This window comes from Aphelocoma coerulescens, chromosome 5 (genome assembly GCF_041296385.1).
Source record: "Aphelocoma coerulescens isolate FSJ_1873_10779 chromosome 5, UR_Acoe_1.0, whole genome shotgun sequence".
Taxonomy (NCBI): domain Eukaryota; kingdom Metazoa; phylum Chordata; class Aves; order Passeriformes; family Corvidae; genus Aphelocoma; species Aphelocoma coerulescens.
In genome coordinates this window covers 53129898-53245729 of record NC_091019.1, presented here as the reverse complement: position 1 = coordinate 53245729, position 115832 = coordinate 53129898, and the positions used below count along the sequence as shown (strand labels likewise).

Here is a 115832-nt window from a genome sequence, read left to right as displayed (position 1 = left end):
CCAGGTAATTGCTGATTTCTTTCCTGAGTCTTTATGAGACAAAGTCTGCCAGTATCCTGATATCAAAGGGTTCCACGGGCAGTTATTTCTGGACAAGTAGAAAACCACTACAACTTTTTGGTGAACCCGTGTGTTAGGTTCCCAGTTGTTTTATGAACACACTGGGCTTTATGCAGATCTTTGACTTCTCCCAGATATTTGGACCATGTGATCTTGTGCCTTCCTATGAGCTGTCTCCTGCTAAGCCCCCAAAAGTACAAATCCAGACACTTCAGCTGATCATAGCTGTGTCAAGGTTGGAGAGGCAGCCCGAATCCCTGCCAGGAGGGAACGGGGTAAAACAAGCCCAGGGCTGTAGGAGCAGCAGACTGATGGCAGGACAGTCACATTCCTGTTAGGGCTACAATTGGTGCACAAAAGAAATTTCTGGTTTTACAGGTTTTTGTTTTTCCTTTGCAGTGCATTTTTTCATCTTGCAGTTTGGTTTTTGTGGAGCCAAAAAGTAGTCTGCTTTGTGTATATTTGCTGGTTCTTCTGGAACCAGCAAAAAATACTGGGGCTTCATTTTGTCCCAGACACTGTACAGAGACCAGGAAAGACCTTTGTCCAGCAGGGAGGAAAAGTGCTTATGAACAGATAAAACAGCTTATGCTTGTATGGGGAATGGATATTTTGTTGACCAGGTTCAGCCTGCAAACAGCTCTACAGCTGATTGGTGAGAGTTGGGACAGTCAACAAGAATTATTACAAACACTTTTAGGGGACAATGAAATACTCCAGGCAGTTATAAATCTCTTAAGTCATATATTACTGGAGAAACACCTGTTTTAGATAGCAACCCTGCTGCTAGAGGATGGAAGTTTAGGTTGTAGCAGCAAAAGGTGGGAAGTTCAATAAATAAGAATAGTAGGGTAAGACCCTCAAGTGGAGTAAATCAGTGTAGCTTCATTGAAGCTGTTGGAACTAAGTCAATTTACAGCAGTAAGAATCTGGCTTGTAGTCAACAGGGATTTTACAGAATGTTTAAAGCCTCTCCATTTAGAGAGTTCTCTGCCTTATGTCTGTGCACTAAATCGTATCCGCACAAAGTCCTTGCTGGTATAATGAGGTCATTTCGGATGTGAGCATTCATTATATGCTTAGGTAAATTAAGGGGAAAAAAATACATCATTAGCGAAGTCTTAAATAAAGGATGGAGCAAGGTTAGCGAGTGAGAACTATTTAAATAAAATCAATCTCAGCCCTGGAGAGTTAATGGGGAGTGGCTTTTTATGGAAAAAGGCTGATGGTGTGTTGATGCTGCACATAGAAGTTGAGCAATACAGCCATGAGAGACTAAAAGCAGAGACTGAGGTTTTTTTCTAGGTTAATATTTCAAGCTTTCTAAACTTCGTTCTGTGACATACCATGAGTGCAGCCTAGGTTTCCAACTTCAGAAAAGTGCTCTGATAAACACATATTGCTGGAGCAAATGAAACTGAAGGTTCATCCGGTTTTACTGTAGCACTCGTAGTATTAAGAGGGATTGTAATATAATCCTCTTCAATGAATAACCCTAACAGATGTTATCAGGGTTGCTCTCTATGAGCTGTGGACCTCTTGCTAGAACTCCCTCTGTGGAAGTCCAGTTCATAAATTGTCCTAATGGGCTGCCTGCTTTGTCCTGCTGCTGCCGTGGCATGAAAAGGAGGTGGTTACCAGCGGCCTTGAAAGCCGGCATTATTCCCATCTGCTTTTCATTACAATACTGCTAAATATTTCATGCTTTTTGTTTTACAAACAAATAAGAGCAGAACTAATCTTTTTGTTTAATGTTCCCTGATTGACATTTCAGGGATGAAAAAAAGTTTGGGGTTTGTTTTGATTTTTTTCTTTACTTCAGATCTCTGCAAAAGCTTTTAATGGAAGATAGAGCAGATTTCCGTTGACTTTTCTGGTGGGCTTTTTATGGCACCATTGATACAGGAAAAGATATGGGGGAAATCCAGATGATGAATGTGCTGTTCAATCAGCTGGGATTTCTTTGCTTGCAAGAAGATAACTCGATGAAGTGCAAACAGAGACAGGGAGCAGACGTTGACTGCTTGTCAGCTATATGCAGAGCTATCTCTGGCTGGGGCTGCTGGAAAACACAGCAGCTATTAGTCCCCCTTTGCCATTTCACAGCGCCCTGTCAGAGGGTCCCCAAGCACTGCAGCCAGAGCCATCCATTAAACCTCAGGGCAAAAAGTCTGTTAAATTGCTGCTTCTTTACAAGGAGGGGGACAACATCCCTGGGAGGATTCAGCTGACATTTTAACCTTCTGGTTCCCTCAAGTCCTGCTGAGGTGGATGAGTGAAGGCATTCCTGTGGGCACTCTGCTTCTCCAGCAGCAGGTGCTGCCTCTGTCCCAGAGGGATGTAGGTGACCCAGCTCCGCACAGGGACCTTCATCCCCAGGGCAGAGGTGGGGAAGGGGTCAGGAGTCGCCCTGGGATCTGCAGTCTCCCCTCAGGCCTGTGGACATGCTGGAAGAAGGTTTTGAGCTGTTTCTTTCCAACCCAAAGCATCGCCAGGCACAGAGCGAGGCCTCTTGGCCGATGCTGTTCCACTCGAGTGGCAGCGTTGGCTGGTTTATCTGGTGTTGGGACAAATAGCTCATTAGAGCACCCAGTGGGCTGTGTCAGCTGTGAGGCCTAACTGCAGGGTGAGATGAAAGTGTGAAATGTCCCTCAGAAAGAGCTAAATACTCATAGAATCATAGGATGGTTCAGGTTGGAAGGGGCTTTTAAAGATCATCTCGATCCAGAATCCCCTGCTCCTTCCATGTGCAGGCACACTTTCCACTAGACCAGGCTGCTCAAAACCCCACCTGGCCTGGCCTTGAACACCTCTGGGGATGGGGCATCTACAACTTCTCTGGGAAACCTCTTCCAGTACCTTGCCACCCTCAGAGTAAAGAATTTCTTCCTAATATCTAATCTACCCTCATCCAGTTTAAAAACATTACCTTTTATCCTATTGCTATCTATCCATATAAAAAGTCCCTTTCCCTCTTTTCTATAAGCCCCCTTTAGGTACTAGAAAGTGCCAAAGGTCTCCCTGGAGCCTTCTCCAGGCTGAACAACCCCAACTCTCTCAGTCTGTCTTCATGGGAGAAGTGCTCCAGCCCTCTGATCATCTTTGTGTCCCTCCTCTGGACTCACTCCAGAAGGTCCACATCCCAGGGCCCCAGAGCTGGACACAGGGCTCCAGGTCTCACAAGAGCAGAGTAAATATCAAGAAAAGATAAATGGTCCCTTCTTTCCGCCTGTTGCAGCCTGACCCTGCAATGGAGTAGCTGTGTGTCAGTGCAGATGATTAAATCACCATGCTACATTTGACCACATAGTAGTATTTTTATATCATTGCACAAACAGAAATGAGTTTGTCTGATCCACTCTCGAGGCAAATTCTTTGCATTTATTGCAGGATTAATTTTTCCCCGATGGCTGATGCATCAACCACCCCATCCCTTTCTCCTGTAATTGCTGGCCTGAATTCAGAGGCAAAAGTGAGTCTTGGGGCCTGACCCTAATGCTTGCCTGCAAATAGGCTTTATGACTTACACTGAACAAGACACCCAAACAGTAACATTATATACTGCTTCCTATATTATATTTCTTATTCTTCTAGCATTGTCCTTATGAGGATCTCAAGGCCCACTGCAGGTTTTACTAATTCTCAACAGTCATCTGTGCATTAAGTTCTTTTTGCTGAAATATTATTGCCAGAGCTGAAGATTGCTGTTCTTGAGCATCTCTCTACAACAGAACACAATAGTTTCACTCAGGACTGTAAAAATAAATTGTAACTTGTAACGGCCACAGTTCCTCGCATTTAATCATTTTCATTGAGGATTTTGACGTTCCTCTTAAAAAATTTCAAATCCAGGAATAGTAAATGCCGAGTCATAAAAGCTTAGGAAATGGGTCGAATCCAGAGTGCAAGGCAGCATTACAGTGTCTGATCTGCTGTCTCTGATAATACCCTCACAAGACAAGGGTCTCTTTTTTTTTTTCTCCATTCCTGAATAAATGAATTGCAGCATGTATGAAATCTCCAGAGGCCATCTGTGACTGTAATTCATTTACCCACCGTATTATGGAACAGATTTTCCAGTGAGTTCAAAACTCAGGAAAGGGGGAAGGGAATAGTGTGATGAGAAGGATCTGTGATCCATATCTAAAAGTAAAAATATTATTCAATTGTCGTATTTGATGGATAAAGTGTCTGACACACCAGGCAAAGCCATAGCAACTAGATAAATATGTTTAAAACATTTAATTTTGATACATTAAGAATGAGTTGGAGCAGGGGCTTATCGACACTGAAATTAAGCAGACATTTCTAAGTTCCTAAAAGCCTCTGATTTTGTTTAGTTTGGAAGAAAATTTGCTGTAGATAACTTGGAAGTGTAAGGGGAAGTTGGACTTGGTGCACAAAGGAGTGGCTCTGACAGGTCAGGACTGGCAATTACCTTTCTTCTTCATCTGTTATTTTCCAACTGCCAGCAGCCCCTACTTCATTTGTGTTAGACCACAAGAGGCCTCTCAGCGAACTTACAGACCCTTGGCTTCTGCTTTTAAATTGAAATTAGTACATTCATTTATGACTTTAGCTGCTACAAAAATATTTTTTTATATAGGGCACTCTCAATATTTCTGTAGTGCTGTTAACATTCAGTAACTGTAATTAGTAACACATCCTCATGAACAGCCATTTGGTTATGTGGCTGTAAGCATAAGATTTCCTCCCTGAGTAATTCCAAGGATGTCACCAAAGCTGCAGCAGGAATGAATTTGGTCCATGGCAGCTAGCAGGGTTCATGTTTACTCTGTAGGTCATGTTGGTACCCACTGAGGGGTTTTCATTCTGCACCAGGTCTTGGGTTTCTTCATAGAGTGATACCGTGCAGAAGAGGGAAATGCTGCAAACTTCTAAAAATTGTTTTCTGTAGATATCTGATCAAGAGCTCTGGCTGAAGGAGGAAAATGTTCTCCTCCATGCAGTAATTGGGGGGCTCTGTTGGAGCAGAGAGGAGAGGAAAGAAGGCAAGAGAAGGAGCAGGGCTCCAGAGGAGAAGCTTACTTTGCCATCAGTCTGAAATCAATGTAATGTGCTCACTGAGCCCTTCACCTGCAGCCCCTTGCACTTGTAGGAACGAGCACCAACTTTTTCCTCCTAATGCATCAGGCCCTCAAATATCTTTCTTCTGAGCCAGTGCAGAAGTGAAGAAGACACACACAGCCACTTTCTTTTCCTTCTTCTTCAAAGGATGGCAAACGCACTCACCTTGCCTGAGTGACGTGGGCACTGTGGGGCCTGAACTGAGGAAGGGCTGGGGAAGAGCTGAGCATTAACAGTGCAGCTTCCAGCCTCTAGAGAAGGAGTCCCAGCTCCTCAGTGGTGCAGAGCAAGCCAAGTGTGCTTGCCTGGAGACTGAGTGAGCCAAATACTGCTAATACAGCTGCATTACTGCTCTCAGCTTGACCATCACAGCTCACTAGGGATGAAGAAATGACGATTGTATTTCTTTTTTGCTCACAGCTTCTCATCTATAGAAGATAAAATATTTTGCAGTGTGCCCACAATGCTGAATGTGGTTTTTTTAATACAATACTAGCAAAGCATTCAGTGACAGGACTTGGTACAGCAGAACTGTATCTTTTCAACAAATGTGCATTTTCCAGATCTCAGCAGAAATGTGCTTTTATTAGTGGAATTATATCTATGCAACAGGCTTTTTTTGCATGCCTGTATATATATGGATATATCATGATACCCATGATCAGCAAAATTTGTAGTGTCAGGCTTCTCTATGCCAGAGATCAGTAAGTGAAACCAGTGTAGGCTCCTCTCTGTCTCGGCCCTTCTTGCTACTCTTCAAAAAACAGGATAATGGGGAGAAATGTGAGTGACTGCTTTGGCATTATCACTTAATTTACACAGGGCAGCAATTTGGTCCCAGAAAACTAAAATCAAATTCAAAGATAACCAAAAATCATTCAAAACCCAAATTGTCCAAAGCTAAAGCAGAAAATGGAAATAAAGGAAAGATGCAGCAGTAAGATTAAAAGCAAATAATAATATCATTTATGTACGGAAAAGGAAAACCATAAATGACAAATAAAATGGCAGCTTTCTAAAAAAGAGAAGAGGAGAGCAGGGTGAGCTGCAGATGAAAGTGCTGTTCCAGGAGGAAGAGGAGGGACATGGCAGGGAGTGGGAGTGGGAGTGGGAGTGAGAGTGAGAGTGGGAGTGGGCAGGAAGGATAGGGCCACATATGACTGAGCACAGGGCTGCTCCAGTGGGAGAGTGACGCAGAGAGAACTGCCTGAAGACACAACTCGCCCTTTGTGTAGGCACTGGACAGGCCTGAGGTTCCTGTTCTGCTTCTGGCTGGGTCATGGGTGTCTTCTGGTGACAGGGGAAACCAGGGGCAAATCCTACTCTCCCCAGGAAATCACCGCCAGAACTCCCTTTGGCATTCTTTCATTTCACAGTGCAATGGCAGTTTTGCACTTTGGGAATATGGTTTTAAATAAGTGGAGAGGAATTGGGAGAAATTGATGTTTCCATGACCAGCTGTGGGTACCTGACTTGCAGGAGACCCAGGAGAGGCAGGGCTGAAGCTAAGGCACAGTCCCAGGCACAACCATGTGAGCCACTCAGCATGGGAGCTGCATCCTGGTGCTGCTGGGGGATGCTGGTGCCGACTCCCATCCACCCTGTACAGCTGAGGTGAGACTCCAGGGGCTGATCTGCAAAAAGGAGATAAAACAGGGCTCTGCAGTCAGACCTGCCTATGGATCTTATGAAATTCACACCCCAGAAGCCATGCCGGGTTTCCAAAGGGCAGAGGAGGCAGCAAGGCAGCATCTCAGGCAGTGAAGACCTAGTCTGGGCACAGCCATCAGCCCGGAGGGGCACAGCCATGCCAGGGATCTGCTGCCCACACCTCAGCTTGTTTCCTTGGTGCTGAGCAGAAAAGCCAAATGCCTTCTCCTAATAATCACATCTAAAGACACCCTTTAATAACATTTCCAGTCAAGACTCACGTTGCTTATGGTAAGAAATTCCAAACTGATCTTCTCTCTCTTGCTGTGCTTGGCTCTCCAGCTCTCTTACAGCAGCTGGTGGGGAAAAAAATGCTCCTGGCACAGGGGAATGCCCAATCCCCTGCAGAGGAGCCAGAGGCTGCACAGCAGCTGGCCCCAGCCCCATGTGCAGGCAGGCTGGCAGGGAACCTGTGAGTAGTCAGATCTCCATCAGACGTTTGGCAGAACTAACCCATAGCCAGGGATCCTTATAAGCAGCAGTTACACCCCTTTCCCCCCCAAAACCACCTTGACAGCGTTATACTGAAGGCAGAAACCAACCAAAATTGGCTTCTGGTCATGCCTATTGCCACAGGGCACCCACAGGTTGTGTCTCTGCCTCCTGGGCTGTCTCCAGCCACCTCTGACAGTGCTGGGCAGCACAGCTGCCTTCCAGCAGTGCAGTCCTCTCCAGAGGGCACCAGGCAAAGCTTCAGGAAAGCTAGAGGGAAATGTTTGATGGAGAGTAAGGTAAATTTCTGTAAGAAAGTAGTTAACCTTTGCTAGTGCCTGCCTGCTGTGCTGGAAGGGCAGCTGGGGAATCTGGGTATCTTCTTTCACTTCAGAGCAGTCCCAAAACATGAGGTTTCACCCCAGAATGAGCAATCTTGGCCACAGCTGTCTTCCTGGGGCCAAATTTTGAAAATTCCTGTTTTTGTATGCAGTGCCCTTTCAGGCAGTGACAAATGGTCTGTATTTGTCCTTGATAAAAGCCACGCCTTGTCTGAGTTATTTTTATGCATTTTAACCACTAGTCAATCACCTTGGTTTTGCTGTAGGAAGAGCCAAATGCAGCAACTAGAAAGAACCAGACACAGTGGAACAATATTTAGTGGTGTGTTGGTAGTGCTGTCCCATAGTCACCTCACATGGCAGAGTGCATGACCCTATGAGCTGGCAGATAGGTCATGCAGGAAAGGAACAGCCAACATGTGCATTACTGGGCGATTCCTCCAGGTCAGCAAAAACGGTTTCATTTATTATGACAAAAACAGGGTCAAGAGGAAAAAATTTGTGATAAGCTGGAGAAATGTAAGCATTTTCTGTGGTGCCACTTTTTCCCAGCCTCTGAAAATGGAAGTTGACATCCTGGAGAGCTGTGTTGGATCAAGCTGGTAACTCAGGGTAGCTACCATGAATACAGGTTTCATGTTATCGCTGTCTGGATGTCACATTGCCCTGGATGTCTTTGCCTATATTGAGGAAAACTTGGGTTCCATGAAAATGGACACTAGTTGGGTTAGAGTGCAGAGAGCTCCTGCTTTTGTGCAAATTTATTGATATTGGAGAGAGAAGAAAGCCAGAACTTACCTCCTGGCACCTAAAGCATATCTAAAATCCAACAAAAATCCCAGCCAGACATGCATGCCATGCTGCTCGCTCCCTGCTCAGATGAGTGCAGGTAGGAGTGCCAGCAGCTGGCAGAAAAAGGATCACTTGTGGTTTTAAACCCATTTGTGTCACATCTCAGCCATGAGGAGCCTGCTGGGCAGGCAACAGTGAGAAAAGCCAGGCAGTTTCACAAGCAGAGAAGTCCCTGAGGTCGGTGTACTGGGGCCACCCACCTGGGATCCCAGATCCCTTCCAGAGAGGTGTAATCCCAGAGTGCTGGACATGCACTCAGTAAAAGGCTGCCAGATGAGAGCAGCTGGGAATGGACTATGACCTGCAGAATAATACATGATCTGATTTTTTAATTATTTTTGTTTGGAGGACTTGTCTGATAGGACCTTCCTTGAAGGCCCTGTGTGCTGACCTTGGGTGCAATTGACTTCCTAGTTTATATCTCTAATTTGCACTGTTGCTATGGGAAGCTCCTTTGGGGCATGTGTGTGTGCATGCCCACACGAGGCTGTGCATGCTTCCCAAGGGAAGGTGGCAGACTCCATTTCCTCTGCCCCTTTTATACCACAGCCTGAAACATTTGTGTTTAAATTCCATTACATTGTGAAAAACCTCTTCTGTTTCAACCAGCCAAAACCAGCTGCTATTTCTTCCTTCATTTGAAATAGCAAAGCAAAACAGTGTTTACTTTAATTCTTGAGAGTGTCACAGATAATCTGTGGGATGGAGTCCTCGTTTTCCATGCACTCCAAAACCATGGAGTGTCACGCACAGCTGTCAGTAGTACAAAAAATGAAAGCAAGTTGCTTAGCTCAGACAAAAACAGATAAAATTTCTGTGTGCATTTCCCTGTAAGAAAAAAGGTGGAAGGGATGAGGAGAAGAATCTTAATATAAAAGAAATGTGAGGATTTTAGGCACTCACATGAGGATAAAAGAATCTGAAATCTGCCAGTAAAGAGGGATCTGTTGTGTTCCTGAAGTGTGGGGATCTAATTACTCTTTTCTTCCCCCTCTTCATTATAAAGCAACTATTGCAGAACATAAATGACCTTGTAGACTCATGAGATATTCCTGCCAAAAAGCGTGTCCATTATCAAGTAATACATTTTCTGCTTGTGTAGTTCCAGTGTGCTCTTTTGAAAAGCAGTAAGTTCTCTTCTGTCTCCCTTATCACATTTCAGGATGCCTTTAGTCATAGGACTCTGCTTGTTCAGTAGTTCATGTCAAATTTACTTCAGCAAGAAAAACTTAGAGTTCTTTGAGAACTGCTTTCCTGTTCCCCAGTGAGGAAAGTGTTAGGCTTGCTCCTTCTCTCACTAAAATACATGTGAGGTTTGCTGTTGATTTCATGGAGGCCACGAAGGCATGAGACAATAGTTTTTGAGCCTAAGTCTCTCCAGAGCTATTCTAATTCATACCATCTGAAGTGTCTTTTTGCAACAAATCAACAGTGAAAAGAAAGTAAGCTTTTGGGACAAGCACTTCAAGAAGTTAGAAACTAATTTAAAAATTCATCATAGCTCAAGTCCTCCTGGCCAGCTATACTGCTACACAACTCATACAACATGAAAACCTGCATCTTTGATAGGGAATAACTTTAGGCCAAAGTCAGACAACAATAATTCCTGATAAACAATAACCCCCAAATGCTAGAGGCAATCTGAAAGGGGGTGGCTGCACCCCAGTGCCTTTGGGGACAGTTGTGACCAGCCCTCCCTCTAGCACAGCTACAAGATGCTGGATGGCATCAACTGCAGCCAGGCCATGGACCATCCCAACAGGTTATCCACACACATCACCATGCACTGGGAATGGTCACTGCAAAAAGTAATACTATAAATGCACCTCAGAACCCCAAATTCGGGTAAGTATGTTGGCCTCTGATGTCAAAACCTGGATTTGAGGGCTTTGCTTCATAATGCATTTAGTGATACAATAACAGAAGATTATAGTTTTGTTAAGAGTGAGCAAGCATCCACTATTTTGGCTAAGAGACTGAGCCTTTTTTTTGCTCAAAATAACTCATAAATTGGAGTTATGCCCTTAATAATACAGCTACTCGCTTTCATTTAAGAAAGAATTAAAATTGCTACTGTTATTGTGTCCCAAATTTTATTCAGTCATAATGGTACTCAGGTTTTTATTGTTGCTGTAAAACATTCAGGCATTTCAGTCCCATGAATGGAACATCAACCATCCATGTGTGGTACATTTTCTATCAGACAATTGCAGGTTTGCAACAAAAGAAAAAGAAAGAAACAGAGTTTGCAATAAAAGAGTCCAAGAAATGCAGGAATATGTTCTGATTTTTTAAGGAGATGTTTCTTGCTGGGAACCGTGAGTTACAATCACCTCTCCAGCATCATGCTGAAACACTGAGTGCCCCACATTCACACCAGGGTCATTAATGGCTGTCCCACAAGCTCCATGCTCCCAGAGAAAGTCGTATCAGTTACTGCTGTCATTTTGTGGTTTCCCCAGATTCTGGCACAAAGAAAGCTGAGCTTTTGCATGTATTCACATTAGACGTTTCAGGCTTTTGCTGGCCTAAGAAGCCCAGTGTCATCACCAGGCTGAGGTCCATGGCTCTTCCCAGCTCCAGCCTCAACTCCCACCCATCCTTTTGACACATGGAAAGAGGGCAAAATCTGAGCATGTTTTAGTACAAGTCAAGGCTGTTACTCAACACGCTGGACAAATGAAGCTGGATGTGGACGAACAGTCCACTCCAGCAGCAAATAATTTGGCTTCGGCATGATTAAGGCTTCTCTTAACTTCTCATTGCAAATTGGGCCAGAAAGTTCTTTTGCAGGACATGGAGTGACCCATGCCTAGTTCTTTATGTTCCTGGAAATAACCATGAATACTTGAGAGAAGATCTCCTTCGAGGATTGTGTCACTGTCCCCACTTACAGAGGGACAAGGAGAAGCCATGGGCTGCCTTGCAGGGGGTTACCTGGCAGTTCAAGGGCCTCAGAATGACAAGCTGGTGTGATGGGTCCTTCAAAAGAAATCCAGTTTTTGGGGTGGAAGAGCTTTTCCTGAGCTCAGCATCCCTTTGGAGCCAATGTTGCCCCAGGGAGACGGGCCATTCATGCTCTAGGGAGATGCCTGTTACGGCACCTGGATGCCAAATCCTCCTGCCCCCTGTGCCACACTGCAGCCTGAATCTCCCCCAGCCATGGGCAAAACAAACCTGGTTTTGGACAAACCTGGTTTTGGACTCTCTTGAAGGAATTAGAAGGCAATCCCCATGGCTTCTGCAGGAGCAGGGTTTCTGGCAAAATGTTGAAGAACCACTGAGCCTCCAACAGCGCATCACAAAGTTCTTCCTGTTGATCTGAAAACAGTGGATAAAAACTAAGAATTTACAGCTTCTGTTTTCATTTATGTTGTTCAGTTCAAGTTTTACTTCTTGTGTCCAAAACAGGCAAATAAATGGGTTTTTCTAATGAGCTTCTTCCCTACTAGTAATGTCCCAGTAGCTTCATCTGGGGGGATGTTACTCCCAGGGTCTTTCCAGTCTTACTGCTGACCTGGGAATGGTTCAGTCAGGTCACCTGTAGACTCCAGAAAAGTTAAGGGTATCAGTCTCACAGTGTCCCAGTTTTCCTTTTCTGAGGTAAAATATAGTGTAGCATTAGATAGTTCCACCTTTCTCTATGCCTGGAAAACAGCCTCATGCTGAAGGAGAAATGGTCTTCCAAGGTAAGACAGTGGACTTGTTTGATATGGACTGTCTTAATTTCTTTGCCATCAATGTCTTACTGTTCTGAGACAAATCCTCTGGTCCCAAAATATAAATACTCCCTCTCAAAAACAATGCAATTAATGTGTGTGTCACATTAAATGGAAAATATCTATTGATATTTTCTAGAGTACTGATAAAATAAATGCCACAGAACAGCTTTATAACTAGCTCTAAGCAAATATCTATGTCTATCTGTATCATAAGGACCAGGTCCTGGTTTCAAATTAATTTGCATCTTGTAGTTGATTCTCTTTTAAAAACTACATTAGCCTAAAGCTGCAGCATGTGTTTGTGAGAGAAGACTTTATGAATGTCCATAGAACCAGAAAAAGCTCAATCAGAATTACCTTTTACTACACACAGGATACGGTCTTCATCTGGGAAAGACAACCTGAATGATTGGTAGATTTTTATGTCCAATAAAGCATGGACTGTGATCTAAACTTTTCCTGCAGTTAAAGTATTTAGAATGGTTCTTTCCTGTGTGGATTCTCTGATACTCTGTCCTCTACCCGGCTGTTTATTTAAGACAGAAATTGCAAGAGCATCCTATCTTTGTGATTTCTCCTCAGTCAAATCTGGTTGAAACTGGCCCATAAGTTCAAAAGTTACTGTGAGAAGAGCAGCTAGAGATGCACAAACACACACATATATGATGATCACATAGGCCTTTTCACCCAAGTTAAAAATAGAAAACCAATGAAATGCACAAAAACTACTTTAAAAGATGAAGGTTTAGGCTGAGAGAGGCTTTTTTTTCCCCCTCTCCAGTATTACCCATCAGTGTTTTGCTATCTGGGCTCAGCACGCTGATGGGGTGCAAGGTAACCCACCAGCCCTGGCAGTGGTTTCTGTGACGTGAACGCCAGGCAGTTGTACCCGAACCCCATTCCTGAAAGGACTAGGACAGGGGTGCAGCTGTTGCCTTTAGGGAGGAAAAGTTGCCAGTCCTGCCCTGTATATCTAGGCTGCCACATCAGCCTTTCCACACAGTCTCTCCAGGGAATGCCACTGCCCCCTAACTTTTATGTATTGATACCACAAATAACCATGGGAATGGGACAAAAACAAATGTCAGGTCAGAATTTCTGTGAAAATTTGGATTAAAATCCTCATGGCAGAGATGACTGGGAGCCTCCAGCTTTAGTACTTTGGTGACATGCCTGAAAGGGTTTGTCAGTCTTTCCTCACAGGAAAACCTCCCCAGGACAACACACTCACCATCCTGTAAGACACCAAATCCATCTCTCTTAATGAACACGATGCACCCTGATGTACCTCAGTGAAGCATGGATTACCCAAGTGAAAACCATCAGGTCAATTTAGCAAAGAGCAGCTTTTTGCAGGAATGTGACCTGCTTGTCTTTGTTTACCCAAAGCCTAGGATTTCTCAGCTTTGCAGAGAACTGTTTTCATTCCACCTGCTGCCTGCCACAAAGGTGTAGTTGTGCTGCCAGGTAAAATGGAGACGGCTGCAGAAAAGCACCCAGACTGCATCAACAAAAGGTCCTAAACATAAGGGAAACATCAAAAAAAAAAAAAAAAAAGGAAAAAAAAGCAGGAGATGTAGCTCAGCCAATGCAAACATGTAAGAAACTGTGCAAGGGCTCAGAAGAGAAACCAGATTGCTGTTGAAATAGCTGGTTAACATTTTGTCTGGAATCACAGCTTCAATAAAAATAGGTAAGGAAACCAGCTAAGGACCCCCAATGGTAAACATATTTATTGAGAATCCAATAAAAGTCTCAGAACAAATAGCCTGAAGGACCTGTAGACACAGCCTCTGCTGTAATAAAAATGCAATACAAGGCATCAGGGAAATGGTAAGGGAAAAGGGCTGCTCCATGAGAAAACCAAACAAGAATCCCAGAGCGTGAGGCCTGGAGACACAGGCTGGGATGTAATAAAATAACTGCCATTGGGGAAAAAGAAAGAAAAACAAAACATCTAACAAAGGCACAAAGAAGCCCCAGATACCCCAGCTAGTCTAGAAAATCACCACAAGTTGCCGTAAAAACACATGGGAAAATAGGAAAAGAGTAATGGCTGCAAAGTGATCAACTCCTGCAGGTACCTAAAGGCAGTGCGTAGGCGAAAGTCCACAGGAAGCCACGTCAGCTGCAGTAAACTCTGAGGGTGCCTAGGAGACAAGGATGTAAAAGGTGACAAAACAGCAGCCTCGGAGGAGCTAAATCTCTGCATGGGAGAAAGATTTACTTTAAATCCAAACCCCACGTTGCACAGAGCTACGGTTTTTGTTTTATTTATCTTGGTCAGCAAAACTTGTTAAGTACAAAAAATGCTAGAGAATTTCTATCATAAGTGCACAGAAAAAATTGTTTTCAGAGACATCTGCTAGCTCAAAGGTTTGATCTGTACCCTCTTATTGTGAATTTTTACGTACCACAAAAGCCATAATAGTTTTGCCAGAAAAATGGGCAATTATCGTCAAAGTCATTGTCATGTTAAGTACTGTTAATGAAAATTATATAAAAGAAGGGTTCATAAGAACAAGCACGATTTTTTAAGGCAAGTAAATTGAGAAAAGAAGGTGATTTTCATTTCCTGGCTTCAGTCACATGCTGCAGGTCACAGCCATAAAAGAGCAGTTGCCGTCGAAAGGCGAAGACCTGCGATCTCGGGCTGTGCCGTGGCTGCACTGCTGCCTGGGGAGCACAAAGGACAGGACAGGACAGCATGGGACAGGACAGGACAGGACAGGATGGGACAGGACAGGACAGGATGGGACAGGACAGGACAGGACAGGATGGGACAGGACAGGACAGGGCCAGGCTGGCCTCTCAGCTGCACATCCTCCTTCTGCCGGCAATCCAGCATGCCCTGCTGCAGAGGGGCAGGTCTGCATACACTCTTCCCATCACTGCCCCTCATTCTAGCAACAGTGGGTGAGGGCAGCGCTGGACAGTCCTGCCTGGGCTCTGCAGGGATGCCCTCAGGACAACCCAAGGCGCAGACCTCACCTGGTTTTCTCCAGGTGAATGCCAGCCTCAGAGGAGCTGTGGCACAAGCTCTTGCTACAAATTACACAAGTCTGCAGCTGAGATTTGTGAGTCTCTTTAAAAATGTATTCAATTCACATTTAGGGGTTTTGCTTCTTAAAAAAAAAAAAGTATGTATATATACATACACATATATATGTGTCCATACACATACTTCTTCTGGAATATCCACAGAATTAATTTGCTTAGATATGTGTTGGAAGTTGGCAGTAACAAAGTATTTTTTGTTTACAAGCTACCTAAAGCTGACTGTGCTAGACCCTTGAATCCACTTGTCAAGTTTTACTTTCCATTGCTTACAAAGAATTATGTGCTTTTTCAACAACAGTTCTTCCACCTGCTTGTCAGCTCTGCCCCTTGCACCAGTCACTTTAAACCACGCACACTTTTGAAATTGTCCTTCCCAAGCTGGTCTGCCTGGGCTGCACAGTCCTAGGGTTTCCTGGGCAATGGGTTTAATGGTAGAGGATGTGGGGTTAAGATTTATGAATGAATCCCCAGTCAAGCATGTTCCTCACAACTTTGATCTCTCCAGTTCCCATTGATATTTTGGGGTAGAATTTGACCTTCTTGTGTAATTTACAGTGCCACTCCCTCTCAAGGACACTTCAAGTTATAGATGCTTCCAGCCCACCTGAGGTGGATTTATCCATCACTATCCATGCAGCTTCCGTCTGCTGCTATACCACGAAGTGCTCCAAGGACACAGCAGTGTGTGCAGTTCACCAAGCCACACGTGCAGGGGTGCTCTCATCACGCGCAGGTCTGGAAGGAAGAAAACCCAAAAAGACCAGTTACAGCAGAAAGGTTAAGCTCAGAAAGGTTAAGCTGTTATGTCTGTGGTCCAAAAGAGCGGCGAGCTGAGCTCATTCCAGCAAGTCTCTTGCTAATCTGGTGCTCTCATGGGTGTGAAATATTATCAGCTGTTAGAGTTATTAACCAGTGTTAACCAGGTAGTGCATGCACTGAGCTATGTTTAAGGTTAACTGTGCCATTAAGGGCTTACAAACTCAATTAGAGATTTTAGTGCTCAACAGTTAATGGTTAATTTCTGCAGATGTCCTGTTTCCAATTACTATTCATATATAATGTAAGCAGCATGGCATCACATTTCAACTCGGACCGATTTTTTTAATATATATTTTAGACCAGCAGAAGGTTTCACTTAATTGTGTAATACCAATATTTAGTATTCCAGGAGTGTCTTTGCAATCCCTTTTAAATCCCAACTATTTTCACCTTTCTTTTTCTATTATTATCATCGTTCCCTGCGTCACTTGTGCTCATCTGACCTCACAAGGTTACAGAGATGTTCTCTGCATTGTGCCATGACCCCACTGCCTGGCAGGAAAAAGGACTGCTGCAAATTGGTGCTTCTGGTCCCCACAGTCACAGGGAGAGACTCAGAGGTTTTCTTTTTTATCTCTCACTGGAAATGATGTGGGAAGCTCACAGCCCCCAAAGTGTATGGAGGAGCTCAAATGCAGATTTAAAAGCCTACATTTGATCCTGCTGAGTTTCGAAATTTTTAAACAACAAAAACCCTCTTGTAAGACCAACTCTGATAAGAAAGAGTTTGAGTACATCTGCAGAGGGAGTTAAGTGGAAAGTTCTGAGTTCTGGAGTTACACCCAGGTGGAAGGAAACTTGCTGCTGTCAGTAAAGAGAAAGAGTGAATAAATCAGCTCTCAACTAATGAGCCAAATAAATTCATAACTGGAATCACCCATTAGGAAAAATCAATTACTTTTTTCCATACACACAATTGTGATATTCCTCCTGAGAAGGACATGAACGCATACCAAACTCTGCACATGCAAGTAAATCTATGCTTATCATTAAATTTAAGTTAAGAATACAATTAAATTGAAATTAAAAATGAAATGCCTTGGAAACTATTCATGTGCTTGAAATTCAGTCATTTAACTGCAATGTTGAACTGGGGCCTCTGGGAGGAAGGACCTCAGGGAAATGCAAACCACACTAGGTTTGCAAAACTCTATGAGATGGTTTCACAAGCCTTTCCAGCCATCTGATGACTGCACTGTTGTTAAAAAGGTATGTCCCACCTTTTTTCCCTGCCATACTGCCCCACCACAGCAACCAGCTAAGTTGTTTGGCCAACTGCATCAGCAAACTGATCTAGACAAGAAACAATCCTCCAAAAAGCCCAGTAATTTTCAGATAGGTGTGTTCCTTGATTCATATGACTGCAGTTGCTGGCCCAGAAAATGGAGGGGTGGGAGGACAGGGTGATCCCACCTGTTCTGGTGACTGCAGAGTCATCAGATGGTCAAGCTGGTAAGGAAACTCTGTGTGCTCTTAGGTCTTGTTAGAAAGTTTGCATCATTTGGCAAGTTTGTGCAGTCACTTCTGACCTGTTTCATTGTGTATGAAATGGTGGTTCTTTGAGTCATTCTTTCAGGTACAAGAGCTTTTTGGATGATATCTGAGGTGATGTTGTTCTTTGACATTTGTAGACGTGCACTGTCAGTGCCTCTTACGGATATTCAGGTTAGTGTTAGTCTACAGAAAAGGCATGAGCCACCCAATGATAGAAATCTGCTTTTTTCTGTAAGAAACACCAACTGGAGTAATTAACCCCACTGGTGTAAGTGTGCTCAGCCATTTTAAACTGGGAGAGATTTGAGCAAGAGATTAACAGAAGAGAGATACAACTCCAGTTATTAAATACGAAAGAGACAACGCTAAGTTCATATAATGGTATACCAAAAACTTATCATGGATGGGAATAACAGATGGTTGGGGCTTAGAATTTGTCTAGATGTCTCTGAAGTTTTGGGGTGAGATCCATCCTTCTCAGGTGTGCAGGGAATTTACATGTATATAGAGCTACTCTGGGCAGGAGTCTCCACTCTGGTGGTTGTTCAGAAGCCATGGGAGAAACTTCAGCAAGCTGTTAGACCCTTCCTAATGCTCAGTGCTTCTTGCTCCACATCTCCCACAGAAATACAGACTATTGAGCACCTCTAAATGCCCCCCACCACATCCCCAAAGGGGAGAGACTCGCCCACACGAGCCTGTAAATGGAAGGCAAGAGAGAGGAGAAATGAGGCATGCCTGACAGGTATTCATCATGTTCTTGAAAGCATCACAGGATGAGGTTCACATGGGTTGTGCGAGTATGAGCACTATGGAACACATCCAAAACCGAAGGATTCATCTATTAAAAGAAAAAGTGTGGCTGACTTTTTCTTTCGTTTAAATTAGTGAAAATGAAGGAACAGACAGTCCTGCTTAAGGAGCGGTTTTCACATAGCGCTTTTACCTTGATGAAGATATTTATTTATATCAGGCATCTATTTTACAATGGCAGTGGCACCTCTAACCAAGACCAGGCCACCAGAGCAGAGAATAACCCCAGCTCCCTACAGAGACAAAACCAACTGAGGAGCTGAAAGCGTTTCTCAGACCTCATAGGATTTTTCCTTGCTTATTTTTTTCTCTCAGTAGAAACTCAGAAAAGCACTCAAGTGGATGGCAAAGTGTCTCACAAATGTTTTGAATAATTTGGCAACCGCAATGTTCCACATCTAATTTCATTACAGCACATTGGATGTTTTGGGGGTTTTTACAATGGTTTTTGCACCTTTAACAACATGTTGATTATTGCATTTTGAAATAACTCACTTCTTTAAGAATAACTTAAGTGAAAATTTCATTTAGAGTTGCAACACCTGGAGAAAATCAACATCATGTGACTTGTAGGCACTTCTAAACAGGAAATACTCCATTTATTTTTTTAGCTGTGTTTGTGTAATAAAGTCTAGCATCCAAGTGTGAGCAACACATTTTCTCATTTTATTAAACAGCATGAAAGGATTTATTACTTCTCCACTGAATGCACTTCTGGCACCAAATGGAACTGGACAATAATTGTCAGGCACTGAGTTTAACATTACGAGAAAACACCTTTGGTGGAGTTCAGAGTTTATTGTATAATGAAAAATACACCTAGATGGTGAGGCTTCCTTTGAGAATTTGTTTGGTGAGTATAATCTCAGGTACTGCTGCTAATAAATTGGATTCTTTGAAACAGAAATTAAAGTACTGGAATAATATCTAAGACAGTTATTTTTATTTTCCTCCTCCAGCTATGCAAAGTTCCCTGAGAAGGAAAATAAAAACAGAGGGAGTGGAGAACATTTCTTTTACCACTCAGCAGGTTCAGGCTGTGAGGCGCATGCAAGAGCCATGTACCACTTTCGGAATTTTTCTCCCTTTCCTCCTCTGATCTTTCTTGAATGCTCAGGCTGCTCCTGCTCCTGTGGTTCCACCCCTGGCCAGAAAAAGGCTTGAAAGACTTTCCTCTCTCTCTTTGTTTTATTCCCCGTATTGCAAGGGAAAGTTGCCCCAGCCAGGGGAGGAACCTTGAACATGGGTTTGGCTGGAGAGAAAGTCAATGAATGTTTTGCAGGTGTGCAACATTCTTGTACCCTTAGAAGTTCCCCAGGAATGGAGACGGATGAGAAAAGGGTAAAAAAGATGTGGTAAAAATTGAAGTCCTGCACTTCAGAGGATGAGCAGAGGAGACTGATCTGCAGTGCCCTGCTCTGAGTTCCCTGCATCTCATACAGGCAAAAGTGCCTATGCAAAGCGCCTGGAAAACGAGGCAGTTTTGTGCTCTTTTGACTCAGTCACAAATGACTGCTCGAAGTCGAAATAATAAAAAGGCCCTGTGTATCTCTAGGGCCCAGGGCTGACAAATTCTCCCCGATGTCTCTGTGGAGCATTGCAACACTCAACATATGATTTGTTTTCCACTGAGACTGGCAGTGCATGTGTTAGAGGTTTCAGGTTAACTACAGGAATGGGAAAAAGCTTTACACAATCCCCAAATTAGGGGCTCTAACTAATGAAAAGCTCTCCCATTTACTATCTTCCTCAGTGCAGGACAAGCAGGCTGCAGGCACCCTGGCATGTCCCGTCGGGGAGTGCAAGGCAGGGAGGGGAGCATGGGTGGGACTGGTCCCCTAAAGCAGAGAAGCACTAAAACCATCTTTATTGCCACAGTCTTTCAACACCCCGTAAATTGGGTTATATCCAGGAAACCTTATTCTATTCTGCCCCGTGCTGTCACACTCCCACCCATCCCAGGGCGCGCACGGCCCCCGGCTCATCCCGAGATGCGGGCAGGCGCCAGGAGAGGGCAGCGGTGCCCAGGGCTCGGCGCTGCCCGCCGTGCGCGCACCGCAGGCGGCAGCGGGGCTGAGCCCGCGGAGCCCCGAGCCACGCAGGGCATTAAAGGAGATTTTCTGTATCAGCCATCGGCACTCAGATGTGCTGCTTCGCTGCGGTTCGTGTTGCCCGTGACGGTCAGACGGCACATGAACCACCAGACACACGGGCATTCATCTTCAATCCCCCGCCTGCAGCGCAAGCCATTTCCTAAGGAGTTGCAAGTTTTAAGGCCAAGAAGGACCTTTATGGTGAGGCACAAACTTTTCAGTAGGGCCTGTTGCAATAGGACGGGGAGTAATGGTTTCAAACGAGAAGAAGGTAGATTTAGATTAGTTATAAGGAAGAAATGAGTGTGGTGAAACACTGGCACAGGTTGTCCAGAGAGGCGGGTGGATGCCCTGTTTCTGGAAACATTCAAGGCCCAGCTGGAACTAGACTCTGAGCCACCTGATCTAGTTGAAGCTGTCCGTGCTCATTGCAGAGAGTTTGGACTAGACGACCTTTAGAGGTCACTTCCAACCCAAATTATTCTAAATAGCTCTTACTTGGTTACTTTCAGTTGCTTCTTGTGAGTTTAAATTATCCTTTTCATTTGTGGGTGCTGCAGATTTCATTGGCAATGCATGAGAACCACAGGTGAAGCAAACTGGCAACGAAAGAAAAACTTGTCTACTGGTGTATGGTTCTCACAGAAGGAAATATAGTAAATCACAGTCAGTAAATACATTTAAAAGTAAGATAAATCTTGAAAATTGTTTGTGCTTTTACACTTTAATGTCTTGATGCAGAAAACAGTTATGCATATAATTGATGTTACCACCCTGATAACCCCGTCGTAGCACATTAGCTATAGGTATTTGCATTTTTATAGAAAGCCATGATAAGAAACCACAATAAAGTCTTTCAGATCTTAGTTAGGCGAGTTGCAGGATTTTATGTCCTCATGAACATGTGGATAAATGACATTTTGAGGAAAATTATTATAATTAATAGATATTATAGGATCAAGACCTGGTTATAAATAACAAGGTCATTGCTAAAATGGGGATACTTTCCAACCAGTTTTAAAGTTTGTCTAGCAAAAATAGGTCAGGCCATACTAAATGGTGTTTCAGGCAATTCTGAAATCAGTTTGGAGGAATTGATTTAGAACTTACATAAGATGTATCATGAAATTTTACAACCTCAGGGAGCTCAGATCACATTTATGTGATTCTGCTCTGAACATGAAACTTTGGTTTCAAAAGGCAGAATAATAAAGTGAACCTTAGAAATCAAATGCAAGAAAGAGGTGGTCAGAAAATGTCCTGAAAACAGTCTTTTTGTTATGGGATAGGTATGTGTGGCATGAATGAATGGCAAACTTCTGAGGCAGATCTTAGGGGCATGTTGATTACCTTCATAATCCTGACTCTTCACAGATCACAGATGTCTCCTTGGCAATCAGGCCCTGGAGTCACTGATAAAGGCTTCATTTGGCTGGGAAATGACTCCTTTTGAGTATTCCAGTTGCACACAAAGGTACATACTGTATGAAAGCCTGTTCCTATGGAAAAGTGCCACAGGGATTTGAGCCATTGCTTATATTTGTACTTGGTCTGTTTTTTCATGAAGTCTATCCACTGTGATACTGATGATAATTCTTGCCTGACTAGACAGCTCCGTGCCTGGACACTGTTCCCAGAGACAGAAAAACCTAGCCTGATAACTCATATTGGTGAGACTGAACTGTGATAGGAGTAAAAGTAATGAATATTTTTAAATGTGTGTCTACTTCCAAGTTTCTGCACAGAAATCTAGAGCTGGCACTCCTATAACATTTTGACAGAATGGACATTGTTCCTGTCTGACGATTTCAGCAATGCAGCTGAGCATGTGTTCAGATATGAACGACAGCAGGAATGGAAAGAGAGAAAATCATGATCAAATGTGGCTATTCTTCCTAGGTGGGCCTGGACCCTGGAGATAATTGGGGTGAGGTGATCCTTAGAAATCAGGTTAGCCAGATTACATTAGGGTTAGCCAGAAAAATGCTACCTCTCAAGAAAAGAGGGACTTGGAAAGACCTATCTTGTACTGTCAAAATATATAGCCATACATATATAAATACACATCCAGCCTCCAAATCAAGTCCTCTCCAGCGTAATTCCCTTGGAACGCATGCATATGTCAATAATTCCATCATCTCAGTGTCTGGTACTTGTGCAGGAAAAGGTTAATTCCGCCTCAGCCTTTACAAAGTAAAAGCTCTTGTTATTTTTGTTTTGTTTTGTTTTTAAACTGTGTGAAGAAAGAGGCAGGCTTTAAATATTTGCGTAGGCTGCTTGGCAACAGATTGCATGCGATCTTTATAAAAACAATGAGTTCTCATAGAATTTACATTGTTTGAACTGGGTGCTAGTGGCTCCTGACCAGTGCTCAATGGCTGGTCTGTAGGAAGAAACAGGGAGAGAGGTGTTATATTGTGCATTGTGTGCTGCTGCTCCAGCTTCCCGAGAAAGCTGCGCTGGCAGGAGTTGAGAACCAGGGCGGGGATAAAGCCGTGGCTTCTACAGCACATAAAATGCATGAGGTGAGAGCTGACACTGGCTGTGGTTGTGCACTCAAGGCCACTGTTGTGGGGTGAAGTCTGCACACACGACATGGTGCTCCCAGATATAACCAGTGGCTGCAGGCCTGTCTGTCTCCTTTGGTCTCAGGAAATAGCTGTGTTCCCAATATTTTTCCTTCAGAAATGACGTCTACTTGTCTGCAGCAATGGCACTATTAAGCAGATTGCAATCCTTTCCCTATCAGCTGGGAACTGATTTTAAACTGATATATCATCTGTTCAGGAAAGGCAGAGCATCCCTGTGGCAGCACCTGTTGAAAAATCATTGAAATCAGCTCAGAAATGATGAGATTTCTCAAAGCAATAAGCACTACTTTATTTGTTTGTTTTATTGGCCCTTTCACCTCTAGGATATAACTGGAGCATATTTTCTTAGGTTGCTTCCACCTTTTGCTGGAGCAAAAACATACTTCATCTCTCCCCCAGATTTTCTTCCTGGCAGGCAAAGGGACTTTTAAGCAAATATCTTTTGCAAGAGCAGTGAGAAGAAATCTGAGAATTTCTGGTACATGGTTTGTAACCCCTTCCATAATCTGGGGAGATTACACCATTTCCCTGCACTGACAGCCTTAGGTTAAGAACTTTGGAACCATTCCTGGTGAGCACAGAGGGGTTTAGCACGTGCAGTACCAACTGAGATGCTCAAAAAGAAGACATAAAAAAGAACTGAAGATGGATATATCCTATAGCCTACCTTAAACCATGCACAGATAAAAACTCTGATCACTGTTGCTTCACTTTTACCAGCCAAAATACAGGCATGGCTTTCTGTTTGTATAGGCAATAATGAAACCACATAGCTTTCCTGAAACTGCTTCCACATGAAGACACACGAATGTAGCAGTTCACAAGAGCTGGGAGAAGTAGGGCATAGTAAACCAAGAGCATCCAGTCCTATAAATAAGATAAATTCAGAGAAATTAAGTGACTTATATATGATCACATATGCCCTAAGACACAGCCAAAGCCAAACTAATATCCAGACTTCTCAAATTCAGGTGCTCTGAATTGAGTGAAGGATCCTGATAGCATTCTGTGTGTGTGTCACTATTTGTGTTTTAAGTCTCAGAACACACCTGAATGGGGAAGACAAGGTCTTGACAAGTATCACCTGGTAACAGGGCACCCACTGACTCCCTGAGCTTCTCTTGCAGATACCATGTCAATGTTATGAGTCTTCATGAAGATACATAAGAGGAGCAGGAGGCAGTAGCGTCTTGTGCACAGATGTGTATGACTCACAGAAACAGTACTGAACAAACCAGACATCCACATGCTCATGTTCCACCACCAGCACTCTTCTGTTCACTTCCATATTTATTAATTCCATACATGTGTATGTACAGGTACATACAGAGATAATTTTACACACCTTTGGCAGAGAGGCCATTCAGGTTAGGTACACACACAGGTATGAACTGCACTCTAACAACCACCTAGCAATATGCATTTCCAAATGTTGTGGCAATGGTTTTGACTATAAATTCAGGATAACCTCACAAAAAATGGACTGTGTGATTTAGAGACTGTCTTGCTGAATTGATAGAAGAGGATTAAATTATGACTATCAAACCATTCACCTTTGTCAGTGGATCTAATCACAATCTGTTTGATAGCGACAAAAAAATGCCATCTGACAGCAGCTTTGTAGCTTTGTGAATGAGTGAATTAGTTCCCACTGGCTGAGCACTAACTGCAAACTGTTATCACTTCACAGTTGCTGTTATGACTTATGCTTTGCTCAATGGCTTCATTTTCCAGGTAGAAATCTGTAAGGAATGGAATTAAAATTCTTTGACCTACTCTGTGCAAGAGCTGGAAAAACTAAAAGAAAAGCAATACCCTTTTAAGATAAACCTCACAAAACTAAAGGCAAAGGACCATTAGGCAGATCCTCTGATACAGCTTTTATTTTACAAGTCATTATACTTCACACAATTAACCCACTTTTGAATAAACTGTACTGTTAGTGTGGCACATCTTCTAGAAAGGCACACTCTCTCTCTGAAGACATTAAGAGTTGGCAAATCGTCATTTCTCTGGATGACTGACTCACTATTAAAATCTCCTCATTTGGATTCATCTTGGCTTCGGCTTCTGGCCATTGGTTTTGTCTTTCTTGTCACCCGTGCATTTAAAACCCCTTAAGACCTGGTGTTTTCTTCTTAAGAAGAAAATTAACTCTGTGTGTGAAGAGCCCTGAACACTTTGCCTCTTCGTGAAACACTTCAGGGATGTTTCTCACCAATGATCATAGGAAAGAGCCCCTGGACATATACATATTTTAAAATCAATTGTGCAATAAAATGCAACAAGATTTGTAAGTGCTGGTAAAAATCACTGAATACAAAAGGCAGAGCTCTCCAGCACAACTACATGTGGTCACACTTTTACCTCATCCTGGAATCTCAAAATGCTCCCATAAAAGTTCTCTTGGATCAAATGGGATGAGCTATTGACTTGTATAAAAACACAAGAAAGAAAATCCTTGATTTTTCAAGTTTTGCACATTTTGGCAGCCTTACTAGAACCTAACAAAATTGGGAAATTTGTCAGATTTTTATCTCAACAGTTCTGCAGTACTGGAGACATATATTTCTGTTGGGACTTCCATTCAAATCCATCACTTGCAACTGTGTTGCTTTTGAGAGGTAGGAGATTGCACCAAATGCCTTTTCTGGGCTCTTCTAAGGGGAAAATTAAAGGGTATTTTCAATCTCCAAAATTTCTTCTCAAATTACACCAGTTGAATTTTGTACTGTGGTATCTATGATCATCTGCCAGTTCAAGTCAAGGGAGTTACAGTATAAATAGATGTATTCCTGAGCCTCTCTCAGAAGCAAAGTACAAACATTTCCATCAAAGCTGACTTAAGAATATCTGCCAAGTGAGGATGCCTCATACTTTCGCCTTCCTCCTTAACTGTTGTTCATTTTTGCAAAGCAGTTATTAGAACAGGGAAAACAATGCATAAATACATACAAATCCATCCATTTTTTATCCCCTCAACCCATCTCTGTGATACAAGAGGGACTGGGTGATGCAGAGGGAGGTTGGACACGGAGAAAGGCAACAGTAATGCAATCCCTATACTGAACCACTGACAAGTTACCACTTCAGCCTGCATTTCCATGCTCATGCACACACCAACACCTACAAACTGAGCACAGAAAGTTCTTTTTGGTACCCCATACCCACAAGATACTGCTTTTTGTCTTCTCTCCAGATTCCAGATTTTTCTGTTTAAAGGATGGGTTTGAAATCCAGAGTTTAATTTGGAAAATGCATTCAGAAAAGAGGACAAGAACAGATCAGAAGGAAGCAGCCAGCCACCTCTCACTAGAAACACTTCCTGACTGGAGTGCTGATCTCCAAACCAACACTGAGGACCCTGCTGACCACAGCAAAGCAAGGACATCAAAACCTACTTAAGGAAAAGCTCCACTGTGTGTTCTCTAACACGACTTCTAAGGTGATTAGTCTTTAAGGACATATTGGTTAGAGGTTGACAAACCCTGACAGATGCTTGCAGTTAACCGTGCTCAGGTGAAATACCACCAAACATGACTTCTACACAGCCTCTACAGGCACCACAAGGACGTCTGACATTCCCAGCGCTCCTCAAGGTCACTCTTGGAAACATGATAAAGAGAAACTTTCTAAATCATCAACTTCCTTCTGCAAAGGAATGACTGATGGCTTTTAATTCTCCCTATTTTCAGAGGCTTCTGGCAGAACTGTGACATTAAATATTAAGTGAAATATAAGTAAGGTTTGAAAATGCCTGCTCTGAAAGAGCTTGGAAACATTAGTGAGTGCATCTCATACTGCAAAAGCCTCTGTCTGGCTGGTTATGCATCAGAGTCATCCATTTCTTACTTCAAAAAAACAGTTTACTTATCAGCTACAAGGTACAGCCCCTCCATTTGGAGCATTTATATATTTCTGTTACTTTCAAAGCTAATATTGTTTGGGAAGGTCAGGGAAGGACTCTCTTCTCACATCTCTCACAATCACTGACTTGACATTGGATGTAAAATTGAAACCCCTTCTTCAAACACAAACAAACAAATAGGAAGAGGTTGAATTACTTTGGAAGGGTGCTGCATTGACAGGCAGTTTAGCTGAATGTTGCATTTGAAGAATATTTGACATCTCCAGTGCTGGGAAAGAGGTCAGGCAGTTCAAAAGAAGCCTTCTTGCTTGCTGGCTTCTAAGAAACCAATTCATTTTGTTACTATGGTGAAGTACGCAGAATAGATCACACATAATTCATTCCTCCACAAACATTTTATTGCAAAAATATACCGGTTGTTTTCTGTAATATCAAATATTATTGCAGGGCTTGTAGATTTTGTTTCAGACAGGTTATGCCAGGAAATTATAGAAAATTGTAATATACAAGAGATTTGAAATCTGCAGATGGAAAGCTGTGTATAAAAGTCAGTGATGTTAGCATTGTTTATATAGCAACTGCAACCGCAGTGCTTGAACACTAATAATTACCTGCTGCCCTGCTTCCAATCCTAATATTCATGGGGTAAAAAACAGACCAGGCAATCTCCATTTTCATTTGAAGCATTTACTTCTGGTTGGTGTTGGAGAAGGCTGATTTATAATTTACACTGTATTAAATATTTGTAGTTATGTCCAGAAATAGTCTTTGCCAGTGAGTACTATTGCAGAGGCCTTGACTTGTATCTCTGGGATATACAATGAATGTACCACAAGTTTCTCTAGCCAAGATAATTCAGGCAGAAGAAGGCAACCAGGCGAGCCAGGGTGACTTGAAGCTGAACATTGTGCAGAGATGGCCACCCCTGAGCAGTATTCAGCTGGATTGCTTCTTCCTGCACAACTTCACCAGCTTACACAGCTCTACAGGACCCTACTGCCATCATCATCACCTGCAGAGACAGCCACACACCAGGCCACTGCTTGTTGTCCCTCTCTCCTTCCATGCAGTAAGCCCTGACTCAGAATTGCCCCCTCTGTTTCCTGGGTTACTGTTAAAGGCGCTGCTGGAACCAGGCTGGCATCTCTACCTTTGCAGGGAGATCAGACAGAATGAAACCGTGAAACTCCTGTTATGGGAGCAGGTTCTGAAGAGATGGAAACTTCTTGGAGATGCTCAGATGTTTTAAAGGTGAAAGCTTTGCTTCTTGGGTCTTTTTCCTGGCCTTTAGGGTGCTATACAACATCCAGAGCTGGAAAAATGATCCCTTTGCTGGTAAACATTGCAACCTTTGTTCAGTATCTACTGGGGCAACAAATCTTCATAGCGTGCTGGAGCACACAAACGGGAATCTGAAGGTCCTGAATTCAGCTGGTCACAGACGAATGAGAGCAAGTCAGGCTCAAAGGGGCAGAATTACACAATACTGTCACATGGATGAGACAACTGCATCCCACATCCATCAGAAACAGAAGGAAAATAGAAGCAGAATAAAGGGAAAAAATAACAAACAAGTTTCCAAAAACTAGATGGAACTTCTTCTGTGTCAAGTCTTCTCTGAATCAAGGAAGGGTTTTGCCCTAGTATGGGGGGAGATTTTGAATGAAAGGCTCATGGCAACAGAAAGAAATCAGCTCCGCAAGTACGTAATATTCAAATGAGTTTTACATAACTACTCTCCTTTTCTTCCAATTTTCATCTGCATGAAAAAATTACAGAAAACCAAACTGAATGTAAGAAAACCAGCTTGAAGACCAGAAACAGCCTTTCCCACCATCTCTGTCAAATAAAGCACACATGTTCTCACTAAATCACACCTTAAAATAAACCACACTTACCAAAGAGAATGAAAAACCAAGAGGGAGGACTTAGAGTGACCCACACAACCCTGCTCCCACCACACCAGCTGCCCTGATGAAGAATCAGAAGGACCTCACCTCTACACCTCTAGCACGTGAAAGCTGTCCCTGTGATGCTACCCCGTCATCCCAAAAGACCCAGACTTGAAAATACCCAAGTGCATTTTGTTACTAAGCTGGTCCAAACAAACTTTACCTTGGTAGCAAGCACATAAAACAAATTCACCTTCCAAGTTAGAAGCCACTGTAACTCCTGGCCTTATTCATGGACTGTGTGAGGAAAGTTATACTCAGCACATAAAGACCTTCCAGCAAGTTCCACAGTCTATTTATTGCCATTATGTGGCAACAGTTGTTGTGAATAAATGTGGTTCATCAGTGGGGCTTATGTTGTGGATTTCTGGGAGTAAAGGGAGGAGGAGACACAGCAGAGGGAGGCTGGTCAATATCCAGAGTTCTAAATATGCTCAGTGGTACACTGAGGAAGGGCCAAGAGTCATCACCCCTCTTCCTCTCTTACCATCTGAAGGGCACTAAGAAGAAGCACAACACTCCTATTTCTAAGCTGGTATTCATTTTATTGATTATATACATTTTATAAATTAAATCATTGCTAGTTATCACACTTTGGGTGGAGAAGTAGAACACACATTTTAGTGTACATTCCCTTGCCTTTAAAGAAATCATAAAGCACTTATATTTCATAGCTTACTTGATTTTTTTTGCTCATGACCTTACTTCCTCCAGTTGCTTAATCCTCTTATTACAATACATTTTTCTTAGTGTCTCCTGTTTACTTGGTGGAATTAGACTGTCTTTTTCTCTCCTGACTTTTTTGGTGTTTTGCTTTGAAAGTCTGTTTTACATGGTACCCCTCCCATTGTTTACATGTGTGTAGGCAGAGGAGCCAGACTAAGGGGTGGCTGCTGTCAGACAGGGTAATAGAAATGAAATCTTCACTTACCTATTCATCTGGGAGAGCTAATGAGTCTTTTTTCCTGGCTGGCCCTCCTCAGTATTTCAGATATGCGCTAAGCAAGGAAAATAAAATGTTGATGAGACCTCCAGTGGCATGATTATTGCCTTGAGATGGAGTGACCACTCAAGCTGGGTTGTAACGTGTCTGAGAGTTAAATATGAGAGTTAAATAAGAATGTGGATTACTTTTGTGTGTTACAGACTTTAACTTTCCTCCTTTCTTCTCATTCAGCTATAGGGTAAGACAGCATACGTTTTCAGTCCTCGTCCTGTAAGACTTCAGAAAAAGGATTAAAAATTGAGTGAGATCCTCACATTCTCTGCAGCCCCTTTAACCAGCCAGAAGCACATGCAAAGACTCAAGGACTATGCCAGTAGTTCAGGGGCAGGACCCAAATGCCCACCACCTTTCTGAAAACACTATTTGTTGTGGGCAGAGAAACACCTTGCAGACCTGGGGTATTCAACAAGGATGTTTTGGGAATGTAGGCAGAGGGAGGTCTAGGAAGGATCAGTGGAAAGTTGTTTTTGTAGCTCTTGGGTCAGAGCAGCCATGGATGGCTGAGGCATGGCTGGGTAGGAAGTTACACTCCTCTGAGGTTTGGGTTGAAATGCACGATGTTTTCACCTACTGCAAGATAGACAACACCTTTTTCTGGTCACCACTGGTCTGGAACTATTTTAAACAAAACCAAAAAAAAAAATCCATTCCTAGAATGACTGCTCATATGGAGAACTCTGTTTATAAAGACAAAGTAAATTAGCTACAATGGCATAAATATCTTCCTTAATTTCAGAAATAGCTTCCTTTGTGTCAGATACCTTCCCTTGCGATTTTAGCAGGAACTACAAGGTACCCTCCATACGGACAGGCACAAAGCTGAGTTGTAGAATTTGATGGCTTTGTTCCTGCTATTACACAACCATCAAGTGTAAATTTTCTTCTCAAAATGAGAATTCAACTCATTAACTCACAGGTAAGATAGGCAAAGGATGGGAAACGAAAAGCTTTTTAACATCTTTATTCTACATACACTAAAAAAAAAGATAAAGGCTATGCAGAACAGTGGTAGGTTCCCCATGAACTTCCTATCAGACTCCCTGCTTTCTCATACATGACCAAACTCTTTTTTTAATAAACCTGCTATTAAAGTTCAGAGTCTTTGCCAAGTGTTTACAGCGTTGCCCTAAGTAACAAGTCTGAGCCAAGGGACTTAATTAAATCTAACCTGCTTTTTCAGTTATAGAATAGTCCTTAAACATCAAAAGGCAAGTGGACTTTGTTAATAAAATATGAAATCACTTTTTGTTAAAGAGAAGTTCTTTACTCCTCACTGCATACAATCAGTTACTTCTTAGAAGGCATATAGTATTTTCACAGATAATTTCCACAAGCCTTTACAGAGTTTACAACAAGTAACATAACATTTAGTGTTCTAGCTTTATATGAGAGTCCAGATTTCATACTTTCTTACTGAGATGAATCACAGACCCCAGATTGCAGGGAAGAACATAAAAACTTAAAAAAAATTTATACAGGATGCTCTGTTGGATCTCACAATTTTTAAATGTCCTTATGACGTTAGAGGCTTACCTTTCCATTTTAGAGCACTTGGTTCTACATATATTGCAGTGTTTTTTACAATTATCTCAGAGGAGGTTCTACATATGAGGGCTTCTGCTAACCACAAAGCTGATTTGGGGAAGGTGCTGAAGAGCCAGCTGAAAGTCTCAGATGGACAAATGCAGGTGACATGGCTGCTGCCTTCCCCACACACAGCTGCACGCCTGCTAAGTGAAACTGGATCAGGGTTTCATTCACAGCACCTCATGGCCCAAGGTATTAATGTATGAGGTCGATGCAGCTTATATTGATGTGCTGGGCTAGAAGCTGGTGTGATCAGACCTGGCAGATGGGCTGAACCCCAGGCTGAAGTTCTGCCTGACTTGCTGGCAATAGAAGGGCAGGCTGCTGTGCTGATGGTTTTGCCTCCCTCGGCACAGGAAGAGCTGGCAGCCCCAGCCTGAGCTGCTGCTGACTGCACCAGCCTCTGCTATTGTGCCTTCAGAGGACAGGGCAGCACAGAGCAGGTGTTTTCCTAGGTAAGAATGGTTTAATGCCCTTCTCCTCTCTCTAAGCGGAAGTTTTAACTTCCCTGTTCCCACAATGTTAATCATTTACATCTTAAACCCAGCCTGACTCTGAGACCCAGACTGTGCAGGTCAAGTGCAGCTACCTGGCAGACCTGGAGATGTCAGTGGCATGGGCTGCACCCTAAACCACCATGCGAGTGAAGCTGGGCAGGTCTTGCGTGAGGACAAGGAGGAGGGTGAAGGCAGTAATTAGCTCTAGGGAAATCTGCAAGAACGATGAATGACAGCTGTAACATCACAGGTCAGGTGGGGCTGGCAGTGAGGAGTCACAGCAGAAAGAGTGTGGCCAGCAGGACCAGGGCAGTGACCATCCTGCTGTACTTGGCACTGGTGCAGCTGCACCTTGAATCCTGCTAAGTTTGAGGACCTTCATTGCAAGAAAGACATTGAGGTGATTGAGGAGCTGGAGCACGTCCAGACAAGGGCGAAGAAGATGGTGACAGGTCTGAAGCACAAGTCTTGTGAGGAGCTGCTGAGGGAGCTAGGAGGGTTAGCCTAGAGAAAAGGAGGCTCAGGAAGGACCTTATTGCTCTCTACAACCACCTGAAAGGAGATTGTGGCCAGGTGAGGGTTGTTCTCTTCTCACAAGTAACAGGTGATAGGACAAGAGGAAATACTGCCAAGTTGTGCCAGGGGAGGTTTAGATTGGATATTAGGAAAAATTTCTTCACTGAAAGAGTTGTCAAGCACTGGAACAGGCTGCCCAGGGAAGTGGTGGAATCACCATCCCTGGAGGTATTTAACAGACTTGTAGATGTGCCACTTAGGAACATGTCTTAGTGGTGGCCTTGACAGTGTTCGTTTGTTGGCTGAGCTTGATGATCTTAAAGGTCTTTTCCATCCTAAACAATTTCAAATCTGTGAGTCTATGATTCTGCTGCTGAAGGTTGCAGATGTGTTTGCTTCTTCTCATTCATTTGCCTGCATCTCATACCACCTCCCTTTGGCCAGCTGGTGTGCGGACCATAGCAAATGGCCACTCAGAGGTCTCACAAGCAGGCCAGTGCAGAATGTGAAAGGCTTTTTAGAGAGCTCATGACACCCCAGCTTCTGGAGGATGCTCACACACAATGGGACAAAGCCTCAGCTGTCCCCATCCAGGGCTGGGAGTAATCCTGCTTTAAGCTGCAGCATGGATTAGGGATCTCCAGTCACTTCTGGCAGACAGTATTTCAACTGATGCTGTGAAGTCATTCACCTGTTTTTCCCACAGCCACACTCACTCAGTTTCCAGCTCCACCTCTAAATGTGGTACTGATGCATTCAGCCCACTTGGATAATGCCTGGAAAAAAACAGGTCCTCCCAGTGTAAAATGAAGTCAAAGCCTGGCATTGTGATTTGTACAAATCTATCTGAGTTCAGACACTTTTTTTTTTTTTTCACAAGCTGTTTTTTCTACTTCTTACATTCAGGTTTATAAACTCCTTGTCATGGCATTCATGTGTCCTTACACCTGTGCAAAACTTTCCAGTCTTGATATATAAACAGCTGAAGACTGCCTCAGACTCTTGGAGACCGCATTTTGGGATAGCTGACTGCTGCATGTTATAGTGGTGACAAATCCTTATTAGATGCTTCAGGGATGACTTTGCCTTCTTACCATCTCCATCTGATTTTGAGTCGTAATAGCAAAATCACCAGAGCAGGCTGTGGGAAGAGCATTGCATTCCTGAGCTGGGTGAAACAACTGGTTGTGTGGAGTGTTTGCTTGGGATCACATAAACACTTCAGACTTGAAAGAGCCACAATTTCTAGATCCCAGTTTGTTTATATTTAACTTTGTAGATCTTGCTTGTGTGTTTTGCTAGTCTAACTCTTGATGATATACTGGTCTGACTGGATTATGTCAAAATTTGCTGTTTACCGGCACGAAGGTACAAATAGTGGTATATAGCAATGAAACGCCTCGTATGCAAATGAAGTGCTCACGCTGTTCATCAGGTTTGTAGAGAACAGATCTCAGTGACACCGAAGAGCCTTGGTAACAATTACTGTCCAAGCTGGATGAAAAACGGTGTACACGAAGACATTCAATTCACCTCAAAGGAAATTTGAGAGCCTGAACAGACTACCAAGAGCAAGATAAATGAGTATGCAACTATTAGTGCTTTTAATGTATAGTGGCACTGATTTCATCCCCAAGAGGAAAACACCTCTGCTGCTCATACTTTTGTTCTTCCATTACCGCCGTGGGTGCATGACACTTACTCTAGGGACGACCCTCCTCCGGTCCCCAGGCACGGCAGGAGGAAGCGAGCACACGCTCGGCGTTGCTCGCGGCCCCCCTGCCTCGGCAATAAACGCGTTTTCATGGGGAGTGCAGAGAGGCCGCTCCGGCGGGACGGGCGCGGGGTCCCCGCCGCGCCGGGGCCGGACCCGCCTGCGCCCGAGGGGGCGGCCGGAGCGGGCCCTGCCGCAGACCGCGGGGCCGGTGCGGGGCCTGGCCGCCGCTGAGGGGAGGCAGGGGAGGCAGGGGCGGCGGCGCTACCCGCGGCGGGGGAACACGGCCGGACCCCCGCCCGCCCCGCCCCGCGCCAGCGCCCGCCGCCCCCGGCCGGGCGGGCTGAGGGAGGGAGGCGGCGGGCGGGAGCGGAGGGAGGGAGGGACGCGGGGCGGGGCGCAGCCGGCGCGGAGAGGGGCCGTCCCCCCGCCCGCTCCGCTCCGCGCCCGCCGTCGGTGCCGGTGAAGGCGGCGGTGGCGGTGCCGCCGGCTCCCGCCGCCCCCCCTGGCCCCGGCCCCCCGTCCCTATGGCCGGGCAGGAGTGGGACTGGTTCCAGCGCGAGGAGCTCATCGGGCACATCAGCGACATCCGAGTGCAGAACCTCCAAGGTAAACCAACACCCCCGCAGAAACCCCTCCCTCCGCCCCCGCGCCGCCCCGCTCCCCTGCCCCTGCTGCTCCCCGCGCCGGTCCCTCCTCCCCCGCTCGCCCCCCGGGCCGCCGTGCGCGGGCTCCCGCAGCTCCGCGGAGCGGGGGCGGCGCGGGTGCGGGGCCGGGGGAGGAGGTCGGCGGGGCCAAAGTTTCCCCCGAGCGCGACGCCGGCCCGTCCGGCCGCGGAGAGCCCCGGCACTGGGGCGAGCGGCGCCGGGGCAGGGACGGGAAGCGAGGGCTCCGCGGCATCGGGGATGCTGCGGAGGTGGCACCGGCGTGTCCCCCCGGGCGGTGCTGCCACCCACAAGCCTCCCCGAGGGCCGTCGGGGCGGGGGTTGGGGGCTCCGGCTGGGCTCGGGGCAGATCTGGGCGGCCGGGCGGCGCCGGGGCTCACCCTGCCGTGGGGTAACGGGAGCCGCGCCGCGGGGTCCCCATGGGGCCCGGCCGAGGCGCCCCAGCTGCGGGCAGAGCCCGCCCGCCGCTCCCGTCTGGACATCTGGGGTCACTCGGCCGCGGTCAGGGCACGGCTCCGGGTCCGGACCACCGCGCTTTGAAGGGAAGCCGATGACTATCAGAGGACACAATTTCATGTATCTTCCAATAAGCTACTGTTGAATAAACATGGACAGACTCTTTGGATAAATCATCTACGAGATGCTCTCCTATTCTGCCACAGGCTGTGCAGGCGGAAGGGATGCAAATACCTGGCTCTGAATGTAGGTCGGTATCAATGTAACAGTAGTAGTTCCTCCAAAGTTATGTTTGCCCCTCACCAGGTAACTCCTCGTGATTGGAAAGGACAGCAAGATTCGATGGAAGAGGAAAAAACAGCAGTGGTTTATGGGAGAACAAACTTGTTTAATGTAACATACTGATCTTAATCAATAGCTCACATAATACTGCAATGTATCTTCATTTCCCGTAAAAATAATAGACTTGAATCAGAGGTCATTATCTCTTCCTGTCTATGCATAATTCTATTAAGGCACTGTCTACTGGCAGAGCAGTGCAATTGCTGGAAATTAGTTTCAGTTTGGATTGATTATAGAAGATGTATAATTTATCAGAAAAGAGAGTCAAATTAGCCATTCTTTCAGCTCTGGTGTATTAATGCAGTTAGCTGTTGATGGGGTCACTCCACATCATTTTGACCTGCATCATCCTAACCTCTGAATGAAATTCAGATTTTGAATACAGTCAGGGCTGTTGATTCCAGGTTGCACTTCCCTTGGGTTTTGACAGTCTCTCATTACATTGTAGTTCTATGTTTCTGGCTTCTGTCTGAGTCTCTTTTGATTCTCTGTGTTAATATGGCTGGACTGCCTCTGATCTCTTGTTGCTCAAAACTATAGTAATTAAACCAAGTTTAATCCTTAATTCATGGGCATTTTTTGAGAAGGAATACAAAAGTAATCTGTTCTTAGAAAGAGTAATATTTTTTTGGCTTTGCCACTCAGTCCTTTGTGAGAAAAGGGTTAAGGTAATTTTCCTTTCTGGAACTTAAAATGCATTTATACAGATGCACACAGCCTTATCTAAAATTCCTATAGCTGTGCAGGAGAATGTCATCCTACAGAGCAAATTCCATTGAATGGCATTATGTTCATGAAAAAACCCTCCTGTTCCCTTCTTACTACACAAGAGAAATTTTGAAACATATATTAGTTATCACCTTGCTTGCACTACTAAATAGGTTTTTAAGAAGTTTCATGCCTCATGTGAGCTCTTATAGGAGAGAAAAAGCATTTGTTCTAAGGTGCTGCTCCAAAACAAGTGATAATAGCTGTCACAAAATGTATGATTTGTAACACATAATTCTCACATTATCTTCTAGAGATGAAAAACATTTTACAGATGGCGAGTCTGATACTCGTGAGAGTGTGATTTTTGTCGCTCGGGAGCTTGGTGGCAGAGCATGGTGCTTCTCTTCAGAACAGTTTCTTGTAAAATGGCAGCATATGCTCATATGTAGTAATTAAACTTGCTTCTGCTTTATAATTCAAAATTAAATATCTCCTCTCAAAACAATGCAATCTGAATCATCGCCAGTATTATTTTCTATCAGTTGCAGAATCAATAACAGCTTTGATGTGCTAGGAAGTCAAGAGTTTAGGATGAAAAAGTAGGTGAGGACAATACAGAGTTTCCATCAGCACCATCAGACCCCCCGCAGGACCCTGCTGCCCAGAGCCACATGAAGGACCTCATGCAGTGAAGGTCCCCATTGTGCTGCTGCATCTCCAGCTCCTGCAGCACTCTCTTGCAAGACCAACTGTGTTTAGAATATGAAGTGGATGGTTTGTCTTATTCCAGAATGCTCCCATTCAGTGGGACATTTTGCATATGTGGAGGTGCCTCCTGGTCTCTGGGGAGTCCATCACATTAATATAGACCCAAGAAGGCGTAAGGAGAGGACGGGAGGCAGCAGCTAAATATTTGCAGATATGAACAACACATGCAAACACTGGCATGTCTGCATGCAGAGGTGGAGACTTCTGGGCTGATGCACAGAGTCAGAGAAACATGAGGTGTGCAAGGCAGATAGAGGCAGTACAGCCATGCTGTGTGTGAGCCGTGCTGAGCACCAGCTGATGGAAGAGCCCAAGTGCTAATGACTGTGAGAAAGGGTCCTGAACAGCCTGGCTGGTATTAATGTTTCTGCAGGAATCATACAGCCATCTGCTGTAGTAGTTTTCCGTAGCCTTTCTGCCTCATTTTTTAAAAGTGAAAATTGTTTATTTATCTTGAAAAGTTCTTCATTATGTCTTAGCTAAGCTATAGAGCATTGCTGACACAGAATTGTATTTGAAGATGGCATATGCTGTTTCAGTCTGTGGCATCTTCCCTCTCTAGTTTGGTTGTTCCATATCCAGGAAGAATCCAAGATGCCAATTACTGGGAAGTGTCTGCTCTCATGAAGATGCTTTTGCAGTGGTATGATCCCACCAAATTGAGAAGAAGTTTTAGGTTCATGTGTTGGCTGCAGAAGTAGCTCCAGGAACTATATGTTCTGTCATGTTACTAATGAGTGAAATTATTGCCTCTGTGGGTTTTTCAGCTTTTTCATAGGCAGCAAGGGCTGAAATTTACTAAATGGGCTGGACTTGGGGGTGGAAAAAAAGAATGATTTTAAAAATGGAATTACATCTTGATATTTAGGCATATAACAGTGGGCTTATATTTTCCCTTTCCATCAAGAGATTTTCTATTATATTTTTTAAAAGAAGGAAGTGACATTTCAAAACTGTGTCAGCTAAGTGATGCTAAGAGCAGGCACAGTGCTTCCATTCTCAACAGAGGTGATTCCAGAGAACAGATGCGAAGTGACAATCTAATGGAAGGGAGAGGAATGTAAAGAGGGAATAAACACTAGGTGTGGTGATGCACAAACCAAGTTCCTCTCTTCCACTCTGTTTAGTTTCTAAATGCATTTAATAAACTGATACCCTCGTGCTCTTTGTTCTGTTTGTGTATTCTCCATAGTGAATTTCTCCACATACTGAGAGAGAAAAATGGAAAGCCTTCACAGAATGTAGGAGCGCATCGTCAAGCAGTGGAATGCTCAATAATTAATTTCCTGCCAGGAGATGGGCTTTTTCCTCAGTCTTTCTTTCTTTCATTACAACACCATTGGGAACATTTTGTTACAATACAAGAATATTTTAAAATCTTCCCTACTGGAAGCTTGATTTAGGATCATCAAAAATATACTTCCTTATGTGGTGAATTGCACTCTCTAGAAAGAGGCAACATCCTCATCCTCTTTTAGATCATATGTTGGTTGTGTGCTTTGCAATAGTGTAAATGTATGTTGAGTAGTACATATCTTTCCTTACATTCCCTGCAATGAAATATGTAGAGATGAGTAATTGTGCGGTCAGATGTATTGCTCATTTCTGGCAAAAAAGTGCTGTTACCACAACTTAAAAATAATTACAGTTTGAATGTTCATTTTGCACGTTTATAATAAAGTAGATGGGCTGGGATGGTAGAACTCTACTATTCTGCTATCAGAGGATGAGTCAAGGTCCTGCTGCTCGTTATTTCACTATTCATTCAGGGTTTTGATCCAGAACTCACAGAAACCTGTACATGTTTATTCCTTTATTTCTGTAGATTTAAATACTTTCTTGAGTCTCATTCTTGCTCTGCTGAGGGGTACATGGCCTTCAGAAGTATCTGGAGGGCTACGCAGGAGTGTATTGGAGCATTGTCAGAAATAATGGAGAAAAAGAAATGGTGACAGACTGGAAGAAATAACCTGAACAATATCAGCTGCATCGATTCCCCATCCTTGCCATAGTTTATATCTCTGGGTGGATCACTTAGTCATAAAGTCCCAGCACACTCTGATTTTGCTTGACTTCCTGTTTGGATCCTTGAGATCTAGACTTTATAAGCTTTGGACAGTAGTAACTATAATTGTCACTAACATGAATCTCAGCATCTTACGAGGTAACAGATTCGGAAGCCTCTGTCTTGAGAAGTAATACAAATGTGTAATTCACAGAAGTTAACTCTGGCAGTGAGAGTATCTATATATCTTTACTTTGTGGGGGCTTAAGCATCTCTGATGGATGACCAAAGGCAGGTACTATAGTCAGTCCTGAAAATGTTTCTCTCCGTATTTTTCATTTTAACTTATGTGTGAAGCATACTTTTTTATGACTTTTGCACTTAACTACACAGAGTAATAATTTTCCTTTAATTGCAAGATACAGCTGCATTCAACTTGTTTGCTATAGTTTGACATGCTTTTCAAATACATGGAAATTTCATGAGTAGAAGGAAACCTTTTTTAATGTATTCATTCATTCTGACAAAAGTAAGGTGCTGTGACTGTTCAGTACTTTAACTCTTCTATAACTTCTCACCATACTCAGCAGGATTTCATTCTGCCTGTAGGCAGATTCATTTAGTGGAGTTCTTAGTAGATTCAGGTGACATTTGGAAAGATTAAATTGTCTGGAGAACCTTAGGCAAAGTGCTGTACAACTAAAAAGTGATCCTATTCTATCTAAAAGTAAAGTTAAATAGGCCTGAGAATTATAAATATGAACCCCCAAAATAAAGATTCAGATCCAGGTATAAGAAGCCAAAGTTAATGCTGGAAACCTAAGTGTCCTAGTGGGGATGGTCTATGTAAGGGCAGTCTCATACCTGACAGTATTTGTCAGCAATGGAAGGAAGACTTACCTGCTCCAGATGTAGGAAACCCTGGCACTGAAATAAAGGAGCAGCGAGAGGGGAGACAAAGTGCAGATTGCATGTTTCAGCATGCAGTTTTAACAAGGTTAGTGCCTAATTTCTCTTAAAAATTAGAAGTCTGGGCTCTCTGTCCCACTGAATGGATGAAGTGACACCAAATTCAAATCCTGCCCAGTAGCTCCACAGTCACATGAACTCACTCGTGTACTGACAATTTGTCTTAAGAGAGACTGTGTTTGGCAACTGCATGGACCTGACTCGAGGCATGGGGTTGATGTGCTGTCACTTACCAGCATCACCTTCTCTGTCTTCCCTGGGTGAACTTTTGTTCAAGCTCTGACCAGCATCAGCATTAGGAGAGCTGGTGACACCTCAGACCGTATTACATGCCTGAAGTCATAGTTTAAAAATGGCAGTCTGCAAAATACTGTGTTAAAACTAGTGATGATTTTAAAGTATAATGGACTTTTCATAGTTCTCCTGCTTGTTTTTTGTTTTGTCCACTTGATTTGGACAGAAATTCAAACAATTTTCTTTCTCTTAAGGACAATTTCAAGGTTCTGTCACTTGCCTTCTGAAGGATATGTAACATTTGTTTTGAAAACATTACAAAGAGATGACTTGATTTCCTCTTTCACTTTTAAAGACAGACTTCTGTTGGACTAGAAGAGGCAACCTTGGGCATTTTGGCTTGTCAGTGTCCATTTAAACATTATTTGTTTATGTCCCAGGTTGTTGAACCTTTGTCGCGGGTTGGGTTTGTAACCGGGCGGAATTGAACTGTTATTTCAGAATGATTCTTAAGGGCACATGTCTAAGGGGAAGAGCCAAATATCTGTCTTGTCATGTAGAAGTCAAAATAACTCAAAAATGTATTCAGGAGTAGAAATTATCAGATAAGCAGTGAGATATGGGTCAGTGCTGGGGTGGTGAAGGGCATCACAGCACCTTATAAGAAATGTGTCTTTTTCTACATGTCTCTGTACCTGTTGTTCTATTTTTACATCTCCCCAACCAGTTAAATACAGGGACTGTAGGTGGAGGATTGCAGGATGAATTTTACTTCATTGTAATTGCTGCATATTTCTGTGGAAAGAGCTGAGCTGTATTTTAGCTGTAGTTTGAGGCTGTGCAGCCATGAACAAAAGTTTAAATTGGCATCTTCTAGGGATGGTCTTAATAGAAACAGCCTGGATATCTGCAGAGTGAATGCCTGTGGACCTGTAAGCTTTAAGCAGAGGATTTCATTATAAAACCAGAAATCCCACTGAATCTGAATAGATGTTATCAAAAACAATTAAAAGATAATTCTAATCCCGTGCCCATTACTTAATTCGATGGCATGATTCAAGATGTATTTGTTATAATAATGTAATACTTTGAGGGATTCTATTAGTTTTCCACTAATTAATTTCAGACATAAATTAAAATGTATCTTATGCCATATTTTGAAAGTTACTCTTGATGTCAATGTAATTCAGACCTAGTATATTTGTGAAGAATGAGTTACCTTGTTTTTTATACTTTGAATGTTAGCATCTTTTACTGTTTGTAGTCAGAAATGAGACCTTTCTAGACTTTCTAGCAAATCTAGTGCTGATTTGCTTCATTATGTTTGTCCTCTTTTGGTAGTGTAATTGGTAGAATAATGCCAGTTGTTTACAAAATAAATGCTCATGAAATATGTTGTCACAGGGTTCATTTTAAAAATAAAGATTTATATTCCAGTCCTCGTTATATTTAATGCATGCATGCTTTTGGATCTTCATTTTATCATAATTAAGACTGGGGATATGAGTGCATTTTGTGGTGTCCCAAGCTGAGCAAAGAAGTCTCTGCTCTTATGTAGTGTCCATTACCAGAAAACACATCTGTTTAGATGCTCCATATGTCTGAGTTCCTCTTGAGCCCTGCTAAGGTCAGAGATGCTTTACCCATACCCATGGAATGGCCCAGATACATTTTTACTCTTCCAGCCCGTTTTTCCTAAGTTTTCTTCAAGAGATACACATAACAGTGCACTAAGCCCCCTGACAATCGGGAGGCCATGTGTTATTCATATGTTGTGAGAGTCATATCACAGCCTGAAGTGTCCATTTGACAGGACTCCAGCTGAAGCTCTGAACTGCAGCCAAAGCAGAGGGAGCAGTTACGTGCACGGGCTGTCCTTTTGTTGTGCACTAATGGCCAGATAGAAGTACTTTGCCATTTTGTTTCGGTCTTTGCAAAGAACCCCCTAATGTATGTCAATAGGTGTTTGGTGTATGCAGTCAGGATAGTTCACAACTGAGGGCTGATTATGCTTCTCTTGGCTCAGTGAAAAATGGGAAGGGCAAGAGAGACCTGGCTCTGTGACAAATGAAAGCAGTGCCAATGAAGATAACTTAAAATCTGATCCTTCATATGACTGCATTTGGGCGCATGATTAAAGTTTTCTGACTCTTACTGATGTTCATGATAAACATGAACTGCAGTTGTAACTTAATAAAGATACAGCATTTATAAATAACATAGTATGAAATGTCCACTTCAGACTTACTTTCTTAAATACAAGGAATGGAACATAAATCTGCCTGGGCTGTTTGCCCAGGGAGAGTAACAAGGCAAACAGAAGCAGGCCCGCGGGGAAGAGTGTGGTCCTCAGAAACGTAGATGGTGCAGGAGGGACTGTGGCCAGCATTTGCATGTCATACTTAAACTTGGTGAAACATAAAAATCCTGCCCAAATGAGAAGATGATCTTTCAGAGACAAAATTCCCATTGACTCTCCTTTTTTGATTAGGTATTCCATAGGCCTGTTTCTGGTACAAAACCTGATTCCAAAAGTGACTGTTAAGAGTAGCTGGGAAACATTTGGTCCCTCTCTGTGTTATCAGATTTCAGGCTGTGTAGGGGACTTCCTGGCCTGATGATTAATGCCACTGAACAACACTTAGTTCCTGTTGCTCTCATTTTTGTTCTGGTTTTGTTGATTTTTTTTTTTTTTAAGATCTCTCTGGATACAGGACAAGGAGTGATTTGAAGTTTTAGAGACTCTTGCCTGAGTTTTTCTGTTTCTTCCCATTATAGAGAAAAAAGTTGTTAAGGGATCTAATGTTAGTTAAAAGAACTTATGCTCAGTCTTCTTCCAGAAGTTGTTTGGTTATTGACATTGGCTGAAAGAAGACAGAGTTAGAATTTTTACTGGCTAAACTGCATTTCTTCTTGTGAAGGTAGACAGTCTTTTTGACGTATTCAATGTTGGCCTTTCAAAACTTTAAAACATCCTTATCCTTATCAGAAAGATAAAAGAAGATAGGAGATCTTCATTCAACAACTGTATGTATGAAGAAAGGAAGCACCATATTCTGGTTGCTAGCACAGCTAAAGGATGCTGTAAAATCCTTTTTCTAAGCTGCAGCTGACAGTATCACTCATCATGAGTTTATTTTAATTAAAGAATTTGGAGGTTGCACCAGTGTGACTCCTCTGAAGTCAGGAAGTGGTTGATGGGTTGACCCTGGTGATGGGAGCCCATTTCTGCAGGAGAAGGACGGTGTACACTTCCTGTCCACACCCAGGCATAGCTGAGAGGAGCCATCCACAGGTGCTGAGAGATCCTGGTGCAGCTGAGGAGGTCTGGGAAGCTGATACCCATCTGTCTCAAAACTGTTTGGAAACTAATTAACACGGCAAGTTATATTCAGATCTTGTTTCCACTGGTTGGATCTTAATACTTTTCAAGTCCTTTACACCCTTTAATTTTGGGAAAGGTCAAAGCATTATTTCATTGCCTACCCCACAGATGGCTCTAGAGCAATTTTTTTTCATGCAGGATCTGAGTTTTTTTCATGCACAGTGAATCCTTTGCTTTTATGCTGAGACTGATTACGAAAGCCAGTTGCAGAAGTGGTCTGGATGCCCACAGCAAGCGCTGATGAGACCCCTGTGCTGCGTCACTCCAGCCAGTAAACAGCTTTGTCGTTTAGGCACTTAATTATGAACTGAATGTTCACTTGACCTCCTGTATTCTCATTTCACTAATGAACCAAAGCTTAGGAAGAGTGACTGACTTCAGAGCTGCAGCAGTTTGGGCTCTTTGAGCCAAAGTTTCCACTCATTTAATTTATCATACTAATGATCAGTTTTGGAGCCTAAACACAGGAGCTGCATGGAAAATACAGCGTAATGTGCTAATGTGATAACCACGTGACAGCAAGATTGGCGGAGGTTGCCCACTTCTTGGCTTTCTGGTCCTGCTACACATGTGTCTTCTTGCATGCAGCACCCTTAAAGAAGAATGAAGGGGCTGTTATGGATGTGGAAGTAGCATTTAGCAATTTTTGTTTTACAGAGAGGCTCCAAACTTGAGTTCCAGTACTCAGATAACACTGATGCCCTTAGGCTTTCCTTCTTACTGCTTTGTGTTTATCTTGACTAAAACTGAAATGTGTTCCTAATGCATTCTATCTATTTATTTCTATTTTTTTTAGTGTTTAAGTGTCTCATGGTTTTAATGTATTTCTCTAGATGACACCCTTAAGTTAGGCTTGAGGATAAAAGACACATGAAATCCAGAGGATTTATTTCAAAGTTATCCAGACAACCTAATGACATGCTTTTCTATGTAAGAACATGGAAAATTTTGGTGGAGCAGGCCTTGAATCTTGGTATTCTCTTTTCAAGTTGACCATTGGAACTACCTGACCAAATTCCTTTCTTCACATCTTCTTGCCTCCTTCATTATGTTACAGCAAAAGCTGACAATGTCCCCTAATAATTCATGTGAACTGTAACACATATATACTGCCTACTCTGTAGTAAACCTTTACAAGCTGATAATGACCATGAAGCTACAGACCCATCTTTCACCCCAGCATGTGGTGTTCTCATGTTTGGTGGCAGGTGGTTCCCCTCTGGGTTTGCATGTGCTTGGTGGTGCTGTGTGCAGTGCACACCAGTTGGCGTGAAGGTTAACTGCAATCAGATTTCAGTTTGGCTTGACTTGGGGTTTTTTAAATGCAAGAAGGACAAAATGTTTGTAGAATGAAATAAATCTGCTTTGTTCTACTTTTCCCCATTTGTGAAGATGTATTTTTTGATGTTGTATGTTGACCATCTTTATGAGTTACTAGTTATCAACTTCAGGTAGAAACTTTTTTTTCCTTCAAGTGCTTTGGAATTACCTCAGTTAAGATCCAAATTAGCTGTGCTCTCTCTGGCTCTTTGTACTATGCTTTCAGTTCACTGAGTTTGTTACAGAAGTTTTGTTTATTTTGTTTTGAGTATGTGTTTCTAGAAAGAAGATAAAGTGAAGCTGCGGAAGGAAGAAAACTTCCTGCTAGATGCTGGAAGAGGGTAATTAATGATGAACATCTCCAGGAACTATAATTTGTTTTCTTTGAGAAATGTATGCTAATAAAAGCTTTCTGCTTGCATGCATAAATGAATCAGATTAAATTTTATCCCAGCATGAACTTGCTGTCAATTCATGCTCTTCAGTTCAGTTCTCAGAATTATCCAAATGTTGTTTTAACAGAGAGCAGTGATATATCCATTGTCCTGAAACCCTGTCTTTCTTGTGCATAGGTCTGAAAGAGCTCGGTGAGGTAGAGAGGAAGACCAAGGGAGACCTTGCCGAGGGCATGGATGAGGCGTATTTATCTTGTGTGAATGCGGGGAAATACCTATCGAAGGATGTGTGTCTGCCCTGGATGATCATAGGGATGTGTTCTGCAAGAGAAAGAAGTCAGAGAGTTAAAAAAAAAACAAAATTAGAAATAGGACATCAGTCATATTCTATGTTTTTGTACTGCAAAGGTCATAGAGGAATGAGGCAATTAATTGCCTAACCTTTAAACGTGGTTTATAATGGAAGCTCTGCATATCTGAGAATGTAAGCTGCCTTGGTTTGAAGCCAGTTGAAGCTGGTGTCTTGTGGAGTTACAGCTTGATAAATAAGCCATTCTGACCTGCTCCTGGAAGATTCCTTTCCTTCTTTGTTCTCTATTCCCAGTTTCTCAAGCTCTTTGGTGTTTGTTCGGTCATCTCCATCTAGGCTTGGTTTCATTGCATGAGCAGAGGAAAGCATTGCTGTTTAGCCTCATTCTTAGAGATGAGTTATTCATATTAAGAGGAATGAATAAATGACAGGTGCTTTGCTGAGCACTTCACCCCCACCTTCTCAATCTTTCTTCCCACCAGAGCATGGGAAGTGCTGTGGCCTGGTAAGCCCTGAAATAGCCTCATGTCTTCCCTGGGCAGGTTCTCCCCACTGCACACGGGCACTGGCTTGCAATGAGTATGTGTGTAGGAGCTGATCCATCGCTTAACGCTTCTTTGGGAACCCCAAAGAACAATAATATCCTGTTGACTAGGATTTTACTATTTATATCCATCAGCTGAGCAGCCACCTCCTCTGTCTGCTACCTAGTTACCAGTCTGTAAATCTGGCTTTGGACCACATTGTCTACTGCATGGTTGACAACATGATTTTTAATTTCAAGATGAATTTGCTTGAGACACTCAGAAGAGCAAATAGATCGACGACAAAAGGTGTCAGCTTTTCTCGTTTTGTTAACCTGTTTGCATTTTGGACATCAGGCAAAAAAGCTAATCTAAAAAACAGGGGGTATCATTAGGAAATAGTACAATAACAGGAGGAAAACAATCAGATCCCCTATAGGTATGTTTGTAAAGGAGTGCTGACATACACCTGTCAGATTAAAGACTGAATCCTGTCATCCTCATACTGTCCTGGCAATTTATTTCTTTCTTTTTTTCCCCACCCATCCTTTTTCTGCAGATTTTCAGTCTTCTTGAGTAGAAAAGGTGTCATTTTTTTTCCAGAAAAACCCTTCCCTGGCTTTGAAACCTAAGGAAAACCTGTCAAATTTAGCATGGTATTTTCTAGGCTTTTTTTCAAAGGTGAGCTTTTTAACAGAAGCTGTACAATTTACTTTGAAGAGAAAAATAGTCTAACCTGTGGGAGTCAGCTAGAGTGAAGTGAAAAGAGAACAATTATTTCACTGCAAGCTTTTATGAAGATTTTTGAGGCTCCTATCAGAAAATAAAGTGTGCGAATAATGGGACTTAGTTATAAAATCCAACTGCTTCAGCTCCATCATGGACAGATAGGATAAACCCATCATGGACAGAAGGGGTTAAACCTGATCTGAATCAGAAGGGGCCAGGAGCTAATCTTAACAGTATGAATGCGGAACAGTTAGTTCTGTAATTCTGCTTTTGTGCCATCCTGCATGACCAGAGGCCAGTACTTTTCTGAAGACCTTGCTAGTATATCCACCAAGGAAGCACCACATAGCTCTTGGCTTCCTGGTTCCTTCTTTTCTGCACTTTGGAGTGTGATGGTTCTGCCCCTCTCCTGTGGTATCACTCCTCAGCTCTGCCTTTTGAGGTTTTCCAGGGCATATATGTCCTTGTTAAAGTACTGTAAGCAAAATACAGGGCATGTTCAGCAGTTAAAAGTGAACTAGAACTACTCAGAGAAATCAGTATATTTTCTGAAATCATTTTTTAATTATAGTGAAAGCTTTGTGCTTATAGAAAGTTTGGAGTATTTTTGGTACCATCTGGATACCTAAGCTTGGACAACAAATCACTTCTGACATAATGACGATAGTGTATAATACTGTGTTCTTCTAACCCATGTCTCATTAATGTGGAAGCACATGGATTTTCCTGCAAAATGTGGATTCACCATCTGTGCTAGTATTCTTTGCATGAGGTGAAAGACTGTTCTTTGTGTTGTGATTGCAATGGACCCATTCTGCTTTTACTGCCTTGTCTCTTGGACCAAATGCATAGGTCACAGAACAAAACAAATCTATACCAGACAGTACTTAATGCTAATGCTACCTTACACCCAGTGTGGGAGCTACCAACATTTATTAAAGGTGGAACTCAAAAGATTCGGTGACATTCTCCTGTTGTTCCCACTTTCACTTCTCTATGCTTTGACATTCATTGGCTTATTTGGGCTGGAACCTCTGGCCTTGGGGAAACTGTGAATTCCTTGTATGCCCCTTGTAGATATCAAAACCTAAGGGACAGTAACATAAAGAGTTAAAATGTTACAGGCAGATTTTAAAAGGTGTAGGAGAAAGTTGCCCATTGAATGTGTTGCAGCTTGGTTTGAATCATGTTGCACATCAGTTATAAAGTAGCTTAAATGTTATTTGCCTACAGAGCTAGCAATGGCATTTTAGTCTGATCTGTCTGGGTATCCACAGCTTCGCTGTACTTCACCATTGATGTTTGAACTGCTATTTAAATTCTCCTGCCTTCATTGTGACTCCTTTTATAATTATAGAATAATAGTTAGGATTCTTATATAGAAGGTATTGCAAAGCAGTCTGTCTTTTTACCATTATGTAATTTGAAGTTCTACAAAAAAACGTTTTATATGCTCTGAAACTTTATACCACTATCATATTAACTGATAGCTTCATTCATACTCACAAGCTGGTACTGATGGTTTCCCCATGAAGCCTGTCAAGCCCAGGGATCTTTGATCATCTTATTTTTTCTTAATCTCTGTCAAGTTCTTCTTTTTCATATTCTTGACCCTGAGAAATAGATGGAACGTCTTTAAGTAAGAAAATAAGTGTATGAGCAATTAAAATTTCATCTGCTTCAGTAAATTAATTGATGTAGCATGACTGAGAGATTCTGTTTTCTTGCATTTTCAGTAGTTTTACTTGTGCAATCTCATGGAGATAAGCTGCTTTATGGAAGATACAGATCTGTGTTTTATTAATGAGTTTTTATGGTAATTTTGATACATCAGTAAATAATACCAAAGGGGAAGGAAAGGGCTCTAAAAGAGATTTTTTTTGCTGATGGATTGAGAGTATCAGTTGAGGGGTTAGACTTCTCTAAGGACACAGTGAGGGAAGGCAGTTAAAACAGCACAGCAAGAAGATGCTGGGGCTGGAAGGGGGCTGAAGGGGCTGGAAGCTGGACAAGCTGGCAGAGCAGGAGGGTGCCTGATCCCTGTGCTTTGGGGGAAAGTCCATCTTTTTTCACACACAGTGAATGACTCTTACTGAATTCGGTGACAAATTTGAAACAGCAATAGCAAAGCGTTTCTTAGGTCCTTAAGGCAAAATTCTGGTGAGGTTTTACAAAGAAGAGCAGTGGCTGGTGGTGGTCAGCAGGATATTATCAGGGGATTGGCTCAAATAGCATTTTCTGAAATGAGAGAATGTCAATAAGAGAGACTTGAACATGTAGGTAGACAAAATCCTATGATTTTGCCTGCTGGGATGAGAAAATCCAAAGCTGATTGCTAGGGACATGGAGGAGGAGGTAGTTATAACATAAGAAGTGAAAAGATTTTGATGCTTTGTGCATGGCTTAAATCCACCAAACCATGCACTTGTGCAAACCTCAGTAACTATAAGCTGTTAAGCTTGCCTTCATCCTTCCTACTTGTCATATGAATTTCTTTGCCTGCAACTGGGATCTGATCTTGCACCCACTGAATTTTTGGCCATTGAGCTCAGTGAGGCTAAATCTGGCTACTGCAGTGGAGGAAGTGCTCATCTCTGCCTGTCTCACGTGCACAGAGTTGCATGCTAAGGCTCTGAGCACACAGTGAGGGTCCTCTAAGGGCTACAGTATGGCTGCAGCCACTTTATATGAATGTATCTGCCTGCAATTCAAAAACCTGAATATACAGAACTACATACCAGAATTAAATCTAGATCTTTGGATCAGCCTGATATCCCATACACTTGTCCTTGGCTGGCATGTTTCCAGGTGAGCCAGCAGCACACCTGTGCAAGAGGGGTGATGTGGAAGCCCCTGAGTGAATGTTGCAATGCTTTATGCATTCATTTGCCTGGCTGTAGGAGTCATTCTTATGGCTCCTGGCCTATTTCTCAGCAAAGCAATTAGCAAGTCCGAAAGGTCTTGCCTCAAGGCTTTCACAAGCCATGAATTATGCATTTTATTCTGTATCCTGCCTTTCCTTTCTCTAACATGCTCTTTCAGATCATGTAATATCTTACTTTCCCCTCACATAAAATCTGGCAGCCTGGTGCCCAGAGCAGGGGCACAGGAAAGCCTTTTCATCATCTATTTTCCAACATACAACTTCTTTGGTTGGTTGGCTGGCTGATTTTTTTTTCAGGTGGTGTTTATGAAAGAAAATGCTCATTGCAGACAATAATATCTTTAGGCTATTCAGTGCCTTCCCTTCTGAGAGTCTTGAGAGCAATACCAATCTGCTGGCCATTCAGCAGCAACAGCTGCTTCCTGCCTGCCACCATTAAAACACAGGTTTAGCATTTATTTACAGCACTGTGGAGCCATAAGCGTGGTCACTGCCACTCTGGTGTGGTGGAGCTAAGGAATAACATAGACTGCATCAACATGAGTACCCTCAAAGGTTAACGAGAATTAACTTTCCTGATCAGCCTGGATGCTGGTGTAATGGTTCCTCTGAAGAATTAAGGTGGCTCTGCCTCAGCTGTTCATAGTTAAATGTAAACTGAATTAAGGATACTTCCTGTCTCTGCTCGTATTTTACCTGAGACAAGGTGTTAGCAGTGTGGATCTTCCATTGCATGCTTGAAGTCGACCCAAGTCCTGACAACAGAAGTGGATGTGGAGAAAGCAGTGAGAGTGGCAGAGAGAGGACCCTGAGTCCAGCCAGCTGGGCTAAGCATGTACCTTGTACCAGGACCAATACCTGTGGAGCTGGGCTCATTCACAGCCGCTGGTGCTGGAGGCTGTGCTGGGAGGGGCAGGCAGAGGAGTGGTTTAGCTGGAAAGGCTGAGCACAGAGCCCTGTCCTGCTGGAGCAGTGGGGCTGAGGCTCATTTGTCTATAATTCTGGTTTTTGCTTTTGACATCGCCTTGAGACAAGGAGGAGGAGTTGTGTGGCTACTCTAAACAAAAATAGGCTAGGAATTAATTTCAAGAATATTTCCCTGCCTTTCTGTCTCAACAAGAAGCTCACTGGGGATGCCTCAGCTGCTGTTAATAACAAGGATGCTGGAAAGGGACCACATGTGTGTGGGTATGTTTACTCTGCAGCTGACAAAGCAGGGTTATATACCTAATGGCTATATACCTATAATGGTTCCTGTAAGCAGTTTATTAGGCCTCTCTAGACTTTGAGGATGCTCCAGGGAAAATGCCTACACTGACCTATGGCTATACATTACCTGTTCATCTGCTGATCCATGGGATCCAATTATTCCTCCAGCCTCACAGAAAATGCTCTCCTAATTCAGTGCTGTGGCAGTGAGTGTGGAATGAAAGATGATTTTCAGCCACTTCAGGAGCTTGCTGCTGCCTCCTCTCAGGAGTCCCCAAGGAATCCTGCACGCCTGTAACAGAGCCAGCTCATCTCTCAAATCAATTATTTGGGATACAGACCCACCCACACTAGGGATGGTAATTCTGGGCAGTGTCAGCTGGGAGGCAATTTGGTCCCAAGGCCCATCATTTTGCTGCTGGGGATTCTCCATGGATGCTGGGATTGCAGCATGTGGGGGTGGGGGAACTCGCAGATTCAAACTCTGCTGGCCAAATTACACAAGCTGTGTTTCCAGTACCAGTGTTCTCATGCTCTCTTTGCCTTTCTGCACTGAAAATCTTGTTTAGTTAACAAAATCAATTATAAACTGAGGCTGCTCTTGGACTTCTAGTAAATGTAAAATTTAATTGTTAGGATGAGAAATATTTGGGTAGTGAATTTAGTGCCATGATACAAGCAAGGCAAGGTTTGTAGGGAGAGGTAATGTCTTTTTTTAGGCTGGCTGATAAGTTGCTTTGTTGTTTTTCCAGCTTCTGTTTCTTGGCCTAATAAAAGCTCCCACCTCACCTCAGACTTTTTGGTGGCATGCTTATCTGAGCAAGAGAAATCAATGACATTAGCCTAGTGCAAGTGGTCATGTTTCCAGACTGCAGACTATGAAACAAACAAATTCAATGTTAATTTGTATAAACCCATTTTATTTATTGCCTTGCTTATGTTGCTTTTGTTATCTAATTTGTGACCATTGAAAAAAAAATTAAGTTCTTTTATTTATACAGAGTAATCTCTTGAAAGTACATCATTGTACTTAACAACAGCTTGACTACAAATAAGTGAGATTACAGCACTGACTGACTGAGAATGACAAGTAACTAACAGCATGGCCAAGGCCCAGCCTGACTGCAGATGCAAAATGTGAAATTTGGCCTTGAGAGGTAGTAAATGGATAAATTAAACTACAGCTGTAAGCAGGAGAACACTGTTTAGCTGGACTGCCATAACCTGAGTTTTCCCAGCAATGCCCGGTCCCTGAGCAAAGTCAACCATCTGTGCTTCATGGTAAAAAGCAACACATAAAATACCTATCCAATCTGCAGCTCGCTAGTAATCCCATGTATAATGTATCAAAACAAGAAGTTTCACTGCTTGAAATTTAAATATTACAAATCATATATACATGTTCCCTAGTTTATTTGACTGTGTAGGGTGAGGCCTATTTAAAGCTCATTCTACCTTAGCTTATTTATGCATGGAAAGTCCTTGAGGAGTACTTCAGGGAGGGGGCATGAGTGAAGGCTGGGAGACGCCTGAGTGTTTCCTCAGCTCTTGCCAGGCTGTTTACATTGTCCCAAGATCATTCATTCCCAAGAACAGTGTTAGGATTTAATTCACCTTTTCTGTTCTTGCAAGGGCTGGCAGAACAAAGTAGAAATGTATTTTAATTTACTAAAGCAAGATTTGAGGTACTAACAAAAACCCCATGTTTGGGAGGACATTGGTGTAAATGGTAGGGAGGTTGTTTGGACTGCTCACTTCAAAACTACTTCAGCAAATGTTTCCTTGATCAGTACGGTATACTCCTATCGGCAGTCACCGTAGCTGCTGGTGTAACACGCCTGGAAGGTCCCTCCTGTTGACTTAGCCCTCATTAAAGCTGTGCCTTTCTCACAGCTGCGACTCTTAACACAAACACTTTGAGTTGTGGCACTTTGCAGGGGCTGGATGTGATCCCTGAACCTAGCTGCCCTGTCTCATAAGACCCCCGAGACTCTCTTTACAATTTTGGCTTAATGGGTGGCATTTCTCTTAAACCCTACCCAACTGGAAGTTGGACCTTCTCAGCTGGTCATGCAGACTTCCTCTGCAGCCGTGATTTCTCCCTGGTTTTGATGGTTGTTTGCAGTACATGAGAGTGTGAAACACTAAATGCCAGGCTGGGAAAGCACTCTCCTTTGCTGTGAGAGAATTAGGCTCAATTTCAGCCTCTGCTGTAACTCTGCAGACACAGAAGAAAGTTTGGGGCCAGCAATGTAAACACAGCAGACTACAGTGTAAGCCCTGCAGCTACCGGGGTGGCAGGACTAGCAGGGGGGAGACAGAGGTCGCCCCGATTTCCTTTTGACAGGGTCAGCAAACACTAATCCTTCTCTGCCAGGCGAAAGTTTCTCTGTTCGCTCGCAGGGAGCCCTTGGTCACGTCAGCCCATGCTTATGCACTGAACACGGTATGAGAGCACATAAAAGAGCAGTGTTGTCAGCTGAGCTCCCCCCCACCCTACACAAACACTGCCTTGTTTAACCAGCTTGGCTCGTCATTTTTATTTCATTTTGGTAGGGTAAACTCCTTTTCTTTTTCTTCTCTGATGTTGGTAGAAGAGTGTGTACCATCTGTTAGTTGCATGTGGTACTTGCTCCATTGTGTCTGCCTTAGAAACCTTGTACATCTGCACCATCCCAGGTGAAGACTGAAAGAGGCAATTCCCCCTGTCACTGCGTATTCTGAACTCAGTCTGATCTGCTTACCCACATTCCTGGTTTTCTTACTGGATGCAGATTGAATATCAAGTGCTTATGCACAAGTAAAACTCTTTGTTATAAATGAGCCCATCAGGTTAATGCTGAATTAACAGGACAATTAAGTGAAAAAAACCCTTGGGTATGATTGCTCATGTAGGCCCAAAGAGCATTTTGCTGTGGAAAAAGAACAAACAACTCTGAGTTTCTGAGTTTCTGTTAATCTACAAAAGAAACTTGTCAGATGATTGCAGTTTTTGATTGTTGCTTTGTTCCCTTGGCCTTCCCCATCCCACCAGCTTGAATTCACTATTAAATATCAATAAATAGCCTCTGACAAAATCAGAGTCCTAATATTTGTAAGCCTTTCCTTGCAGAGGACATTGCTTTTCATTGTTAAGGATGCAAATGCGGAGCAGAAGGTAACCCTAGTCCTTTCTCCCTGAAAAAAAATATTTCCAAGGTCAAGGAGAGAATTTTTGTGTGCAGAACTTATAAATAATACACAAAACATAACTTTGTTCTAGTCATGCTGTTTGTAAACAACCATTGAAGTGCAAAAAAAACCACCCAGTGAAAAGCCCCCCAACACCCATTCCTGTAGGTGCTGACTCTTCAAGAGCAGCCTAGCTACAGTCTCCCTGTCACTGCTACCTTGGCATGGTGTGCCACCTTGGACGTGTCTAAACTATGCTGAGCTTGCCTGTAAAGAGACGGGAAGTGCTTCAGGGTAGAAGCTTTGTGTGTGTGTGTGTGTAGCTATGAAGTCTGGATCAAACTCTCTTTGATTTTAAGTTCTGCTAATAATTAACCCTCAGCTTGTAGTAACTATCCAACATAATGATAACCACACTGCTGGCTCCTGTCCACAAGGTTATTGGGTATGTACTGCACAGCATATCCCTTCTACACTGTGTCTGGGAGCTGATGTCTGTGAATGTGGATGAATGTGAAAGAGTCTAAATTAGGCACACTTGACGGTATCTTTTTACAAATTCTAATACTTTATAGGCAGATACCAGTTCATCTGTCCTTTGACCTGTTATGTCAGGCTTGAAGAGTATTCTTGCAGAGACTTCATTAAAGCTCTTGAGCACACACTGTGGGCTATGCTCTCATGTTTGTGTTAGCAGTGGTGCTTTTTCATGTTAAACTGGTTTGACCATAAACTGTATGAGATTAAGTCCACGTCTGTTTTATCTAGATTGTTTTTTCTTTCTTCTGTGTTACGTGCTGGTGGGTAAGCAAAGCAGTAGTTGGGTCTCTGTGTTGCTAATCACCCTCTCTGTCCAATTCCTTGAGATATGAAAGATGCAAACAGGCAGCGAGCGTGTTTATTGCTGCCAATCACTGATGCATTGGCAGCTCACATAGAAAATATTACTAAGAGGTGCAGGAATTAACGTAACTTTTGTTTATGCTTAAAATATCATTTGCTTTAAATATTATCTCCTTCTTGTCATATGCTTTGCCCTGACTGCATTCCCTCAACTGATTGTCATTAAAGCTGAAATCCTGGCACAGGTGATGTGGCTGCGGGAGCTCCATGATTAACTCTCATCCTGGCGGCTGAAACTCAGCAATGAGAAACTTTTCTCTGCAAACCAAAGGGAGCTCACACAGCCTGGGGAGCAGGAAACATGCCCTCCCCCCTGTCTGCCACCTGCCCTGCGCGGTGACCCTGCATGGTGACCCTGTGTGGTGACCCTGCGTCTCACCTCACAGACTAGCCATCCTGAGTCTCCCATCAAGCTGATTTATGGCCTCTGCTTAAGTGGATGTGTGAAGGAAGGGGAAAATGAGCTGTGGTTAATCTCATGTTTCTAAGCAACCAGGTAATTCTCTGCAGCCAGTCCCTAAAGGGAAATTCCTGTTTTCCTGCACCCCTGCTCAGAGGACACTTTCCTCTTTGCCTTCTCCAGCTCCTGGACAACAGGCAGTGGAGTCTGAGGAGGGTCACAGCTTTGCAGCATTTCTCCAAATGCCGTGGGGGAGGGCAAGGAAGCACAAAAAGGGCACTTTGTTAATGGTCTGTAACAGGTAAGGGGGTGTTCCTTGCACCATCAGTAGAATAGAGGGAGTGTGGAAAGTTTAAATGTTTTTCCCAGAACTAAACTGAAAATCACAATCAGAAGTGGGGAGGGCTCCTGTGCTCCAAAAAGCTGAAAAATGTCTAAATAGTGTATTGCCAATCCTGTTTACAGTGAAACCTGTTTGTTGTTAAGTTTTGGTGAAAGAACTGACTGAGTTCTATTCTGAGTCTGTTTGAGCCCTTTGGAATGACTATAAAGAACTAGCCTTTTATTGACAAAAAGTTCCTGCACCTCAGACTATAGAAATAGATTTGCAGGAAATTGAGATGAAATGAGATCTCTGAGCTTCTCCACTGTTGGAAGAATGGATGCCTGGCTGGGGCTTCATAACAATAATTATTATTTTTAGGGCTTTTTTTTTTTTTTTTTTTTTTAAGAAGTCACATGACACACAAGCAGTTATACGGCAGGGACCTCTATCTGCCCAGTTCCACCACTGAAGGTGATGTATGGTGAACCCAGCGGTGTACTGGAATGGTGAAGGAAATGGGGCAATGAACTCTAGTCACAGCTCCAGCCCCAGTGGTGAAGGTCAGTACCTGACCCTGGAATTAGCCACGTTGGTTGGAGCATGGTGCAAAAAATGGCCTGGTCACAGTTTTGATGCCTGTACAGGCCATTCACTTAAGAGCTGGACTCGATGATCCTCATCGGTCCCTTCCAACTCAGAATATTCTGTGATTCTGCTCAGGAAGTGGGGCTGGATAACTTGAAAAATGCTCCTCTGGGCTGAAGGCTGCCCATTATAAATACTGATTAGAGTGGGGGGAAAAACCCCAAGAAATTCAACAGTAGTCAACAGGAGGGAATATAGGTAATAGAAATGGGCATGCCATATAGGCTAGGTGCAGCACTATCTTGAGGTTTGAGGTTTTTTTGCCTTGCCTAGTGTTTTATAATCTGGAGCTCAGCTGAGAAACTGTCCCTGTTGGCCTTTGTCCTGTGTATTGACAAATATGTGCTATTGGCTACGGTTGAGGAGACCAAGTCCACTTCCATTTGACCCAGATGAGATTTAGGTGTGATCCAGCATTCTGTCCAGAAAAGTGCATACTAAACCACTCTGCAAAAGGGTTTTATCGCTTGGGTAACCAGGTGCTGGGAGCACAATTCTTTAGAACAAATCTACAAGCCTGATGCATTGAAGCCTGTAACAGGCATGTACTTTTACAGAGTGAAGTGCAGAAATAGGTAAACTTTTGGAAATATAACTTCAAAGTTGTAACTTATGGGAGGGGCACTCATGAGATGAACTTGCCTTTGGCTGAAGTGCTCACCAGGCAGGGTGCCTTGTGCCCTGTACCTCTTCACTGACCTCAGGGGAGCCACAGAGCCACACCTCTGTAATGGCCCAGTAACTTCTTCCCTAGCATCACCCTGGCCCTTCACTAGTTTGCCCTGCAAGCACAAGGGAAGGTTCACCTTGGGATGGCCAGCCAAGGGGCTGCCCTGCCTGTCGTACTGCCTGTGCATGGGCTTGCCTCCCGTGGTGATGTGCAGAGGAACACAACCAGGGCTGCCTGGGGCTGGACAGATTTCATTTCCAGGCAGGAAACGCTGTCAGGGCAAATTACGAGGAAATCAGCAGACTCTTTTTAGTCTTAAATCTTGGCTACGTTTATCTCTTCACGTGGCGGTAGAAGAGCACGTGTGGCAGGGCAGTGTGGCTCACAGGCCTCCCCTTGGAGTTCAGTGGTGCAGCTCACACGGGCACGGCAGGTCCGGTGCCACGGCGTGAGGTCTGGGTGGGTATCGAGGAGCAGTGTCTGGCTGATACCTGGCAGCCTGCACACAATGAGTTTCTTCCTCTGTGGTACTTTTGTTGAAGATCTGACCATGGTTAAAGGGAGAGATTAGTGGGCAGGAAGTGCCTGAGAAGACGGAGAGATTAAAGCTGTTGTAATTTTGGTTTGGGAACACACAAGAAATATTCTAGCTGACAGCCACCAGCACTGCATATGAGGTAGCTGTTTTCTGTCAGGCGTGTCTACTCTCAGCACCAACATGGGCTTTCATCTGTCCTTAAATTAATGTTAATTACAAGTTATTAATACTTTTTTAAACAGAAAATGCAGCTGAAAGCAATTACTCTTAATTGCTAATTTGTGTATGTACACCCAAAATGGTAATCTCTTCATCTGAACAACCAGTTCTCACTGGAGTCAGTCAGTGTGTTTTTGCTTCCATTTTTTACTTCAGTTTTGGATTGCATGATAGTCCTTTTTAATGGCTTCACTGAAAGCTACAAAATCTCTTCACACAGGTTCTGTGATCTTCTGGAAAGCATGATCTTGTTAACTGTTAAGGAGGCCCCACTAAAGAGATGTTCTTTGGTTTTGGAAGAATGCTTAAATCACAGTCACTGACATTGGGAATTAATCAGTTCTTGCAAGTTGTGCCTCACATGCACTTGAATTTGTGCTGGATCTCAATTTCATCTGTGAACATTACCATCCTTTTACAGTAAGCTAAAGGTCACAAAGGCGGCTGTTTTTGTGCTGATAAATTTGTGGTACAGTTCAACGCTGACCTTTGCAATCCCAGGTCTCAGATGGACTTAAAAAATTTAATTCAGAGATACCATGGCTTCTCTTTCCTTCTGCATATTTTCATCCTTGCCAGTGTAGAAAAGATTTGAAGCTGCCAAATTCTGCCAGTGGGAAATGGCCTTTCTGGTACTGCAGTTACAATCTGGTGGAACAGATTGTTAGGTGGGTTGAAATCTTCTGGGACCACCTTCGGCTGGACTTCAGGAGATCAAAGAGTTGACATCCAGCTGGCACCAAGTAGTGAGCAGAGTACTCTGCTGGAGTCCACGTTGCTCAACATTTTGATCAGCACAGAGTGTGTCTTACTCAAATGTGTGAACGACACTAAATTAGGGGTAGCAACATCAAATGAGAGAACCTACATCCACAGGGATAAACTTGGTCACTAGGCCAACAGAAAGCTTGTGAAGTTCAGGAAGCAAAACAGTCTGCACCTTGGCCAGACCAACCCCTTGCAGTGGAAGACGCTGGGAAGCAACTGTGTGACTTGTAGTCCAGCTGATATGGGTGTGGGTGTTACCATGAATGCCAAAAGATGCCAGTAGATCTGAAAGTTGAAAACAACCCAACAATGCACCCTGACTGCAAGTAAGTGAAGCCCTCTTCTAGGTTACATTGGGAAGGTCATTGCCTTCTGTGTTTCAGTGTTAGTCACAGCCAATCTTCTCCAAAGAGCGATCATACTGCAGTTGGCATTTACTGGCTGTGGAAGGGCACTTGCCTGAGAGATGGTGCGTTCCTGAACACTTGCATTTCTCTGAGCACTTGCATTTGTCTGTGTTTTTACCTTGAAGTTTTACTTGAAGTGTGCCTGTTTGCAGTTCCATAGGAGACCTGAAAAAAGATGAATATGCTAAGGCAGGAAGAATGCCTGGGTATTGACCAATCGTTAAAACAATGGCTTTTCTTTGTCTAAAATAGCCCAGCTTATAAAAAGAACTGAAGGAGAAAATAAAAGTGATTTTTATGCTGTTCTTAGTGTTACAGAACTTCCTGCCCTCTTTGGAAGATATGCAGTACTGCAAGTGTTCAGGAATTTCTTTCCAGAGCCCAAGACCTGCAGCTGAGCCCTGTGCCCACTGCCCTTCCACAGCCTGCAAATGCCAACTGCAATGTGGTTGCTCCTTGGAGAATATCAGTTGTGACTGATGCTGCAACACTTCATCCTACAGTAGTAAGGACTCCCAAGTGGAGGCAGACAGGACTCTTCCATAATCAGCCTTCAGGTGTTTTAGTTCTGTTTAGCAAGCTGAGTATTCAAAGGGACTCTGTCATCAAAAGCTATTCTCTTATTTTTCTTGTTTTTATATCCTTACCTCAAAAGATAGATCCACCTCTTAGCCTGAGATATATCCATAGTACTTTTCCTGCACTAGTAAGGGTAAGAGGACTCCTGGCTGTGCCACTGGCACTTCAGAGCCATTAGGCTGTTAAGGAGGAAAGTGCAGCTGCCAGCTCTACTACAGACCTCGCACGTGTCTGTGGGCAGCAGAGTCAGCCTCCATCGTGGGGCTGTAACACAGAGATTTGTGGACTGGAGAAGCATTTGTTGCACCTCCCATCCTACCTAGGTAGGTGTGGATCATGCCATGTGTGCCCAGTCCATCCCAGTGTGCTCCAGCATAGCTGGCAGCACCAAGGCCCTTTGGAGAAGCTGCCAGGGACATCAGCTAGCAGCAAGCTTTGCAGCTTTGCTGAGAGAACGGATTTTAGTAGGCTTCACCTATGGAAAATGATTTTTCAGCCATGGTCTATATTTAACTAGCTTCTGTTTGTGCAGCATTAAGTCACTGGAACAAGATGAGTTTGTTTCATTTCCACTGATATGGCATCTTGCAGCTAATGCCAGTCAAATCCCACACCCCGAGCCCAGCTCTTGTTTAACCATGTGGCACATTTCATCCTGGAGCAGCTTGTAAAATTAAACTGAAAAGGAGGGAATCTTCATTTGCTTGTAATTTGCCACCAGCACGGTGTAAGCAGGACAGTTGTGCAAGTCCTCCAGAAGGCAGGGATGCCTGTGTGACAAGCACATTCCCCAGCTGAGAGCCAGAGTGTCTCAGGATCAGTTGGTGTGTGCTCTGCGCATCAGACCTTTGCTGCCAGCCTGCTCTGCATATGTCCAAGGGACCTTTGACTCCTCTAAGCTCTTATAAATGAAAGTCTGGATCTGCTGGATGTTGTTCTGCTCCTAACTAAAGATTTAGTTCTGGTGAAGAGTACCTACTGCCTTTTAATTATTCATTCCTTCAGCTATGAAATAACCGACAGAGAGGATCTTTTTATGGTGAGCTGGATTTAAAAGATAGCAGCCCCTTGTGATTGTAATATTTAATGCATAAGCGAGGACTGAATGCTGCTATCAGGCCTCCTGAGATGGTGCATCAGCTGCTGCCTTTGGGCAGCATAATGCAGAGATGCTTGGGGGGTGTTGTGTTCATCTTGTGCTGGCCTGAAATGTTATAGCTGGAGTGACTAGGTATGTGTAATGCTTCCCTAACCGCAGCTATCTCAGAGCAGCATCAGAAACGGGTTGTGATTGCTCTGGTTTTCCAAATTGTTGTCTGGTAAGGAAGGGAGCTACCTCTATAGAGCTGCGCCACTTATCAGCTGTGAGATGGAAAGAATGAACAGAGAAGGCAAGAGGAAGAAATAACTGTGTGCCAAGATTACAGCCGAGATCAAAGACTGAATGGGGAAATCAGCACCAGCAAAACAGAGAGGTAGGAATGATAAATGCAAAGCAGGCAAGGAGGAAGGTGGTTATTGATCCTTATGTCTCCAGCCACTTGTGCAAAACAAATTCATTCATTTACATTATTGGGAGTAGGACTGGGATGAGCAGCTAACAAAATGCAAAATTTAAATGTTATAAATCAACAGTACATGTGCTTTTTTCTGTGGCTTATCACTGCATAGGTAAAGGTATGTAGTAGGGAGAGAGAAAATGAAAAAACTCTTAAGATAAGGACTTTTCTTGTTGTGCAGGCCCTGCAAATACACAGGAGAGAATGGACAGTCAACCTGTTGACAAACATACCTGGTTTTTATCACAGCTCTGTTACATTTTAAAATGCTTTTAAGAATCTCGAGAATCGAAAGGTTTTGTCAGCTGTTTTTTTCATAGACGCGCAATCAAAATGTTAGTTCTCATCCTGAAACCTTACAAAGTGCTTATGGAAGGCAGGGAGACTGAGACACGAAAACAAATTCATTTGTTTGCTTCTCTCATGATGGTGCATACCTCAGCAACCCCTTGCTTTACTCCCAAACTGCAACTATTTCTGAAACTACAACCATTGTATGCAGCCATTGGATCACTGAGTATTTTGTTAGACATGCCATAATTTTCCCTCCTGTATGAGGACTCATGCTTTGTTTATGAAGTGTCTCCAGTCTGGACAGCAGCAAAAATCTGTGTGATGTATGTGTGACTCAAGAGACTAAATAAAATGGCTCAAGGGCTCTTAAGACATACTTTAACATACAGTTTAAATAGAAATAAGCCAGTGCTGCTGCCAAGACAGGCAGAGCTATAACACACCCTTTCCCCCCTTGGCTCATACAGGCACAAGTGTTTGTGTGACTGTGCAGTGAATTGGATCAAGTGACCAAGTTAAAATAAACCCTTTTGTCCATCAGGTTAACTTTAGCTGGCATCAGATCCTGCATCTGGTTTTCCATAGAATTACAGAAGGATTTAGACAGCTCTTCCCTATCCCCAACTCCCAACCATTTGAGTCTGTGAGCTGATGGAGAACATTAAGCAAATCTTTGCAGAAGAGCTATCTGCATGCTCTCACTGGGTGTGTAAACTGTGAATCCATGATAAAGGTAAGGAAAAATAGATATGGCACCACACATCATGTTTAGTCATGTAGCACTAAAGGATGAAGAAGAAAGCAAATTGTCATTCTGGGTCTTTTCTACCTGATGGGGTGTTGCAAACTTGCAGCTCTGTCATGAGATACATGTTATGCGGCTGATGAAGCCTGCTGTTGGCAGGCATTTCTCCATTTCTGCATTTCTGCTTTTGATTGCTTCGTAGGATGGAGATTTGAATCCATCTACATGAATGCTTCTAAGTTAAAGAAGTAGTAGCATTTTAGTTACAACCTCTGTTTCCAAGAATAGGCCATAATAAATTATGTGATTGAGTTATAAACATATTCAAATACAATATTCACATTAAAAGTAGCAAACAAAGCATTTTTTGCTTTTGAAGACTGTGAGAATATCCCTTCCTTTGCAAATAAGCACTGATCCAGGCATTCCACAGCCACTCCATTTACAGGCATAAGGGCTATAGTTTGCTTACAGACCCTTTTGGGGAAGGAATTAAGGGCAAAATGGGACAGGCAGAATCTGCTCTTCTTGCTGTGCATTCAGGTCCCCTCAGTGTGTGTAAAAGTAAGTCTGAGGCTCTCCTGGGTTGGATTGCAACTGTCTGTGCTAAAATACAAGATGAGCCAAGAGCAGACTTGTCATTAAGTGTTCCCCTCCTTTTGGTGGGTGCCCAGATGTGATGCACAGGCTGATGGGTGGCAGCCTAACTCATGAGGGAAGTGTATCCTACTGTCCCAGCTCGTTAAAACCAGGAGTTATTTTAACACTACCTAGCCCATTGCTGTTAATATTGGTTATATGCTGTCATATGCCTTTCATATGCATGAAGAAAAAATGAAAGTGCTTGTGATTTGCACCCACGTTTTTTCCTTGCCCTTCAAGTAAAAGGAGGTGAATTTTTGACACAATGGTCTAAAGTTACGTTCCTACTGAATGTCAAATTATCAACCCTGGAAAAGGGACAGAGATGTAGTGTGTTTATGAGGAAACACAATACTGTACAATAATTTACTGTAATAATTTACTGTGCAATAAAACAATGCAGAAGTAATCGAGATCACATGTGGGATCACATTTACTTCTTTGCTGCATTTGCCAGAATGTGCAGTGAAGAGTTTGACAACTCTGCACTGACCTGCTGGCTGCAGAACACCAGACAATGACTGATGTGATTTAAAACTTGGAGATACGAAATTAACTTGCAACTTTTTTTGCATAATAAAGCTGCTAGGTTAATATTGTATTAGTTTGGCATTCTGTATGATGTGGGTTTTAAAAAAAATTTGGTTCCAACAAGCTTTAGGATGGATTTACTGTACTGTTGAAATACAGTGGTGTTCTTTGCTGCTTATGTTACTAAGTCATTATGTTTATCTCTGAAGGTAATGAAAATGAACTAAAAATTGACTTTGCTTTGAAAAGGTTTTAGGAGGCAAACTCTTGGCTGGGGAAAACAGCCTCAACCCAGCATTAAGAGTATCTTTTTGAATGATTTTCTGGGAAAATTACATAACCTACGCTTGGGACGCAAGTTATGGTGGGGAATAGAGAAATTGAATGCATAGGGGGAAAATCACTGTGTCTCTAATTGCATTTCTTGTCATATGTCTTGGAACATCAATAAATGTTTAAAAATGACATTTTTTGTAAGAGTAGGAGTGCATTTTTCTGAAAGCTTTAAGCAAGTACTTCAGATGTTTCAGAATGCAGCATAAAAGCTACACTGACAAAGGAATAGAAGATGATCAAAGTAATCCTATTTAAAAAAATTAAACAAGCACATCCAGAAAACACTGGCAGCTTACTAAAGAAATTCCCAGTGAGTAATTTCAATGGTTTGCTAGGCAACAGGTATATTGCTTGGGCTCCTAACATGTAGGTGACCTGAAATCTTCAAATAATGCTTGGGCTCCAGAGGTGCACCAGGATATCTGTCCTTTCCTGTGAACACCACCAGTCTCCCTGTGGCACCTCCTTATCGTGCTCCTGCTTCTGTGCCAGGAGAGGAGTCTCAGGTGTCTCTCTGCAGATGTGGCTGCAGGTGTTATATCCTAGTCACAGTTTAAGGATATTTTGCACGTAACAGTATTAGATTTGGGGGTTTGTAATAAAAACATTCATTCTGATAGGTAGAGAGAATGAACTAGTTTAAAAAATCAACAGATCTAATGGATTATGATTCAGTAAAACTCAGTGCACTTTGCATTTTCAAAAAGCAATTGACAGCTCAGTGTGACTTTAACCCAAACTTACAGAAGCTTAATGCTTCAGTGAATTGAATTGGATGCTATGTCTTTGGAGCTACAAAAATATCTGAGATGCTGACATTACTCCAGAGATAAAATCTACAGCCTGATATTTGCTTAATAATGTGCATGAATCCTTCTCTTTTTTTTTTTTTTCCTTCCTTTCACCCAGAATCCTTTTGGCATGGAAAGTGGCTATCACATTGCAGTTGCATGGTTCTTTTTGATGTATCACACTTGCACACTTCCCACAAGCTCTGAGCTGCTGATTAATCTTGTTAAGGAGTCATACCCAAATTATACAACCAGAGTCAGTGGTCCTCTTGGAAATCCTAACAGCATTTAATCAGCTGAGGAATACTGTGCTTATTGATGAGAGTGATGCTTCTAAAGGAAGTGGCCTGCACAGCTGTTTCCTAATTGTTGAAAACATTTAAACTGAAAGCAGTTTAAAACATAATGATGCTTCTGTAGAGGAACCTTTCATGTCCCTGAATTATTTACAATATTGGTCTGCTGTGCTTGATGTTCCATCTGCCTTTCATACGCATGAAGAAAAAAATAAAAGTGCCTGTGATTTTCACCCACGCTTTTTCCTTGCCCTTCAAATAAAAGGAGGTGAATTTTTGATACAATGGTGTGAAGTTACATTCCTACTGAATGTCAAATTATCAAACCTGGAAAAGAGACAGAGTTGTAGTGTGTTTATGAGGAAACACAAGAACTCCTCAAAAGCAACATGGAGCAGCTTGCGTTCATCTTTGAGGAAGAAACTCAGGTTTCAGAGGGGAGGAATTTGGAGAGCCCCACAAGAGTCTGTGTGCACCTAGTGAGACACAAGACAAGATGGTCTTGGGATCAGCTGAGGTATTTCTGAAACTAGCTTTTTCTGATCTTTTCTGCAACATTATATTTTCTGGTACTTGATATGTGTAACAGAATCAAATAATCAATTTAACAAGTAAGGAATAGAATAGGAAAGCAAAGTAACAATAGCTAGAAGGGCTGTGCATCCAGAAGAAACTATGTGGAAAAGGCGCTCCTTGGCAAATAATGCTTGCTTGCATGTGGAGAAAGTACAGAGCCTGATTGCAGAGAGGACCATGGCAAAGAAAATAATTAGAAAACCTCACTTAATATTATTGTCTAGTGGTAGAATGGGGGAGCAAATGACAAGCTGGTGAATCTGCAGGATTTATTTCTGCTGTTCGAAGTACATGCTGCATACATTTTTAATGGGATAGAATATACTTTTTGGGGAGAGAGAAGTATGCATATTGTTTTTTCTTTTCTGACTTGACTCAAGAAGCAGAAGGAGGATGGATGGTGGGATAATCTCTGGAACATGTGACTCCATATCCCAGGAAATATTGAGATTCAGCCCTAGAGAAATGCCTGTAAATTGCAAAGGCAGCTGAACTCTTCAGGGAAAGGATAAAATAATGCCAGCCACTAGTCTGGAAAAAGCTTCAAAGGCTGCAATTAAAGGAGCTTGAAGGGATTAATAAAGACAGAAAAAGTAGCATCTTATCCAGTGTGCATATGTTAAACAGTGGCACGTGAAGTATCGAGTCAAACTCCTTGCAAGCTGGGGCAAAGGGGAAGGAAGGAAGAGGCTGGCAGGAGTCCCGTGGGACAGCCCTGGTGCCTGCAGCCTCTGGGATGCTGGGCTCGGGGCAGGCTGGTGCTCCATTGCTGCTCCGGGAGCCGCTTTGCTGCTGCACCCCGGGACCTCCTGCCAAGGCTTGGCTGCTGTGGCTGCACAGGTGATTCAGCAAATGGGGATCATTTAGACAGAACTGGGTTACCTGTGAGCACCTCTGAGTTTTGAGAAGAATTGGCAGGAGGGTACAAATCTGGGACGGTGATGTGGGACGCTGGCAGGGGCCATGTGGAGCACAAGGACGTGCATCTGCCAACGGGCACCCAGAAGATGTGTGGGTTTGAATTAGGCCTCACTGGGCCTGTAACTTCATAATGAGGAAGGAGATTCCTTTTTTCTCTAAAGCAGCAGTGTAGAGGACAAAATGGATCCATTTCCAAGGACTGATATGTCTGATACTACTAATACCACCAGCTCTATTCAGAGCAGAGGGTTTCACTGGAATGAGCATTTACCCAGAATGAGCATACTGGTGTGCAGAGCTAGCTAGAACACCTGTGAAGCTCTTCAGTACAGACAACTGCAGACAGTCTAACTCGATTTCAGGAATGTTTTTGTACAATTTCAAGCAAGAACCAGAAGGGCATTTAAAGGTAAAGCATGAGTTAGTGCTTCCAAACTGAAGGCAAAAATTCAGGTGTGCCACAATTGGCACAACTTCTCATTGATCCGTATTACAACTTGAGAAACTATAAACTTTTTAAAGAAAGGTCTTCTCCAAAATGGATTGCTGACAGCATTCCTTAGTGCAAAACAATTCTACCTTCTCACCTCTATGTCTGAAGTGAATACCAAGTCTCCAAGCCATAAGAAACTGCTGATGAGTGTGCTGAGACCAGTGGAGATCATTTGAGGTTTAAGGACTACAGCATGAGAAGTTCCTGCCCAGGAACTGCAGGGGGTGGCAGACAGACTGAAGGAAATGTGTCCTTGGGAGTGCAGCACAGGTGGCTTTGTGGGAAAAGTGCTTGGATATGCACCTTGTGTGTAGGTCATGAGTAGTCGTAGTGCTTGGGGACTGAGCTGCTTCCTCAGTAAGAACACAGAGTCCTTTTGGATAACTGTGGTATTCTCTTTTGCTCCAGGTGCAATTCCTGAAAAAAATACCAGTTAAGAAACACCATGTTTTTCCCTCTCAGCAAAGAACAGAGGCAGCAATGAGATGCTTTGAATTTAAAGAACATTCTCATATATCACCACACCCACTGACTTTATGAGTCAAATTCTTTGCTTAAAATTCTTTCTTCTTGTCTTTGACTGATAACTTCTCTGCCCAGAGCTTATTCCAAAAGTCCCAGGATGCTTTTACAGGCCAAAGGCAGGAACATTGGACAGTAGGTGCTGACATCCCTGCAAGCAGCAGGTTTCTTTCAAAACACTCATTTGATGTGTAAAGCAAGTGACCTTGTCTGTCAAGCAATTACATTGTTAGGAAAACCTTTAATAGCAGCATTTTCCATATCTCTAGCTGCTCAGCAAACCTGCACTTCACTACAAAAAGCTCTCCTGGTGAAGGGAGGGAAAGAAGAGGGATGTTCATACAACCTAGTCAGCCCAAGGGAAAGCGGGGACAGCCCCAGGCAAAGCAGGCAGAAGTGGCATTTTCTGATCTCCAGGAAGCAATTAGGGGTCAGGCTAAGATAAACAGATCTGCAAGGAGATGGAGAAATGAATCTCCAGAGGATGTTGGCATCAGTGAAATAGTGCTCACTATGAGGGTAAGAGAAAGTAACTGCTCTTTGCTTCTAGTCCACATTGAGCAGACTGTTTCTGGTCTAAAAATATTCTCTGTGGTGACCTGTCTGAGAATAATTTTGTGTTACTTTCCTGACTTTATTTCTGGCTTTTGATTTCCCATAGAGATCTGGAGTCTGATGGATTAGACCTGTTTCTGGGAGTAATTGTGGCAGTCAGGAAGGGCCCTGTATCTGGAATGTGCTTTCCTTGGCAAGCACTGGGTGGTGGCAACCTTCAGGGTGTGACAGGAGATCTGTTTATTTACTTTGGTTCTTATGCTTACTGTAGGGGTTTTTCTGTGTGTCCAGCTTGAGATGACAATACTTGTCTCCCACCCATGGGCTCTGTGATAGCTAGACAGACCCTCTAAGACATACACTGCAGAAATTTTTCAGGACTGTTTTATTAACAGACAGCAGGTTTAACAAGGCCAGCTGTTTCATAAGTAGGTTAGTACATTTTAAATTAATAAAGTAATTTGTTAAAGCAGTTGACTTTAGCAAGGTGTGTTACATTTTATCAGTAAAAGTGAGTGAAAGGCTCTTGGAGCAGGTAGCCAAAAGGGGTGTTTTATCCAGGTCCTTCTTTCTCCCTGATTTTTTTTTTTTTTAATGTTTCAGTCCATCTAAGGGTGGGACCCTACAAGGTCATGCAAAGAAGTCTGTAAATAGGTGTCAAGTATGGTAACAATCATCTACTTATCTGCAGCAGTGGAAGTCCTACTCTAGACTGGACAGAGCAGGCAGTAGTGTAAAGGAAAACCAAACCCAAGCGTCTTGCCTTCCCATTGCTATATGAGCATGAAAATGCACAAGTTTCTCACTCTTTCTCTACCTCCCAGGGCCTTTTATCCAAAGTGGTCTTTTGCTTCAGCCTAGAATATATCAGAGTGCCTTCAGCCCAGGTTCTCTTTGACCTGTCACACAGCTGAGACTCACCCACTGCAGTACCTGATAGGAGAATGTGCTGGAGGCGTGGACTCACGCAAAGGTCTGCTCAGCCAAGTATCTCTCTCTGAGGATTGTCAAAGGGGTACCTAGTTAACTCATCTAGTCTGCAACCATTTGCAAAACAGGGACTTCCAGAGCCAGGAGGGAATTTGTTGGAGAATTTCCCCACTGTGTCTCCCCTGAAGCTCTCATTTAATGTGTTGAATACTCAGCATCTGGCTGTGAGGACTTCAACAGTGCAACTGTCTGAAGAGGCAATTCCCTTAGTTTTGTTTTTAAACCTGTGTCCTGGTGTTTTCATCAGATGTTCCTTAGTTCTTTTGCTGGGAAAGACAGCAAATTAATCTCTCAGTGCCACTCATGAGACACCTCACACAAAGAGAAAAAATTATTCTGTCAAATCTTAAGTCTTCATTTCTTCAGATCAAATAATCTTACTCTTGCCACCACTCTTGTATCAAAAGATAAAAGAATTGTTTGTCATCAAAAATATCCATCTGCCAGGTAAGTAGTCACAAGAGATTAGCATGGTGTGTTCCAGCACCTCTGTTCTGGTAAAGCATAAAGATGACAGGGCAAAGGTTGGTATCACCCATCCACTTTTTTTCAGAGCCAGCTCTTCCTAGGCAGAGACACAAGACAGCAATTACACTCTGCCAAACCCACTGCAACTTGGAGATCTTGTTAGGAAACATGCCAGGACCAGCACTGCCTCCTAGTTGTAGGTGGATATTGGCAAGAAGTTCAATGCAGGGTAACCAGAAGGAATGCTGGAAGTATGCAGCTCCTTCTTCTTGCACTCTAGAAGTGAAATATTCACCAGCATTTATGCTTTATCCATGAGGAAACTGGGACTAATGCTTACAGTAGTGCCTGGGTAAGGAGGGAAACCCCACACCATGGTGACTTCACAGATTTCCTCCACTGGTTCCCAGGATCTCCTCAGAATGTTTAATTCATCGTAGCTTAGCTGGAACAGCTCTGGATATTTCTTGTAGAAGTGATTGGTGCTCCAGTATGCCAGGCATGATATGAAGTCAGGATACAGTCCCTTTCCTGGAATGCCTCTGGTACCTGGCTGAGCACCAGCTGTCTCAGACTTGAAGAATAATTAGCAGTAGGGCATCTCTATTTTTATGCCAGAGGTTAAAAACGTGTTAGGGCTACTGCAAAAATATGAGATGAGGATTTGCATGCATTGAGTTTTGGAAGCAACTTAAACCACAGGTTAGGTTTGTTACATAATGTTGTTATGTTATTAAAAATAGGTGGATCCTGAGAAATTGGAGGATTTGACTAGAGTGGGCAAGTTTCAGGGATACTAACTCAGCATTGATTAGCCCAACTCTGTACTTGAACAAACTGTTAATACAAGATGTGAGTGAGCAGCTGTATTTAGAAACATGTTTCCAGGGAAACATTAGTTTCCCTGGAAGACAACCCTGAGACTTGAAATTTTATGTGACTCCTGGGACAAATGTTAAGTTTGAAGACTTTTTTTTCCCCTTACTTTTTATAGCAAGTACATTCTGCTCCAAATTCATTTGCTTCAAACCTATATGGTAAAACCTATTTTAACTGTGGAGTTCAGTATCTCAGTGGATTTCATTAAGAAAAGGGCCCACACAAGCTGCATTTTAAAGATCCATCTCTTGCACAGCAACTTAACTCAAATCAAATCAAATTAAATCAGAGCTTTCTAAGCATATCCTGGCCTACCATGCAAAGTGTGATTTAAAAGAGCAAGGCCTGAGATGTAACTTGGCTTCTTGTATGACATCAGACAAATCCATCAAATGTAACTTGTTTGTAAAATCAGTATAGTGATAATTTCTTACATTTGACCCTGAAATTGCATGGATCAATTTTATAAGAGTCTTAAAATCCAGGGGAAAATAGTCATTTTATACCAGCAGAAAGTTTTTCCTTTGACTGGTAATTCCTTCTGAAACCGGATGACTTCATCTCTTAACCCCTTGGCAGCTTCCTTACCAGGGAAGTTCTCTGGAAGACTGCTGTATCTCACTTAGTGAGCAAAGTTTATGATCTTTATGCAAGGAGATCTCTGTTGAAGTTGTAAATACTGTGAACTTGTCTAAGTACTTTTTGTCATTAGTTTGTAAATTTTAATCTATTCATAAACTCGAAGTTTTTACTTCTCTGGATGTTGTCTGTGACAAAAATATGTCCTTTGCTATATAATTGTACTTCTATACCCAAATGTATCTTTTTAATTTTTTTTGTTAATGGAGAAAGTTGCCTGAAAGTGTATAAGTGGAAGAATTTATATAATTAAGTTTTGAAATCCTATGTTCAGTGGTCACAGAAGTAAATCAATTGGTTATTGTTTTTCCAGCAGAGACATATGAGCCAATATTGTCATTTGTAAGAGTCAACAGTTATCTCCATTTTTAATTTTCTGGCCAAGGTAGGAAAGGCATACAAGATTTGTCTTGAGAATTTGAATGACCCATGGTCCTTTCTTCTCATCTGTTAATGTCAAAGAGTCTTTGTTTGCTTACACATGTGAGGTTTAATGTGACCATCCTACAAAAAACAGTTATAAAATTAAACCTTTTCAGTTTTGAAAGAACAAAGAGTAGTGTTGAACTATTATTTATTATTTTATTTATAATGAAATGATCTACAGAGTAAATCTGTTTGTTTTAGCAGACAAATGAAAGCTAAATCCTGATGCTTATCTTGATCTGTGGGTGCTGTCAAGGAAGAGCCTCTGTGAGACACAGCTGTGCCCAGAATGCTGCAGGATCTGACATGAGTGAGGGATGAAGGCTCTGCAGGCCTTAAAGAGGTGTGCAGCATGTAGTGGTGTCATAGCATCAAATCCTGATTAAATTATGTGCTTAGGGATTTCTGACAAGCTTTTTGTACTTAATTGCCACCCACGTGTTTCATCTGGCATAGAATTGTAAGTAATTATATTGCTGTCTTTGGTCCCTGCACACTTTCTTTGCTTTTATCAACTGCTGATCTCCAGCAGAGTAGCAAAACTCTCTTCTGACAATGTGTCTCCACTTCGAGGATTCCCACCTACTCTGCACACACCACAGAACGTGAAAATGAAGAGTGTGCATGTTATTGGTGGTGTTGTTGCTGACCACTTGAAAACAAACAAAAAGTGAAATTGCCAGTCTCTCGACCAGATGCAGCTGTAGGCAACAGTGTGAGCTGACTGGCAGTAAAGCAACATGGAGCAAAGTTATTTTTCAATCAAGTTAGGCTTTACCATACTAATCCACTGAAACTGCAATGGCTGTTTTCAGTAAACTCGTCGCTTTATTAAATGGGAGCCAAAGCCAAAGGAAATCCACTTAGAAAAGTTAAACAGTGTCATTCTGCAGCTGTAGAAAAAAATTGATATAGAGAAGGTATATTTTCAAAGCCATTCTTACAGCTAAATTGCAGTCATAATTACTAATGGAAAAAATAAACTAAAGGGTAACCATGAAAAGTCTCTGTGAAGTTACACTAAAACAAAATTCCCATCCTGACTTTTCTGGTGACTTTCTCATGAATGTCATGTTGATGAGCAAGGGAAGAATGGCCTGCTGATGAAGTTCAGTTGTAACATTTTCTCTTCTGTTACTTCCAGTATCAGTAACTTCCAGGGTTAGTAGGTAAAACGTGTTTCTGTCTTTACAGCTTTACTGCACCGGGGTCAATCTTTATCCAGATGCAAACAAAACTAGCACAAGAGAGGCACACTGTTTTGTCAAGTCCTGTTGGCATTCCTTTGTTGGCTGTGCAAATGATGTTATTGATCAGCAGTTGTGGTATTGTTGGATAGATGCATCATGAAAGTCATCTTATGAATTCCTTATTTTCTAAACATTAGGGCCTGACTTTGCAGTCAGCGTTTGTGGGCTCGATTTCAAGTTGGCTTCAAAGTGTGAATGATTCCACTGTTACAGATGAGAAGCACAGAGCATTAAAATTTGCCCGAGGTTTGAAAGGAATTCCTGCAGGCATTTAAGATTTTGAGCCTTCTTCTTGACGTACTTTAGGTAGGATTTTTTGATAGAGGCTGTACTCTGGTATCCATGACCTTCCTAGCAAGATTTTGTAGCAGAGTCTAAATGCTGTTTTGCATTGAGAGTAATTTTATTTTTTTAATGATACCTCAGTTTCAAAGTAGCATCTTTTGCTTAAAGACTTGTTGTTTTCTTGTTGCCATGCAAGAGGCTGCAATCAGGTTGGCATTCCTGATTTATTTTCTCTATGAAGATTCCACTGTGTTTCTAATCCTGAGGGGAACTGACTGTATGATCATGTTTTAGTCATGATTGCTCAATTCTCTGGTCTGACTTGGCTTGTACTATGGGTGCTGCAAGTGCTTTGATGGTGCTCATTGCCATACACACTTCAAGCCTGCCAGAGTCCTTGGAATACTTAATAAAGTCTTTCCATGATCTCAAAATGACACACACTGGATTTATGTGAACTCTGTCCCTCAAAATCCATGAGTCATGTCTCATATTTCTGAAATGTTTTGTTTGCCTTAAATAATTTCATACAGCTATAAAGAGTAGCAACTCCTCACAAGAGTTAAGCTTCTCAACTTAAAACCAGGCTCTCAAAACTAAGCAGTTGGTGGATGGCATGAGCAAGGCAAGGCACTGATTGCTGCACAGGACCATGACCACCTGTAGAGGCTTCTCAGCTGAAAGCACCATGCAAAGGCAGAATGGCTCTGTCCTGGCTCTAACACAGCTCTGTGAGATACCTGGGCTTCTTATAAAAGAATCTTATGCAAGTCATGTACAAACAGTCCTAAAACAGCTTTGAAGTCTCTAGGCCTGAGCATAGACAGGGCCTGAGAGAGGAAATCTTGTCATCCCGTCACCCGCAGTGCAATGTCCGTGCTTGTACTAGCTCACCTGATCTCAGTGTTGGTGACAAGGTGTTCAGACATCGGGGTCTGTGTGCAGTGAAGACTTCCTTATGCTTTTGGTGTCTTTTCCTATTTTACTGGATTGTCCAGCTCAGTTGCCATAAGGAACTGGAGTGTGTAGTCCTGACAGCAGCAGCATCCTCACTGTCTTCTTCTGTTGTTCATCCATCCATCTTATGTCCTATGGATGAAGAAAAATGGAGGCTAAGGTACTGATTTTTTCCTGTTGGAGAGCACGCACATTCCAGCTCTAAAGGTAACTGGAGGCCTAAAGAAGGTGAAGGTATCACCTGTTAACCATACCCAGCACATACTGGCATTCCTCTGGGCTGAAATTGGCAGGTGTGCCTGTCAGAGAGAGGAAAAAGAGGCAGAACAGAAGCTGACTGATTAGAGCTCTTCTGACTCCTACAGCAGCAGGAATGCTGTCAGCCTTCATGCTCTGCATTATTCCCATTGCACAACATTCCTGATTTGATTTGGCAAATGGATAAAAAACCAGGAGGAACATGCACTAACCAGAATCCTGTTGTTAGAGCTTGGGGTGAGAGATGCAAGGCAGTGCAACATGGGGAGCAAGAGTGAGCTCATGTGATAGTGTTTGTATATGTCCATGCTCTTGGGCCAGCTCTGCTGCCAAAACATGGCTTGACACCCTCCCTTATGCTAGCCCTCCTCTCTTGCCAAAATGCCTTTATTCCTCTCGCCAGGGACTATGACATATATTGGAAAGTCTGCCTTTCTCTGGAATATCAGATTAAGTTCTTCTGAGTACAAGCTAATATAGCAAATAAAAGGCTTGAGTCCCGTTTTGAAGTATATCTCTTAAACACATCTCAGGAGGGACCGTTACACATGTTGAGCACAGTTCATAGCAACAAAATATGTGTTCTTTCCATAAGTTTGTTTGGGTTTTTTGTTTTTTTTTTTTAAACTGGGCTTTTGGAAAGATGTGATGATGCCATATGAACACTGTGGAGTGTATTAAGGGAAGGGCTTGTTGCTTGTGTGGTAATTGGTCCCTGAAGTTCTTGCTGCTCCTATTTGTTGTGCCTTGTCCCCAAGGAGGGAAAAGTCTGTTAAGGAGGATGACAGAGCTGATTAGGTTGAAGGTACAGTGCAAACACAGAGTATAGTTATGTAGTAACAGGTTTTTGCTTGAAAGAAGTTTTTCTTGCTATGGGTAATATTGTACATGAGGAATGTCTCTCTGATAAATTTTGTTTCTGGAAATGTCCATAAACAACACAAATATTTGCTTGGCACTTAAATCCAAATCCTTTTACATTTGCCTTTCCTTTTGAGTGGATGTTCCATGTTGGCTATGAAGGACAGAGTGTGAATTTTCATGGTTCCTGCCATGTTCTCATTTGAAATTTGGAAAAAGAGTTGCAAAAAATAGAGAGGTAGAGAGGTGATAGTTGTCCTGGAAGCTACAGGTGAACTATTTAATAACAAAGGGAGGAGGCCTGTCAGTGTCGGTGTTGAAGATGCATGAAGTGTCTACAGCTCACTGGTTTAATGCCATAAAATGGTACTGTTTTACTGTTGGATCCTCAGAACAAGTGAGCTCATATACACATTGCTCTTCCTTGGATTTTCATCGTGGCAGATTTGTTGAAACCTGCCTTCAGGCATATAGCTAAAAATGTGGAGCTCCATCAAGAGCATCAGTCAGTCACTTGAGGGCTGCATTTCTGCATTCTGGGAGACTCAGGAAAAACTGGGATTCTGAGTGTTACTGCAGGCCTTAATCCAAACCCAGTCCAAGATTTTGTCTGATACCTTCTAGCTTTGACTAGTTGGTAAGATGTGCCAATACTATTTCTGAACTATCTTCATACATTATAACCTGGTCTTAAAGCCTGCTGGAGCAAAAGAAAGACTGCTACTGATTTCAGAAAAATAATTTCTCTGCTCAGTTTTGGTAGCTGGATAGCATCACCCAGAATAATGCCCAGGACTTGCAGCTCACAGTTCCCTGTGCTAAAGCAGAGGGGACCAGGCTTTCTGCTGTGCTGCCCACAAAGCCTGTGTTAGTGCTAGAGGGGCCAGGCTTGGGGTCTTGTGGGGGAGACTGTATGATTGACTTTGCTGAATGCTCAGAATTTTGCCATCCTTGGTCTGCCTGTAACTTCTTCTGTGGCGGCCACCCTTTCATAGAAAAGAAGGAGTATCTCTCTTGAAGCCTCCCTAGAATACCTCCCAACAGGTCATTTACATCAAATGGCAACTCCTCAGGAGCATGCACTGATCACTGCTAGGCTGTTGCATTTTGTAAAATGCATCTTAAGAAGGATTTCTACTGTGGTTCAGCTTTTTATCCATTTTAATCTAACTGTGGCAGCCTACAGTCTGTCTTCATCCATTTTTGAATGGTGGTTGCTTTGCCCTGCAATACAGCACCTTATATAGTGTAGCTCCTGCCTCTTATGTTGCTTTTGGTTTTGTTTTCCTCTCTGTCCCTCCAAAAGAGTCTTGTACCCTCTACTTCAGATCATGTGTCTGGCTCACAATGAACAAAGCATCTGCTTATTCTTCCAAAGCCAGAGGATTTTTTTCTAGTTAATATTAATCTCCGTAAATCTCTTCAATCTTTTGCTCTTAGAGTTGCATGTATTTCTGCATGTTTCTAATATTCACCTGATTACCATGCTACTCACTCTATTTCTTCTGTGCTCTTATTGACTTTGATAAGACTCATTAAAACGATGAATAAGTGGGAGAGAGGCAAAAGGCAGTGTGACTCTGGATTCTGTGTATTTCTCGCCTGGGAGACCCATCCGTGGCTGCTCCATTTCCTGAGCACACCAGTAGGTTTTGGTGGTCCCTGAACTGGGTTACTCTTTCTGGCTTCTATTACTCTTGCAGTACTACACACATATAATTAAGTTTTACTTCTGAACCTCTTCTAGTGCTATGGTGTCCAGAAGGCTTCATAAGCATTCCTTGGTTTGGATAATGTACTGGCTGGGTAATCTCGAGGTGTTTGGGGATAGTGGGGGAAGCAGAAAAGAGAAATCCAGAAGCCATCAGCACCCCACCCTTGTGATTTCAGGGCTTCTGCAAGGTAGTTCTGCGACACATTTGTGGTTGCCTTTCCTTACCTGATTCGAGAAAATGAAACTACTGTCTTCTAAGTTTCCCACAGGTAAAGGCAAATTCCAAAGAAGATTATATGCCTCTGGAAGTTGTCTTCTCAGCCTTTCTGTACCATCCTGTGGTGCTTTAAAGATCCTGGTTAATAATAGTGAAAGTTCAAATTTTGTGTTAGAGACTGGTTTGTCTAAAGAAGCCCAGGAAACTGCCTGGGACTCTTCTGTGGAAAGTGGATGTGTTGCTGGTCCCCTGCACCTGCATTTTCTTCATTCTACTCGCAAATTCAATTACAATGGTTTCAAATACACAAAAGTACAGTTAACCACCACCCTATTAACTGACAAATATAGGAAACAGTGGGACTCTGGGCACGTGCTAGTTCTCATCTGATTCTGAATGTCAAGAAATAACCCTGACATATAACGTGGGTTTTGTTTGGCTTCTTTGCTCATCTCAAATTATTCAGGCTTTAGCACTGTTGTCAGATCTGATGTATAGCAGAATATCTTACTGCATTTCAGATTGTGATGTCTCAACAAAGTTAACCAGCCAAAAGGGTTTTTTTTCCTCTCTGGAAATGAAAAAATGTGAAGAATAAGGCATGCTTCACAGTTTAAGCTTTCTAGGTTTGCCATAACAAGTAAAGGTAAATGCAAAGTGGAGATGGAATGGACTGGACTCTGTGACTAGCCCTTATCTGCGGGATGTAGGATGGTTTCTGATGTATTTTTCATTTTAGATGCCACAGGATGAGAATGGAGATCTTGCCAGAAATCACTTAGAAGTGATACACAGATACTGGTGCAGATACTGATGTGACTGTGGGACATTCTCCATGTGGGAGGAAAAAACTGTGCTAGTAAAACCATGTCAATGTGAACTTGATTCAAGAGCCATTTCTCCGACTGATAAGATAGGGCTAACTGGAACCTGGCTGAACGTGGAAACTATGATTTTGTTAGTTTCAGAAGAACACTCCTGATTTTATTTTAGAGTGTGCAGAGAATTGGACCAGCTATACTCAAGTAGGTAGACAAGGTGCAAAAGGTTGAAATTGAAGTTAAGCATTGTGCTTTAAAGCGGAGTTCAGTTTGCCAGCAATGACAGGGGTGGGATATTTTGCCCACTGCAGAGCTGGGGACTACAGTCCCTTCAGGAAACATCAGCAGTCGCAGGAGGTGAACCATTTGGAGAAACCAGTACTAGTGCAGCAAACAGGACTGGAACATCATGAGCTGTGCAAGGAACAGCTCTTGAACCACAACAGTATTGGTTGTTGTTGCGTTTCTCCTAATGGCAATTTCTGGTATCAGCAAATCCTGTTTCTTTTCATATACAGAAGGAGATATTATGATCCTTGAACAGTGTGTAATAAACCACAAGAGGTACTCTGCACAGCCTGAAAATCCCTTGCTGGATCAACACTTAAGTCACTTGTTAGATCAATTTCAAACCCATTGAATTTAACCTAGTTAACACTTTATTTGGGTCCAGCAATGTTCACAGTAAACAGTGATGTCTGTTTCATTCTGTGTTCAGAACAGGATTGTATTTCTCTTTTTTAACCTTGTCAGATTTTGTTTCATAACATTCCTGGTATGTAAATGAGAAATTTTGTTAATCTGTTCAATAACATTTCCCATGTTTATAAAGAGTCGTGCGAACAAAGATGTTTGCTTTGTGATTGAAGGGTACATGGAGGGGAATCTTTACCATCTGCCACAACTAAATTAGTTTTCAAGGGAAAATATAAATCCCTCTTATTGGAAGCTATTTTGATCAGCTCTAATAGTAATATTTTATGTAGGATTTCTCTTCCAAAGCCCAGTAGAATTTACAAGTAAATTCATCTAATTCTTTGGTAAGAGAAACATCTGTCTCAGACATTATGAGGATTGAAGCACTAAGAGTTTTTTAGAAATCTCATATTCATCCTGTAATATTTGTCTGGTGCATGTAATCTTAATATACCAATTGCAGCAGTAAATATTTTGCTATAACCAGACACTGAAATCCAAAAGAAACATGTTTAGCTGCAGCTAATGAAAATGTAACGCTTGGGATCTTACAATGTGTTCTGCAGCACCAACCTGAGTTTTAAAGAATTTTGAACCAATAAGACTTGGACTCTGCAACTTTGATGGAATGAAAAAGCCTCAAGCTTTCAACACCTGCCATAGAAATTTAATAAGGACCCTAATAAATGGGTCAGTTTCAACAAACAATTAACTTAACAACTTCATCTGGAGGGCTTAGAGGCCCTGTTCATAAGAGGTAACTTGAGAGCAGACTCATGTTATATAGTGTAGTTAATGTTTCCTTTAGAAAACCAGAGTTTTTAAGATTTAATATTTCATGTGCTCCAGATTACATCAAATTGGCATATGGTACACAACAAAGCCTTCAACCCCTGTATAGATCAAACAGAAAATTTATATTAATCTTCTAAGCTGTTTGGGGACTTCTTAAGCACAAGGAAAATAGAGAATTTGCAGGAATTCATAAGCTTATAAAATTAATTTTGTGGGCAATTTGGCTAAAATTATTCCTTATATTTTGATTAAGCCTTTAAAATTCACACTCCTACAAATATGGAGATTTTTATGTGCAAGTACTGAGTGCTCACAGAGCAGTGTTGCTGGACTGCACCATATACATGAGAGGAATGTTGTGAACTATTTTTTCTTTCTCTTGTGAAAACATATAATAGAGATTATGTCTCTGAGCATTCATAGTTCAATGTGTTTAATGTAACTTTTTGTTGAGATGAGACAAAAGTACAAAATTTAATTGCACTTTCCCCTGCCCTACTTTACACATTTTATCTTAAACTCTCCAGTTCTTTTGCTGCACCCAGTCTCCCTTGCTCACCCCTTTTTTACTTCTGTTACAGTACACCTTTAATCATCCTTCCCATGTCAGACATGTTGCTTGCATGTGCTCTGTCCTTGGGCTGTGCACCTGAACTTTGTCCCACCTATCATGTTTGAACAGTAGAAGGTCTCCCAGACAAGGATCCATGCTTCCTTAGGGTTGTCAGTATCCGGTATCTATCATCAACATCCTGTATGTGCCTGACCATGTACTGTAACTAATGGCATGGTCTTTATTTGCCTGTAGGCAACTACTTGCATCTATCATCATCTCAAATGAGCAATTTTAGGTAAAATCCATGTTTTAAGATGTCAGTCAGGCTTCCTTTGTGAACACTGTTTGCAGGGAAAGGAGTATTCAGATTTGTTAGTATGATGCCTGGTAATCAGAAATACCTAGGCTGCGCCACAGTGCAGGAACACCATGAAGCCCAGTTAAAATCCCAGTTCTCGTTGTGTTTAGTGCCCTGGAGTTCAAAAGTGGATTGTTCAATATGTGTTCATTAGAGACCGATTGATTGCTTAACTCTGTGAATGGGGGCTTGGGGATGAGGAAGGCAGAAGGAGAGGAATTTGCATTTCCCAAGACCTCGGTTGTCTGAATCATGTTGCACTTTAGAGTTAGGCTGTAGTGTTTAATTACCATACATTTTCCCCTATGTTTTTGTTGTGTAATAAGAAGTGTCATTTTCTCCAGATCAAAGACTTTGGTAAATGTTGGGATACATCCAGAGCTGTGCACATTATGAACTGGTTCTGTGGTGGCCACTGGGTACTTACGAAGTGAATATGGGGCGATTATCCTGGCAACTTATTGCCTCTGAAGCCAAGGGTGGTTAAAGCACCCTCTATCACAGTTAGGTGGCCAACACCAGCTTTCCATCTTGAAGACTTGCTTCTTGTTAATAGCAAGTGTATCTATAGAGAGGCTGAGCTTGTGATAGAAACAAGGAAGCTGGATTTTGTGCTTATTACAAAACTGGAACTTGGCAAGATGTCCAGAAGGTAAGTTGTAAGTGGATCTACAAGCCAGCTTGGCCTGTTGTGAAGGTCTTAACATCACTTGATGATGATATCCTAGATGAAACGCTAATAGGTTTGGAAGCAAATTTAAGTCACCTTCTGCTTTGCTTTGGGAGTAATATCCATACATGCAAATCAAGCAGTTTCCTCAAGCTATGTAATTACACACTGACAAGTGTTCTACTCAAATCAGCTTCCATATTTCATAGTTCCTTGAAGTGCCCAGCCCCGTGGTGGTGTGCCTTAGAGGATTATTCATAACTGGTTCTACAACAACAGAATAAATAGTATTTAAAGGCAAATCAATATTTGCTATCTCAAATTTGCTGTTGAACGTAGAGGCTCTTAGGGATCAGCTTCCTGCAGGTGATGCAAACAGTGGTGACCTTTGAGGAGATTTGAGAGGGGGAGAAATGGCATTCATAAATGCTGGAGGAGTTTCTAGACTGATGGGGAAGGAAATAGTGCCACACAGGAAAGCAGCCGAGCTCCCTTGTGCATTAGCAGTTTAACCTTGAATTTTGCCCAAGTGGTTTTTGAACTATCTTAGTTTTACTCTTTAAGGAATTAGTTGCCTTTGCCATAAGATTTTACAAAGCAGTATATTTTTGTGAATATTGAATACTGACTAGGGTGCAGTTACTGGGGCTGAGCCAAATTCTGACAAATTCTGCTGTCCTCTAGGACACAGTTGTGGGGCAGAGAACTGTGTGGGTTATACAATAGGCTCTTCATCATAACAGTAGACATTTTCCTTCTCCAGTGCCTTCTCTCCCTCTAAACTATTGCAGTTCATGCCTGTCAGAGCCCATGCACTTTGATACAAATGCTGTGCCTCTTACACCCTCCTGTGAATGCACATTGTAGGTGGACTTACTGGAAGAGTGTGGAAGACCCAGCTTCTGTGTGTGGTCAGAATTTGTCTCTATAATTTTTCTCTTATGTCAAGATCTGAGCTGAGCTGAATCAAAAAGGCAATTCCTGACTTTTTACTACCTTCCAGCATTACATCTTTCAATTCAACCCTCACAGCAGGCATCCTTTTTTTCCACTATAGGATTTGTGTGCAGGCCAGCCATATGGTGGGTGTAATTATTATTTTATAATAGTGTTATTGCTCTCTAGCTGCCCAGTAAACACAGTGCAGTTTTAGTAAACTATATACGTAAGCACAGGAACTTTGGACTTGAATGATTTTCTTCACTTTTATATAATAGTAGGTGTGAAGGAGAAAAAAAGATTTGATTTAATTTATAGAAACTGCATAAAGTTTATAGAGTCTCTACAATCGTCTTAATGAAAAGATTGTGGAGAAGAGGGGCTGTACTGAAACTGGGAGGTCCACAAGGTCGGAGCAGAACAGCAGTTAAAGGCACACATCAGTAAATACCTGTGCTGAACTTTTCACGTTAACTCTGCCATCGAGCATATGGACTGCATTAGGGGTTTGTCTGCCTTAGGGATTTTATAAACACATTTCCTCTCCTTTCCTCTTCCCCTTCCAGTTACTGTTGCTTTAGAATTTTATAGAATCAAATAGTGCCTATTCTGGGGTCATCACTCTTCCTGGAAAGAAGCTGTTTGCCATAGAGACAGATTCATCTCAGAAAACTGTCTACGTATGCAAGTGCTTTCCTGAATGTGCCTTTTTTTTATGTTTGGTGTGTGAGCTTCCCGAAGCAGTAATACCGGCTCACCCATCCTTTGAGGCATATGTGCAGCTCCTAATTTGCATCATGGCAGAATTTCTGCAGCAAAATTAGGAGCCAGTATGTGCTCAATTTTATGGATGATCTGTAAATAAACTCAGCTCTCTTTTGCATCCTTATTTACACTGAAAGTGAAGGTTGCCAGAGGGACTAGTGAAAAATATGACAAGAAACCAAGCCTCTGATGATACCAGAAAACATTAAATTTGCTTCTGTGAACCTTTCTGTTTCCTTTTTGATTTTAGTTGACATTGCAAGTCTGTATATCCAGCCCATTGGATAAGGTCTCCTTTTTCTTTTCTGAAGCCTGGCACTGGTGCCCATTGAAGCATTCCTGAGCATTTCAGACAAGTTTAATAGGTGGCCCTGTTACCTGCTGCTAGCTCCTGTGTCTGTTCTGCCTTCCCCTTTGCACCAGCACCTGTATTTGAACAGAAAGAAGTATATCTGGGAACGATTCTGGCTTAACCTCCACCCACTGTCAAAGGTTAATTTTAACATCTCGATTGTGGAAGTTACACCCTGGGTGACACACAGCACTTGTGCTGCTCAGCCGTGGCTGTGGGAGTGAGCGCATGGAAAGCCAGTTCTGGGCTGAGGTGCTGAAGGGAGCGAAGCCCGAGAAATATGTGACACATCTCTCAGTTTATTGTACTTTGGGATTTGTAGGTGGTAAATGCTGTGGGTGTTTTACAGATACTCTGGAATCCTAATATAATTTACAGTTTCATTTGTAGAGAGCTGTTTCAAATCTTTGCACATTCTTCTAAGACATTTTAAAAGAAAAGCCAACAGCAATAATTAGTTTGGCATTTTCTATGTTTTCTAAAGCACTTAAAGGGTAATGACTTTTTTTAACCAATCTTGGAGAAAATCAGGTTTTATGGAATAAGACGACTTAAAAGGCCTCAATGGCCATCAGTGACAGATGTACTTCATGCTGAAAAGCTCTATTCCAATACATCAAAATAAGGAAAACAATTATACATATAATTGGAGGCTGCTGACCCTTTGGTTAAAATGATCAAAAAGAACAATATTAAAATTTGATTTACGGAAGCTACTGCTTGGCCTATAATCAGTCTGACCAATGAAAACAACCCAGACTTTTACAGAATGTGATTTCCCAGTAGATAGGTTAGCTGTTTTTGTAGGGCTGAAGAAACAAAATGGTTTTAAAATATATTTGATACGCTCTATGAGTAAATTAAAATACAGCATATAACTAGTTTTAATGGGTTCTGTTCATAAATTGCCAGATTTCCTTAATTCAAGTGAAACTTGAGAACCACTTGAGAATAAATGTCTTTAAAGTGAAATATTACTTTGACAGTCTACTTCGTTTATATTAAATATATGGTTTACTTTTTTATATTAGAAGGTAAATGAAAGCTGGTCAGTAATATGATTCCCCTTACGCTCTTGCCGTAGTTCACTATGGAAATGGATTCAGGAAATGGCAGATGTGATTAAAAACTCTTCAGCTGGCCCACGAGCTGTTTGTACAGCACCTAGTGCACAGCACTTCTGGCAAGGAACAAGCACTCCTAGACTTATTGCAATATAAATAAAATGATTCTTCAGTCTAGGGACTTGGAATTCTGATTTTAAATGCACTAGTTAGGAGACTGGGAAGATGGGATTTCATAAAGCTTTTCCATTCATTTATAAATATGAAGACAAAATTGTTGTGTTGGTCCTGTTTCCTTGTGCATGCAAGTAAGTAGATTGGAATCCATGCCAGCCCAATTTGCAAGAGGGTGTCAGAGCAACAATCCTCTAAATTGACATAAAAGGGTCAAGCTGCCTGCTCAGAGGGTGACAACACTGGAGAGCTGTGCACAGCACATAAATGCTCACCTCTCAGAAGCTGAACACTGAAGACTGCAAAACTAAGAGAAATTCCTTCCTCCTGCCTTTAAAATGCATCTACAAATATATAGCTCATGTCTGGGCAAAGAAACTGAATAAAACATTGAAACTCAACCTTGTATCTCCTGATTTAGAATGTATTTGTCTTATTCACAGAGTTCTCATGAATTCTAACTATTTCGTGCAACAGTTTCTGAAATTTCCTACCAGCTTTCCCTCTTCTGGAAACTTAAATGCTGTTTTTTGTTTTTGGTATTTCTAGTCGAACGTGAAAATGTACAGAAGAGGACCTTTACCAGATGGATAAACCTGCATTTGGGAAAGGTAAGACTGACAAACAATCTTGATATTGGGATACAAGGACATAGCCATAGACAGATTGCAGTTAACTCCCTTTCAAGCAGTTAAAATTTGGAAACAAAGTTGACTTCTGTGCATAGGGACATTTGGAGGAGAATAAGCTCAAAGCCTGTTTCTGGATTAATTAAAATTTGTTTTCGGGCACAATGAATGCTTGACCAGCATTTATCATCTCAGGTGCATTTAAATCTTTAATGCTACTGACTGTTACCATAAGGGTAGAATATTCCCACAGAATGCCCCCACATAAAATCAAATAGGTTGAGGTTCTGAGGTGATGATGTCTGTGTTCTTCCCTGGACTGGAAGTTTGAACATCTGAGGAATCAAGGCCAAAGACAGGTGTTCTTCAGAACTTGTCTTCATCCCAGATTTGAAGATGGAAGACAGTAATTTCTTGTCAGACGTGTTATGGGGGGCAATATGATGGGATCTTCACATATACACTTACATCAGAGAACTAATGTTTGGACATCATATCTTTAAGTTGCAATTGTTTCTTAATGACACCATAATATGGCTTTTAAACCTAATTTACTGTTCTTATCGATAGTAGATAAGGACTGCCTCTCCTGAGTAGTGTGTCAGGCAGAGAACATTTTTCTTGCTGTTGAGGTTGAAAAGAGCAAAAAAAAAAATCATAATATTACTGAGACAGCAGCAATGCTCAGTGCAGGATCAAGGAATGAGACCAGCTTCCTGATCTAGATGAAGCCCTAACTTGGACTGGTGCTTGGTCTTCACAATGCCTTAGTATGTGTGGCTAAATTTCAAAAAGTACAGATAGGGACTAGGTTTGGGCTCACTCTCAGTTTAGCTCCTGTAGTTCTTGAGAAGTGATTGCATTTCAGACACAGTCAAGTAAAGGGGTTGTAGAAGAAAGGCATCACATCTATAGTTGCTTAAGTCCACTACTCTGCAGTGAGTGTTTTTGAAGGCATAAAGGGATCCTCTTAAATCTCACTGGAAAATCGGAATAAGGCTAGTTGGAAACGTTTTGACTAGCAATTGCTCCCAAAGGCCTCTCAGAATGAAGACAGTGTTACATGATGCCTTCATGAATCAGGCTCTAGGGCTTTGAACTAACTGCAGTTTTGGAACTTGTCAGAAAGGGCTGTCAAATATGTGACTGTAAAGAAGGTCTTTGATTTACAGAAGGAATTATATCATGAAAAAGGCTGTAGGGTGTTGTTAATTCTGCTGTGCCAGGCATATGAAGTCTTAGAACCTTTGTGGGCAGGTCAGCTTTCTCTGGGGTGCATACAAATTTTTTTCCTCTCTGATTCAACAAATAAAAATGCTTTTCTGGAGAACGGCCAGAAGCCGTTATTAATGTTTTTCCTGGAAGTGGCATAATAAACATAACTATGTAAACAATTAGAGCTTCACCAAAGCTGTCTCTAATTACAGGTGATTCCCTGAGGACACACACTGAGAAAGGTGGCTTCTGCCTTTATCCTCAAAGAAGCACTTCTTGCAGAGTGGCTTGTTTTTTTTAAAGGCAGCAATGAAGTCTTCTTGTACTTCTTCAAGAAACTTTTGGTGTGATCCCACTTGGGTGATCTTTTGAGAAGCTCTGGCTCTGCTGGTCATGGGATAATTGGGAGTAGTCTGAATTGCTGAGTTCTGTTCGTTCTTGCTTTAAGTACTGAAAGAATAGAAAGTGTTTGGGTTTTAGTCTTTCAGAGAAGTTACTTAATTTTGAAATGAAAGATACTTTGCTTTCTTTCATGGAGCATTGTTTAGTACTCTTGGCTAGATTGAAGACCAGTAATGAAAATGTGTGGCCCCATTTGCCAGGAGCAGTGCTTAATCGAACAGAAGTGCGTTGCCTAACCAAAGATGAAAAGATTGGGCTCTTTAGGGATATGTGAGTGAGTGACACGTGAGCAGAGTGTAATTGCTGCAGTTGGGAATACCCCTAAGGGCTGAGCTGACTTGGCTGTGTGCCTTGAAGTGCACACATTGACCAACACCGTGGTGGAGGGAGGAGATGGTTCCTTTTGGAGGAGTTTGCTGAGAAAAGAGAGACACAATATAAGAAGTTGCTTTTTAAAGTACTTAGAAAATGCTGGGAGACAGAATGGAACCACCAGAAGCCTTTCACATGAGAAGGACATTGTGGCTGGCTGGATCACGGGCATAAAGTGGTATTTGCTTCTGCTGGACATGTCTTAGTCTGAGGGATCAGCACCCAACCCTCGGGTGATTATTTCGTAGGCAGAGTATTTTGGGTTAGGTTCTGTTATAGGAAATCTGGAATTAGTCCTTGAATGATTTCAGTTTTAGCTCCAACATTCATAGGACAGAATTGCCACAGATGTGAAGAACAGTCAGCTCTTTCTCCCTGCAGGCTATGATTTACTTCTTGTATCTCTGTCTTGTAAAATTCTCCTTCCATCTCTCTGAAATCATGGTGATTTATCAAACAGTACTGCTTTAAAAACTACCTGGTTTCTTTTCTTCACAGTGCAAGCCTCCTTTGAAAGTGAAAGACTTGTTTATTGATATACAAGATGGCAAAATCCTGATGGCACTCCTGGAAGTCCTTTCAGGACAAAAGTTGGTATGTACAGACAGGGAGAAACCTCCACACATAGGAGCTCAGTATCTTACAAGCAACAGTGCCCCGACATCCAAGGAATAAGGGTGAATTTGGGCCCATGCCTTGCATAAAGTAGTAAGAATTTCAGCAACTTTGTTGTCATTTCCTTACAGGCAGGTGTCCTGAGCTGTAATGTAGATTTCAAGGAAATATATAACAATGAGGTGTAAATGGTGTGTGATCAGTGTTAATGTTCCTACCCCTCAGGGTTTTTAAGGCTTTAATACTTTAATGCTCACACATTCCATCTGGAGATTACCCAAGTCACATTACCAACAAAACACATATTTGCTGTATCATTTTTTTAATCCATAAGTTCTGTTTCTATTTTGTCTAAGATCATTATGACACTCAATAGGTCTTCTGATGCCTGCTGTAGGTCTGAGTTTAATTCTGGTATCCTGGCTCAGGTTTCATTAGTCTTACGAATATGGTGGTCTAAATCAGCAGGGCAAAGCTTTACTAATCAGAAACTTCTTCCCTCCTCCTTTCTTTGTAAGAGCTCTGTAAAGTTCCACGTACCAGAAATGGAACACCCAGTGCAAATATAAATGCCCAGTTACAGTTGACTTTAATGTTTTCTTTCTCCATCAATCTTGTCATCAAGAACTCTCCCTTGTGTGGCTATCACACTTGGGTAAGAGAAGCAGCTGTCTCACCACTGCAGATGCAGCTGGTGATGATGCTCTGTAGTGACTGACCACCTGCATACCCTGCAGCAGGAATGGCCCCTGAATGTGTGCTCACACAGAGTCAAGAGTATTTTTTAATACTCTTGAAGTTTGGCAGAGCTGCAGCAGAAGCAGCAGTGTCTCTATGTGCATTCACACAGATTGCATTGAGGGCCAGGCTTGGAAGGAATTGAAGGGGAAGATACATCATGGTAAACCCCAGGCGCTATGCCCTGGGAGGTCAGGGAGGAGGTCAGAGAAGGGGGTAAGGTCAGCTGGCCGAATTTCTTGTTAGCTGTTTCTGCACACATGGGATAAAAACAGTGTGCTGAAGTAGAATTGCAGGGAGACAGGCATGCAAAATCTTTCATTTCTGCCAAAGGGAAGGTTTTTGCCTCCCACCTGCCTGTGCCTGCTATTAAAATTGCTCATGCTTCCTAATTAGGATAATTTCATTTAATTCAAGACAAAAGAAAATCTATTACTATGAATTTTCAGGCAAATCTGATCTTGTGACCGAACATGCTTGGGGAGTGATTACATAAATAATCAATGTGGCAGGTCCAAGAGAGTGATAACATCTGGAGAGCAGTAAAACTGGTTGCTAACCCAGTTTGCTACTATCGTGTAGTTGAAGCATTTTACTGCTCACAAAAGATGGCAATAATTTTTCATAGATAGATTTCCTTAGCTTTATTTTGCCTCAGTGCTTGTAGTGTTTAAAGCTTTGTATAATGTGGTGAGCGATTTCTGTTTTAAAAACAGTGTGGCACTTCTTTTATCTAGATGCACGAATACAAATCTTCGACCCATCGCATTTTTCGTTTGAACAACATAGCCAAAGCACTTAAGTTCTTGGAGGACAGTAATGTGAGTATTTTCAAAGACTGGTCTTAATATTTTCTCTTGATGTATGCTGCAAGTTGTAGTTGTTGCTAATCTGATGTGCTGCATGTATGTAAGAGGAGTGTACTGCTTAAAGAGGCTGTGACTTAGCAGCAAGGCTGAAAAGCCACATAAAAATGCACAACAAGAACACCTACAGAGACTAAAGCAAGGATTATTTGATCATTTTATATGTTAAAGTTCAATGGGATTAAAGGATCAGGAACCCAATATTAAAAGAAAATAAAAAGAAATGCAAGTAATTTTTATGATCTGGGTCTTAGTGGCATTACTTCAGTTACACTGATGGTAGATGACTTTCTTTTCTCAGAAATATTTTCACTATTAGAAATCATGTATTTATCTGGTAAATTGATTGCTGCAGCAGCTGATCGTGAGTCAAAGGTGAGAGAAAGTGAAATCCAGGAACATGATATAAATGCATAATTCCAGGAACCAAAGCCTTACATGGATATAACTTCCCTCATAGCCAGTGTTGTACTACCACAGCATCACTGCCTACAGTTGTAAGTGACCAAGTGTGATCAGACCCTGTAGCTGGAAATTATTCATTCTTTTTTTTTTATCTCTCCTGTGATGGGTTTATTCCAAAGCCCTGTAGAAGTGGCCTGTGTGTTGAAAACTCCCTGATTTTAAAAAATGTTGAGAGTAATGGGGTCAAGAGAAGCCCCAGCCATGTAACAACTCATATACATGGTATACCTAGAACTTCCAGAAAAACAAGTATTGGGCTATTTCCTCTAAAGGACTTCAGTAAGGTTAAACTTTATGGGTGAGGAGGGATCAGTGTGTGCAAAACTCTGCCTTGTATGGGATGCTACAACAGCAACTGATGTCACTTTGCTGCTTCCCTGCACTGAGCTTAGCTCCTGCTCCAGCAGCAGTGGTTGTCATGCAGGAGAGTTGTTGCAAACCCCAGTGCAGAAATGAGCATGATGTGAGGTCTTAGCACATCTCTCGTGACTTTGTAGATGTGGGAGGTTTAACATCCTTTGCCTTTTTCCCCAGGAGAGGATGTGAAAGGTCAAGAAGTTGTCCACTAACTTCCAGGTGTTCCAGCCTCCCTATGGAAACTCCATCAGTAGGGGCTGATCTGGCCCTAAATGTGTACGTCTACACGTCCTGCTGTAGAACTGCTAAGAAATATTTTACATATTCACATATTTCTTAACAGTTTCCCAGTTGATGCTTTTTACCCAAATCCAGCTAAGGCCCACTTGCAGATGAGATTATTTCTCTCTGTTGGTACCAGCACTTGGCAGAGCTGCAGCTGAAGCATATCTGGTTGCCAGGATCTTACTAGGTCCTCAATCAGCAAGGCCAGGCAGGAGGAACCTTGAATGCAGGTGGCTTTTTAAATCAGTGGTGCTAAAAACTACTTTCCAATGGATTTCCTGTTACCTCAAGAGTAAGCAGCCAGTATCTTCTAGCTGACTATCTCTGCTGGGCTGGGTAACAAACATAAGCAGCAATAAGAGGACAGAGCTCACACTGAGCAGTGTAATGATAAATGTGACTTGCTCCCCATTTTGGAGAAACTGCTATTCAAATGTACTAAGTCTCAAAGGTTTTCCCATGCCAAATACCTTGGAGCTAGCAAGAAATCTGATCCTTGAAATATGACAACTAGAGGTGTCTTCTTGCTAAGACTGAAAATGTTGTGCAAACCACTAGATAAAAAGTTATTTTGCTTTCCTTTTTTCAGCTTAACCAAACCGGTTAGTGAAGGGTGGTGATGGAAGTGTTGGCAAAATGCCTTGGCTGCCAAGAGCTTCAGGGTTAGATATTAAACCACAGTGGGTGGAACCCGACGGTGTCCGTTCCTGTGGAACTGGGCCAGCAGGGTAGAGCCCTGCTGAGTGATTCACCGTGTCCGGGACGTCTCCGTGATAAATGGGCTGCTGGGCTTTAACTCGGTCTGGGTGCCATGTGCAGTACTGACAGCTTCCTTGTTTCCTCCCTCCTCTGTGACCTTTGCCAAAACCAAGTCCGTGTTGTCTAAGAGAATAACATCCTGGTGTTATCAGCTGGAAAGAACCTCAGTGTGGGAAAGCCTAGAGTTTGCTTGGATTAGGCAACCCTATCCATTGCTAACTGATTTAATCAGAACTCTGTGACAAGCTGTGTAAGGTGGGATAAGGAAAGAGAAAGGAGATGCATAGAAGAAAAGAAGTAAGCAGAACTTACTAGGATTTTAGATTTTTGTATGAGAAATTACTCTACTTTTTATGAGTGGGGTCCACTGGAGGAGGCCCCATCTTCTTCCATTTTTGTATGGAGAAAATGCATTTGTAGTCCCAGAAATGCAGAGCTGAGTCCACTTCTGTTCTGCAGACTATGCTGGGGGTTTCAGATAGGAGTTCCAGGAGTAGGGTGATTGTGATCAGGGCAAATTTTCATTGATACAAGATTTCAGTATTGCTTTTTTGCTGGTCTGTCAGTGCCAGAAGTGGTATGGACATATCCAGCAGTGCATTTTTTGCATATACCTTGCTGCTTTGAATTTGGTTCTGAATTTATGATCTCTTCTACAGGTAAAGCTTGTTAGCATCGATGCAGCAGAAATAGCAGATGGAAATTCCTCTCTGGTACTTGGACTAATATGGAATATAATCTTGTTTTTTCAGGTAATAAAATTTGAATACTTTAACCGTAAGTAATCAGTCTTCATGGTATCCATCTATTCCAGCTGAATAGTGATTTTTAAATTGATTTTTAATCCTAAAGAACATAATTAATCATGCTAAACCTGAGCTTTTCCCTCCTAATATACACTAATTTTATACTTGCAGCTGCTTTCATTTTACTTCATTGGACCTATTTTGATGTAAATTGGAGACAATTTAAGCCCTCATTTAACTTGGATCTGAATTAGAGCTTCAGATTACTACTTTCCCTTCTTTCCTGTGCCTTCTCAGGGTTCTGTTCCAGATTCCCTGGATCTGAACCAATGTCCTGGGTCTGGTTCCAGGTCACAGTTTATTTTCAATTACCTTTTCTGGATTTGGTCCAGTGTGGTGGGAAATTCCATTTAGAATCACTGTTCTCTGGAGACTTACTCAACATGGCAAAAATTTGCAACTGATGTACATGGTCATATGAAAGATCTCAAAGGACCTGGAACTGATAAAACGTATTTGAGCCTGAAAGTTTATTTATTCCCAGGCTTAGATTAAAACTGCTCCCTAACCTACACATAGTTTGAAAATTACCTTCTAGACAATCCAAATTCTAATGGACAGAGAGAGATGGAGGGAGGGTTCTGCAACTCTTGTAAGACTGTGAGGCCCTTTCATTCTCTTGGTCTGATTTAAAAAATGGCTATAAGGTTAAAAAAAAGATCTCAAAGTTGCACTGGGGCTTTTCTCCCTGGCTGAGCTCCTCAGGCTGAACAGTGCTGCACAGAACCAGTTTGGCCAGGCAGACTCACAGGCAAAGATGGTGTGACCAGGACCTGTCACCCTAGCAGCAGAGGGCACAGGGAGCCCAAAAGCAGCAGAGTCTCAAATGTCAGCACTGATCAAGGACAGGAGTGCTGCTGCAGGTCATCATTTCTTTGCTAAAAACATTTCACTCAAGCAACTCCTGTGAAGAGAACAATTTCAGTTAAACTAATTTTTCTTTCAAGGACATGTTTCTTTGCTTTTTGTTTAATTTGTGTAGTTCAGCCCAAACTGGTTGCTTGCCCTTTCTGTTGCCTGGGCTGCTGCTGGCTGCCATGCTTGTAAAATACAAGTTGAGAGTTAAAATGAACAGGTTTATAATTATCACTTAAAATTCAGTTATGGCACTGATCTCTAAAGTTTGCATGAAAACAAGGACACGATGCAGCCAGTGATAAAGCAGAACACTGTATTTCATCTTTTATTACAGATTAAGGAGCTGACAGGCAACCTCAACAGGAACTCCTCCTCCTCCAGCCTGTCCTCTGGGCCCAGTGGTCCAGAATCAGACACATCCCCCAGCACTCCCAGCGTGGAGAGAAACATGTCCATTACAGTGAAGGATCAGCGGAAAGCCATCAGGGCCCTTCTAATCTGGGTTCAGAGGAAAACCAGAAAGTAAGCTAACAAACCCTTGAACAAAACAGTGTCTTGACACCTGCCCTTTTGAAGCCAAGTCTCTTTTCTCTGTCCTGCCCCATGGGTATGTTACCATGTGCTGTGGCTTCTTCTGCTTTTGAAGTTTGGGAGCACAGGGTCTCTGCAGGGGGGTGTTTCACTATGGCCATGTGTTTACAGCAGCCATCTGACCTTGAAGGCCGCTGCTGGCTCCATGGTTTGAGTGTTAAATGTTAACTTGCACTAACCTGCTTGGTGCTGTTTAAAACAGGATCATTCTCTACTCCCCAGACCCCAGCTTTCATGCAGTCTATTTGACATCTTTTCCTAATTAGAGGTTAGGTATAACCAAGGGATGAACCAAAAAAACAGATGTGTACTGAAAGACTTTATCAGCAGCCTTTTAAATTAAGCAGTAGCCCTGAAGAAGCTTCTCTGTGTACTGCAAAGTGCCTTGAAGGACAGAACCCCTACTAGAGTTCCTCTTTCCTCAGAATTAAAGAGGGGAAGGGGGTGAAACGTAAGTCACTTCTCTTGAACTTGTAACATAGGAGTGCATTTCCATTGCACAACACATCTCTCTCCTCTTTAATAAAAAAGTGGTTCTTTCACCAAAGCATTTTGTGTAGTAATGCTTTATCCTGGCAGAATTACTGTCAGGTTAAAAAACTCCAGTGTAAGATGTCTCATGCACATGCAAATGCTTGGAGTGTATTTTACATATATTGTTATTTGAAGTAGTCACTGGCAGAGAGTTTTAAAGAGGGCATGTGTTAAAGTTACTTATACAGGTTGGTTAGCTGAATATTTGGCTTTTTTGTCCGTTGATTTATATGTCCAAATCTGCCTTTGAACACAAATTTTCTGTGTCTAGTGTTGAAGACAAAAATTTACATCTTAAATACTTGGTCCTGTGGACCACATCATCCTTTGGTTATCTCCAGTGAAACTAAGGGTGCTTGTTGAGCAGATAAACTTCTTCCATTGAGATCTGTAGTCCACTGCTGCCAGGACAGACCATAGAGGAAGCACAATTTTAGTCCCAAATAAGGCTGAAGTCATCATTAACAGGTGGTACAACAAAAGTGAGGACCTGAGAAGTAAAGGCCGAAGACTTTTCAGCCCAGTCAAAGAGTGCAAATTGAAAAGATCTAATAAGAGAAAATTGTTCTTGCAACTGCAGTATTAAAAACATAATAGCATCACTGTAATCCTGTTACCCCACGATCTGTGCAGAATTTTCTCTTCTGGGGCTGTATTCCATTGCAAGTTTGATGGCTGGTTTTTCCTCCAAAACTTTGGGCATCTAAAACTCTTCTGGTTTATGCATATGCTGACACCATTTTCATTTGGCAGATTTTCTGCTATAAAAGGCCAAGTACACAGGAATGTGAATAATATATGCTTGTGTGTTTAAATATTTAAATCTTGGAAGTTTTCCCAAGCTATGGCATTAAAATGCTGGAGAGCAACAGAAACAGGAATCACAGAGACATTTGGTTTTGTGAATGTTAAATGTGGTTGCTGAATTCTTGAGGGCTTTGTTTTCACTAACTACTTCCTACAAGCAGGTTGATGTCAGCTGTTAGCCACATCAATTCAGTTTGTGAAGCCATGTGTTTTCTGAATGTATTTCTAGATTTTGAAATCCAAAAATATCTCAGATTTGACAGGTGCTACTCACCAACCTTACGTTTTAACTTTCAGGAGTCTGAAAATGATGATGCCTTTACTTTGGATTTTCTAACAAACCACCCATGTAAAATGTATGTATTTCTATTTAGGTATGGCGTTGCAGTCCAGGACTTTACAAGTAGTTGGAGGAGTGGCCTTGCTTTCTTAGCTGTCATAAAAGCCATAGATTGTACTTTGGTAGACATGAAGCATGCACTAGAGAAATCAGCACGAGAAAACCTGGAGGATGCTTTCAGCATAGCACAGAATAAACTGGGTGTTCCTCGGCTCCTCGAACCAGAAGGTAAAACACTTATATCAGCTTTGTTGGATAACACTCAGACTATAATGAATTCATTAATATTGCATTGTGATACCTACCAAAAACCTCACAGTGATTAGGCTGCTGATGTGATCAGTGTATTGAGCTTGTTGATAAGAAAAATAAAAATGGTCAGTGGCTTGCAGTTGTATGCTTCCAGTCATATTTGTAAGTTCTTTGGGGACAGAGATCTTACCATGTTTTTAGCTATGCACACTGGTCCTGGTTCATGCTTAGATGTTTTTTGACATCTGCATTCCTAGAGGGCATTAATTGTTGTGCTGAGGGGTGTCTCAGTGCATTAGCACTGTTCTGTAACACCTAATCTGCAGAGACTAAATGTAACTCCAGGATGAAGTGTGCGAGGCTGCCATACCAGGCAAATGGAGAGATACCCATTCAAATGCATTTGCATCTCCCAGTTTTCCCTTTACAGTGCGTATATACACACACATGTATTTATACATGTAAACCTAAGTGTGTATGTGTATATAAAGTATGTATTAATGGACTTCTTGTAGTCTTTTTACTGAACTCTACTAGACCAGTGTTAGGCCTTGATGGCATGATTGAAAGCACAATTGCACTTTCATCACCTATTAAAAGACTGGGCCATCCTGATAAAAATAAAGCTCCGTGTTATCGCTCAAAAACACTCAACTGTCTAGTGACAACAGCATAAATGGCAATATAAAAGTGGGTGAGAAGGGGCCCTGATCAGGGTTCAGTATGTGTTTGGAAATAGGAAAAAATGAATGTGAATAGGATGTTGAGAACTCTGTCAAGTGCCATCAGCAGTGAAGAGCATCTCTCTTATCTGTCAGAAAAAAAGTGATTTCTGTGACCATAGCAGCAGGATAAATGTCTGACAATCTGTTCCTCTGCAAGAGCGTTCCAAAGCTGTGTGTGCTCAAGCCCCTTGCGTCTGTCTCCACAGATATCATGGTGGAGTCACCCGATGAACAGTCAATTGTGACATATGTGGCACAATTTCTGGAGCACTTCCCAGAGCTGGAAGGGGTATGTGTTTACTCCTATCTCCTGTCATTTCTTTAATTTGCTTTGGTGTATGTAATAAAGTCAGATTTATTTTCTAGGTTTCTTTCTAAGCTATCTAAAATAAACAACAAACCTGGATTTAATTTTTCACGTTTTTGTTAAATCCACTTGAGTGGGCTTTCATTGGTGGTTGCTAAAATGCTTTAGGTAGAACAGTGCTTCTATACATTTACATCCAATTCTAACTTTCAGAGGTTAGAACTGGTTTCATAGGACTCTACTGCTTCGCTATATTGGTTTTAAATAAGGCTGAAATTTATTCCTTTGTCTATAGTGATCCATTGGACTTCAAATTCAATTTTTACTTTTATCTTCTCAAGTTTGAGGGCCATGATCAGTCTGAATTTAGCAGGTATGAGACACAAGATACCAAAATCTGAATCTTGTCAATACAGTAAAAAGCACTCATTATAAGCATGAAATAAACTGCACCTGAAATGACCAGTACTTTGATGCAAAAATAAAGAATTGAGGATTAAGCAAGGACTGACAGTGTCAAGAATTGGCAAAGGCCTTTTGGAGAATCAGGCATTTTCTCTCATTTCTTGACTGAAAGTTACAGTTGGGATATATTTTGTAGCTGATAAAATTGGTAGGCATTACTAAAGTAATTGGAATTAAAATTATTGTAATAATCTAATTATTATTATTATTAGATTAGATGAGCAATAAGATTGGTTGACTTTAGGACTTGTTGGCATTTTAATGGACAAAGTAAAAAACTGACTTTCTTTTAATAGAGTCTGTTGGAAGGAAATAAGCTGGTATATCTATATTTCACAATAGATTTATTGTAGTTGTTAGATTTATGTTATTCCCAGGGTTTGGGATGTCAAAAAGCCAAGTCAGTTGTCTTCACAGGTGCAGCAGGGAGAGATGAATACATTAACAACTGAAGAGTAGGCTTGTCTGCATTTTGATCTTCCTATACAAGTACATTGTTGACGTTGAGCTTTGTTCAAGGAACTTGACTTGCCAAAAAAAAAAAAAAAATTTCCTACTTTCAAAATAAATGAGTCATTAATTGGCCATTCACAAGGTAATGGAGTGAAAGACTAGGTATTTATTCTTTCCATAGTGTTTGGGAAATGTAAAATGGTACCTGAGTTAGGATTTATCTTCTAATGGTATATCATCACTTACAGGAAGACTTTACAGATCCTGACAAGGAGCTTCCAATTGAGTCCACGTATGTCCACATCAAAGACACACCATCAGAAAAGGAAGGCAAAATCTTGATTTTAAGCGAAAGCGAAGAAAACATGTATACTGTTAATCATGAAAGGAGTCATCCAGCTCCACCAAAGGTCCATATTCCTGATATCCCTGAGAGAATCCCATCAGAAACCATTTCTGAAAATTGTAATGGGAAACCAAGTCAAGTGTTTGGTGATTTACAGGGAATGTCTGAAGAGGAGCCTCAAAGGCCTAACTCACTGAAAATTACAGGATCTGTCAGTTTTGAATCCAATTCCTCTTGGGAGGTTCCAAACGATAAATTCATGCCAGGTGAAGGGAGCATCTCTGATGATCCACTGAAAGAGAACAATGACCTTTCTCCAGCTGTTCTGACAGATCAGAAAAATTCCATTGACTCTTTCGAAGAATACTCTGAAGAATTAACTAAGGAAACCCCTACTGAATATGACAACGAAACCAAGAGCCTTTCAGCCAATACTTCTTTGAGTCCATTATCATGGACTTCAGGTATACTTACAGATGATTCTATTAATAAAGTAGAAGAGAGCAAACCCCAGTCTTCAATTCTTTTACCAGAAGATACCTCAAAACAAGAAGATACGCAGAAGTATGTTCTCCATCTTCTAGATGAGGAAATACAGACACTTCCACAAGACGAACATATAAAGGAATCACCCGTCCTTGAGACAATAGAAACCAACCCTTGTTCACTGAATGGTTCTAATCTCGAAAGCCAAGAACTATCTGCACAGCATGAAACATCTGATGACTCTCTCTCAGATGTACCTAAAACTCCAGAGGACCTGGACAGCTGTGATGAAGTTGAGTCTACAGCTAAAGCGCTACCCAATTCTTCAAAAGTATCCGTGATCCCCCATGATCTGTTTTATTATCCACATTATAATGTTCCCATATCAGCAGTTCTGAATGCTTACCTCGAGCCGTGTATTGAAGGTTATGATACGGGAAATGAAAAAGCTTCTTCTGAAGCCGTAACAGATGTTTTACATGACGAGAACTTACCAGAACAGGACTACAAGGAAGACGCTCCAGAGCCAGACTTGGGGAATAATCTGGGTACCCCTCCATCAGAAACAGATACTGAGAACAGCGAGGAGGAAACTACAAAAACAAGCAGTCACGTGAATTTTTCTGATGAAAAAGAAGTGCCATTACTAGTAGAAGAGTTAGAAATAGAGGAAGATGGCAATAAGGCCACCAACCATCAAGATTCCACTACTCCACAAGATCCTGAGGTATTTTATTTTATTTTATTTTATTTTATTTTATTTTATTTTATTTTATTTTATTTTATTTTATTTTATTTTATTTTATTACCAGCATTTCTTTGTGTACATATGTGGGCTTAGCATCAGATCCCAGTGTCTTTCATTTGCTTTCATTTTGCAGTGTTTGGAAGAAATATTTAAAATGTACTTGGTTTCCCATTCCATTACACTGTTTGCCACAGCCCCCTACTGGAATGAATGGAATTACAGATCCCTGAGAAGATCTGACATTAAAAGAGAAAATAAACCCTAGTACTAATGACACTGCAAAAAAGTGAATTTATATTATGTTTTAAAATAATTTGAGGCTTCTGTAATCTGTAAGCATAAAAGATGAGCTAATAGTATGGCAAAAGTGTGAATTTTTATTATGTTTTGAAATAGTTTGAGGTTACTGTATAATCCCTAGGCATAAAAAATTACCAGAGAGGGTATTTTTAAAAATCTATAATAAGATGAACAGAAATTAGTATGGTTTCTAAAGAAAGGATACAGGCAATGAAAATTTTTGTCTCAATCCAAGTAAGTTTGCCTACAAAAACTTGAAAAACCAATTTGAGTAGCATACGTTCTGTCGGTAAAATGAAGGCCTGTCTGCACTAGAGGAGGAGAAAGAAGTGGGCACTTTGAGGGTATTTGGTTTAGAGAGTTTGCTCCTGCATGTCCTCTTGCAGACACCAGCTTTGAAGTGCCTTACATGTTTTCCAGTGCAGTAATTTTTGACAGTGTTTTTCAGTAATGAGTGTCCATTTAATGCTGCTCTACATGTTGCTTAGACACGTTGCTTGAACATGTTTTGGTCCTGACACTAACTACAGTAATGAAGTCAGTTTGCTGTTAACTTGAAGGACTATTTGGGGGTAGATTTAAAAAAGTCTAGTGAATTGCCTCAAAGAGCCATGTCATGTCATGACTTTTTAATAGAAAGATCTGACTTTCCAACTGTATGTATGTATGTATGTATGTATGTCAGGCTGATGATACTTTATAGCTCAGTGTATTCCAAAAGATTTTCAAGAAATTCATTGCTTTTTTATTCTCTTCAGTGAGACTTTCAGTCTCATACTACCTGCAGTTGAGCATCTGAGTAGGCTGCACCACTAAGATATTTGGAAGGGTGGGGAATCAGTCTTGTTGTCTAATGCAAAACATTTCTTAATTTCAACAGGCCATAGAAGAACATCTAGAGGATTTACCAATAGCCATAAAGACACCAGAAGAAAATAATAAGGAGGAAGAAGGGAAAAATATGATTGAAGAAGATTTGCAGATCTCAGAATTTGCCACTACTACTCTATCACAAGATAACCTGGAACAAAATGCTGAATTCCAGGAATTTACCAGGTATTTTACGTTAATTTTGTCTTAAATACACCTGACAGGTCTTTTGAAATGTGCCCTGTCCATTGTATGTTTTTTGTAGTCTTGTTTTAGGAAGAAGTATTGGGATTCATTGGCTTCTTTCTGTGTTTCTCTTAAACATGTCAAGTGATTCAGTGGGACTTGATTCGACTGTGCTACAAACTTTGCCACACAAAACCCAAGTGGAAGCCCAGTGCATTTTAAGCATGGAAGTGTTACAACTGCTTTTCCAACAGAGAGATTATTTTGTAATGTAGATGAAACAGTCTATGTGCATTGTGACACTATGTGGAAGCATGACACTGATTGATTCCAGTAGATACTTTTTGGATGTTTTTTCTGGTTATGAACAAGTAAATGAGGTGTTAGAGAGAAAATAAGACGAAGAACTCATGGGTTGAGGTAAAGGCATTTCAATGAAAAGGCAAAGGCCATTTGTGGAAGCAAATTAGAAGAAGACCAAAAAAAAATTTATTTGTTCTCTGCTTCTCATCAGCAGGGCAATGTCCACTTTCTGGGAAGCAGGGTGTAGTGGTTTCTTCAGAAGACAGCTATAAGAACAAGTGTGTGTGTCACTGCCCTTTGGTCAGTTGGGGTCAGCTCTCCTGGCTGTGTCCCCTCGAGCCTCTTGCCCAGCCCCGGCCCACTGGGGTGGGACCGGCACTGTTCTAGGTTCAAGTACAAAGCACAGCACTAGAGGAGCTGCTCTAGGAAAATTTAACTGCAGCCCAGCCAGGCCCAGTACAGAGACACTCAGCTAATTTTGGTCCGTTCACTTCTGTTTTTTCTTATGTTCTAATTTATTCTTAGGTAATCTATTTGAGTGGGACATGAACCATAATTTGTTGATGCTTAGCACTAGAGCACTCTAATGAATTTGAGAGTTTGCTTAGAAAAAACTTGTTCTCCCCTTCAAACTTTCTGTTCCCTGTCAGTCCAAATTTTTTTTATATCAATGGCTGTAAAACTTGGGTATACTCTCCTTTAATGATGTCAAAGGTGCAAAAATGCTCTCAGATACAATTTTTCAAAAAAGATTTCTTTTTGAGCATATGAATTTTTTATTGTGGGTCGGATTTTCCCAAAGCCATTTTTATTATGTTACTGATAAATTCCAGTCCATATTCTAATACATGCAACAATGCGTATTTGTGGTTTTGTGTAGCTTAAACCTGTCACGTTCATTTGCAGTGCCTCTTTTTAACTTAGCTTTATGGATTTAAAAACTTTGCTTTTACATACATTTCAGAAGCAGTGACAGTGATGCCAACATTCATCTCCGAAAAAGGTTTTCTCATAATGCTTCTGAGGAGGTGAGTGTGGACATTGATTTATTGCTGTTTCTCTGGTTCTCTTAAACTCCAGAAGTTCACACACTGTAAAAAGGCCTGTGACAGTATGAAAGTCTTGTGACTTCTAATAATTTTAGTGCTAAAACCAGGCATAGTTGCAAAGTTTTACTGAACTCTCCTAAATATACTAAACTTTACTGAACCTTGAACAAATTCACAAAGGAGTACCAAATACTACAGTTAAATCTATTCTAACTTTAAATCTTACTTCATCATAACTGTATAGCTGCAACATTTTGCGTGTTTGAAGCTGCCTTTGTTTGCTGCCCCAGTTTCTTTTAGTCTTTAATTCTTTGTATGATGTTGGTGCCCTGGTCTCAGCCCTGCAAAAATGCTGGCTGTCTCCTGAAGAGCACTGTTTTTGAAAAACTGGGCTCCGTCCCTTTTCCTCACAGTAGCAGTGTATTACATGGTCAGTAGCAGCAGCTAACCCTAAAGGAATTTCGGTTGTAACATGCAACTGCGCCCCTAACGACAGATGTGATTCATACTGGTTTCTTGAGAGCACTCTGTACAGCTGAGGTCTGGATTTTTATTTTTAAAGTCAGAAGGAAGGGACAGCATCAGCAATCTGGTCATGCTGAGCAAGGGTAGGAATATTTTTTCAACACAAAAATAAATATTTTTTCAACACAAAAATAAAATTCTGACCATATAGGAGTTTAAAAAAAAAATGCTGCCACCAGTGTTCAATGAAAGGGAGGTTTCACACAGATGCTTTAGTTTTGCAATGCTATCAGAGCTAGTAGAAATACATATGAATGAGGGGAGCTTTATTCGACTGATAAAAGCAGTTGAAAGCAAAAAAATCTTATTTCACAACTTTTTTCCCTTCCTGTGTGTGCACCAGACTGCAGTACTGGATGTTCTGACGGGGAATATGTTTATAAGCACACTTTCATTTTATTTGAGCAAACATTAGATACAATTTGCATAAAATACACAGTTACCACCTTTGTGAGATGCTGAATTTAATTTTTGTTATCTAATCTATTCCTGGTCTGTTTAAGGAAACCTATGGTGTAAACGAGCAGAAGATGACAGATATGGGTGAAAATCCATTAATCATTGGGTGAGTGGTTCTTATTCAGACAGACTTTTTCAAGGAATCCATAACTCCTAGGTACTACTAGCAGTGATACAAAGGGAGCTGGAAATTAATTACAATGGTAGCAACTGTCTTCTGTAATGGCTGAGAGTCCACATTTCCCATAGGTCTAAGATACAAAATTTCGCTATTGCTCAATCTGTCCCTTGACTAAACTGCTTTTTCTTGACCTGAAAGATTCAGCTGTCTAAGCAAGATTCTGAGCATTTTCCCCACGTGGTGGATATCTCAGGCTGAGAAAAGAGTGGGAGAACTTCAAATGTTAGGCCCTCTGGCAGCAATGACTCTTTCCAGGTTTGGAAAACTGTCAAAACAATATTTAGTGAGATCAGTGCCAGGGAAAGTCAATTACTTCAGTGGAGGTCTGGCCTCTGCTGGAGCATCTATGAGTTTTGATAATTTTTATGTGTGTTTAGTTTAGACTTAGGGTGACACGTCATGAACACAGAGTGTGCATCCCTTTGGTATTAGGGTCTAAATACCTACAAGAAACAAGGATCGCTTTAGGTTTGGCCTCTTAGCTGATGCTAATAGTATACATGGTATGAATAGTACCTCTCAGAACTTCTGGGTAAAATGGTTGCTATATTTAGATGCAGAAAACATACAAAATATTATCAGGATCCACTGGCCTGGTCTCACGTATGCTTCTGTTAAAAAAAACCACACAAATAGCTGCTACAGTTGTATCAGTTGTACAGTTTGCTGATATTAAGCTAATTTTATGTAATACTCAGGTATTTATCCAGTCGGATGCCCCAAGCCAGAAAAACACAAATTTTCTCCAAAAGTAGATTAAAAACAGTTTACCAGAGTGCTTTTCTTACAGTACTATAAAATTATAAAATGATTTTATCATCTTGTGCCTTTTCAAATAAGACCTTTCCTTGTCATGGTGAGAGCTCAGTGGTGCTGGCAGAATCCATTGACCTTTGCTCTTATGAACCACAGCTGGAAATTTGGAAAGTTGAAATTTTGGAGTTGTCCTGCAAACCCCCAACTGCTAGCTGGTTTCTTGGTTGGAAGTCTTGGGCTTTTTCTGTTTAATATTCTAGTGCCTAGCATGAGGAGCTCTGAAAGTAGATGATTTGGGGAAAATATATCAACTCAGATCCACTGTATAAGCGAAATTGTGGAAGTGTGACATGTTGCCCAGCACTATGTTTACTGTTCTGAAAATAAAAGGCTATCTTTTTGACTGGTGGAAATCTTAAATCAGACGGCTGTGATATAATGGCATGTACTTAAACTATCTGAGAATTTGTCTGGAGTTTTCAGAAGATGGATTCTTACATATGTTGACTCTGGAAGGAACACACTGCTAACACCCAGTATGTCCTTCTGAGTCCAGCTGGGGCCCTCCAACTGACTAGACTGAAAAGGTTCATTAAACTGTTGTCTTTTAGTCCACCCTCTGATCTTCACAGTGATTATTAACACTGAAGGCTTTTTCTTCTTTTCCTTGCCTCTTACTGAATTCTCCCATTTTCAGGAAGAAAAAGGACTTGGAAGCAAGCGAGACTCCAGCACCAACTCATGAGATTACTATTTTTGAGCAGCCAGAGCTATTCTACTTCGTCATTTTCTTCTGGGTGCTGGTCTACTGCCTTTTACTCCTTCCACAGCTTCTTAGCAACAAAGTTTGATCTGTGTGAGGTGTGGAAAATAAAGGATGGTGGCTGGATTGCTTTGTGTACCTGCACATGAGTATGTTCCTTCAGGCGAAGCACAAACAGAAATCCAGGACCTGGTATTTGTATTTATTATCAGGTTGTCCTCAATTCCACTACTGTTGTGCTATGACAGTGTCAAAGCACGTTTTATATTATGGTAATTGTGTAAATATATATAAAAATTATCCGATTTAGTAGATGCAATTTTGTACATTTGTGCCTTGCTTTATAAGATGCTAAATAAAACCAGATAATTATCAGTAGAAGTATGAATAATTCAGAGCTCTAGTCTTCAAAAATTATTCTTCTGGCTTAATTTTCTTATGTAGGGCCTGACAGCTGCGGAAGAGGGATGGTGTTGAGTTACCTCTGGATCTGACCACCTGCAAGGGCAAGGCTAGAAATGCTTCTTCACATTTTCCATGGAATTATTTGAAAGAGTTGGAGGCAGAGCAGAGCTACAGCTAGCTAACACACATCAAGACTTGATTACAGTTCCAGTAGCAAATCCAGTGGAGCAACAAAATCAGGTTGAGAGTTTTGGGGTAGGGAAGTTTGATTTTTTTAGGATTTAAAGTTGTTTTTCTCCTGCACCATTTGGTATGTTTGATTTGCAGGAGTAAATTGGGTATGGAGAAATGTGAAGAACATACATGCTAGCTGCTTCTTAGGAGAGTTTATATGGGAAATCTCAGGCCAGAAACTAAAGTGTTTAAAGGTACCTCAGTGCTTCTGAGTCTGCTTCTGCTTTAATTTCTCTGCTGCTTTTACTTACAGATTGCATAACGATTTCTCTCTTTTGCAGATACAAAAAATAATAGGTACCTTCTTTGCTGAGGCTACTCTTAAGGCACCAGGGCATGGTAAAAGAATTAGAAATATCTTTTAAGTGTCTAAATCAATTGAGAAAGAAATGACAGATGTAAAACTAAATACAGAGAAATGCTGACAGCCAGTATTGACGTCCTAGCACAACTGAAGAGACTCCTGTGGCTTGTCCATGGGCACAGCTGAGCTACTTCTCCCTCTTGTAGTTTTTGTCCACATCAATGATCACTTTAGGATATTTGGTAGAGGATTTTTGCCAGAGAAGGTGTAATCCATGCTTTGTAGGACAAAAGAGAAGTCTTCAATTCAATAGCAGTAACTTTTCTCCATGCGACTTTCAGTGAAGTCCCTACTTCTCATTGGCCCATTTTTAGTTTCACAGTATGCTTTATGAGACTACATCACATTGCTGCTTCCACCTGAAAATTCGGAAGGTTGACTGCAATGTACTTCCTTAAATGAAGGGTTTCATAATTTTACACTGAGTGAAAATTAAATCACGTGGCTATGAGTTTTACATATTTTATGTAGCATAAGATGTATCCCTACCCTGGCTAAGTTTTCAGATGAACTAATAGTACTTGGGATCAAGATACGTCAGAATATATAGCAATTATTTGCAGGTATTAAAAACCTGTCTGTAGTTATGTTATCTACTGGGGTAATCTTAACCATCCACCACACTTCATTCTTCTTCATAAGCTTTTTGTTCCCCTGGGATTTTTCTCCTGAGCTGCAGTTAGAATTCAATAGAAATAAGGAATGACAGGAGATCTTAAACATTGAAGATAAAATTATGAACACCTTTCAACAAAGCTGAAATCTTTCCTATTCTGTCCTGTCACTGTTGACTAGAGCTGGATTCACCCCATGAACCTAGAAATAAGATCCATTGTTCTTGGGAGGAAGAGATCCAAATGTCCCAACTTAATTTGGTTTAAATCAGTGTAAGTAAAAAAAAGACATTTCTTTCATCTTGTTCATGAAAACAATCAACATTTTGAGTCATCTGATTTTGTGATTCATGAACCTTTTTGTGCTTGTTGTGAAAGACAGTGATACTTTCCTCCAAAAGAAAACCTATATTAGAATTTTTGAAGGTGCTTTCTGGAAGTAGGCTAAAATAGAAAGTCAAAGGGCTAGTGCTTTTTCCTCTGAAAGAATAAAACTTAGTACAAGAAACATTTTATGCTTATCCTGAAAACCAGGGAATACCAGGCTGGGGTACAACATCTATTTAATAGCAGCAAGCAGCAGTGTACTACACTAGTTTGGAGCAAAACTGTTGACAGCTTTTCATTATGTTCCACTCTTCATAGGCTTCTTTGGTTTATGATAACTTTTTCTGACCCCTTGTATCTTTACTCTGGTTCTTCCATGTTTATTAATCTTCAGCAGAGGCTATTTGGAGTTGAATTACAATCTCTTTATAGGGCTTTACAGCTATCAAAGTTCAATCAAGTAAAATATGCTCCCTTCTGTCTTCTTTCCTTCCTCCTAAGAAAATTAATCAGGATGAGGAGCTCTTTGGATGTCTTATCTAAACAACTGACATCCATGAAGAATGGAAAGGTGAACAGGAATGCACTCATGCCAGAAATGTCATTACACAGTTATTTTTGTCCAAGAAGGAGAAAACCCAAGGTTTTCTTTGTTACCTCCCACTGATGAACAAGGACTGAAACATTGAAATGAGCAGTTTAAATGTCAAACAGCATCCAGCAATTGTACTGGTCATTTCAACCAGTGTTTCAGTTGATGTACACTTTCCAGCCTATCCCATTGAGAGAGAGATTGCTTCTTCCATCCAAAATAGATGAAATAAAAAAATACTAAGTCATTCCATGATAGTGGGTATTACATTGCTTTCAATTTTTTGGGTTTGTTTTGTTGTGGGTGTGCTGTAACAGAAGCAGTGTACCTTACCCAGCCATTCCATGGGTGAGAAGATCCAGGGTGAAGCACTTAAAAGTGATTATACTGGTGTTGTCAACTTTGCTTAAAAAAAAGACTGAACTCTTCAGAGTTTTGCCTTTACCTGGAACAGTAAAGAGTGACATCTGCATAAGCAGCAGCTTCCCTCAGTTAAACTGACTCGTGAGCCTGCATTTCTTCTTCCGCAGTGCAAGATCCAATCCCTTAATGCAAGTGCCCTGTTCTCAAAACACTGCTTCGTTTTGGGGTTTGTGGCCTACTCTGAGCTACTGCCTAAAAGCCTGATTCTGAAATACTCACTATGGCAAAGCCCGTTTTAACTTGCTGCCCGGGGGACTGGCTGGCGGTAGTGGAGGGTTTAAAGGCTGGCGGGCAATCTATTGTCTACCCATTTTCCAACAGATATGTGCACTGTCTGAATACAGGAAAATTTTCCTGAATTTTTGCCTGGGTTTTTGAAAAATGCTAAGCTTGAACTGACCACATTTGGTATATTGATTTAGTGGCTGAATTCAGATACACAGGGGTACTGATCTGTTAAGACTCTTTCTAAAACTTACCAGTTTTGAGCAAATGTGGGTAGCAGAGCATTGTGAAGTGTAAGCATCAGGAAGTGCCTTGAGGATCGCTGGATAAAGGATGTTTGGTGTTCACAGAAGCAGCATTAAAGACTGAGTTGCAACTGTAATAGGATGGTTCAATGTCATCATAGTCATGTAACTTGACTGCAAAGTGTTTCACTGTGAGTTCGTAGAAAGTGCAAGGAAAGATACACTATTAAAGACAGAACCCCACAAAACATTTATGGGACAGATGACTTAGAGTTGAGGAAATGAGTTAAACAGTCACATAATCTACAAATTGAACGGATTATAGCTTTTGCCAAACTGTAGGAAATTATCAGTGCAAAGGCAGGGCAAGCACAGACTACAGTAAAAAATGACAATCAATTTTCAATGCCATGAATATTTTTGAGAGATTGAGCTCTAAAATGTATTTTTATTGAGTTTCTAGATTGTAATGAATGTGTCTACAGAATTTTATGCAAAGCTTGAGAGTTCAGCTGTTTTAAAATGATTTTTTTTATATAGCAGTGATTATTTTATCTATATATTTAATAGAACTGTAAAACCATTTTAAGAGTACCTGTAAAATTCTATGTATGTGATACAATTATTTATTAATTATGACTCATGAGAATGAACATTAAGCTATGCATCGGTTGTGTCATCCATTTGAAAACTGGAAACTGCAAACAGGAGAAGAGCTTTTAATGAACAGGAGATTTGAAAAGTGGGGGAAATGATTGAATACGTTTGTGTGATTCTTAAAGCTGCATAGGAATATGTCATTTTGTGATGTTAAACTTTCAGCTAAAGTTGCAAAATATACTGAGTGATTGAGCTACTTTCTTCCATTAAAACTTCCTGAGGCTGAAATTTCTACATGTTGATATTTGGTGTCTAAACACACTTAAATCCCCTACATTTTCTGGACACTCTCAGTTTACTCCTGCTCAGTATGACTGTAACTTCTTTATTCAAGTAGTGCTCCATTGAGTTTACAGGGGTACCATGCCATATCCAATGGGGGTTTTTAGGGTTCTCTACACTAATCCTCACAGAACCTGAGCTTTAGGAGATTAATTTGGCCAGTGTATGCGGTATCACATTCAGCCATCTAACATGATAATAATTGTAATAGTGCGTTATCACTTATGCTAGCTTTAAATACTTGGGAGTCCCTTCTTGCCAAGCACAAACATGAATGCATCCAGTGATGTGTTCAGTTCCTCTACTTCTGTGGAAGTCAGTGCAACACATCTGTGTGCTAAGCACACACCACCAGATCTGGCCCTGAGAGCACTTAAATCAACATCAACCACATAGGCCAGGAATTCACTGAAGCCTATGCAATGTCCATGCAAATCCAATGTACACCAACCATACACCACTCACTTCAGTTACCTCCACTTTACACAGAGCGTTTGTTTGCCTAAATTCTGCAGAATCAACCCTCCAAAGAGAGGAAGTTAACATCTACTTCCATCTTGAATTAAGAGAACGGCAGTAGGGAACAAATAACTGGAAAACAAGGGTGAGGTTTCAGGCTGGAATATGGCCATGGAAGTTCCCAAACTGCTACAGCTGAAAGCTCATACCCTGACGATAGGTTGCCTGCTGTTTCCATTGAGCTAATAGGTAACAGATCTGAATGGAGGTAAAAACCACTAAATCCTTTGTATTTCTGCATTGTGCAGGATTTTGTCAGGTAAATAACTTCCCCTGGCACACCACTGATAACACTAATTTACAGCTGCCCAGCTTAGGATTGTTCATTTTCCAGGTTTGTATATAAACAGGATACACAGTATGGCTTGTCCTCACCCATACCAGCCCAAGATCGTGAAGCCATTCATGCAGGAGGATGGGATACACGCACATTAAATGATACACAAAAGTCACGTTCTTGCGGAGTAGCTCACTTACTCTGTCCATTGCTTCACACAGCTCAAGCTCACAAAGGGTGAAAAATTAACCCTTATTTTTTCAAGTGCCATAGTCATTGCAGGGCTATCTTAACTGAAATTGTGGAGCATCAAAGGATTTCTTTCCTCCACTAAATCTAAGACATGGAAAACCTCCTTCCACCTCAGTGGCACTTTTGACAATTCCTTTCCAAGCAGCTGCTACTGCTGATACTGGAAAATGAGAACCATCTTACTTTCTCCCCATAATGGGGGAAATATCTAAGTTTATGTATCTGGAACATAAAATTGGCCCCTGAGTGATTAATATATTTTTTTCTTCATGAAAAGGTTAGAAGGACCAATAAAAATTATTTTACCTTAGTGAGAAATACTAAAACCTACCATTCCAAGAAAGGCTAGTTCCTGGCCATCACTGCTATGTTCAGGCCAGGTAATATCTTATTCCCCAAGTAAGTATTTTCATTATTTTCACTGGGCCTTCCTGGAATCTCTTTGATTCACAGGATAGATTTGCTGTGTCCAAGGACCAGTTTGTACAGGGGTGTCCCTGGTCCATGGCTATTATTAAGACTGTAAGAGAAAATCACTCTTGTTTATTTCAAATTTACTGTGAATCAAGTAAATTTCAACATATATGCTGCTCAGTTCTTGAGAGAAACAATGCAGTCACATTTTAATGCCAAATAAGTTACACAAGTCAAATAAGTATTTTTACAGTAATAAAAAACTCAACTTGTACTTTTGTCTTGAACAAAAGATTTTAGTAGGCATACCACTTTGCGCTATTGTATACCGCTGTGTAAAAAGCTGAATAAACTGTTTTACCTTTCTTGTTAAAGTTCTCTAGTTTAAAATGTAAAGTACTAGATGGCTAAAGAGTTAATGAGGGACTTCATTAATAAATCATTGTAAGTAAGGAATGTAATATTTAAAATACATGTTTCTCTTTGGCAAGTGGTGAGGAATGATGACTTTTTAAAATGAGAACAAATGCTGGGAGGATTTGAGTGGTGTCCAGATAAACTGAAGGAAATGCATTTTCGTGTATTTTTAAATACATTTCTTCTGAACACTTTCAGTGAGGGGCTTGTATTGGATGTTTGCACTAGTTGCTCATAGCTAATTTTTGTGAGAAAGAACTACATTCTTCTGTATAGCTGGTACACCAGAAGAAAATGTTTTTAGAAACTGTTACACTGTAAGAAGATTAGTATTTACTAGTGAATAGTTCCAATTTATTTTACAGAATCTCCAATTTTGAAATAAATGGACAGGCTTCCTGTATCTAATCTGTTACCTGTGGGTTCGTCCTTGTGAATTCTTTGTTTAATTTAATTGTTATTATTATATATTTTATCTATTATATATATTATTTTTCTCTATTTACACATTTTCATGCCCAGAAACTAAATGCACTTTTTAGGAGAGAAGACCTCAGTAAAGACTGCAAATTCATAAAGTGCATAGTTTCCCACTTACCCAGAAAGTGACTTTTCATTTTGGAGGAAGAATCTAAACTTTTTTTCCGGTCAATAAACAAACTGATTTTTAATTTTTATAAAGGTGAAAAATTACTAATTTATTAACACATAGAAATTGGCATTATAAAGGCAAGCCATGGGAAAGCTTACAAAAACAGTTGTGCTTAATTATTTACTATTCTTACAATTAGTTTATCTGGGCTGTTTCTCTGTACATGTTTAGACTTGTGGATTAGCAAATTACTAGTTGCAGTACCATTTCATATTTACTATGTACTTCTCCCTACACCTTAATTCCTTTTGCAGTATATGAGAAAAAGAAAATAAAGTACAATAGAGTTGCAATACAGTTCAGAATCAGCCCTATGATGGAGTCTCCTGAAAAATATATCTAAATTGGATAAACACAGAGAAAGAAAATGGCATATCCGAAAGGCATAGGAATGCTTCTTCTCTAAAAGCTTCATGGGTATCACGCTTTAGGACTTGTAAATATTCCTCTAATCCTTCTACAAAATCAAATTATCCCACATGCTTTCAGTGTTTCTAGCCAGTCCTGGAGTAGCTGTACCTGCCTATTGGACCATCCTCCCCCACACCTAAGCATACATAGCAAGAGAATACTCATGGTGCTGTTGAGAATTTGGGATATTTGGGTCCAGTCCTGTTAACAATGCAATTTCCAGAATCATAAAATGGTTTGGGCTGGAAGAGTCTTCTAAATGTCATCCAGTCTAACTCCTCTGCAATGGGCACCTCCACCAAAATCAGATTGCTCGCAGCCCTGTCCAGTCTGACCGAATGTTTACAGGGATAGGGCATCTAGCACTTTTCATTACCAAAACTTTAACATCTCTAAATACACTTTGGTGATTTTTTTTTTTTTTAATTGGGGTTCTTTTTTTTTTTTTTTTTTTTGCTACTGACACTATGGTTAGGAATTTGCAAGTGCACTGGGGAGGGTGTAAAGTTCAAATAGGCAAGATAGGTCATCTCAGTGTGTGGAAGCAGAGTAAACTTTTACAATGGTATGAGATCCAAACTTTAGTTCAAATTCAAACATAGTAAGACAGGAACTGTTGGACTGGTTTTCTTTTAACTACTCTAGGATAAAAGTAATTCTGATAGAAACTCTAGAAACTCAAAAGTAATCTCCCTTATCCTTGCTGTTTAATCACAATTTCTGTAGCTTGAAGATGATGCACATGTAGCATTGGAAAGATGCTGGATCCATCTGGATCTTGGCAGCAGCAAAGACAAGCACAGGGTTCATTTCAGACAAGGAGCCCTACACAAGTATACACACTGAGTATGCACTTTGGTTGTGCAGGAACCCGGACCTCCTAAGGATAACCTGTGGCCATCACACATATTCTTGTTGCTAGTGTAAACTGAAACCTTCATCCTCTCCTCAGTGCTCATTTTACCAGCTGGGGCAGGAGAACCTTCAAACTGGTGAGTGGATATAGCAAAACCTCAGACTTGAGCTATGATCTCTATTAAGACACCAATATACAGCAGTAATCTTTTCTTGAGTTGCTATTTCCACTGATGTTACAAGGATGATTTCCAGGAGACCTAATTGCAGCAATTTATGAGATGCCTTCTGTGACTAAATCCATTCCTTGGTGAGACAGTACCACTGGCTTACCACAGTCCTTGCCAAACTACACTTTATCTTGGAATATCATATAGCATATGATCAAAGCAAAATGTATAGCTCCATCTGCTGTAAATACTTTGAATTGATTATTCTTACATTTCTTTTTTATGGCTGCTCTGTACCCTGGGGAACTGATTTATCACTCTGCTGATACGTATTTTCTGCTCGTTATCAAGAATTGACATAAATATAGATTTATACATTGTCAAGTGGTATTTCTTGGTTCTCAGGCAAAAATGAGTATTAGAAAGGGTATATCTCAAGGATATTAGGAACTTCTGTTAACTGTTGTGTGACAGATCTTTTGCACTGTGCCATTGCAGCTGCTTGTGAAATTGCTCCCATCTTTCAGTAAAAAAACCCATCCGGTGAAGTCCAAGGTGACTGGAAAAAGGGAAACCTTGCACCCATTTTTAGAAAAGGGTAGAAAGGAAGAGCCTTTCCCTGGTTCCCTACTGGCACAAACCTGAAAGGAAACAGTGCAGTCTCAGTTCTTCAAGGGCTGACATCACCAGTAAACCTGGGCAAAATTCTTCCTTCTTGCCGCCCATATTCAGGAGATGCTTTTAGTCACACCAAAGGCTTTTGTGACGCTCTCCTTTTTCTACTTCTGATGTATTTCTAAATTTATAGGAAAATTAACCACGGCATCCAAAATCATTGTAGGTTTGATGGCATCAAAATAAGCCAAAAATTATTTCTAGAAGAGTTGGAAGCCAATTTTGGTTTCAAAATATTCTCTTTCTGTGAGACATTCCAGAACAGCCAATACAATTAACAAGCTCAGAGCTGAATACAAACCTTGTGGCTGAGCTGAATTTTGTTCCCCTTTTTTTTCATCCACTGGTAGTTATAGGAGGTCAAAAAGAGATTTATTTCCTAACAGAACATTTATTTTATTCCATCCTTCTTCCTTACCAGTGATTTGAATTTGTGTGGTTTCTTTAGTGATGTGTCTACCTATGATAGAGACACTCTAAAGACTGCAAGTAGATGATGGAGGAGATCATCAGTCTGGAGAAACCCAAGGAAAAAGCAGGGAACTTTGCCTGGGAAATGTTGCCAAGAGAGAAAGGAGTCAGTTTCCAAACTATGTCAGCTCATATCCTCATGTCAGCAATTTAAAGAGGTTTAAAAAAAAAAATACTGAAGTTTCTCTTGCACTAGGGAAAATATCCTTGGAATTACGAAGTCTGGGTCACTAAAGTGGGAAAGCATGCCAATTTTTTTTTTTTAATGCATTTTAGGGTGAGACAAAGATTCATGCAACCCAACATCTTGTTAAAATCTAAGCTTCAGTTTTAGAATGGAATCTGCTCAAAATAGGTTCTTTCTTTCTTCCAACTTCCTTCTCTATAATCATACCTGCAGCTTTTTCTCATAATACATTGCAGGTGTTATTATTAGCACTGGTTTAAAATGTTTGCAACTATTCTTTTCTGCAGTGATTCCCAGCTATGAGCTGGGAAACCTGGTAGCCAGACCAGGGGCTTCTTGAGAGGAAAGCCTCAAGGAAAAATTTCCCAGGTGGAGTACAGAATAGACACATCTTTTCCTGGCCAGAAACTAGAATGCAACACTTGGGCATGTATTTCCTCAGTAACTGCCAGCTTGTTTCAAAGTGCCTTACTGAACCAGTGTGTGACACAAGACCAGAAGACATCACGGCTGGTACCAACAGCAGGGAACAACAGAGGTCACCATTGTCTTGCAGGAAGGAATCTCTGCAGAGTCCATTTTAGAACCTGATGGAGCCTGGTTTCCACTGGTGTGATTACAGCGTTCTGTAGCATGAACAAAGACAATTCATTGTGACAAAGTGATTTTTAATGTCAGTTTTCCTCTTTTCTAACCCAAACAGAATCTTTTTTTAATCACAGTCAACAGAAAAAAACAGAAAAGCCTCCCATCCATTACTGATTTTTTTAAAGGGAGATAAATGTCTCTACTTTCTTGTTGTCTAACAACAGTTACCCCATAGAGCAAATATCAGTATTTCTAGTACTAAAGACATGGGGAAGGCTGGTACTTGGTACATTGTTATTTCTTCTTTTCCAAATTTTAATAGTTGGGCAGTGTATCCTCTTCATCCCACAGCCTGTTTGCTTTGTTTTTATGGTTGGTTGTGTGTTTTTTTACCAAATTCCGAATGCCAACCAGTTTGAAATATGTGAAATTTTTCAGAGTTGCATCTCACATTGATGAGTTCATTTTACTTTAAAAATATTTGTAAGGAATTTGTGAAATCAACCTAAAAGTAAATTTTTAATTTGGACTTAAACTGTGAAGGTTAGGTCTGATTACACAAATATATGACATCAAATATCTGTTTCTTAGAATGGAGAGAGGGTACTAGGAATAGGATTGTAAGGAACAGCACAGATTTTATCCTGTACTTTTATATCAAAAACTCCTGTCAGCAGGCAGGCTCAAGGAGGAAGTAGCTGTGGAGGAAGACACCCGTTTATACAAGAAAATAACTTCCAGAATTCTCCTGGCATTTGTCTGTTTTGTTTTCTAAGTATTCTGGTTGCTTTCTCTTTGAACCTACTTGAAATGAATAAAATTCATTATTTAGCCATGGCCTGCATTAGGGAGGGTTTCTTTCTGCTCTATTTTATGTTAGAAGGAATCAAGAATGCCAATTTCCTTCAGTACTTCAGCTAAAATTGGAAAAATAGACCCATATGCTCTGACAGTTCCCACTGGATAAGACTGAACAGCTGCTCCTCTTCCTCAGCTTTTGTCATGGGATATAATTATTCTTCCATCCATAAAAAAAAAAAAAAAAAAAAAAAAAAAAAAAAAAAAAACAACCAACCCAGAAGGATGCCCTTTCAATAGTATAAAATACCTAGTACTGTAACATTTAACAGCATAATGGCAGTCATTACAGAAGATGTGCTCTAAGCAGCAACAGCAGTTTGTGCCAAGAAAATACTTAATTTGATAATACCCCAGGCCTCTGTATCACTTTGAATCTGAAGTAATTTTACTCAGGTTGTTTTAAATGAACGTTAGGAGTGCTCCAGTGAGCTTTATCTTTTCATACTGGTTTTGTACGCACAGTAGTGTTACCATGGCAAGTCCCTGGTAGAGAGCAGATGGAATGAGGGAGGTTGCACCTCCAGATCTTCCATTGAAAACACATTGCCTTCAGCACAACTTGCAACGGCAGTGGGTAGCCAGAAGTGGCATTGCATTCATGGTCATCTTTATTAGGCAACAAGGCCGATCACCATCCAGTCCTTTTTGCAACCACATGTGCTCACAGGAGACTCTCACTTGGTTCCTTAATTTAACACAAACATTCTTCACCTCTGGTTGAAAGGTTTTGGTGGCGGCAAAACCTTATCCTATACCAG

At 41.6% G+C, this 115832-nt stretch overlaps 1 protein-coding gene and 3 long non-coding RNA genes across 6 annotated transcripts; 1 reads left to right on the top strand and 3 right to left on the bottom strand.

The window, feature by feature from the left end:
- Nucleotides 1–22702: 22702 nt before the first annotated feature.
- On the bottom strand, nucleotides 22703–24066 carry LOC138110859 (uncharacterized). The gene is made up of 3 exons (XR_011151118.1): nucleotides 24034–24066; nucleotides 23743–23942; nucleotides 22703–23299 (listed from the first exon to the last, which is right to left on the bottom strand). It is a non-coding gene; the product is annotated as an uncharacterized lncRNA (long non-coding RNA).
- A 5000-nt stretch (nucleotides 24067–29066) lies between these two features.
- On the bottom strand, nucleotides 29067–30101 carry LOC138110858 (uncharacterized). The gene is made up of 3 exons (XR_011151117.1): nucleotides 30027–30101; nucleotides 29827–29893; nucleotides 29067–29132 (listed from the first exon to the last, which is right to left on the bottom strand). It is a non-coding gene; the product is annotated as an uncharacterized lncRNA (long non-coding RNA).
- Nucleotides 30102–34623: 4522 nt separating this feature from the next.
- Nucleotides 34624–110619, top strand: CLMN (calmin). Of its 2 annotated transcripts, none has more exons than XM_069018184.1 (13): nucleotides 34624–34824; nucleotides 84691–84752; nucleotides 87258–87353; nucleotides 88850–88933; nucleotides 91504–91596; nucleotides 92843–93030; nucleotides 94815–95008; nucleotides 95964–96046; nucleotides 97231–98541; nucleotides 99743–99918; nucleotides 101189–101249; nucleotides 102299–102360; nucleotides 103889–110619. In XM_069018184.1, the coding sequence occupies exons 1-13, from the start codon at nucleotides 34743–34745 to the stop codon at nucleotides 104040–104042; spliced, it is 2646 nt and encodes an 881-aa protein (XP_068874285.1). In that variant the 5' UTR covers nucleotides 34624–34742; the 3' UTR covers nucleotides 104043–110619. The 2 variants fall into 2 exon arrangements, with proteins under 2 accessions (XP_068874285.1, XP_068874284.1); XM_069018183.1 differs by having other exon boundaries at nucleotides 101186–101249.
- Nucleotides 44421–53540, bottom strand: LOC138110857 (uncharacterized). 2 transcript variants are annotated; one of them, XR_011151115.1, is made up of 3 exons: nucleotides 50609–53540; nucleotides 48535–48641; nucleotides 44421–45786 (listed from the first exon to the last, which is right to left on the bottom strand). It is a non-coding gene; the product is annotated as an uncharacterized lncRNA (long non-coding RNA). The 2 variants fall into 2 exon arrangements; XR_011151116.1 differs by lacking the exon at nucleotides 44421–45786 and adding an exon at nucleotides 47288–47503.
- Nucleotides 110620–115832: the final 5213 nt, after the last annotated feature.

What these genes read in the sequence shown, in the direction of transcription:
- CLMN (XM_069018183.1), top strand. Translation starts at nt 34,743, where the DNA reads ATGGCCGGGCAGGAGTGGGACTGGTTCCAGCGCGAGGAGCTCATCGGG. An exon ending in TCCTTTCAGGACAAAAGTTG is followed by an intron (nt 87,354 to 88,849) that starts GTATGTACAGAC and finishes TCTTTTATCTAG; the next exon opens with ATGCACGAATACAAATCTTC. An exon ending in GAAAATCCATTAATCATTGG is followed by an intron (nt 102,361 to 103,888) that starts GTGAGTGGTTCT and finishes TCCCATTTTCAG; the next exon opens with GAAGAAAAAGGACTTGGAAG.